This window comes from Nothobranchius furzeri, chromosome 2 (genome assembly GCF_043380555.1).
Source record: "Nothobranchius furzeri strain GRZ-AD chromosome 2, NfurGRZ-RIMD1, whole genome shotgun sequence".
Classification (NCBI taxonomy): Eukaryota; Metazoa; Chordata; class Actinopteri; order Cyprinodontiformes; family Nothobranchiidae; genus Nothobranchius; species Nothobranchius furzeri.
Window position 1 is genome coordinate 52,562,801 of NC_091742.1, and position 144,179 is coordinate 52,706,979.

The window sequence follows — 144,179 nt, forward strand, 5'->3', positions numbered from 1 at the left end:
ATGGGCGAAAGCCCGGCCACCAGGCGCTCGCTCACGGGCCCCAACCCCGGGCCTGGCTCCAGGGTGGGACCCCGGTAACCCTCCGTGCCGGGTACTCCGACTCTTTGACTTTACCTCCATGAAAGATCCTGTGAACCGTTCTTTGTCTCACCCTTCACCTAAGACCAATTTGTCATGGGAAACCCTACCAGGGGCACAAAGTGCCCCAGACAACGTAGCTCCTAGGATCATTAGGGCACTCAAACTCCTCCACCACGATAAGGTGACGGTTCAAGGAGGAGCAGTGGAAGACGAGGAGACGGTGGAAGGAATACTTTGAGGAGCTCCTCAATCCCACCTATGCACATTCTGAGGAGGAACCAGAGCCGGAGGACCTGGGGATGGACTGTCCAATCTCGGGGGCAGAGGTTGCTGAGGTAGTCAAACAACTACACAGCAGCGGAGCCCCGGGGGCGGATGAGGTTCGTCCTGGGTATCTCAAGGCTATGGATGTTGTAGGGCTGTCATGGTTGACACGTCTCTGCAACATTGTGTGGTCATCGGGGGCAGTTTCTGTGGAGTGGCAGACCGGGGTGGTGGTCCTCATCTTTAAGAAGGGTGACCTGAGGGTGTGTTCCAACTATAGGGGGATCACACTCCTCAGCCTCCCTGGAAAGGTCTACTCCAAGGTACTGGAGAGGAGGGTCCGATAATTGAATCTCAGATTGAGGAGGAGCAATGTGGTTTTCGTCCTGGCCGTGGAACTGTGGACCAGCTCTATACCCTTGCAAGGGTGATGGAGGGGGCATGGGAGTTTGCCCGACCAATTCACATGTGTTTTGTGAATTTGGAGAAGGCTTATGACCGTGTCCCCAGGGGCTCCCTGTGGGGGATGCTCCAGAAGTATGGGGTGGGTGGCTTTCTGTTAAGGGCCATTCAGTCCCTTTACCAGAGGAGCGTGAGTTTGGTCTGCATAGCCGGTAGTAAGTCGGACCTGTTCCCGGTGAGGGTTGGACTCCGCCAGGGCTGCCCTTTGTCGCCGGTTCTGTTCATTACCTTTATGGACAGAACTTCTAGGCGCAGCCGTGGTGTGGAGTGTGTCGAGTTTGGTGGCAGGAGAATCTCGTCTCTGCTTTTTGCGGATGATGTGGTCCTCCTAGCTTCATCCAGCTCTGACCTTCAGCTCTTGCTGGGTAGGTTCGCAGCCGAGTGTGAAGCGGCTGGGATGAGGATCAGCACCTCCGAATCAAAGACCATGGTTCTCGACCGGAAAAGGGTGGCTTGCCAACTCCGGGCCGTTGTAGAGGTCCTACCTCAAGTGGAGGAGTTTAAAGCTTGGTTTATGCTTGACGCATTCACTTTCCACACGGTGATGCGGCTCTCGGCTGGAACGCGCTTCACAACTCGCAGTGTTTATGGTTCGTGCGGCTCGTCTCTGCGGTGAGCCAATATTCTCCCAAACTGAACGGGGCAGCATGGAGCTCTAAGGCATGCATCCAACACTACACCATAGTAGAAGTAGAAATGACTGTTTACAACATGTCATTTCAGCATTTTTAACAGCGTTCTCCTCTTTTCCGACAGTGCGAGCTATTTCTCTCCAAGAATTATTAACAACATGTTGATCACGGTGATCTCTGAAAGCTGAATCATACAAATGTCTGTATTTACGAACCTCTGCCATACTAGTTCTTGCCGGTCCGCCCATGTTTTTCCGCGTCCGTCCGTCCGCGTGGTTAGAAATTTTCCGAGGTGCGTGTTGCGGAAATTCTGGGCCGTGCAGAGGCGCGGCGGAGGGGCGTGGTTGTTAAAATTACGCAAAATGACACAACTTTTCCGCACGGAGCCGTGCGGACCTCGCGGACGCGTCAAGCATAAACCAACCTTAAGTATCTCGGGGTCTTGTTCACGAGTGAGGGTAGGAGGGATCAGGAGATCGACAGGCGGATTGGTTCAGCATCTGCAGTGATGCGGACGCTGAGCTGATCTGTCGTGGTGAAGAGGGAGCTGAGCCAGAAAGCCAGGCTCTCGATTTACCGGTCGATCTACATCCCAATCCTCACCTATGGTCATGAGCTTTGGGTAATGACCGAAAGAACGAGATCGCGGATACAAGCGGCCGAAATGAGTTTCCTCTGTAGGGTGGCCGGGCTCAGCCTTAGAGATAGGGTGAGGAGCTCGGACATTCTCGGAGTAGAACCGCTGCTCCTCCGGATCAAAAGGAGTCAATTGAGGTGGTTTGGGCATCTGGTCAGGATGCCTCCTGGACACCTCCCCGGGGAGGTGTTTCGGGCATGTCCTGCCGGCAGGAGGCCCCCGGGTCGACCCAGGACACATTGGAGAGGTTACATCTCCAATCTGGTCTGGGAACGCCTTGGGGTCCTGCCGGAGGAGCTGGTGGAGAAGGCCAGGGAGAGGACGGTCTGGAGCTCCCTAGTTGGGATGCTGCCCCTGCGACCCGGACCCGGATAAGCGGAGGAAGACGACGATGACGAGCTGGCCCAATTGGCTGAGGAGAGACAAGTATGGTTTCCCTGCTTAGATTCTGCCCCTGCGACCGACTCCGGATAACTGGCCAAAAATGGATAGATGGACAAAATCTATACATTTCGGAAATATCTAAAACACTTTTTATTCAAAAATTTTTTTAATTCTTCTTTTAAATATCCTTAAAAGCTATAAAACTTCTAACTAGATTCGAACATAAGCAAAGCTAGCATGATTATTTACTCTTTCAAACTTAGCTTGTTGCTAGCTAGCCATATTAGCAAGTGATGCCAAGTTTTTTTTTAATTGAATCATTTTTTTTGGGTTGTAAAATTATTGAAATAGGATATTCAGGAAATGATGACTTTAGTTAATATTTACTGAACTATTTGGAATGTTCGCTTGATAAGCGGGACCTTTACCTCACTTGTAATTTGCATTTGTGCGTTTATGTCCTGCTTTTTATTCATTACTGAAAGTGACCGTGTTAGAGAAAGGTTCTAGTGGAGAGAGGGGAAAAAAAGCCCGGTCCCCTCCTCCGCTCTGCCTCCAGATGGAAAGTTTTAAAGTCTCCTCTCCGTGGATAAGAAGCTAAGATAAACGCAGAGGTAACTCCAGCCTCCGACTTTTAGACAAGCCTAAATGACGCAAAGGGTTTACTCAACACAGCCCAAAACTGCGAGGGACAGGACAATACGTGCAGGGATTCCCACGTCTCCTATGACCGACATAACGTGACAAAGCCGGAGTTTTGACCCAGCTTCAGGAAATTAGCCCGCTTGGATCCATCAGATGCAAGTTATCAAGATCATGACTGAGCACATGCTGCTTTTTCTGTTATCCACCCTCAGTGGAGGCACGGTGAGTCTTCCTTCCTTTTCTGTGCTTCTGAAGAGGAGAACTGTGATATAAATGTGTTTTTATTTCCAGCACATCTATGATGAAGCTGTTGTCTCCACAGTCAGGAAAGGTGGGTTTTTACTTCATTTGTGGCTTTAAATACATTTAAAAACCGTGCAGCTTAAGAAGAGTTTGTGCAGCATCTCATGGGAAATAAAAATGTGGATTTCTGATTTTAATCATCATTTATTCACTCTTTTCTCAGTTTTTACCAAATCTGGCAAAGAGTGTAAGTTCCCATTTCGACAGGGTGGAAGGCTTCATCATGACTGCATCACCACCACCACCTCAACACCGTGGTGAGTCTGAATCTTAGAAAGAACTGAATAAATCACAGAATTAATCATGTAATCAGATCCATGTTTAAAAGCCAAGATAATTACTGACATTTATTCAGAAAGTGTGATAATATCTGGAGTTTACACCACTTTTACCATTCGTCTCAGTCTATCCCAGAGCTGCATAATCAGCTGTCACAGTAAAACCACGATTTATGCATTTGTCTTTATTACCGTGGATCGTAACCCAGCAACGGTATCTTCGTTTTACTATTTTGGAAAGAACAACAATGTCGCTGAAGGGCCTTTCCAGTCATCATCACTTGGAGCCGAGACAGGAAGGGTGGAGGTGTGAACAAGTCGGAGCAGTATGTATGCAATTATATATGGACCAACTCCTCTGGTCCACCTACAACTAAAGGTTCTGCAACAGGAGCCCACGTGCTGCCTAATCCTCAGATCCCTGTTTCAATACTTTCTGGATTGTAAACTCACCTGAGTGCCGCAGAGGTATGCTGCTGCTGCAGGTAAAACCTGTGGATGATTGACAGAGTTCCAGCTTGTAAGCTAGCAAAAATTGCAAATTCATGATGAGGTAAATGGTAAATGGCCTGTATTTGATATAGTGCCATCTAGAGTCCTGGAACCCCCCAAGGTGCTTTACAACGCAATTAGTCATTCACCCATGCACATACACATTCATACCCTGGTGGGCATGAGCTACGATGTAGCCACAGCTGCCCTGAGGTGCACTGACAGAGGCGAGGCTGCCGTGTAATGATGCCACCGGTCCCTCCAATCACCACCAGCAGGCAAGGTGGGTTAAGTGTCTTGTCCAAGGACACAGCGACAGACTGAGCAGGGCTCGAACCTGCAACCTTCCTGTGCCACCGTCGCACAGGTGATCAACAGTATTTCACACTATTTATATATAATAACAAAAGCCAAATGGTTCATTCATTCCTTCATTTTTATGCATTTTACTATATTTGTTCATGTTTTAGGACGCTGGTTTGAATGTTGTTGAATTTTTTGTGAACATGTTAATACTATGCAGGGTACAAATTACACAGAGGCTTCCAGGGGGGCACAATGAGACGGGGGGTGAGGGGTTTCTACTTTGCCTTGGCCCCCAAAATGCCTTGAAATGGCCCTGAGTGTGGAACTTGGTTTTGAAGGTGATCTGAATTGTATCAAAAAGATAAATGTTACATGTTTATAAATTATTTCTTTATAAAGGTAAAAAAAAAGTGTAGTGGGATACATATTCCTTCATTTTCCTTTTCAAGCACTTTGTTTTTGTTTAGATTTTTTTCACTATTTTCCTGTTCTATTTCTCGCTCATCTTATTGTATCTCCTCTCAGTCCTCCAGAAAAACTGCTGCCTTCTGCTTCCTACTGTTTCACCTCATGAGTTACTTTTGATGGTCTTGAATCAGAGAAAGGGTAGAATGCCTTCTCCAGGTCAGGGATGAGGTTCTGTCTCAAGTGGAGGAGTTTAAGTTGTATCTCGGGGTCTTGTTCATGAGTGAGGGAAAGATGGAGCGTGAGATCGATAGGCGGATTGGTGCTGCGTCTGCAGTGATGCGGGTGTTGTACCGGTCTGTTGTGGTGAAGAGAGAGCTGAGCTGGAAGGTGAGGCTCTCGATTTACCGGTCGATCTACGTTTCTACCCTCACCTACGGTTGTCACGGTATGAAAATTTAACCTCACGGTTATTGTGACCAAAATTATCACGGTTTTCGGTATTATCGCGGTATTTTTTAAACGGTGTTGCATATGTTCAGAAAGCATTGATAGTCCTGTTCTACACAAACTGAAATAGTTCTGAAAAGGTTTAACAGTGTTTATTAAACCTAAAATAACACAAAGCCTTAGCAAAAGTGCAACTTTTCACAAGTAAAGGAACAAATAGCTTCTTTTTCTGGAACATGTTACAGTAGTCAGTGCAGGTTTAAATTATACAAATCCAAACATTCGAAACATAAACAATATGTAAACAAATCAAAGAAACACCACTTGTTTTCTCATATACTTGTTTTCTTCATTATCAAAATGAAAATCTAAAACTCCAGTCCACACTTGACTTGAGCACTGTACAAGTCAACCTTAAAAAATATGTATTTAAAATAAATAAAAACTTTAAACAAATTACTAAAATAACTACTACACTATGTAATCAAATCCAAATGTTCAAGTATAAATGGCATTGAATAAGTAAACAAATCAATGACAAGGAACTAATTGTATATTTCTCTTCATCATCAACAAATAAGATGCTTCATCCAGCAACAGGGTGTCCGTGACACGGTTTAAATGCTGGCAGAGGACGCTGCGGCTGCAGTATATAGTGACTCGTTGCATTCTCCCTCAACCAAAAGTCCTCACGTCATGCATTTAAGCTAAAATGCTAATGTTAACTTACCTTGCACTGGCTGTAGAGACGTGGGTGATGGTCACGCAGATGTGCCATTAGATTCGAAGTGTTGCTGCCTTTTGCAGACACTTGTTTCCTGCACGTTCTGCAAACGGGATAGCAGTCTTCTATTAACTGTCCCTCAGCATTTTTCAGAAATCCAAAATATGCCCATACTTCCGATTTAGTCTTCTTTGAGGGCTGATGGATGTCCTGGGCGCTGCCGTCTCCTCCTTCGGCCATTATTCCATCTTCAAAGTTTTGGTTGCAAAGTAAAAAGTGTGTGTGCGCGGGAACTTCGGCAGAAGCGACGGTGGCTGGTAAGGGTCACCGCGCCTAAACCGCGGCCACGGTAAACCCACCGAGATAATTTAGTTTTTTAAAAACTGGGCGGTTATTTTTATTGTCAACTTTTTTACCGGGGTTTACCGCTATACCGGTTACCGTGACAACCCTACCCTCACCTATGATCATGAGCTTTGGGTAGAGACCGAAAGAACGAGATTGCGGATACAAGCGGCTGAAAAGAGTTTTCTCCGCAGGGTGTCTGGAGATAGGGTGAGAAGCTTGGTCATCTGGGAGGGGCTCAGAGTAGATCCGCTGCTCCTCCACGTTGAGAGGAGCCAGTTGAGGTGGTTCAGGCATCTAGTTAGGATGCCTCCTGAACGCCTGGTGATGTTTTCAGGGCACGTCCAACTAGAAAGAGAACTAAGAACTACCCAAATGAGAACACTCCAAATCCAGTCCAGGCGGAGTGGAGCTGATGCTAGAGTGTAAGTGCCATGAGTTCCTCGGCTGGCCCGGGAACGCCTAGGGAGCTGGCCCAAGTGGCTGGGGATAGGGAGATCTGGGTGTCTCTGCTTAGGCTACTGCCCCCGCGATCTTCCCCCGGATAAGTGGAAGAGGATGGATGGATGGAGTTACTTCTGAACTAAGCAGATCAAAGGGATCTACCGATCACAAAAATAGCGGGGTGTGAGGTGTGTGGTCGCGCCAGTGAGGCAAGCACAAGCGATGAGATTTGCTTCAGAGGAGCATGCCAGGCACAAGTAAAAGACAGAAACTCCAAAGAATATGAGCAGACATGAACAACCGTGTTAATTATATTGGTTTTGGTGGTGCCACTTTGAGAATGTTGCCATGCGCAGGACACAGCTGCCTGGTGCGCACAAACAATCGGCGCTCTCGCTCCTCTCTGCTCAGAAGATGTCCCAGTACTCTGAGAGTCCATATAAATAATGTAATATTGGTAGAAACAAGGTCTTCTATCTAGCTCCCCCCTGGGTGGTTAAGTTGAGGGCTTCTACGACCTGTCACCCTTTCAGGGGAGCTGGTGCTCCCCCTAGCTCCCCCATAATTGGAACCCTGACTATGGCTGCATAGTATGTGCATAGGTGGCACAGTTGCCTGGCAGCAAGATATTTGCAGGTACAAATCCCAGCTATGGCCTTTTTGCACATCGTAGCCCCCCAGTGCAACTGACTAAGCATTCATTCACCGCTGCAAATGTATTGATTAAATGAGTGAACCACACCTTTAATAAAATACATGATGTTTGTTTGGATTATAAACACATTGAGTGTGTGATCTTCCCATTTTTCCTCTCGTAGGTGCTCCCTCACACACAACTTTGATCGGGACAGGAAGTGGGATTTCTGTGTTCAGTACGAAAGTGAGTTTGTCAAACTGAAAAGCACAAATCCTCTCTTGTGAGGTGACAGTGATACCTTTGTTTCCTTCTTTGACTGTTTATTCCCTCTTTGGTGTTTTTTAGGTGTTGTAAACTCGTCTCATACTGGGCTCGATCCATGTCGGGTGAATCCGTGTCAGAATGGAGGCGTCTGCATGTCCGTCTCACAGATCAGCTCGTTCGAGTGCTCATGTCCAGATGCGTTCTCCGGAAGTTTATGTGAGCAAAGTAGGTTTTTGTTGGCAGTATTTCCTTCATCAAGAGTTGTTTTCCTTGATATCAATGCAGTTTCAGCAGAAGTAAATGAGACGGAGTTTTTGGTGTCTATGGGTGTTTCTCAATGTCAAGGAACCTTGCTTTGATGCCTTGGTTCTGCCCCGGTTGCCCAGGAGATACTTCATCAGGAACCTTTGAGGCGTGTTCCCATCACCACATTCTACCGAGGCATCTGTTCTTCATTTGTTAGCCGTTTAGCTAGCTGAGCAAGGATACACGGGAGGTGTTTTTTAGCCTGGCCTTGGTCAAAATGTTCCCAAAATATAATATAAATAAATGTAAACAAAGATTGATTGATTGATTGATTGATTGATTGATTGATTGATTGATTGATTGAATGAGAATACAGCGCAGTGTTTTCAAAAGAATGACAGATCAGAAGCCAGCAGCTACTTCGGGGCATATTTTCAGTCTAAATGAAAGTCAGCTTATCTTAGCTATTGGGCTGATATCTGAAATGTTGTTTAGATCCAAAGCAGTTATCTGTGGTTGGTTAGTGGCTTAGTAGTTTCAGCTTCGGTGGCTAGCAGCTAGTAACTTGCTTACATGTTTAATTTAACTAGGGATGCACTTATATGAGATTTTTGTCCGATACCGATACCCGATATTAATATCACTGTTATGGCCGATGACCAATATTTGCCGATACCGATATACTGACACTGATGCATCTAAAAGATTTTGTATAGACTGAAAACTATCAAAGCTGAATTTACATTGTTATGTACACACACTTCACACATTTACGCTTCTGAGATAGTTACAATCACGGTCACATGACTAAACAAATGCACAGAACCCCCTCACCGTCTGAAACAGATTAACAAATGGAAAAAATATTGCAAAAATATCGGTTTTATTCGATAAGTTTTATTTATCGTACCGATACGATAAGTTAAAAAGGACTAACATCGGCCGATACCGATATTGATGCAGATATATTGTGCATTCCTAAATTTAACCAAGATATACCCTGTCTGAGGGCCCGTTATTATGCCCAGGCGTTTTCACCATTGGGGTCTGCAACTTTGCCTTGATTTTAATTGTTTTCTCTTTTATCTGTTTTTATGCTTTTTTTATTCAGTTTTTATCTTGTAATTGTATTTATTATTGTGTTAGCTTTTTATTGTTGCATTCATCACCTTGGGCTTCTGCTAGGGTTGTGGAAGGTGCTCTATAAACCAATAAATGAAAAAATATATACACCGAGTATATACACAATAAAAAAAGCAAAAGGCTTGTTGTACATAATTTATACGTATAAAATGTAACTTTATCTAACGTGTCATGTGACACGATGTGCCACCACTGGAGCCGTGGCCACGTGAGATGAAGTCTGTTCCATTTAACTGTTGTCTTTGACCAAGGAAGGATAGTGTCCTCATAAGAAAGGGGCCTGGCCTAGCAAGACATCCTTGCTAGGCCAGGCGCCTTGACATTGAGAAACACCCCATGTGACGCTTGTATTTCTCTGTCATGTTGTTTTTACTCTCTAGTCCCACATTTGCAAATAATTCAACAAACCATAGAATAGAACACATATGTATCATATACAAAAATGAAATTAGAATAGGTAAATAATAATATTTATACATTTACATGTAGATCTGCTGTAATCTAAATGTTTGTATTCACTTCTGGGAAAGTGAAATACTTTGGCTCCACTCAAACTAGCCATTAGCTTATCATTCCTGAAGGACAACATCTAACTTTTACATAGAAACACATGAAAATGTCTAAAGTATCTCTTTTAAGACCTTAAATATGTCTGAAGAATTATTACATTGAGTGATCTAGTTGGATATTTGTATGTGTTCAGATTTTAGTTTGCATTTGAAATCACTAAAGCAGCTTTGAATGAAAAGAAAAAGAGTCCATGCATCGAGTGGTAAAGCATTTCTCACAGCTCGGTCATCAAAGGCTCTGCCGCTACGCTCCACTGAGCTCTTTTATCTCCTCTCACATTCCAACCTGCTGCCTTTCAGAGACGTGCTATGAAACCCTACACCTGCACCATTATGACATCGGAGAGTCTTGGGGACGGATTCACCTCCGTAATGTGGAGCAGTGCACATGTGTGGCGGGGGAAATCGAGTGTCAAAGAGTCCACTACACAAGTAAGAGCCGCTTTGTGGCCGTGCATCAACTGTGTCTTTCCTTTGTTGGAGTGAAAACTCGGCGACCTAGCGGGGATCGTCTACGGCGACACGTTGCAGACGCTGCTACGTAGGGAGCTTTCATAGCAAAGAACACCTTGCAAGAATGCTTCTCTTCTTCTTGACATCATGCCTCAGAAATGAAAGTGTCGGGTTCCCCCCTCGTCTAAAGGGGCTTTTCTTGTTCTTCTACAGTAACGCAGCTTTTAGTAAAATGTATGAAAGGCCGGCCCGGCCTCGTGTTTGATCCCAGCTGTGTAGTCAGCAGAGAAACTTCGGGGTTTATATGACCTAATGTCTCACAGTGAGTCAGTATGGAGGTAAATAGGACACACCCCATGGGCCTTTACTCTGCCTTTTGTCTCAGTGGGGGGTGCATAGTCAGCTACAGGCACAGGCTTAGCTTACACCGTAAATTACTAGTCATGTAAATCATGTTAAATCTAATAATTTAGCATTAATTCTACATGAACAGTACAGGTTAACCATGTGTTGCCTTTTGTACCCATTTACCTGTAGCGTATGGTAATATTAATGTAATGCTGGTGGTATGTGTGAGTCTTCTTCCTGAAGGTCTTTGTGGGAACGGTTACGTTTATTACTCTACACATCGGATGGAAAGGCCGGTCCAGTCTATCGTCTGGATGTTTTGTGTGTCAGAGGGAGCGATCTTGGACTTAATTCAGTGCTCCAAGCAAGCCCCCACAATGCGGCTCAAAAATTGAGGCCAACCCAGAAGTACCAAAAATTGCAGCTCCACCTGCATCCACTGGGGGCTGGTGTCAGAAGCGAGCAAATCCTCATTCACTCCCATGTTAAAAATACCAATTTCACAGCAGAAATAAACATGTTTACAGCCTGGTACCAAAACATGTTTTTGGTTTAAATTATCTAGTTTACACTCATGACAACTCTGAGGGGGGTGAATTTTTTTTCTCGCTCTTCTGTTTAAGTGTATTAAAAGCCTAAAATTTTGTATAATTAATGAGCATCAGACCCACGTGACCACAGAGCTAGCCTCAGTAGAGCCTCGGTCTGGCTTGGAAACTGTTCCGGGGTTTTGAGTCTCTGTGTTTGTGTATTCTGTTTTGGATATTTTTTTTGTGCAATTGTTGGACAAAATGACTTGCTGTGGCATTAATTGCACTAATAGAGCGTCCAAGGAGTCTCCACTTCATTTTTTTCGGTAAGTAAAATTATATTTATGTATTTTAGGTCACTGCCGAGCTGAGTTTAGATTTTAACATGTACTGTTTAACCATGAAATTTAAATGTAATAGGGTAAAACCCAGTGCATTTAACATAATGCTGCACTTTAGAAAATGGGTTGAAATATAACATGTTAGTGGAGCTGGGTTCCGACTATCGGCTTGTGGAGCTCTCGGGAGACCGATGTTTTCCACCCGTTTCTCCCCTCCACCGCAGCTCGGCGCATCTCTGTCTGCTGCGCGGGCTGCCGGCTTTCAGCAGCTTTCGGGAGACCTCTGTGTTCAGCCCGGCGTATCTCTGACTCAGAAGCTCTGGTGTTGTGCACAGTTAACTCCGGTTGTAGCTAGGTTGCTACCTCCGTTAGCTTAGCTCCCACCTCCGCGTTAGCTTTGGGTTAGCTTCAGGTTAGCTTGACCGGGTGTCGTCAGTTGATCCCAGCCTTACAGCCCCACCCTCAGCTCCTCCTCTCTTCCCTTTTGTGGAATTGTCTGGGCTTGACGGAACCTGTGACACGGTCAAAATGGCGGGGGTGGCCACCTCCCATTTTGGCACAAAAACGTGTTATTGGAGTCTATGGAAACCCATTGTCCAATATTTATATGTCGATGGCTCCAACCAAAAATTATGAACAAATGTTACTTTTGCTGAAAGCTGCAGCTAAATTAAAAAGGCATACAGACAAACATCTGCAACAGTTTTGACAGAAATTATTTTTGAACATCTTCAAAACTCCAGCCACAAGAGCACTTTTGTTTTAGAAATGTGTGCAGTTTGTCTCCAAAGGTAAGACTGGATTTGATAAGCACACACACCCCTCTAAAGGTGAAGGTACTGAAAGGGAAACTGTGCAAAAAGGAGGCCGAGATCAGAAGGTCTGAAAAACTCATGATCAAAGTCACTTTAAAGCTGCAATATGTAATATGTATGTTAAATTGTTTATTAAATCTATATTAGGCTGGACGATATAGAAAGCAAACATATTGATAAAAAACAGTTGTATTGATCGATATCAATATTTACTGATAAATATAAAAAATGTCTATTGATAGATATCATTATTGAATTACGGTCCACTTCAGCCCTAATCTGTATCCAGTTTTCATCTCCTGACCATGTGAAGGAATCTAGTACATTTTGCTGTGATTGAATGTCGAAGCAGAAATGCCATTTATTTTGAATGGTTGGGGTTGATGCCACCTTGTAAGAGTGTGTGCTCTGACGTAGGCGTGTTCTTGAGGAGGCCATGTTCTCCTTTAGCTAGCGGCTAGATAAGCTAAGCTAGCAACTGGAAATGTGCGTTTGAAGGTTAATCCTTGAGCAACTCATCTCTGGTTCTAAGCTCCAGGGCGTTGGGATTTTTAGGACCTGGGCAGGGAGCGTTGAGACCTCTGAGGGCAGTCCCATTGTGGCTGACTGACGCTGGGATAACGTTCAGTGATTGCCCACCAGATTCCCCAGAGCTCCCTATTATAAACCAGCCAACTATCACCAGCAAATAATTACATAATAATATGCATATAATTAAGTAAATAATGAAATAGGTTCGAATGTCACAGGAGTGAGCATCTTGCTGACTGCAGTTCCTCTAATGGCCACAAGGTGTGCTCTCTGCAGCACCCTCTGCAAACTGCAGCTTTAAAGGACTGGAGGAAACTTTGGTTGCTTCAAAACAAAATGTAACATCGTGAACATTTCAAATCTATTTCCAGCAACACGTTCACCACTTTCTGTTTAGCTTTTTTAAATAACATGTATTTGTGCTGCATTTGGAATGATTTGCTGAAATAAGCAAGCTCAGACGACCGTTTGTCATGCCACCTCGGTTTTTTCTTATTTACAGACGGCAAATGTCAAATGTTTAGTGATGTGTTTGTCTCTGTTGGGTCCAGAGTGCAGCATGAATCCCTGTCAGAACCATGGAACGTGTCGGATGATCTCATCCACGGGAAAGCAGGTGTGTCACTGCAGATTCGGCTTTGATGGACCTAGATGCAGCATCAGTAAGTAACGTTAATGTGTTTCTGTTTCAAGTTTTCTAAATGACATGATAAACTAAAATAACTTGAAAACAATGCCTGTTTTATTGCTGCATCTGGGAGAAAGAAGCTACGTGTGTCCAGATTAGAGGGTGTTTCTTTTTAATGATTGTGAGTGTTTTACCCACAATGCATTGCTTTTTTTTGATTGATTTGTGTGCCTCTGTGTCTTATGTGTGCAGAGCCAGACACAGAGTGTTACAAAGGTAGGGGCACAGGTTACAGAGGAGCGGTGAGCACCACCATGTCTGGTGCCCGGTGTCTGCCCTGGGACTCCCATCTGCTCTACGACGAGCTCCACGTGGGCACGGTGGCCTCATGGGTCACCAAAGGGCTTGGGGAGCATGCATTCTGCAGGTGTGTGTGTGTGTGTGTGTGTGAGTGTTAAAGAGATTTCTTTAGTTTTATGAAGAATGTGAACATTATTATGTGGATTATAAAGATATGCATTCAAAATCACCATCTATATTTGATCACATTTAATTTTGAATTGTAATGAGTATTTAAAATAAAATCTACATATTTAAATGAAAATCCTAATTTTCACAAACAACTCTTGATAATACCGTAAATCCTCCAATACAGGCCGGTATTCAATTAAAGGCCGGGTTTCCAATTGTGGCCGGTGTCAAAGTCGGTTGAGGTAAATAATGGCCGGTCTCTTATTGTGGCCGGGTGGAATGTAGTAACAAGCAAGTTTGAGCGTCCCAGCGGCAGGGTTATAGTCCCCAAATCAACCAGCAGGAGGCAGTAGAGGTTCAAGCAGACCTTTATTAGGCTTTTTCTTCAACGCTTTGTAACGCTACAGACACGATCCTCTATCACGCTCCTACCACACAGAGTCACGGTGTCAGTTAACCATGCTAATTCAACCCACTCCACAGAACACACATCAACTTCCCTGTGGCTTACATAACACTCACACAACACGCAAATCAGCACATAGGAACTAGCAGAACGATAGGAAACACATATAACACAATACCCAGAATGCACCTGGCTTACAACCCCAGCCAGGTCATTACACTATCAAGTTCAAAGAGAACGTGCTGATTATGCTGCAGAACACTCTGGAGAGCAGCAGTAGGGGGTGTATGAACTAGTCAACTTCACTATAGTGACTTTTTATGCCTGTCGTCGACTAGTCGCTGTCACGTGATAATGACCGGCAAGATGCAGCCCTCGGAAAAGACAGCAGTCTGCTGTCAGCAGGTGACAAGCTCCTGCGCTCGGGGGTGGGGGGGTGGGGGGTGGGGGCAACGCGCTGTGCCAGACCGTAGGTACTGACACGCGATCGTTCATGTTGGTTCATTTCCTTTAATGTTTTCTGTCTTTTATTTGCGCCTGATGCGTTTCGCTGCATGCTGTGGAGCGGGGCGCTGCGCGCATCACTTTGTCCTCCGACGCACTGATCACTGATACGGCCGACAAACAGCGAGCACTCCGCTGTTTTTGCGGTCGGTAGATCTTTTAGAACTGCAGTTCAAAGGTAACTCATGAGGTGAATATATATGAACCCAGGTAGCAGTTTTTCTTTAGGATTGAGAGGAGATGCAGGAAGATAATAAACAGACAGGACAGAAAAATAGTCAAATAAAAACAAGTTAGTTTTTGTACCTGCTGTTGCAACAAACAGCCACCATTGAAGGTCATCAGAAGTGAGGAACAGAAAATGAAATAATTATTTTAATGTTTAGAGCAGCAGGAACTCCGAGAGGCTGCAGGCGCATCAGTGAGTTTGCGGCCGCTGCGCAGGGGGAGGGGGGGAGAGGGCTAAAGCAGGGGGAGGGGGGAGAGGGCTGAAGCAGAAACTACCGTTGTTAAAAGAAATGTGTTTAACTTTGAAAATGTGGGCGCAATTTTAATTGTCAAAAACTCCAAGGAACATTAGTTCATTTTGCTCAAATGGAAATAGAGGCCTGCCTCTAATACTGGCCCTCCTTCCAATAAAGGCCTGGAGCTTGATGAGCTTGAGTCAAATAGAGGCCCGGGCCTGTATTAGAGGATTTACGGTATATACATAGTTTGTTTGTTTATTAACACTATTTTTCTTTAGTTTATTATCTAAAGCTTGCAACCATTGGTGAGAAGGAGATGAAAAAATTGACTAATAAATCTAAATATTCAGAAACAAAAACAAATATACTGTAAATATTCAGAAACTAATCTAAATATATAAATTAAAATGTAAAAATTCAGAAATAATTCTAAATATATAAATACATATCTAAATATTCAGAATTTTTTAAATATATAAATAAAAATCTAAATATTCTGAAACAAATCTAAATGTATATATATTTAATTAGTCTAAATAAATCTAAAAATATAAATGCCCATAATCAAATCTAAAAATAATTGTTATAAAGTATTCCTGGGACTTCAGGCAGGAAACTTAGCCCCACATCCTGAGTTGATTCTGATTCCAAAACACAACATGGCTGCTCCTGTCCCATGGCTTCACCTGTGTAGAGCTGCCACCTCTAGTTATTATTCATGACGAATTATTAATTTGGTTTAAACATTCTTATAACAATGCTGCCTTTGCCACTGTGACATTTTGGAGACCAGAGCCATGTGCTCATGTGTGCAGAAACCCAGATGGGGACCAGAGGCCATGGTGCTACACACTTACTGACAGCGCCATCTCGTGGGAGTATTGTGACATCCCGCTCTGCGTGCAGCGTTTGGGTGAGTGTCCTCCTTGGCTCAGGGAAGACGTTTTTTATTCAACTGAACCCGATCTGAGAAGCCAACAGAGATCAAGAAATTCTAAATATCCCCTCAAATGCTCCAAAGGATGTTAACAACGAGATGTGACACGACAGCAAAGAGGATGAAGAAAATCTGTTAAAAATACAATTAAAAATTGACGTAAAACAACTTTTTTGGCACGTACGTAAAGCAACACCAAACCTTAACTAAATCTGAATTTAATTTTATGAAAACGAAAACCGGTAAGGACTAAAACAGACAGGAAAACAACTTCAATTTGACCAAAAACAATTAGAAAGAAAAAAAAAACACCACAAAAACACAACCATCTCTAAGCTACATGCTAAACAAGACAGACTTGACGCTAAAAAGACTAAAGCGACATGGACAAAGATGTTCTGGTTAGATCAAAGCCCAGCTGCACACTCCATGACCTATCAGAGCTTTAATGGGCTGTGACAAATATGCAGAATTTTCTGTGGCACTGCTGCACTGTTGCTCAAAACATTCTTCAACCCCCACCACATGCTACGTGCCAACAGTTGTGATTTATTTGCCCATATGTCACATATCCCATGGATCCCTGCTAGTTATCAAACTGTCATATAGACCTATTCGGTAAGAAAAGCTGCATGCTTCCTTGCTACTCAGCTAGTAACAGCTCAGTTGGACTCTGGCCTAAAAACAGGTGTATTTGAGCAGAAATGACTGCTCTGGTGGTTTATACGATCTAGACTGACATCTTCAATTAGCATTCGAAAAGTATTCATAAGGACCCTTCAGCATCTTTACTCTAGTTTAGCTTTAATGCTATTGGGACGTAGCCTGGCTAGCATCATATATATTATGTGTATAGTCTGGCCACAACCCATGGACAGAGCTCAGTCATTGGGCAGAAAATACAGTTGTCTTTAAAAGAGTCTCTGCACACAATTGGATGGCGCTAGGACCAATCAGAGCAACAAAAACATGACGTATTCAAAGCCACGGAAATCTGTCAATGGGGCGGTCCATCGTACACCGCCAACGAAGCCGTTTCAAACAAGCGCCATTCTAGAATTACCGCCATCTTTGGTGTTTAGCTCCATTGCAGCTCATCATAAAAAAATGCTCTACCGTAATGGTGCTAAGCCTGCAAAACATTTCTATACGAACATAGAGTGCTGTGATTGGCCTGGCCTAAACTTATCTGAGCCAATGGTGGCCCTGCTGAGACGCCTACGGAGTGTGACTAGAGCGACTTGCAGAGCAAAATCTGTAGTTACTGCTGCACCTTGTTTGGATTTCTAGTCTAATTGACTCCAGTTTTAATCAAATATTTTACCGTTTGTGATAGAAAACCCAAATCTAGCCCGTCTTTGCTCAGTCGCACCACTCTGGAGAGGTAGATTCAGCAAAGTCAAGTGGTTTCGTTAGGAAGCTTTTTTTTTTTGAACATGTGAGTCACACATTGTGTCACATCAGGTGTGGTTAATGCGCTGAGTGGGATCTGGAACAGTTGGTCTGCTGTCACGAAGCCAGGCAGATTTTACAAGCTGTTCCCATCGGTTGTGGCCTCTTCAGCATATGATCTGCATCAAGAGCAGGCTCCGTCACCCTGAACGTATTGAGAGAACCATTTAAGTCAAAAAATCACAAGGAGGATTAAAGAAGTCAATTATGACTCTACAAGAGAGAAATTAAAGAGGAAGTAAACCCTAAAATAACTTATTTTTTGTTAATTAACTGTATAATTTGGTCTTTACAAATGCAATCTTTCTGTTTTTGTGCATTTTTGACATGTTTGTGAAAACTTGATTAAATCTAGAATATAAGGGTGTGTCCGAATCCACGGGCAGGATGCTTATGAGTACGGGTCCTCGCCGGTGCTAGACCGCTAAGACCGGAACCCAGCGGCTCTGAATTCGGACAGTCTAGCCTTCACCTCTACGGTGGCCCATCGGTCCCATCACAGCCGTGGCGGCAGCTACACGCAAAGGAAAAATGCTAAAGCTAGCAAAAACCAAGATGGAGCTGCAGCAGCTTCACGTCCATCAGCAGCGTTTGTTCATAACCGTTTTCAGGTAAAGTAACTTTGTTTATTCTAGAAGCTTTCAGGACTTACATGTTAACTTTAGATGGTTTCATGTATGTTTTAAGCTACAGAATGAACTTGTTAAAGGTACACAACACATTTCTACAGAATATTATCATGTAGGTAATTAATATAAACCAAATGCATTATAAATGTTGGATGCAGTAGGATGTTTTTTAATGTAAACTGGACGTTAGAGCTTCTTTTTTTTGCATCAAATGAAGGTAAAATGCTTTAAAAAGACAGGCTTTTTAATAAAATAGCATTGAAGTGTTTTCAATGTGCATTTGTTTATTCAACTTAAGCCTAATAATGATTAGATCTGTCTTAAAAATGTAATTATCTGTAGTTTTTATTTAACTATTCCCTGCTGCCTTTCTTTAAACTGAATAGAACCAGTGTTCTGCAGGTCATAGTTTTTTTTTTTTTTTTTTTTTTTACATTTTTCAGTTAAATAAAACTATTTTTTAATCTATTACAGGTCAGCATGCACTGTGCTGCACATCTGCATTGGTGCTGGTGAAGTTGTGGATCTGGAGGATGAGCCTGAGGAAGATGTGTGTGGAGGAGGTCAGTGGTGCTCTGTCCTGCAGGAGGTACCAGCAGACCACCACTACTGTTAACAGGCAAGTCATTCATAGAGATGTAACAGCCGTCGCCTGAGCCAGCCCAGCAGTCCCTGTAGATGGATGATGGAGTGGACAGTGAGAGGAAGCGTCCCAAAGCTCTCTCTGCAGACCGTCCTGTATGATGTTCCTCTGACCAGAAACGTCCAGCCACAGGTCTGCTCCGGCCCTCCATCCACGTCTGGATCCTCCTGCAGATCCAGCTGCACTGTTAAAGACTTCCTGCTCACTCAGTTTAAATAAATGACCCAGGAAGAGTCACTCAGGTTAATCCTGCTTTAACCGTACATAACTGGTCCATACTGGTTTTGATCTGTAAATAAGTTTAACGTATTATAAATAATCTTGTCTCCTTACCATCTTTTCTTGTTCTGTTCATGTAACATGTTCAAAAACATCTGTAATAATAAAACTGGTGATTAAATCAATGACCAGAAAGAGTTACCAGTTAGTATTTGTTTTAATAAATGTGTTCAAATTTTCAAACAGCTAAATAACATTAACATGACAGTAGAAGGCCTCTTTCATTCAGCTTGATTTCTACCTAAAATGTAATTTAAAAAACAAATACAAACAAAAAATGTGTATAACCTGATCCACTTTAAGCTTTTTAGTTTTCTATGGCTAGTTTCTAAACAAACTTGCATTAAAAACTTCGTTGCTCTCCCCATTTTCCCTTCCTGTTGAAAATCCACAGCCGGCGCGCAAAGCATGCTGGGATAGCCTTGTTCTGTGAGGATACAACAGACCCATCCTCGAAATGTGGGCGGAGCGAGGACGCATTTGAGGACGCGAGAATGAGTATTCTTGGAATTCGGACAGTACTCGTCGCTGCGCTGTGACGTCATTGACCTCAAAATGCATCCCCACAAGCATCCTGCCCCTGGATTTGGACACACCCAAGGTCTAAAAATGTATTAGTGCTGCCCCCTGTGGCAGAACAGCAGCTACTGCATTTTAAACTTGTGATTGACTGGGGCTGGTATAATTTCACGTCATCGGCAGTGTTGGAAACGTTACTTTTAAAAAGTAATTAGTTATAGTTACTAATTTTTTTGTCAAAAAAGTAACTCAGTTACTTACCGAATTACGAGATTATAAAATTAACTAATTACCAAGCAAAATAACTACTTAGTTACTTTTTTCATTAAAGAATGCAAGAAAAATGGGTTAATTGAACTTACTTAATTTACTTTAAATTACTACAATAGTGAAATATAAATGACTAATGACTGAAACATAATAAAATGTATGTCCAAATGTTTTTTATAAACCTGAATAATTTAAATAAATAAGCACTTAACAGGAGGAACTACTAACAGGAACATTACACTAATCTAGACTATTAACAGGTCACTGTGTGATATTTAACAAGACCCCAATCAGCTAAAATTTAAAATTGCAAATAGAAACACCTGTAAACGTTCCCGAGCCTTTAAATGGTCTCTCAGTCTAGTTAAATTACAGAAATGAATGTAATTTTGCACAGTATTTTAATTTTTCCAGCTTCACATAATTGTGTGTTTTAGTAACATTTCTGTTGCTGGTAATCTAGTAATGGTTAAATAAATAAATAAAATCCTTTAAAATGACACTAGAAGAGGCACAAGCCTGATGGAGGACTTACATTTACTAACTTGGGTCAGACCCAACCACAGAAGAGCTGAAGCTGGGTGGTAAACACACACAGGTAGTTCTAATAACACTTGAGCTCCATGACGTGTGAGACTGATGCATCAGTGTTACAGCGGGGCTAAAGACATGATCAGAAACAGGTTACAGCTGGATGATCTAGGAAGGCAGAAGATCAGGACGTCTGAGCGGTGAACAGGTGAGCGGACCTTCGGGACGTCCCGCTGTCACGCTAAGAAGGGCACTGCTGCAGATCCACACCTGCAGCCGTAGACTATTCATCACGTCTTCCTCGTTCTTCATGGCCGTGATGCGCTTGGATGAAAACATCTGCCTCTTTAGCTCCTGATCAGCTGATGACAGCTTCAACACACCGCGCTGCTTAACGCACGCATTTTCTTATCAGTAACAGAAACGACGTTTTGATACAAGAAGACGTAATTAATTAGTTTGCTCGTTACTGAAAGGCATTTTTTTTTGTAACGCGGTTATTTTAAACGGCGTTATTCCCATCACTGCTCTGTTGTGTCTACAGCAGGCAGCGACTGAGACAGTGAGGGTCTCCTCCCACCCGGCCAATCATCATCGTGTTTGTAAGTGTGTTACCGACACCTCTCTCTCCCTGGCTGCAGCTGAAGTGTGGCGGTCAGAAAGCCTCACACTGTTGCTCAACGTTCGACAAGCACATAGTAACGCACAACCTTCCATCCCCAGTAACGTAACGGCGTTGCAACAGTGGGAAAAGTAATTAATTAGATTATTCCGTTACCTAAAAAAGAACGGCATAAGTAACGCTGTTATTTTAAACGGCGTTATTCCCATCACTGGTCATCGGTACAGTCTCCTCCCACTCCCTGTCACTTTGCGAGCCAGGAGCAGGTTAGGACCCAAGATGCAGAAACCCAGAACGACACAAGACAGGTGCGAAGTCAAAGTAAAATCCTTAATTTAGGAAGAGAGTCCAAAATCCAAAAATCCAAAAGGGGCAGGAAGCCAAACCTAATATCCAAGAACCTGAGATGCAAAAACAAAACTCACTTTAGAGCAAAACACCTAGAGACCTAGTGGGGGGAACAGAACAACGCTGACATCAACAACAATGAATCGACATCACATTGAGACGCAGACAGGGTTATATACACAAGGGCTGGGTGATTAGGGAATTGTGCACAGGTGAGACTAAAAACAGAGAGGAGGAGCGCAACGGAGCAGGGGAGGAAACCAGACCTAACAATGGGGAAGGGAGCAAAATGAACTAAAGGGAGAATATGACTAGATAATCAACACTAACAGAAGACTAACGTAAGGGAAACCTAGAGAGAACCTGGAGTGGGCTGGGGAACACAAGCAGGCACATAAGGGGAATCTAGAGGGGGATGGAGAACACAAGGAGACATATGAGGGCGACGCAGAACATGACACTCCCCCTCTCTTCCAGGATGGAAATTCCCCACACTTGGCCATGCCACTCTGTGCCTCCTGGCAACGCCCACTTTTACGGCATTTTTCAAATCTTGACTAGGGGTGAAGTTACATTTTCTGATGGTGTCCAGTCCCTCTTCAAGTAAATTTGAATTTGTTTCAGCTGCTGCTCGAAGGGTCCTCCCCTACAACGTCCCGCCCATCGCTAAAGAACAAAATCCTTCTAAAGCAGTCAAGAATCCCTTGTGTGGGACGAAGCACAAGAAGAGGTTAACGGTACCTAGAGGCCGGATATTCGGCGGGACTTCTGCCCTGCCGGGGACTCATCCGTGGATGGCGGCCATTTACATCGGACAGTCTGATTTCTGTGCCGGTAGTCTGATCTCTCCCTGTTGGATCGTTGCTGCGGCACACTGCTTCTTCCGCAAGTGCGCATATCAGATCTAACAACTATAACTGGTTTTATCACTAGTACTATGTTCAGACCTCTTCTTTCCCCTCACAGTCCGCTGAAGTCCCAGATCCGGGTGGTTCTCGGCCAGCACCACTTTAATGTCACCGGCTCCAACACCCAGACGTTCGCAGTGGACAACTACATCTTTCCAAAACAGTTCTCCGTGTTTAATCCAACGTTACACGACATCGGTAAAGACTTAACCACTCACACATACCAGTGTCTCATAAACCCCCAGACCCATCAAATGTACACACTTAAACACACAAACAGCTGGGTGTGGTAGTGTGACGACACACCAGAGTCTCTGTGTCTACCACTTGCCTCATAACTCGTTATTGAACAATCTTTTTGTGACAGTTTTGATCAAATTGAAGAAGCAGGACGGGAGGTGCGCGAGGAAAACCCCATTCATCAGACCCATCTGCCTTCCAGATAAAAACATCACTTTTCCTGTGGGGTACTGCTGTTCCATCAGTGGCTGGGGGCGCATGCACGAGCGTGAGTGATGCTGCTTTATTCCAGTTTCATCTATCGGTTGGAATGAACATGTCCTTTGAAGGACCTGTGTATTTTTGAAAATCCTTTTCCACTTTGATTTGAGTAAAGAGAGTCACATGTGGTTTAATTTCACAGAGGCAAAGACTTACTCTACCCTGCAAGAGGCCGGCGTGAGGCTGATTTCAGACGACACCTGTAGGAACCCGGGAGTGTACGGGAACCACGTCACTGAAGACATGATTTGTGCTGGGATGGGTGGATGTGTGGACGCATGTCAGGTTTGTTTGTTTATTTACATCCCCATTAGATACTGTTAAAACAGTACAATATTTACATCAAGCATGCAGAAAAATAAATTACAAACACACCAAGCAAAACCAAAACATAAACACAACAAAAGATATCAAATTAAATATTAAATCAAATGAAGTACAACCAAAAATGTGACACCTATGTACTATTCATCCCATAATTGTATTGCTATTCCCATAGCATTTGTCACCCAAATATTTATTCACTTTCCTGCTGATAGAACAAAAATATACATTCTAATCCTTTTCCCAAAGTCCTGTAAATATTTCTGTTTAACTAAAAATTGAGGTAGACCCTTCCAGGCCACCATAGCTCTATATAATACCGTTTTATGAATGCAGAGCATTCTATTTTCTGGAAACACAAATCCGTGTAGAATATTCAAGTACATTCCTACAAAATACTAACCTATTGTAAAGGTGTATGGTGTTTTTGAAATTATAATTATTCTTGTCAATTTTATCAATGAGTATGTTATTCTATGCTTTACACCTAACCATTCCAATTGTTGATACATATTATTATTATTCGTTCTAAATGAGCAGTTAAGTACAAGTCTAGCAGCTTTATTTCTGTGCAGCTTGCAGCCTCTGTAGGCTAGCCTCTGTTGTAGATAGGGTGAACTGATGTCCCACTTTGTGCTGGACAGTCCCGCATTTTCATTACTTTTCACGTGTCCTGCAAATTGAGACTCATGTCCCGCATTATTGACAGTCTCCCGTTTCGAGTTTCAATCTGATAAAAGAAACTGTGGAGAAATCTTCCTGTTGCTGTCAATCAAACGGAGGCGGGAATTTAACGCATATCCGGAGCGTGTGTGGAGCGCGCCCGAACCACCAAAACGTTGGTTACGTATTGTAATCCCAGATTCTATGAGTCTAGTCTTAGCCCTTAAGGTAGCTGCTATTGGAAGGGTGATCTCAGCATCAGCCAATCATGAAGAGCTTAAATGTACGCCCACCAATGGTGGGCACCCCTGTGGGTATATAAGTGGAGCGACTCCACTGTTCGCCTCTGATGGCTCTTGGTCCTAACAGAACCAGTGGGGCCATTGGCTTAAGGGCTGCGACTAGACTCATAGAATCTGGGGTTACAATACGTAACCAACGTTCTATTTCGTCTAGTCTTAGCCCTTAAGCTAGCTGCTAATGGAATAATGCGCAGCTGGATGGGTTTACGCCATACTGGTTAGCTCAACCAAATGGACACACCCAACATGTCTCCTCTTAACAAGGATCGCTCAGCCTCAGCCCAGGGCTTAAAAGGCTGAGGCAGCCAGAGAGAAGAGTGGGGTTCCCACTAAAATATCATCCACAAGAGGATGAAATTCATTCAAGTAGGGCTGATGTGGTGCCATAATGCTTTCACTCAGCCTGCTGAGGTCCAAGCATGGAACGAGTGATGGATCCTGAAGACACATCTCGTAAATAATGAGTAAAGGAACATGGGGAAGCCCATGAAGCCGCCTGACAAATGTCTTCCATCGACACACCACTGTGGAGCACGATAGAAGAGGAAATCCCTCTGGCTGAGTGAGCCCTGAATGTCTCAGGAGAATCTCACCCTGATGAAGCGTAAGCGAGTGAAATGGCGTCACATAGCCAGTGTGAAAGACGCTGGGTTGACAGCACTTGCCCAAGGGAAGAGTCTCTGTAGTGCACAAACAGGCTTTGTGAGTGGCGAATCCCTGAAGTGCGTGACACATATCATGCAAGCGCGTGCACCGGGCAGTGAAGGTGGGAAGCCACCTCCTCGTCAGAATTATGGGGATGAGGAAAAAGTCCAGCCAATCAAAAGACGCCAGTCAGAGTGGCGGGGTCCCCCTCTTGACAGGATGTCTGCTGCCACACTCAGGACCCCCGGAATGTAGGTGGCTTTGATAGACAGCAGGTGGACATGTGCCCAACACAGTACATCTGTCGCTATGCGCAATAGTGGGAGGGATCGAACTCCCCCTTGGCGATTTATGTAGGCTGTCGCCACCTGGTTGTCTATGGGAAATTCGACATGACGGCCCTCAAGACGGGCAGCGAAGTGTCTGATCACATTCCTCACTGTCATAAGCTCCAACACATTTATGTGCTCGTGCATGTGGGAGGGCCAGCGATCTGCCACCGTATGGGACAAGCACGTGCCCCCCCATCCCAACAGTGACGCATCCATAAAAACAGATACATGTGACGTAAGGCGTCCGATGGGGACCCCGTGTGAGAGGATGCAGGGATTCCCCCAGTGAGCGAGGTCCCCGCCCACTGAAGGGGGAACCCTCAACATACGTCTCTTCTGATGTATTGGGTGTACCCGGAGGCAGATGAACCAACGCTGTAGGCGTCTCGTGTGCAGTAAACCTAACGGCACCACAGCATGGGCTGCAGCCATCATGCCCAGAAGTTTCATAACTAACAGGGCTCTCATGATCTTGCGGGGTTGCATGCAGGAGATCACCGTGGTGAGATCTGCCGCTCTCGCCGGAGATAGACGTGCTCTCATTAGGGAGGCGTTCAGCTCCACCCCGAGAAACACAATCGACTGGGATGGAAGGATGGAGCTCTTTTCCCAGTTTATGGAAAACCCCAGGTTTGCTCTGATGCCTCGTCCTTGGACCGGGTGCATAGGAGCAGATCGTCCAGGTAAAATAAAACCGTCATTCCCGCCATGCGCAATGGCTGCAGAGCTGTCTCCAGACATTTGGAGAAGGTGCGCGGGGCTAGCGAGTAGCCGAAAGGGAGACGATTGAACTGGTATTCACCTCCCTTCAATGAAAAGCGCAGGAACTTCCGGTGTTTGGGAATTACTGGGATGTGGAAGTATGCATCTTTCAGGTCTATCGATGTGAACCAGTCCCCGGAGCGCACATATTCTAGGACTTGCCTCATTGTTAACATGCGGAAATGCATCACTGCTATGGAGCAGTTGAACAGGGAAAGGTCGAGAATTGGTCTCATTCCTCCTGATTTCTTCGGTACTACGAAGTAGCGGGAGTAGAAGCCCGAGAGCTCTTTCCCGCGAGAAACTTGGGAAATGGCGTCCTTGGACAGAAGTTCCCGTAGCTCCAGGGCCTGAGATTGTTCCTGTGACATGAACGTCGTCTCCACGATCCCGTTGAAGGGAGGAGGAGCAGACTGAAAATGGAGTGTGTGACCGTAATGAATGGTGTCCGATATCCATTTGCTCATGAGACAAAGGCGGCGCCATTCTTGCGCGCGTTCCGACAGTGGATGCGTGTTCAAGGTCACATGAACGACGTCTGAGGACTGGGTTCATGCCCTTACCGCTGTCGCTCGCACCAGAGAACTGGAAGCGACCCATGGAGGGCTGCGCTCGAAAGGCGAGTGGGAAACAGCTGGAAGAGGCTGATCCGCACCGCGGAGCGTGGTGTCCAAAGATAAAGGACGAGTGGTAGTCGGACCCGTGCACTGGGACGACACAGTGCCAGCGGATGGAGTCACGCACTGTGTCGCTGCACGTAGACGCGATAGCGCCATGACATCCCGTCCCACCCTACGTTGTGGGGGGAGTGGGATGTGTCGGGCCTGGCAGGAAGCTAGGGCCGGTGCGCAAATGGAGCGCACCCGTACAGCTGGCTGTGGGCGTGTAATATGATTGACTGCATGAACATGCAGGTATGTCGCAGTGCTTGGTGTGGGGAACATGTGTGAGGATTTGGCAGAAGGTTCTGCAGAGGACTGTAGGATTGTGCTCTCCATGTGACGTTTTTTGGGTTTTATTTCAAAACCAAAATCATTCACAGAGTTAACATTACAGTCAGAAACACACACATTCCCCCCAACGAGTCATTTTCGTGGTTGCTTTCGGCGAGGTTCTTGCGACTGTGACGGCCAAGACGGTGTCTGCTGGCCCTTTCGAAACCGTTGGTTGCCAACTCTCTGGTTGCACCACCCGGCTCCGTGGGGCGGGTGGTGCAGCTGGGCATCTGAAGTTTCCGCGCTGTTTGTCCCATCCTCTGGAGGAACGGCCAGAATGAAAGGCGGACCAGGGGTGGACCAGGTCTCGCACCGTGGCTGACAGTTCAGTTGTCTTCTGAGCCCTCTCAATGGCGCTCCTAAAATGGGGACCAAACAGAACGTCAGAGGGGATGGGGCCTTCCAGCATCTCTCTGTGCAGGTTTTCGGGAATGGAGGGCAGGGCCTTGAGCCACAAGGCCCGCTGGATAAGGGTCTGTCAGGCAGCAATGCGTGCAGAACCGGTGAGTACAGCAGCGCACAGATTGAGTATGGCACCAGCAGTTTTAGTAATGATGGTTTTCGACTCATCAGGAGCTTCAAGCTCTTCCACCATTTTGGAGACGCCAAAGGCAAGAAGGGAGATGTTATTTCCTGCAGCGCCAGTCTGGAAGGTGCACTGGTGTGCGCAATCGGTGAGCCGCGCCAGCAGATAGTCATGCTTAGAAGCGGGAACTGCTCACTGACCAGCGAGGGGGTTCTTGGCGCCAAACAGCGAGGCCAAGTCCAGCTCCAGTGGAGGAACGGATGGCCAGCCCTGGTCGGAGAAGCCCTCGACTTTGGTAATGGGCGCATATGTGGAAATTGGCGCTTTGAGCTTAGCAGGTTCGGAGAAGGCAGCGGACCAGCAGCTCATGGCAGCGGGAAAGCGCGGCCAGATGGGGTCTGGACAGCGCATTTGTGTTGCCTCGAAAATTCCCGCCAAATCATCTGCTTCAGGCGGAGCCGGTTCTGGTACGGCTAACCCCTTGCAGACTGCAGCCGTGGAGATGATGGCAGGTAGCTCCTGGAGCAGTGCTCTAACTGCTGACAGGGAGCAACGAGAAGGCACTGGAGCAGAGGAACCTGCTGAGGGAGGCTCTTCAACCTCCGTGTTGTCCAGGAGGGAAGAAGGGCTATAACAGCCAGCCTCGTCATACTCCTTATGGTCGATGTCATCGTCCAGTCAAAAGGAGCCGGCTGGCTCCTGGCTGACATTGATGAACTGTAAGGCCTTGTCCAGCGAGTATGTGTTAGCCACCGGAAATTCCTCGTCATTGGCGGGGGTGAAGTACTCAACCCGGCGGATCTTTTCAGCCATGGACAGAGCGGCACAAAACGTGCACGAGGCCTGGGGTGTCAAGGCCAGGCCAGCGTGATGAGCCCTGAGACAGACCTCACATTTGGCGTGCAGGTCGCCGCTGGAGATGCAGCCCGTCTGGCAGGCTCGGCAGGTCCTGACGTCGCTGGACATGGTTGGTGAGTAGATTAGTGCTCTTGGATAACTGCTTATTAATGAAGGCTCTTAAGCTTGGCTTGAAGAGATAACGGAGGCGAACAGTGGAGTCGCTCCACTTATATACCCACAGGGGTGCCCACCATTGGTGGGCGTACATTTAAGCTCTTCATGATTGGCTGATGCTGAGATCACCCTTCCAATAGCAGCTAGCTTAAGGGCTAAGACTAGACGAAATAGAACAAGCATGAGCGAGCACGGAGGAGAAAATGCTGTAAACTTGTGAATTAAACGTGTTCAGAGACACTCGACAGAGTCTTTGTTGTTTCTGAGTCATTTTTTCGTGTCTCGGCGCGGAGTCTGATATGAAGAGGTCAAAATGCAAGCTTTGATCAGTTATTCTCAGACATTTGAGGCAAAAAGTAACTCTAAGAAACTATTATTAGATTAGATCTGAATTTTTTTAGATTAGAATATGATGCTTATTCTCTCACCTAAAATCTAGAAGAGATTTGTTGTCATGTTAAAACAAGTTTTGTTTCTGAATTATGAAAAAAATAGCAAAAACATATGGATATTTTTCAATGAGATGCTGATTTTAGTGGAAAATTAATTAAAACAAACATAAATAGATCTAAAAAATGTTGCTGGTACTTTTACTGTCATTCTGTTGTGGAAAACATTCAATGAAAACTCTGAAAAGCTGCTTAAACCAGCATTTTTTTTATTATAGTGGGCCTACCTTATTAAAATGATCAGAGCCACTACAGTCATGTTGTGGTAACTTGAGAGGGACTGTGAAATAGTAAAGCTTTTGCTGTATCCTTCTTCATGTTGAATTCAAATAAAACAGGGGTGTCAAACTCATTTTAGCTCAGGGGCCACATTGAGGGAAATCTAGTCCTAAGTGGGCCGGACCGTCAAATAAAAAAAAAACTTCAGATTGTTTTCTTTGTTTTAATACAATCACTATGAAACAAGGCTGGAGCCTGAGGACAGTGTAGTACAAGTACAACACCTGAAGTGTACTTGAAAATAAAAAAAAAATAAAAAATCAATACATAATAAAAAATTCCTCAGTGATTCAAAGAGCTTACAGATCACATGGCAAGATCAGTTCCATGCAGCACTTAAAGTATATTTGACTCATTTTACTTTACATCTTTTAGCTTTCACCAGCACATCAATATCAGGAGTCACATCCTGAGTGGCAGCCAACTTCAGGATGTGATTCAAGTTCTTGTGTGAGCCTTGAGCGCAGCTTTGTTTTATTTATACTCGTTACAGAGAAAACTTGCTCACAAAGATAAGTTTATTTTCACTCTACATTGTAAAGTATGAAAATAAAGTTTTCACAACCATCTCGCGGGCCGGATTTAACCCGCTTGCGGGCCGCATCCGGCCCGCGGGCCGCATATTTGACACCACTGAAATAAAATATATACAAGTGTAAAGGGTTAAATTTACATTTATTTAACGAACCATAAGACATGAGATTCCATAGTAAATATGAAATCAGTCTTATGGATCTTTGGGTACTTTTAACCAGAAGATTGGAACTTTTTATTGCAGGGATTATGTAACACTTCGTATTAACTGAGAGACAACGGAAGGGAGAGTCACCTTTAAAACGTTTAAGAAGATTTATTTCTTAACAATTTTAAACAAGACTAACTCTAAATTCTAAGTGAATGGATGGATCTTGGTGTGAATGAGACGTGAGATAAAGAACTCTCGTATCCGGAGAAGCAAGTCTGAACGATGTTGTGATGTTTTGCTCTTAAGCTATGATCAGAGTTTCATAAACACATGAGATGCCATTTTGTCGCGCTACACATACCCTTAGAATGAGACCTCCGTACAGATCCAGACTGTCAGGTCCTCGAACCCCCCCTTTGGTACCGGAGCCGATGAAACAGTGTCAGCAGTACGACAGACTAGTCTTTGGATTGTCTCCTGGTAAAAAGCGACAGTTAGTTGACAGCGTCAGATGGACCCGGAGGGTCAGTGAGTTCAGCTTTTATTCTGAAAGGAACCATTGCTTGGTTGGTAAAATGCAACAGCAGCTTGTTGGTTCTTTGCTTAAAAAGGAAGTCCCAGTGGCCGGTCCGATACTTCTCTTAGAATGCGGTGAACTGGACTAAGATGGCGTGGGGACTGGTTTTTATTAATCTTGATGTTTTGATTTACGGTCGAATCAAAGTTGGACAGATTTATAAACACCACAGAGACTATGCCACGCTTCAGAAAGGAAGGTTCCGATTGGATGAGAAAGATAAAATGTGTCATATGTTTACATTACATGGATCAGGATGTCTAGTGCAGCTAGATTAAAGTCATATTACTTATTAAAACTTACTAATCATAACATTGTCATTTCACAGATTGGTCAACATCTTTTTAATGACTAACGCTTTGTTTGATTAGCTTTATTAAAAATAGAGTTCTTTGATTTATTAAAAAGAAAGAGTTCTTTGTCTTCATTCTTCTCTTGGGCTGGAAAGGAAGCAGTTTAGAAGCAAATGCATGAGACCTTGAGGCAATATCTCATGCAGATTAGTTCTTGCTGAGGAGAGGGGGGGAAATGACTTTTAGGTGGAAAACAGTCATTTCATTCCATTACACAAGAAATATATGATGATAATAATAATAAATATTTCATGTATATGTAACAGTGATGTTAGGGCTAAAAGGCAGAATGTAAGTTTTTTCTCATTACATTGGAACTTCATCTTGTCCCACATTTGGCAAGTTGGGATCTGGTCACCCTAGTCGCAGCAGACCAAACTACACAGCAGTAATCTAAATGACACAAAACGAGAGATTCAGCTAATAACTTTCTTATTTGATACGGCATATATTTCTTAAAATATTTAACCATAGCCATATTCTTTCCCATTTGACTTAAAACCAGTCTCACTGGACTATCCCACCATAGCAACTCATCCAGAATTACTCCAAGCAGCTTTGCTTCTTTGACCTGCTCAATTAGATCATCTCCAACTGACAATTTCAAACCGGAAGCTTCTCTTACAAAGTAATTCGACCGTATTATCATGCACTTTGTCTTCCCAGCATTCATCACCATCTTATTTTTTGTAATCCTGTCTTCTAATAACCTTAATACTAGAATTACATTCAGTTCTTCAACATCTTTTCCGGATGTATACATTGTTGCATCATCTGCATATTGCACCTGTAAAACTTTTAACATTCCCATTTTTCCTCACTGGATTGTGTAATAGTTGCTGCCTGACCACAATAAAATGTGTAAAAATGGCTCCTAGTTGTTTTGCTTCCATTTCCCATAGAATACAGGAAATTATATCTTGCATTCAACCCCCTGCAGCCTCCTTAGTGGTTCCGCACCTATCTCTGTTCTGGAGACGCTGATATAAAGTGAAAGTATCACGGAGCTACTGGAGATAACATCAGATGGCAGTGGGGGTTTCCCTGAGAGGAGCACTGGAGCTTCTGATTCACAAGCATCTTCACCCACCAAACAAACCACTCAGCCTGAAAGCGTTTTGACACAGTCGCGTATACATGTGACTCAGCTGTTTGTAGGAATAATCCATGCTGGTGTGTTTACTTGTGTGAATCATGTGCTTTCTCAGGGTGACTCCGGGGGCCCACTGGCGTGTGCGAAGGGTGACATCAGCTTCTTGTACGGGATCATCAGCTGGGGAGAGGGCTGCGGCCAACCGGGAAAACCTGGGGTGTACACTAGAGTGGTGAATTATATGGACTGGATCAACTCGGTGATCAAACCCAAAACTTTATGACTGAACTTGACCTCAGCTTTAATTTTAGTTTGATTTAGAATTTATAGAAAGATTTAAAATGATGCTGCCTTGGATATTTATAATATGTATTTTGACTGTGAACTAAGTGTATGACTGAGAAATGACTTGAGCAAACTTTGTTTCTGTAAGACCAATAAAACATTCCCATTCCCTTTTATTTCCAGGTTTATTTAGTTACATATGCAGATATTTTTCACAATATTTTTGTTCACAAAAAAATTATTTTATACAAATGTACACATTTAAATTTTCTTTTCAACTTTAGTTTTTAGACAAAAATGTTCTATGGTGTCCCTAAGAGGACACTAGACAAACAACAAAAAAACATTTCATTTGTTTATTCCTTAATTGTAAAACTAGTTTAAAAAACAAACAAACCGTAAACCAGAATTTTTTCCCCTCAGGGGTTCAATACTGTAAGAATAGATTGTTCTACCCCTATTTTACAATTTCATGTAATATCAGAAACCTCAGCTGCTGGCAGAGATTGGAATTGTGGCATCAACAAGTTGTCTCCATGCCATGTTCTTTTTTTCAGCTCAGCAACTAACCCAGGTGATTTCAATCAGCACAGTGAATGAACCTGGTTCAGTGAGCAGAACTATATATATATATATATATATATATATATATATATATATATATATATATATATATATATATATATATATACATATATATATACATATATACATACTTATATATACATACATATATATACATATATATACATACATACATATATACATACATATATATTATGTATATATATACATAATATATATATATATACATATATGTATATATATTATACATATATATGTATATAAACATGTATGTATGTATATATATTATGTATATATACATAATATATACATGTATATATATACATATATATGTATATATATATTATGTATATATGTGTACATAATATATATACATGTATATATATTATGTATACATATATATACATAATATACTGTATATACATATATATACATATATATGTATATATATGTATATATATATATGTATATATGTATATATATATATATATATACATAATATATATATGTATATATATACATGTATATATATTATGTATATATATACATACATAATATATATGTATATATATTGCTTCCAGCCGTAAATACGGAGGTATGGAGCAGGACTTGAGGTGCAAATCATTTTTTCTGCCTCTAGATGGTTCCCCCTGAGAAAGAAAACTCAGGATTTCTGATATTAACAATAAATAAAATGTATTCACTTTCGATTAGATTCAGATTCAGGAACAACAATGTGGTTTTCCTCATGGCCGTGGAACACTGGACCAGCTCTATGCCTTTAAGGGAATCCTGGAGGGTGTGTGGGAGTTTGCCCAACCAATCTACATGTGTTTGTGGATTTAGAGAAGGCATTCGACGCCGTCCCTCGGGGGGCCCTGTGAGGGTACTTCAGGAGTATGGGTTACCAGGCCCTCTGATGTGGGCTTTTAGGTTGCTATATGACCGGTGTCAGAGCTTGGTCCGCATTGCCGGCAGTTAGTCGGCTCGTTCCCAGTGAGAGTTGGACTCCACCAAGGCTGCCCTTTGTCACCGATTCTGTTCATAACTATTATGGACAGGATTTCTAGGTGCAGCCAAGCTGTTGAGGGGATCCGTTTTGGTGGCCTGAGGATCAGGTCTCTGCTTTTTGCAGATGATGTGGTCCTGTTGGCTTCATCAGAACATGATCTCTGGTTTTTGTTGGAGCGGTTCGCATCTGAGTGTGAAGCAGCTGGGATGAGAATCAGCTCCTCTAAATCTGAGACCATGGTCTTGAGTCAGAAAAGGGTAGAAAGCCTTCTCCAGGTCAGGGACGAGGTCCTGCCCCAGGTGGAGGAGTTTTAAGTATCTCGGGGTCTTGTTCACGAGTGAGGGAAAACTGCAGCATGAGATCGATAGGTGGATTGGTGCTGCATCTGCAGTGATTCAGGTTTGTACCGATCTGTCATGGTGAAGAGAGAGCTGAGCTGGAAGGCAAAGCTCTCGATTTACCGGTCGATCTACGTTCCTCATCTATGGTCACGAGCTTTGGATAGTGACCGAAAGAACGAGATCACGGATAAAAGTGGCAGAAATTAGTTTTCTCCTCAGGGTGGCTGGGGTCTCCCTTAGAGATAGGGTGAGAAGCTTGGTCATCCGGGAGGGGCTTGGAGTAGACCTGCTACTTCTACACATCGAGGAGAGGAGCACGTACTGTGCCAAAGCTGGAGCACATCAATAATCTGCGCTCCTGCGCAGAAGGAGGAGACGCAAATCTGTTCAAATGCTGGAAACAAAACTTGAGAAACGGACTCCGGTGTGTTTTGTGTGTGACCCAAAAAGTAGCTGCATACTAAACATGTAAAAAATAAAGTTGACTACTTTGTGGGTTATTTTTAGAACATAACTCACGCGATTAAGGACCACTGTAACGAGCACAGATCTGATCAACAAGCCACCAACCTATAGCAATAATGCAATTGGGCTTACTTACTTTTATGATGACACTCCAAAAGTGTTCCTGCACTCCGTATTTGCGTGGTGTTTTTCTTTTTGGGACTATAATTTGTCCTAAAGTTGAAGTAGTAGAAGCCAACTTCTTCTTCTTCTCTGAAATTTTTGAGCCGAGAATCTCGCACACCAGTGGTGTTCTGTTGCCAAATATGCAAGTGGAGGACGCAAACTAGTGTGGCGGTTCAGCGAGACCAATGACAGGATGGTCCAATGATTGCTTTTAGTCCAAAATGTGTTAATGGCGGAGGCTTTTAGACAAATGCGAGAGAACAACTTTAAATTAATTTTTTTATATCCACAATATATTTATAGCTATACTAATGTTAGAACGTTATTAAGAGACATTAAAAATGTTTTAAGCTAATTTGTTTTCTGCATTAGCTGTAGCAGCTTTATTTTGAAATGCTTTGACGGTTCCTCCCAGTAGCAGCAGCAGGTGCCAGGTAGCTGCCAGTGTCGTGACATTTCCCCCACGTGACTCCCTTTGGCTGGGGGGTAAAAGGGGGGCGGTTTACTGAGCAGCTATTTTGAAAGTGACCCTTCATTCAGGCAGCGCCTCTGCAGCTGTCAGGAACCATGACTGAAGATGACGGATTCTGTTGTTGTGGAGGGATACGCGAGACTCCGAGACGGGAAAAAGGTGCCTACTTTATCTTTGTTTACCGGCAGGAAACGACACAAGTTCTCGCGCGCACCATGTTTTTACTCATAAAAGTTTTGTTTTGTTGTGTCCCAGTGGAAAACCAGGTGGCTCGTATTTAGGAAGCCGTCGCCTGTCGCAGGTAGGATCACGTCAGCTCACTTAATCTTTAGCCTACAATTACTTTATTTATTTGCTGATGTCATGCTAAAAACCTTCTCCCATGATGGGTCTATTAGGACTGAAACTTGCTGCTAAACGTCATAATTTGATGCATGTAATTTTCTCAAAGATACACTTAGTTTACATAAAAATGAATTTGTAATAAAATGACAATTTTGTTCTTATATTTGTGAAAATGTGCTTGTTTGCATTAGTGCTCAGCTTAATTTATAAAGAAATTTCTCTAAAATTCACTTTCTGATAATAAAATATTTCTTAACCTGATTATGCTCAACAATAAATAAACTCTACATCACATCACAGCCCAAAAAATAAAAGATTAAAGTTTTGTAAAATTAGATTATTGAATAACCTTTATTTGATTTAAAGGTATAGGTTGCATTAATAAACATGCTACAGTGTAAATGTACCCAATTATAGCCAAAAGGCTAATTTCCAATGGTAGTCCCCCTGCCTGAAGGCACAAGAGCAACATTTAGATTTAAAAACATTTAAAAAGCATTAAAAGTAAAGCAACATTACACAGAGGACCCCCCCCCCCTCACACACACACACACACACACACACACAAACAATACATCACATGTTAATCATCTAGTCAGTGTGTTGTACATTAATGTCTCATTCAAATTTCTCATTTCAGCATATTAAAAAAAACTTCATTTGACTCAATATATTATTTAATATTTTTAATTTACATACTGTTGCTAACGCAGACCCCAAAACTTCTCAGTCAATTAGATCACTTTGTTTAAAACCACAGAGAAATCAAACATGGGATACACAGCAAATGTACATAAATAAGGCATAAATACCAGAATGATGGATAATCAAAGGCTGGCTCTGACTAAGCATCAGAGCTTTATAAATATATGTATTGTTATTTGTCTAAATAAGTTTTAAATTTGCTTACATTAAAAGTTATATTTTCAGAACATCAACATGTTTCTCGCTTTATTTGACAGAAAACAAGAATATCTTCCAGCATGAAGCTGCTTGTTTCTTTTTCCTGTCGTCTTTGGATTCTGAACAGCTTAACATGCTCTGCAGGTTGAGCGCCGCTTCTCTTCAGATCTTTCATCTCCGTGTTGTTACAGCTGTCTGCACTCATGCCTCCTTCATATCCGTGCACACACACACACACACACACACACACACACACACACACACACACACACACACACACACACACACACACACACACACACACACACACACACACACGCAGTGATCTGTCAGTTGACACTGATTGTCTGAAACTTGTCAACAGACGAAGGGACACTGCAGCAGCTTCTGTGGGTCAGCATGCAGTCGTAGCAGAAACGTTGTATGCTTTATTACAGCTTTGAGAATTTTCTGCATGAAGACAAAATGTAAAATCCTCTGATCTACATCATAATTTAAATTGGGTGCAATTTTAAATGGACAGTTGGGGACCTGTTGCAATAACTAAATAACTAAAATTCAGCCTGTGAAAAATAAATTGGATCTTTATGGTATTTTTCTTTGAACATCTTAGGTGTGTTCTTGCTGTGTTGTTTCTCTAATTCCATGCTGGAGTTATTTTTTAAAACACAGAGCAGTTCTGTTTACCTGTTTTCCCGCTACGTTTCGTTTGCGGCTGCAAACTTCCTCAGGCTGATGCTGATGGTGGCGTCACTTCCTTCTCCGTTTATCTGCGGGCAGCAGAGGATGTTGTCGCCCTCTGCTGCCCGCTGTCCCCTCTCCGATGATGCAGTCCCATGCGTGGTCCAACGTGTAGACCCCATCGTCCCTGTTCATGGTCCCACATCCACGTCTCCTTATCTCGATTGCTTCTTTTATCCATCTTTTGTATTTTTGTTGTTCGGTGTTTATGATCTGTGTGTGGTCCCAGTCAATTACATGGTTTTCTCTTGTGCAGTGATCTGTTACGGCTGACTTCTTTATTGTGCTTTCTGCTTCTTCTTTTGCTGCTCTTGTGTGCTTACGATTTGTTTCTTTCTCACACTCCTTTCTGTGTTCTATTGTTCGTGTGTTGAGTTGGCGTCCGGTTTCTCCTATGTATGTTTTATTGCAGAGTTTGCATGGGATTTCGTAAACGACTCCACATTTAAGTCCAGCTGGTATCTTGTCTTTTGGGTGCACTAGTCTGTTTCTAACTGTTGTGTATGGTTTTGTAGGTGTGTTTATGTTGTGTTTTTTCATTGTTGCTCTTATTTTTCTGTTATGCCTTTAATGTATGGTAGGGTTATCACTGGTTTTGGTTCTTGTCTTTCTGGGTTTCTGGTTCTTTGCTTTGGTTGTTCTTTTCTTTCTGTTGTTGTTTGTTGTTTTCCTTTGTTTATCGCCCATGTCGGGTATCTGCGGGTCTTTAAAGCGTGTTGTATGTGTTTGTCCTCTTGTTTACGGTCTCTTTCTTCTGTTACCATGTTTGCTCGGTGATATAATGTTCTGATTACTGACATTTTGTGTATGGTGGGGTGTTCTGATGTCCATAATAAATATTAGTCTGTGTGTGTTGGTTTCCTATATGTGTTTATGTTTAGAGTCCCGTCGGTCTGTTAAAATTTTAACCGAATAAACAAAAGGACATAAAAATATACAAAATGAGAAAAACTTGCTTATATTTATACATATGCATGTATTAATTTCTCCTATATTTAAGCTGAAATGAGTCAATGTTCATGATTTCTTTATATATTAAAGATGAAATGTTGCAATTAAAATGAATGTATACAATATTTTTAGAGGGAAAAATATGGATAAATCAAAATTAAATTTAGATGAAAAAAAAAGATTCTGGGTTAAAGTTGAAATGGATGTTTTATTGAGCCGTACTCATAAAAGCAACAATACAGAAGCCCATTTATGCCATTAAAAAATAAAAACACATGTCTCATAATTATGAGAAAAGGTGAAGATAATGTTTAACAATCCAGAAGTTTAGCAGGGGGGGGGGGGGGGGGGGGAGATCAACCAACGTTTTACCCTCTGCTTTTACATGCAGAACACGTCAGTCAAAAACTGTATCTGTACCTTTTGCATTAGACGAGGCAAAAACATCAAACACGGTGTCACAACATCAGGGCTCATCCTCATTCAGGAGGCTTACGGCAGCAGGAATGAAACTGTTATCTTGGTGTTCTACACTGAGGTCTTTGGTGCTAGTGATGGATTGTGTCCTTCTCCAGACTGTCTCGTTTTGGTGGTGTTTAAAGACAAATCGGACAAAGTTCAGGGTAACAAGGAGAAGGCGAGCGTCACGTTGGAGGAGATCTGCGGCCTGGAGCCTGGACCGTGGTACGAGGGTGTAGCCTTTACTCTGGTCCTCCTCTGCCTGAATCAGGCTGCTCTGCTGGGCTTCGACAGCAGGGAGGCATTGCAGGCCTGGGACGTCCGTCTCCGGTACAGCCTGGGAGAAGGTGGGGACATCCAGCTTTTTTCTTCACTTCTTATCTATGTTTAGATGTAGATAACATGCTAACAGCTCTGACATGCTAATTCTTTTTCTGTTTTGAATTTGATGCTTTAAGTAGTTTGCTGCATCAGCGAGACCCAGTCACACACGGACCATTAATAGGTTTGAACTGGTGGACAGTTGGCACCAGAATGGTAAAGATGATGGTACTGAGGGTGGGACGAGTGGACGTGATTGTGTGGGACACGCCGAAGACTAATTACCTCACAGTTGTTCCCTTTCTGCTCAGAGTTGTGTTGCAAGAACTAGCTGAGCCTGTGTGTGTGTGTGTGTGTGTGTGTGTGCGTGCGTGCTGAAATGTCACCTGCTCTGGGCCACCCCGCTCTGTGTTTTTGCTGTGCCTCTGTGACGCCTCATGAATCTCCGTTAACTGGGGCGACGACGCGCCGCAGCTGGCCAGAGGCTTCCCCATCACCACCTCCATTAATCTCACCTGTTTGTTCAGAGCAGTCCAACTGTAGGAGGAGAAGCTGCACCTGTTTGGGGTGAAGATGAGCTGGTTCACTGGGAGAAACCTGCTCATTCGTCTTCTGGTCTGGATTTTCCCACCCTTGTTTACAAGTTGTTGATGATGTGGTCTATTGTGTTGTTTTTGTCCCATTTGTCCTTTTTATGATGAAGGCCAACAAATCAATACTGAAACAAGTTCTTTTTTTTTGACTTTTTTTTAATCCTGTTTGTTGTCTGAAGCATATGGCCAGCAGTAAATCCTAATAGAACATCTTTCATCCCAGACCCAAAGGAGGTGGGGAACTTAATAGCTCATAAGGATGTGAACACAAACTAGACCTCATGGCTGACTGGTTGCTCAAACTGTCTCTTGTCACCTAAGCAGCCCTACTTTTCACGTGTCAACCGTCAGGGTGATGTTATTACCTCACTTCCAGGGGCACTCAGGTTTGACATCATCATCAGGATGAGTTCACCCTCACTTCTGCTAACAGAAATCACGCCCAAACATCATGTTTAAAATTTATTTATAGGTTTTTAATTTATTTACTATTTTTATGTATATATTTAAATTTATTAGACTTTTTATTTTATTAGACCCGAGCAGCAAAAGCGCTGCAAAGGCCTATTGTATCAGCTCTGTTTATTATTATATTATATCCATTTTACATTTTTATTCCCTTTTTGCTGCCGCTTTACAATGAAGACCCCCTTAATAACTGCTGTTAAGTAGTTTATAGATGTGCTATTAACTGATCTGTAAACACTTTATAAATGATTAGTGTTTATTATGCAATCATTAAGAGTAGGAAAGAGAGAAAACGGACTGGTTTCTTGCTAAATAGTGATATAAACCTGTTCCCTTGTGAACTTCATCTAGACTCAGTCTAAGTGAGCTACTAACTTGTAAACACCATGAGAATTTGGAGCCACAACTTTTTATTTTATAATGTAGTACTGAGCTCCTAAAGGGGCGTTGATAAACAAATGCAAAATGAACCTTTTTTTAACCAGAACAGTACAAAAGTTGGACTTCTGTTCAAAGCTTAAAACAATGGAGTACATAATTAAACGAACGATTTACAGATTCAGGCCAATTAAATTCTGTGGAGCTGCAAAGTTTTTTTTTCTCCAAATATGTAAGTCTAAGATGTTCAAAGTTAAATAAATAGATAGGACATTATGAAATGCTGAAATAAGAGAATGTTTAGTAAAAAGCTTACCTCAACATTTTGTAATATTTTTCATTCTTCTTTTAAATTGATCTTAATAATAAAAAACATTATTTCAGAGTGAATTTATATTTGTCACATGAATTAACTAGCTAGTATTTATTTACACAGATATATATTTCATTATGTATTATTTATTAGTTTAATTTTAGATACTTTGGAGTTCCATAACAAGGTAGTAATTTAGACTGAAATGTTTATATTGAAACCCAAGATGAATGAAATATACACGTGAACAGATTTGGCTCACTATTTGACACAAAACTGGTGAGTTTTCTCTACACATAAATGCATAGCAAACCCTTGTTAATGATTTATAAAGTGTTACGGATTATATAATAACACATCTATTAACTATATAATAACACATCTATTAACTATTTGTTAGCCATAAATTAGGAGACCCTTATAATAAAATAGCACCTATTTTCACACATCAGCCATTTAAAGCCGCAGTAGTGAATCTACAGAACAAGCAAGATTGTGAACACAAACATGGTCATGGAGCACTCACCCCTCCCCTCGGGTATGGGTCCGCTTCCACCAGAACCAGAAACCCATGTTGCCAGAGGAAACGAGAACTCGCTAAACACCAGTCAACATTTCTAGGTCCAAGCGTCTTTTGTTGTCTGTGACTTCAAATGGTGTTTATCTTTTTGGGACTGGTAGTTTGTCCTAAAATTTATTGAGCGGAGAACGCCTCACACCAGTGGTGTTCCGTAGCTAAATATGTGAGTGCGAAAAAAACAACGCCGTAGTTCGGTGAGTATTACGTTCTCGACTCTAGTTAAGGGGAAAATTCAGGGAATGAAACGGGTTGTAAAATAATAATTTATCTTTCCTTGTGTTCAATTGTAATTACAAGAATTTACAAACAAAACAAAAACCCAGCTGGGACCAGGAAGTTTTACACACAAAACAAACACAATATTTGGCATTTCTTTACCCACAAATTATCTTTAACTGGTACCAACAAAACAACTAAGATCCTAAAGCTAATAACAAAAATACCAAGTTTAAAACAGATCCTCTCCACAGTTTGGACCAGAAAAGTGCAGAGATTTACTCTCAGTTAAAATAGCACTTTCTCAAGATGTTAGCAGACTAAACCATTTAACAGAGAAAAGGGAGCGTGGAGTGGAGTCAACCCATGGGTAGGAGTTGCTCCTCGTGTAATGGTTCCAACGATGTTTTATCCTCCTCATGTGGCAACCGCAATCAGTCCCAATCCGCCTCAGCTGCAGCTTCTGCTCTGGAGCTGTCCGTTGATGTTATTTGGGGCAAAGTTCACACAAGGCTGCTGGTCCTTGGCAGAGTCAAAGAGTTCTTGTCCCCAAAGGCTCAGAGGATCCATGTTGTGTGACATGAAAAGTAAAACACAACCATAAACTTCACACAACCTACCGGGGAACGTAACAGTGAGACCAACAAGCAGATGTTCCAATAGATGCTTTCAGTCCGGAACGTGTTATTGGTGGAGGTATAGGGTTTGTGATCGTGACATCATCACGGACACGGCCGCCCTGTTGGCGGCCTACGAGTCCTAGCTTTTTACTTGTTACTATTGTCAACCGCGAGCTCGGCCACGTTCTTAAGCCCATAAACATGTCTGTGCACATCCCAGAAAGCAACGCATAATCATGCATTATCCCGAGCCCTATGTAGACAAATGTGAGATAACAACTATAATATTAACTATAATATTATGTTTATTTTTCATCTGCACAGTATATGAATAGGTATACACTGCTAGAATGTTGTTAAGAGGCATGAATAAATAGCTTTAAGCTAATTTGTTTTCCAAAATTTGCTATAACAGCTTTAACTGATTATGCTGAGCTCCAGGCTGTTCATGAACCTGTAGATGATGTTTTTATTTAAAAGTTCATTTAGAATAATTGTAATAAACAAGCATGATCTTGGTTTTGATCTCCACTTTGCAGGCTTTTATCATTAGCTCAGTACTGTAGATCCTGGACTTTCCACTGAAGACAAAAAAGATCGTCGGGACTGTTGAACCTCCGATTCAGGAGGAGCAATGTGGTTTTCGTCCTGGCCGTGGAACACTGGACCAGCTCTATACCCTTAGGGGGATCCTGGAGGGTGCGTGGGACTTAGCCCAACCAGTCTACATGTGTTTTGTGGATTTAGAGAAGGCGTTTGACCGTGTCCCTCGGGGGGGCCTGTGGGGGGTACTCTGGGAGTATGGGGTACCAGGCCCTCTGATACGGGCTGTTAAGTCCCTGTATGACCGGTGTCAGAGCTTGGTCCGCATTACCGGCAGTAAGTCGGGCTTGTTTCCGGTGAGAGTTGGACTCCACCAAGGCTGCCCTTTGTCACCGATTCTGTTCATAACCTTTATGGACAGGATTTCTAGGAGCAGCTAAGGTGTGAAGGGCATCCGTTTTGGTGGCCTGAGGATCAGGTCTCTGCTTTTTGCAGATGATGTGGTCCTGTTGGCTTCATCAGAGCGTGATCTCCAGCTTTCGCTGGAGCGGTTCGCAGCCGAGTGCGAAGCAGCTGGGATGAGAATCAGCTCCTCTAAATCTGAGACCATGGTCTTGATTCGGAAAAGAATAGAATGCCTTCTCCGGGTCAGGGATGAGGTCCTGCCCCAAGTGGAGGAGTTTAAGTATCTCGGGGTTGAGTGAGGGAAAACTTGAGCGTGAGATCGATAAGCGGATTGGTGCTGCATCTGCAGTGAGAACCGAGTCAGAAGGCGAAGCTTTCGATTTAGCGGTCGATCTACGTTCCTACCCTCACCTATGGTCATGAGCTTTGGGTAGAGACCGAAAAAATGAGATTGTGAATGGACAAAAAGGAAGTTCAGCATCTTATGTTTCTGTTACGTAACTAAAACTTCCGCTTTGGCTCAGTTCACAGATTCAGTGTTGGAGTTTTACCAGGGACCAAGTTAGAGAGAGGAGATGCAACTCTTCATCTGTGTAACAACCTTCTGGCCCTCTCCCGGGACTTCCCTCCCGTCATCATCGGCCACTGGAACCTGCCGGACCTACGCCGATACGGACCGGTGCCAAATGGATTTGTGTTCGAAGGTGGAACAAGATGTGGTTACTGTACGTTTGTCGATTGTAATGTTTCACCACGCACATTCTTCATTTAGATTATTTTGGTCCCACTCAGTTGGCCTTCAAAGCAACACTGGTTGAAAGTGTAATTACAACTGTAACCTGCTGTAGTCAGCGCTGACAATGAGCTAACGCTAACATGAGCCAACTGATATTAAAATAAGCCATGAAGTAAAAAGATCCACACATATTATGTACAAGTCCAGCAGCAACAAAGCCAGGTCACCATCAGTCCATGCATTTGTAGCCTCCTTAAGGCCCGGAACACACCAGACATGGAAGCGCGATGATGCGCCACGAAGCGCAGTGGAACAACGAGTGCTTCTAATCGGTGCCCTTGTTAACCTGTGCTCTTGGTCACATCAGCTGCGAAGCGCCACAAAGGCTCTCGCTGTGCAGTGATCGTTTCGGCATGAGCGCTAATTTTTTTGTGAGCCGTGAGTGAACCACGTCAATTCTGGCAGGAAGTCAAACCATAACAGAAGAGGCAGGCCGGTACATTTAACAAAATAAAGAAAATTTTCAAAATAAAACACTGCAATTAATAAATGTGATCATTTTTGTGCATCTAAACAGACTAGACAAATGAAAACGAACACACACACACACACACACGTTGGAAAACGGTAGGCGTTAGCAGAAGTGCTCGTTGAAAATTCTCGCCTAATGTGAACAGAGGAGGAGCGGACAGCGCACACATTTCGTGACTGATCCACTTCGTGGCGCTTAGCAGCTGGTGTGTTCCGCGCTTTAGCTCTCTTAAACTAGCGTAGGCGGTGCCGATGTTCACTTTGGTTTAAGCTCTTTGTTTTGCCTTTAAAGACATCACTCTCCTACTTTTACACCCAGGTTCCACCACGATGCCAACAGAAAAACAGAATTTTTCTTCTTCTTGTGCTTTATATTGGGCAAGCTAACTGCAAGCCTTTATATGAACTAACGCCACTGTAACGAGCCAACAGGTGTAGAGGCAGTAGAGAGCTCAGCTCCCACTAATGTTCCTAACTGAACCACAAACCCGTTAGATGCGGTTTCTGGTCAGCAGAGGGTTGTCCCATCTGACGTTGCTTGTTTTTACCTCAAGAAACACTGAAACCAGTTTGAAAGCAATAGCTTAAAAAATTAAAGTAAGACCTATTTTACAGAATCATTAATGTTTTTCAGACATAACGTCCTGATTTTAATACCCAGAGGAGATGGATCACACTGGCTCCATTCCTTTAGGGCTTTTCTTCTTTACTAACAGTATGGTTCTGTTGGAGGTGGAGTCAGGATTCTGATCAAGCTGTTAAAGTTTCAAGTAATCATTCGTCAAATCTGACTAAAAATCATGATTCATGGAACAGAACAAAGTATATTTACTGCACTTTTTGTTGAAGTGATTCTGTTATCGACGCCTCGAGGATAAGGATATTACATCTAGGTATTATTTTATCACTATTTATTATTTTTTTGTCACTTCTCCTCTCAAACACCTGGCCTCCCTCAGGAGAGGTGCAGAGATTCAGAAGACAAAGTTGGGTTTTATAGTTGCCAGCACTTTTAGCATGTACAGATGTCTTTATAAGCCAGAATTTAGAGTTGGCTGTGATGGGAACCTTTATTGGATTATAAATAACACCAGTACACTCTAGCTGTTTTTAATGTTCTAGTGAGTGAATGTTAGTTTTCTCTCTCACAATCAAGTCTTTAAATCAGAGTTTAGGTCAAAATGATGTGTTCAGTTTGCCAGATTGAGCCTCTCAGCACTAAATCATGTGGCCTAGATCAGTAAAAAGCATTAAAGCCATCATTTGAAGTTGCACCGATTACAGCTTTTTGGACCGGTTTCCAGTTCCTGATTTCTGTGAAGCTCTGATGTGTCAATATCTCTGTTTTCAAGTTTTAATTTATTTCAGAAAAATACAAATGACAGCATAGATCAAACTTGTTCCAAGCCCCCAGAGCTGCGCTTTACCATTAGAAAAAAAAAAAGCCCAGTATATATTTTTAATGAACTTGTTCTGTGTTCAACAAAACGCTCAAAATATTAAAATATGAACGTATCTATTTTCAACTGTCTACAAATATGAGTCAGCAGCCAGAAAAGAAACCAGTCTGACTTTAGAGTTTTTTTTATTGATTAATGAATGAAAACAGCAATAGTCAAGAACACAACTCCAAATGAGTTGTCTGTTTCAGGATCAGCTGATGCTAGCTGTGTTGCGTTCACTGATTATGGGTGGAAAATATTGGTTTTGCTGAGGAATTGGTGCATTTTTTTTGTTTAAGTGGCACTCATAATATTAATAATCAGCTGTTTGAATAATGAAAAATCAAAAAGATTTTAATAAATGAGCTAATTAGCTGCTAATCAGCCCAGGAACTCATTTGCATCCAAACTGATCAGCACTTGACTTTTTGGTGCAGTTTGAAAATGTAACAACAGGTTTTATTTTTCACATTTAAAAGTGAAAACTGCTCAGAATATTCTAGTAGTGACGGAACCGCACACGGCACCCTGGAGCAACGCTCGCCAAAATCGCTAACAGGAAAATGTGTTTGGCTGCTAGGAGAGCTGCGGCCCCTGTGAAGGCTGGAGCTAACTTACACTTCCCACCGACTGATCCAAAGAGGCTCTGTTACTTTGCTTGGCGACTGTGTTTTTGTCACTTGCCGGCGCGGAAACCAGACGGAGCCACTTGTTGTTTTCTGTTCAACACAAACTCGTGTGGCCCAAACAAGCCCCGGCCACCTGTGCTCTTGTTTCCCTGTGTGGGCTTTTATTTATTTATTTGTTCTCTAACATTTTTATTTCACCTGATGTTTTTTGTCTGCTTTTCAAAAGTATGAGAATGCTTTTTCTAGTGGAGACTCATCTTAATTACCACCAAGAAGCTTGTAAAGGTTTGGTTTGAGCTTCTGCAGACATCTGAGCAGACTCTGTTCTTGACCTTTGACCCCACTCCCAGCCAGGGCAGCGTTAGGATTGAGACTCATGTGGGTGGTCTGAAGGCGACCCCTTTGTTGTTGACACCTTGTAGTGGACGAGCAGCTGTATTGTTACAGGAAGCTCCAGACACGTCTGGAGCGAATGACCTCTGACCTTTTCTTTATTAAGTTTTCTTTGAGACTCCAGATTGAAAGGCAAGGGATTGTTTCACGACTGAATTTAGCAGCAGCGTGAAAACAGCAGCTGGTGATGCCTCGGGACATTTTTAGAACAGCAGCCACACGTTTTAACCAGACTTTACTGATTCAATTGGAATTTCATTTGGAAGCTCCCAATCCACATTCACTGATTATCATGTATCACATACGTGAAAGAACGGTAAATAAAAACAAAACACAACAACAAGGCTTATATGTAGTCCACGTTCAGCAGCCTGATAGCAAAGGGGTTGAGACCCTGCTGTGTAGGGGTGCACATTGGCAACGCGATATTTATCACAGTACACGGAGACGAAACGTTATACAATACGATGTACTTTCACTGGCCACTTTATTGGGTACACCTTGCTAGTACCGGGTTGAACCCCCTTTTACCTTCAGAATCGCCTTAATCCTTTGTGGCATAGCTTCAACAAGGCACTGGAAACATTCCTCAGAGGTTTTGGTCCATATTGACATGATAGCATCACACAGTTGCTGTAGATTTGTCGGCTCCACGTTCATGATGCAAATCACCTGTTCCACCGCATCCCAAAGGTCATCTATTGGATATAGATGTGGTGAGTGTGGAGGGCATTAGATTACAGTGAACTCATCGTCATGTTCAAGAAACCAGTCCGACATGATTCCAGCTTTAGGACATGGTGCATTTTCCTGCTGGAGGTAGCCATCAGAAGATGGTACACTGTGGTCATAAAAGGATGGACATGGTCTGCAATGCTCGGGTAGGCTGTGACGTTGCAACGATGATCAATTAGTACTAAGGGGCCAAAAGCATGCCAAGAAAATGTCCCCCACCCCATTACACCACCACCAGCAGCCTGAACCGTTGATACAAGGCAGGATGGATCCATGCTTTCACGTTGTTGACGCCAAATTGTGACCCTACCATAGACGTAATTTTGGGGGAGGGGGGACAGGGGGGACACGTCCCCCCCACTTTTTCCAAAGTCAAGTTTTGACCCCTGCACTCTTTACCGTCCAAAAACAATATTATGTTATATTAAATAGATACTGGTTGAGTACTAGAACTAAGTGGGAAACAACCGTTTGTGTTGAAGCCCATTTCCCATTAGAACGCACTGTAAATAACGTGTAATGTGCAGGAGTCACGTTTAACAGAATAAAATAGAGTTTCAGTTTATGCAACAAAAGCACAGATTATAGCAGCAGAACACAAATATATATATTTTAGAGTAAAGAATCAGGGCACATGTGAAGTTTTAATTTAGTTGTTTTACACTTTTACATCAGTAGGCGCCCAACCTGACCCACTTTTAGTGTTTAGCATGAATTGGGCGGTGGCCTGGGATGGTTTCAAAATTCCCGGCCTGAATCAATGTCCCAATTTTTATAACCCCAGTTGCTCAGTAGATTGTGTTTAATTGACTAAATTATGATAAGATTGAATTATTATGGGATAAATTAGGTTACTTTTATTATAAACTGGACTAAATATAAAGTACAGCATCAGTATCAGTGAAATTTTAGATCTTTTTCAGAAAAGTGGTTCCTTGAACCTGTTTTAACACGAATGACTTGTACGAAGTCTCAAGGAGCTGTTGCCATGGTTTCTCCCGAGTTTTTCTCTTTTTGCTTGAACCTTTTGGGCATCACAGTGGTGACGCTGTTTCCCCAAACCGACGAGAGCAAAAGCCGAAGGTCTTTTAGTGGAATAAATCTGATTTACTGGCTTTGATTACACACTTTCTCTTAGCTTCACATTTACAGTAACTAAACATCTAAGTAGTGAATCCAAACTAAATCCAGACAGCTGCATTTCTAAATAACACCAGACTAATGTGGTTATTCAACACAGTCTGGCTGTCTGTCCAAAAAAGTGACCTTTCAAGCTCCAATGGTAGTTTGTTACATAACATTTTATCTACTTGGTATACGTATTGTTATTATTATTATTATTATTGTTGTTGTGATAGTCATGTTTACTGCCTCTTAAACAGTCTGGGATAACGAGGTTTGCTTTCTGCAGGGGCTGGTGTTTTTCTGTTGGCTTCTGCAGAGAGCGAGCAAATCAGCTTTCTGTTCGACTGCATCGTCAGAGGCGTCTCTCCTAGCAGAGGCCCGTTTGGACTGCAGCCTGTTTTGCCAGGTCAGTACCAGAAGTCTGTCATGCTGCTTTGCGGGTAAAAGCTTACATTCTAAACTACAATTTCCAGTGTTGAAGCCTTTAAAGGCATACTTTGCAACTTTTTAATATTTTAAAATCCTTCTCTTGAGGATGGGTACCTTGACATTTGAATCGATTCGTTACTAATTCCCGGTACCTAGGAATCGATACCGGTACTTAACGGTACCAATTTTGGATACTTTTGAGTTTTTAATATTTTAATTGTCTTTTATAATTAAATATATATTTTTCTCTATATATAACAATATTTGATAAATATCACGATAAATAACATTCAACTGTTTGTATTTTAACATCGTCCTTGTAGTTTTATAAGCTGATAATTAAACTGAAGCAAACATCTTTACTGTGAACTAAATTTACTGTGTGCCTTCATTCCTTTTGCCATCCTTTTTCATTTGATTTTTCCTACTGGGAAGTTAGAATTTCCGAGGAGAAAGCGAACGCACCATTAGCTGATAACAATGGTGGCAATGGAAGCTAACATATCAAGCTAACGTTATCTTAAACAGTTTATTTAGCTGCTGGAGCATTTTCCTTATTTCTCTCTTTCTGTTCAGTCATCTTAAAGTAACACTGAGCAGTCTCCTGAGCCTCCACCCTACTGGTTTAAAGTGGAATTACCACTGTCATAAACAACCCTGCAGCAGTCTGCTGTAGCTAACGCTAGCAACGAGCTAACAGGAACATGAGCCAACTAATACTTAAATAAACCACAAAGTAAAAAGCTCCACACTGTTGGACAATATATATATATATAAAGTCCAGTAGCAACAAAGCTAGGTCATTATCAGTCTGTGACTTTGTAGCCTCCATTAGCTCTCTCATACTAGTGTAGGCTGCGCCTATTTTCACTCAGATTTAGCTCTTTGATTCGCCTCCAAAGACATTAGTCACTGACTTATTTCCAGGCTCTGCCATGATGCCAATAAATAGGCAAACGTCTTCTTTTTTCTCTTGTGCTTTATATTGACGATTGGCGAACTGAAAATGCTAACCGCTAGCATTAGTGCTAACAGTCTTAAAGCAGGTAAAGAACCCCTGGTACACCTACCTGCTCCACAAAACTGTCAACTGTGGTATCTGGTCAGCAAAGGGCTGCAGAGTGGTGTCATACTGGTCAAGTTTCTAACCCAGCAACCCCTTAGCTCTAGCTTAAAGTTTAGAAACCATTGTTACTTTACTGCTGACAACACGCTCCATGTGTTTTACTCATTATCATATCAAATCATATTGTGACTTGATCCTGAGATGTTGATACATTTTCTAACATTTAATATCTTTAGTTTCCTTTGAGGGTCTGAATGTTGGTGCTGTTGACTCACAGTAAGAAGGTTGTAGGTTTGAATCCCTGCTGCGGCTTTTCTGCATGGAGTTAGCATGTTCTACTCATGCATGCATGAGTTCTCTCTCATAGACCAAAACATGCATGTTAGGTTAAATTTGAGACTAAATTGTCCCTAGGTGTGAGTGTGTGTGTGTGTGTGTGTGTGTGTGTGTGTGTGTGTGTGTGTGTGTGTGTGTGTGTGTGTGTGTGTGTGTGTCTGTGTGTCTGTGTGTGTGTGTGTGTGTCTGTGTGTGTGTGTGTGTGTGTGTGTGTGTTTGTGTGTGTGTTTGTGTTTGTGTGTCCCTATGATGGACTGGAGAGCTGTCCAGGGTGTCTCACGCTTCTCGCCTGATGACTGCTGGACTTTGACCCCAGCTCCATGCGAGTCTACGGGGAAAAAGTGGTTTAGATTAGGATTTTTGCACACCCGGAACCTTTTACACCAACTATTAAAAATTGGGAGTCAGTCTGATTCGTTATGCATTGATTACAGATTCTAGTTGAAGGACTGCCATCCTGCCTTTGAACTGATTCAGGGTCAAACTCATATGAAAACATTTGGATTGTGAAAAGACAGCTATTGTCCTTAAACACAGGTAGTTCTCATTCAGCTCCGCCAAGCGGACATCCTGACATGATTCCTGAAAGATCCGGTGGCTGATAGCTTTTCATATAAAAAAAAAATGCTCTGGGAAGGGTTTCTGATAAGCAGTGACCTTCATGACGTGCTTGTGTATGACACAGTGCAGCTTTTAACAGGGACAAGCATAGGTATATCTAACAAGACTTGACAGTAGATTTTTGGAGTACCTGATTACCAAGTGTGTGCTGGTTAAAACTGGTGCATATATGTGGTGGTATATATCACAACACGATATATATGCAACACAAAAACACACATAATATTTACATTTTTAAGACAGAATTTATTTGGGAAACTAAGGCCACACGCTTCCAAGACACATCCAGTGTCATCACGAGATCTTGTTCTGTCATGATGAAGGCGGCAAAAACCGCTGCCACCTCGCAGTCGGAGTCTGAATTGCACCACACAAAAGAAAAACAGTAAACGTGCATCCATTCTCATTAAAAACTGTCTATACACCGTTTTAAAATATCAATTCAGTATCACAAAATGAAATATCGTAATATGATTTTAAATCCCTATCGATTACTATCTGCTTTTTCCTGCTTGGTAATCACTAAATATGCACAAACATGTCTGAAAGCCAATATATTGTCTGACTTGCCAGCATACCTGTAGTTTTGACGAAGGTTGTCTACTCTTAATTAAAATATCTGATTTTCAGCTCTACCTCCCTAAACTTTAGTTTTTCAAGAACTTCCTAGAAGTTTTTGTTCTTTTACAGGAGAGAGTTGAGTTGGCAGCTGTAGGGCTTGTGTATATTATGGGGTTCACACATCTTGCCAGGTTGAGCTCTTACTCCTGTTATTGCAGTGGTAGAGGGAATAAATAGCAGAGAGGATGTCAAAAAGGAGCCCCGGGTCAAAGTCACAGTTCACATGAGCAGAGAAGCCGAAGCCTCCTAATCGCTCTGAGAATGTGTGTAACCTCAGCCCCAGGATTCCTCGTCTGATCGGTCATCTGCTCAACTCTCCCCTCTGTGTTTTGTTATTTTCTCTTCACTTTCACTGTCTCTTTCTCCATGTAGTACCCACAGTAATGTTAGATGATGTGATGTTTTATTAACATTGGACAAAAACAAATTCAATTAAAAAAACATTTTATAAAAATGATGGGGGAGCAGTACCTCAACAGTTTGAGCGAGTTGTCCAGTAATCGGAAGGTTGCAGGTTCGATCCCGGCTCCGGACAGAGAATTCTGCTGTTGTGTCCTTGGGCAAGACACTTAACCCACCTTGCCTGCTGGTGGTGGTCGGAGGGACCGGTGGCGCCTGTGCTCGGCAGCCTCGCCTTTGTCAGTGCGCCCCAGGGCAGCTGTGGCTACATCGTAGCTCATCCCCACCAGTGTGTGAATGTGTGTGTGTGAATGGATGAATGATACACTGTAGTGTAAAGCGCCTTGGAGTCCTTACTCTGAGAGGCGCTTTACAAGTGCAGGTCATTTATCATTTATCATTATCATATTTCAGGCCTTAAAGGGACTTTACGGAGTTTTGAATTTTTATGCTCGCAATTGCCCCCTCAGGCCAAAAGCGTAACGGCAGCTTCAATAGTAAGCTCGCATGCTGTACGTGCACACTCCTTAACGAAAATAACAGCTGAGACAGTCAGCTCCGTGTGCGTGTGTGGCCCGGAGGACAGGAGAACGCACAGCTAATTAATTAAATAATTTGGTTCTGTACCTTTCTCTTCAGCACAGCCAACAAAGGTTTAGGATGGGTCAGTCCGCCAGCTTCAAAGAGCTTCCCTTCCCTTGCTTGAAAAATTGTTACAAAATGAAAGTTGAACCCACATCTTTTTTTATCTGTGAATTCAATGCCGTTTGGCGAGTCTCAAATAAAATGTTGGGCATCTTACTGTAAAAAACTATACCATTAATGTAATAAATAAACTCTAAATAAATTTTATTCACATCAAGATTCAAACCCGGATCATCCGAATGGGAGTCCGTCGTCTTTCTAGGTGAGCTAAAGCGCCAGTAACATATTTTGTATCCATAGCTTTTATATCCGTGATGACAGCTGAAACAACGTTCAAAGAACGGTTCAGAGCAAAAATGGCTATTTTGTTGCTAATTTGCAGGAAATATCTAGAAGGAAGTAGCTAATGGTCCTCAGAAATGTAGCTAGGTTCATCACTAGGCGTTAGGAACAGCGACAAAGTCGCTGAGTTGGCACTACCTCTCTCTCTGCTGCTAAAGCTATGGATAGCAAATGCTACGGGCGATGCCTGTGCGTGAACGCGCATGAAGCAGCCTGCTCGACTCGAGCATCTCTCTTTTTCTGTGATTTTACAGAAAAAACAGGCAATCACAGTAAAAATGCCAGGGCTCATTCTACAGGACCAGGGCATTGCAGGAGAATGTAAGAAGAAGACATTCATTATTTCTATACATGTTTTGGCTGTCAAACTTCCATCATGCCCCTTTAAGGACAGTGGTGGATTTAGCTATTTGGGGGCCCAAGGTGAACACAGACATGGGGCCCCTTACACAAAATATTCAACAATCTTATCTTTAACTGGATTTGCGAAACTCTCCCCTCTTCTGACATGAGTTATTTTCACTTTTTATTAGTCCTCCTCTTTTTTTCCTGTATTTCCCTCTCTTTGAGTGCCTTCAATATTTGCTCTGCTTTCTTCTTCCTGTCAGTGCTGCATCTTTCTCTTATTGGAGCCACTAGGATAACTCCATTTCATGCTTCATGTTTTGACTTCTGCTTTGAGTTTGTTACGAACGCTCCCGCCTCTCTTCTTCTTTTTCTGCTTTCTCTTCTTCTTATTTGTGGTCTTATGGCACTTGGCAGACAACAATTTGGTGCATTACTGCCACCAACTGGATTGGAGTGGAATGACTACCAATCACTTCCTGTTTGTGCATCAGCGTCTTAAAGGAATAGTCCATTGTGGCATTAAAAGAGGGGTACCAGCAGTCAGGGATGGGGGGGGGGGGGGGGGGCAACATACGGGGGCCCCAGGCGCCCGCCAACCTATGCCTAATGGTAAAACCACCACTGCTTTAAGCCTGATTTATGCTTCTCTGTCTGCGTCAGTGCAGAGACACGCAACGTCCTTGCGTGCCTGCCGGAGAGCTCCGCAAGGACGGACGGAGTCGAGCTCTCTTTTTTAAACATCCGTCGAACGAGACAGATTACGCAAGCTTGTGATTGGTCAGGACGCCGCTGTTTACAGCTCCGCCAGTGCGCCCTCAAAAACATAAAGAGAACCGAGGATAACTAGTGGCAGACACGGAGAAGCTTGAAGAATACCTCGCGAAAAAACTCTAAAATCATGAACGTTTAATTCCCCGTGACTGTAGGAGTGAAAAGATGCGCAGCAAGCGTTTTATTTGTGGACAGAAATGACAGGAAACATGGGTTTAGGTTTAGAGGTGGCGAGCGCATGAAGTGGAATGAGAGACAAATATGTCCATGTTAAAAAGTCTCTTATATAAAAAAACACAATATAAACACACTATCTTGGACCGATACATGACAGGATACCACAGAACAGCGCTACGCCCTCTGTTGTCCTGCAGGGCAATTGCTTTGCAACACACTCCAGGAGACAGAGAAGTATGAGAGCAAAACGCTCCCGTCAATCCGTGCGTGTCTGTCCCTTGCAGAGCTGACGGAGAAGCATAAACCAGGCTTAAGGAGTTAAAATGAACCTGGCCAGCCAGTCCCATGCTTCCTTATGGGGAAGTTCTCTGTGTAGAATTAAATAGAGGACGAGTCTGGCTGGCCAGGCTCGTTAAAAGAAGAAGACGATCTTTATATAGCGCCCCTCAAGATAAAAACCACAAGGCGCTTCACAAAAACAAAAATAAATGAAAGTATAGAAAGATTTCCACAATGATTAAAATATGTTTAAAATGGAGGTTCTGGTGCTTTAAAGATCAGCAGCTTCTGTTTGAACTCATTCGCTGCCAGCCGATTCCTGATCAGAAAAGCCCTTCGCTGTCACCATTTTTCAGCATTTTTACAGTTTTTTTAAGAGTCACAGAACGTTTCGCTCCATGAATATGTCAACGCCAAAACTACCAAAACAAAGAGTAGACTCACCTCTTACATCAGGAAGAATCAGCGTGTTTGGAGCGTTATTTGTTTTTTCATAATCCGTTCGGCAGAAGCTTTTCCGGTTTGCGCCTCACTTTTTTTTACAACCCAGCCCATAAGGATCTCCTAACACATGGATTTTCTGCTTCCCGATCACTTGACGTGTGACGTATACAGATGAAGATCGGCTTTAGAGCTGAGGTGTTTGTTCACATGGTGCGGGGGCTCATCCGACGCCCACACAGTAAAAAATGAGTGAATGAGAAACTTGTCAGCCCAGGATTTGTATTTAATGTTTTTATGTGTCTTGTGAGGGTTATGCAGTTTTAAATCACCTCATTGCTCTTATTGGTTTGAGGAAAATGTAGTTAGGACTATTTAAGTCTGTTGGAGGGACACAGTTGTGATTGGCTGGGCTGCTTGTTAATGATTCCCTTCTCTGAGCTCTAAATTCGGGCAGACATTGTTGAACACCAAATCAATCAATCAATCAATCAATCAATCAATCAATCAATCCTTTATTAATCCCAGAGGGAAATTAGAGTTTCAGTACACACAATTCAGAGATCAGATATACATGGGCAAGACACATGACAAGAATTGGTGACATACATACATACATTTATTTATTTTTTTGTTGAGAGAGAGAGAGAGAGAGAGAGAGAGAGAGAGAGAGAGAGAGAGAGAGAGAGAGAGAGAGAGAGAGAGAGAGAGAGAGAGAGAGAGAGAGAGAGAGAGAGAGAGAGAGAGAGAGAGAGAGAGAGAGAGAGAGAGAGAGAGAGAGAGAGAGAGAGAGAGAGAGAGAGAGAGAGAGAGAGAGAGAGAGAGAGAGAGAGAGAGAGAGAGAGAGAGAGAGAGAGAGAGAGAGAGAGAGAGAGAGAGAGAGAGAGAGAGAGAGAGAGAGAGAGAGAGAGAGAGAGAGAGAGAGAGAGAGAGAGAGAGAGAGAGAGAGACTAAGGGTTACAGGATGAATGCTGTGTGTGCTTGTCCCTCCTGCTGTAGTACAGTTAATATGGATAAAGTTACTGCTAGCCTGCTTTCTACGAGCTACAAAGCATAGCACTTTCTTTTCTTCATGAAGAGTGATTTGTCACGATTCATTTAATTACAGCGTTCGTGGTGGTTGGAGCACATAAAAAGGTTTTCATGGTCTTGTGGCCCAGGCTCTGCCGTTTCTTTAGCGCAGCGGTTTCCAACCTGTGGTCTGTGTTCCCCCAAAGGGTCCCTACAATTGTGTCTGTGCTGAGGTTGCAAGGTTACAAAGATTATTTTTGTAAAAAATACTTTTGTAAAATACCAATAACACACCCAACAGGCTCTGTATAAAGCTTTTAATGATCACGTTTATTGTACACAACCAATCATTAAAACTCATTCAGTGGTTCATGAGATATTTATAACAAACATAAATCTTATGTTTCAACTCAGGTCCTTTGTGATCTCCTGGTTTATTTTCACAATACTTGAAATGGAGCTAAAAGTCACAACAGGCAGAAGAAGTACAATCAAGGAGAACCGTTAATAAACACCACGAGGAAACCAGATTGTTTGACTCGGTGTGTCTTGAGGGGATTTCTTTGGAGTGAAAGTTGCTGTTTCCACCTAAGGAAACTTGTGAGATGGTTACCATATACTAAACCCACCAAACTGTACAAGTTTTAGTGTTAACCTTGGTGATTCCTGGTACATCAGATCCTGAGCTATCCTAGAGTTATCAGAGGGAATACCGATGGAGCCACAAAGCCGGTGCTATTTATAAAACCCTGTACCAGAGCACAAATACCACACGGCATGACCCTGTTCAAAGGCCCAGTGCAGGAAGATCAAGTGAACATGTGGGATGTTTAATCACACCTTTCATCTGAGAATATTGAGTGTCTCTCTCAGTGAGGCTCTAGACCCATGACTTAGATTTCATTATCCCACAGAGCTTTTTTGTGCTGTAGTTTGTTTGCATCACTTCTGCGTGGTTTAGCTTACGATATTTTCTTTCTGCAGAGCTTAGCTGCAGTCAGACAGATTCAGAGGAGAAGCTGATCCATGAAACCCAGGAGCTGGAGAAGAGACTGAGCATGCTTTCTCGTGGAAGCAGCACAGGTAGATGACAACATCTACCCTATTTCATAACTGATGCCATGAAAATCAGCTATGTCGATGATCTCGTTTGGTTCATTCATGTAATCAATGATTATGTTCACGGCAGTTTCGTCCACATACTACCCATCTGCTGGGGGAGATGACCGCAGCATCTCTGGCTCTTCTGACACTTCAGACACCAGCCAGTCAGACTGCAGCATCGGCAGCCGGTTGACCATTTGGACCGAATGTGCTTCAAACCCTCCCCTAAACGTCAGCCACGTGGGCGCCAAAGCCACGCTACAGATTGTGGATAAGCTCTCCACCAACCAGGGAGGAGGGAGCCGACTTTCAGCCAATCCACCCCGGCAGCTTCTGGAAATCGGCCGTCAGAGTTCATCAGATAGCGGCATCGCTACTGGCAGCCATTCCTCGTGCACCGGCAGCTTCTCCTCATACACAGGCAGCCTGGACATGGCCCCTGCAGAGGACTTTGGGTCTGCTTTCATCCCGCCCTCCCACTTGGCTCAAGACCTGAGCCCATGCACATGCCCCCCTACTGTTCCTGGAAATGATTACCATGTGCCAATGTCGCTTCTGTATCTCTATGACACCCCCAGGAGTGTGATACAGGATGCAGGCGGGGGTATCGCTGACAATGAGCCCTCCGCCTCTACTCAAAACACTCCTGTCTCTTCAGACCTCACAGCAGGGCCAACCAAACAGGGTATAAGTGAAGAAACAACCTCTGAGAAGACCTCAGATCAAACTGACTCTGTAGACTCACAAGGCCTCCCAGAGGACAGGAAAGCAAAAGTGGCGCCCTCTAGTGACTCCTGTCAGACCTGCAGTTCTCTCACTTCTGCCTCCAAGACCGTAGTGACCATGTGCTCAGCATGTGGAGGGTTTAAGGTAAAGGAAACACTTCTGTGTTATTGATGTCTCAATTTTAAATGATGGATTGACCAAATAGCTCTCTCTTATTATTAGAAAGTAGATCCTCTGAGCTCCTCTAGAAGTCTTCTATCTAACCTTGCTGTGAGGCAGCAGCAGCAGCTTGTGTGTGCCGGCTTTATCAGCCGAGTATCATCTGCTCTGTGTGGATTACTGACAGAATGACCTTTGTGGTTTTTGTGCAAGCTGACGGTGATGCCTCTCTGCATTTGGTGGCCGAAAAACTAACAATCCCACGGCCCATCTGTCTAAGTTAGCATGGCAGCCAGTTTAGTTTTAACACTGTCATGAATTAGAGCAAGTTCACACTCTGAGAGCGACTCGCAGCTCTCTCTCACTCATGCTTCTTTACTTTGGCTTAAACATAAACCTGACCGGTGTTTTTTTTTTTTGGCAGTCGGTTTCTATCAAATAAAAAATTAATGTAAATCCTACGTGTGGACACATTAACGGTAAAACCGCCCATTCCCGCCTGGTTTAAAGAGACAATGTGTAGTTTTTACCGTTAATCTCTGGAAAAATCCATCAAAATGTTGCTGAAAATGAATTAAATGATGCCCAGTTGTAGAGAAATATTTGCAGCTTCATAAAATTATTCGGCATTCGTACAAGTCAGGTCTAAAATACAAGTCTCTGGGTGATGCCATATTAGACGCCATGTTTCCTTCTATGGGGAACCTATGGGGACAAAATGCATTTACTGATTTGTAACAAACGGTTACAAAATTTTCACCATTCATAAACATTGTTTTACACATTTACTTTTTCACTCGTTGCCAGTGAAGAAAAGGAGTCTGATGTTCTTGTCATTTTGCTGGAGGTTGTGCTACCAGGGATTTTTGACCCTAATGGGCATCCGTTTTTAAGGGCTACCTCAAACACAAAAATAGCGCTTGCCTGTAATAATTTAGGCTTGTACTGCTCCCTATTGCCAGGTAAAATACACACCATCACTTAAAGTATATTAGAACATCTAAAATAACATTTTTAGAAACGGGCTGTTGGTTTAGTCGTAAACTAACTTAAACAAACTTCTGTGTGGGGGTAAAAATGTTCAGCTCAGCCTTGTTTTTTTGCTTCAGGGACACTCTGTGTTTATTCTAAACTCCTATATAATCTCTACCTAGGTCAGCGAAAACCATCCAACCAATTAGGATTTAAATAGTTCATCACTCTTCCTGTTGGCTTTTTAATGAACAGAATTTGAGTTTATCTGTTTAGCTTCCAGCTATGTTGGATGGACTGCACCAACAGATGTGAAGTACATATAAAAGTTCACTAATTTAGCCACATGCTGTTAAAGGGTTCCAGATTCATGTTTTTGGGCCACTGGAGAAAGCATTTTGAGCCTCTTTGTTGAGGCTCAAAATGGACCAGGAGCCCTGATAAATGGCAAAACACAAACCTATTATAAAGCCCTACGATAGGAAGAGTAGTTTGCCCCGCCCACTAAGTCAGAACATGAATATTAAATGAGCTGTGTGCTAACCCACTCTCACGCGTGGAATAATGCAAAAGTTGACAGCCCTGCAAGATTTATACACCTTTTTGGGCATCTTCTGTTAAAAATTAATTGGTTATAGTTACAAATTACTTTTTTCCAAAAAGTAATTGAGTTAGTAATTCAGGTACCACATTTTAAATGTAACTAGTTACCTACCAAACGTTAATTTTACGTTCTATAATATCTATAATGTCAAAAAAAATTGACCTGAATGATTCGTACTGTCTAGAATGAACACCTCAGATATCTGAAAAGTTCATTCAGTAAGAATGTTCTAATGGATATCTGGAATGGTCATTTCTACTAGGAACAATACAAGTAGATATTTGGAATACATTTCCAGTCTGTTGAATGTATGTAAAAAGGCCACTTTAGGTTTTTCGGAATTCTGAGATATCTCAAACCTACTACTACTAGTTTAGTTGTTGTTATGGAAATCCTAACAATAATTTCTATAGTAACAACATTGCTGTTGATGTCTACGTTTGCAATTTTTGCTAATACAAAAACAATTACTTCCAGTCTAGGATAAAATAAATTATTCTATATAGAAATAGGAATTACAGAACGTTCCAATTGTTGATTAAATGTTAAAACAGCTTGCCATAGTCTTGGTATTGTCTTGCTTGTACTGCATTCACTCATCTCCTCACCTTCCTGAAGCACTTTTTATTTTTCTTTTCTTTCCTCATCTTATACAACTTTGCCCCCACCAACATTTATAGACTCCATATTATTATTGTAATAATTGCCCCAGTTCTTTTGCACGCCCCACCCCCCTCCCTGCTTTCATAGTGATCGGAGATGAGTGTGTGCGGTGCTGTGCACACTCATATCGCCGATCTGCAAACAAACACCCTGATGTGTTGGGTGCTGTGTTCATTTTTGCCATTTGTAATACCGGCTCGGGTGGGATGGTGGGTGCGGGCACAGCCGGTGTAACTCACTCGGGCTCCGGTCTGCCCAAGAACCATTTCATGCGTGACCGACATCACTGTCGCGGCTGTCAGACAGCCTGACAGCCGCTGCGCTTCATTCAACCACATCATAGTAACAGTAACGGTAACGGCGTTGCAAGGACGAGAAAAGTGATTCATTAGATTACTTTGTAATCGACGGTGGAAGAGGACAGGTTTGGTTGTTCATCGTGAATATTTTAAAGAACTTCTCGAGTCATACAACGAAGCTGTAGAAAATGCCAGGTCTTCTTTCTTCAGCAACCTCATATGTCAAAATAAGAATAATCCTAAGGTTTTGTTTGATACCATCTCCAGCATCGTGTCTTCTCCTCCGCAGCAGGCTCAGCTATCTTCAGCTGATGACTGTAACAGATTTCTCCACTTTTTTGCAAACAAGGTGTTGAATCTGAGATCCAGCATTCCACCAGCCCCCAACCCCCCCCCAGGAGGGGAGGCCCCTCAGTGCTCTGAGTCTTTCACCTCCTTCTCCCCAATTACACTAAATGACTTAACCTCAATAATCAGTCAGATGAAACTCTCATCATGCTCATCAGATATCTTAACTCCCTCTGTTTTAGTCGGGTCCCTTGCCTCTATCAGTCCATCTCTGTTGACTATAATCAACAGCTCACTGAGCCAAGGCTGTGTTCCATCTTACTTTAAAAATGCAGTAGTGACTCCTCTCTTAAAGAAACCCAACCTTGACGCCAGCTCCACCAGTAACTTTAGGCCCATTTCTAAGCTACCTTTCATCAGCAAAGTACTTGAGAAGGTTGGGGAAACCCAACTCAGATCCTGGTTTTCTAAGTCAAAGATCTCTGACCCCTTCCAATCTGGCTTTCTGAAGCAGCACTCAACTGAGACTGCTCTAGTAAGGGTGCATAATGACCTCCTGATAGCTGCTGATGCAGGGAAATGCTCTGTCATGGTCCTGCTTGACCTCAGTGCAGCTTTTGACACTGTAGACCACAACGTTCTACTAAACAGGTTAAATGCCCTGGCTGGGATTTCAGGTTCTGCTCTAGACTGGCTCTCTTCTTATCTCACCGACAGAACATTCACAGTGAAGTCCGAAACCTTCTCTTCAGATACTGCCTCTCTAATATGCGGGGTCCCACAAGGTTCAGTTCTAGGGCCTCTACTATTTGCATTCTATATTCTTCCCCTAGCTGGCATCATTCAGTCTTTCCCAGACATCTCCTACCACATCTACGCTGATGATATTCAGCTCTATATGTCCTTTATGCCACACCAGTTGGACAGGCTGGCCACACTTGTACTCTGCCTGACCCAGATCAGTAACTGGCTGTCCAGCAACTTTCTTGTCTTAAATGCTAACAAGACAGAGACCCTGATCGCTGCATCCCCGGAACTTCAGCCAAAAATCGAGCAAGAAATTGCCTCTTTTTGCCCATCAGCCAAGGCCAACATTAGAAACCTAGGAGTTATTTTTAATCCAGCTTTAAGTTTAGACTCACACATCAAAACCATCTCCCGCTCTTGTTTCTTTCAACTGAGAAACATTTCAAAAGTCCGTAAACTGGTTTCTACTGCAGATCTGGAAAAAAAATCCATGCCTTTGTGTCATCACGCTTAGACTACTGTAATGCTCTTTTTACTGGTCTCAGCAAAACCTCCCTCTCACGCCTTCAAGCCATCCAAAATGCAGCAGCCAGACTCCTAACCAAATCCAGCAGACGAGCTCACATCACTCCAGTTTTACAGTCCCTCCACTGGCTCCCGGTAGAATATAGAATACAGTTTAAAGTTTTAGTCCTGACCTATAGAGCTCTTAACAACCAGGCTCCAAGCTACCTATCTGAGCTTTTATCCCCACAGACCACCTCTCGGAACCTTAGATCCACATCTGAAAACCTCCTGGCTGTTCCTCGAACCAGACTGAAAACCAAAGGGGACAGGGCCTTGCAGACTATTGCACCCAGACTTTGGAACAGTCTACCTTCAAATCTCCGTCTCTCTAACACTGTAGAGGTCTTTAAAAATCATCTAAAGACTCACCTTTTCATCCAGGCGTTCCCTCCCTACATGTTTCAAAAAGATGGCTTTGTTCGGGTTCTCACCTTCACTTTGTTTATACTCATGATTTTATTTTCTATTTTATCACTGCTATTGTTTTTCTGAGGTTTTTATTGGTTAGAGGTACAGGTGCTGGCCAGTAAATTAGAATATCATCAAAAGGTTGAAAATATTTCAGTAATTCCATTCAAAACGTGAAACTTGTACATTATATTCATGCAATGCACACAGACCAATGTATTTCCAATGTTCATTACATTTAAATTTGATATTCATAAGTGACAACTAATGAAAACTCCAAATTTGGTATCTCAAAAAATTAGAATATTCTGAAAAGGCTGAATATAGAAGACACCTGCTGCCACTCTAATCAGCTGATTTACTCAAAACACCTGCAAAGGCCTTTAAAAGGTCCCTCAGTCTTGTTTTGAAGGCACCACAATCATGGGGAAGACGTCTGACTTAACAGCTGTCCAAAAGACAATCATTGACACCTTGCACAAGGAGGGCAAGACACAAAAGGTGATTGCTAAAGAAGCTGGCTGTTCGCAGAGCTCTGTGTCCAAGCACATTAACAGACAGGCGAAGGGACGGAAAAAATGTGGTAGAAAAAAGTGTACAAGCTCTAGGGATAACCGCACCCTGCAGAGAATTGTGACGACAAACCCATTCAAAAATGTGGGGGAGATCCACAAAGAGTGGACTGCAGCTGGAGTCAGCGCTTCAAGAACCACCACGAGGAGACTCATGAAAGACATGGGATTCAGGTGTCGCATTCCGTGTGTCAAGCCACTCTTGAACAAGAAACAGCGCAAGAAGCGTCTCGCCTGGGCCAAGGACAAAAAGGACTGGACTGATGCTGAGTGGTCCAAAGTTATGTTTTCTGATGAAAGCAAGTTCTGCATTTCCTTTGGAAATCAAGGACCCAGAGTCTGGAGGAAGAGCGGAGAAGCACAGAATCCACGTTGCATGAGGTCCAGTGTAAAGTTTCCACCGTCAGTGATGGTGTGGGGTGCCATGTCATCTGCCGGTGTTGGCCCACTCTGTTTCCTGAGGTCCAGGGTCAATGCAGCCGTCTACCAGGAAGTTTTAGAGCACTTCATGCTTCCTGCTGCTGACCAACTTTATGGGGATGCAGATTTCACCTTTCAACAGGACTTGGCACCTGCACACAGTGCCAAAACCACCAGCACCTGGTTCAAGGACCATGGTATCCCTGTCCTTGATTGGCCAGCAAACTCGCCTGACCTTAACCCCATAGAAAATCTATGGGGTATTGTGAAGCGGAGGATGCAATACGCTAGACCCAACAATGCAGAGGAGCTGAAGACGACTATCAGAGCAACCTGGGCTCTCATAACACCTGAGCAGTGCCACAGACTGATCGAGTCCATGCCACGCCGCATTACTGCAGTTATTGAGGCAAAAGGAGCCCCGACTAAGTATTGAGTGCTATACATGCACATTCTTTTCATGTTCATTCTTTTCAGTTGGCCAACATTAGAGAAACAAACATTTTTTCATTGGCCTTTAGAATATTCTAATTTTCTGAGATACCAGATTTGATGTTTTCATTGGTTGTCACCTATAAATATCAAAATTAAACGTAATAAACATCGGAAATACATTGGTCTGTGTGCATTGCATGAATATAATGTACAAGTTTCACGTTTTGAATGGAATTACTGAAATATTTTCAACCTTTTGATGATATTCTAATTTACTGGCCAGCACCTGTATTTGCCCTGATCTTTATCATGTTGTACAGCGCTTTGTGATTTATATCTGTGAAAGGCACTCTATAAATAAACTTTTACTTACTTACTTACTTACCTAAAATAACACCGTTAATAATGCCGTTCTACTTAAACACAGTTACTCCCAACACTGTTTATACATTGCTAATGCTGATGTGGGTTGAGACATGCAAATGTAAGGAGGTGTGTCTACGCTTATGACGTGCTTAACCAGCTATTTATCCATGTCAGTCATTACTCAGCGGCCATTACAACATTCTTCATTTAAGTAGGAAAGCACAGACTTCTTTCTACGCTACATTAGACTCCCCAAGCTGCCTTTATTCAACAACAACAGATAAATGCTGGTTTGAGTTCTAGAACCTTTTTCATGTTTGTTGACTTATCTGGAGTTTTCTCCGCTTATCTTACGTTAAACTCAACCATTGCCCCCCACAACTTAATTTCTTAGCTCTTTCTTTAAAATCCTCAGCTGTGAATCTTAGCGTAACAATAAAACTGGAAACTGTGTGGGAAATACCGTAGTGACCCAAATATAAGACGACTATTTTTTTTTCATTGAAAATAATTTTAAAATGTGGGGTGGTCTTATATTTTGGGTCTAAGCATTTACACATACTGATATTTGTCTGGGGTTATCACACGCCCGTAACAGCAGAGGGCGCCAGGCTGTGTGTTCTCAACAGAAAAAAAAATGGAGACAGGAGGTTTGTAGCAGACTGGACCGAAAGTGGGGCAAGTTAACATAGTGAAAAGCACGAGTTATGCAAATTTTAAGATGACAGTGGTCAGTTCAGCAGAGGTGTCAAACATTTGCATGCATGGGTGCACTGGATGGCAGTGAGGACGGTATTCTGGGGGGAGCCAGCAGGTGTAGCGATCCGATGGTACACCCCCGCAGCAGCATGAGTGAGTACAGCAAGGCAGAGGGCGTCGGATTAAAAGCCTCGTTTGACCTTTGATTTCACATGTCAACAAAGTTCTGATAGTTTGCAATAAAATATTATTTTTGCTTAATATTTGTTCTCAAATTTTCTAAATAAATTGTTTATTTAAGAAGCAATTTTTTTTATGTTTGCCTTGTCCTGAAGATTAGTCTTCAAGGGGGTTGTCTTATATTCGGGGTCATCCTATATTGGGGTCAATACAGTAAGTACTTTTTCTACCTCAGACAAATTTCCAAACTCCAATCTGTAATTGGTAGTCATCACACAGTGAGGAAACACATCTATTGGGTGGTTTAACCCCCAATCCAGTTGGGTCCCATTGTTAAAGTCTTTGGTGTGACCCGACCAGGACTTGAACCCTGATCGACCAGTCCAGACACTCTTCCACTAGACCACTGAGAAAGTGCACCATATATAAACCATCATCCATGCTTTTGGAACATCCAGCCTTGACTATTGTAATGCCTGCCGCTATTGTGTCAGTCAGTACATGATGTGCTTTTCACCTTTTAGCGTTTTAGTCAACTAAAAAACTGACTAAGACTAAAATGATTTTCCTTCATAAAGACTAAAACTAAAAACAACACTACACAGGAGCTTATTCTAATGACCTTATTTATTATCTGTTAGTTCTATTCATTCATTTCACTTTGTAGGTGGACGTGTGAATATTGCAGTACAATAAAAGTGCTGTGTAAAGAAGGAATAGTATTGTTGCTTTTAAGCTTAATATATTACCTTACTTATGACCAATAAGATGTGATATTCTATATAGATATGGGAAATCAACCTGATTGGTCTTTGGATGTTTAATCAGAAGAATTAGGATTCTTTGCTTTTTCAGTGATCATAACACACTTCGTATTAATTCAGACATAAAAAGTAAGAAATTTATTTTCTAAACAAATTAAAAACAAGACGAGTTATAAATAAGACGGACGTGATGGATGAATCTTAAGTGGATGGAATGTGAGGGGTGATGATGTGTGAATGTGATGTTATCAGAACCCTGGCACCTGAAGAAGCGGACTTCTGAGTGCGATTGAATTTGGTCTGCATTAAACTAGAAAGTTGATTTCTAATAAAATGGCATCAGACGCAATTGATGCTGTGCCTACGTACCCATTCTGGAGACCCCCGTTTGGATCCGAGATGTCAAGGGGCCGGTGACCCCAATGCACGTGGTCCGTAGGAAAACCTCGAAGCGACCAAACCAGTTCTGAGATGCCTCCGGGTCACAACGATAGATGAGATCGTTTGCGTCTAGAACAGCTGTTTCTGAATAGCTGAAGGAGCAAGTTTCTGTGTCGCTGCAGGCGGCTTTTAGCTTGTCGAAAGCTTTGATGGTTCAAAGAGTTTTGCTCCGGCTGGCCGGTCCAGAGCTCTGCTCAAACCTCACTGACTCACTCGGCAAGTGATTCTGTTTTAATATTCCCATATTATGATTACATGGCCAACCAGAATTTGACATGCTAAGAGGTGTTAACAAACAAACCTCAGAACCGCACCTTCATCAGATACAAGAATGTTCTAGTTCTGTGGATAAAAATCTTTATGTGCAGCGACGTTAACTGTAATTTATCTCTAACGAACATTGTGTCTGAGTGTAGATAATGATTCACTTGTTAAACCAAAGATTACTGATCATAACATCAAAATGTGGGCTGCGCAGTGGTGCAGCGGTTAGAGCTGTTGCCTTGCAGCGAGAAGGTCCTGGGTTCGATTCCCGGCCTGGGATCTTTCTGCATGGAGTTTGCGTGTTCTCCCTGTGCATGCGTGGGTTCTCTCCGGGTACTCCGGCTTCCTCCCACAGTCCAAAAACATGACTGTTAGGTTGATTGGTCTGTCTAAATTGTTCTTAGGTGTGCGTGTGTGTGTGTGTATATATATATATATATTTATATGTGTGTGTGTGTGCATGGTTGTTAATCCTGTGTGTCTCTGTGTTGCCCTGCGATGGACTGGCTCTCTGTCCAGGGTGCACCCCGCCTGATTGCCCGTTGACCGCTGGAGATAGGCACCAGCCCATCCCCCCCCCCCCCCCCCCCCAATAATATTATTGTTCATATAACATTTGTCCATTCAACCGTATTATTATTTAATGATTATTTAACGTATGAGTTGTAAAAGTTCTTCTTTCATGAGAGTGTGCAATCCGGCAGTCTTATCAAAAGAAGCTGTGTTGGGGAACATAGGCTGACATCTTGTTCCCCCTGAAATGTCAACAAGGGCTGCAGAATCTTCTGGGCTTTAGATGACAGAATAGAAACTCCACTCAGATAGTGGAAGTACGTCTGTAGGTGACCGGGCATTGTGCAGGTCAACATGCAGGTGAAAACTGACCCTTTCTGGAAGTTACAGCTGCAAAATCTGCTTGAATTACTTTTATAGTTCTGGTGAAACAATTCCTTATATGGTCTTTTCCTCACAGAGAACGCCTTTCATCTATGTGAGCTCTTCGGTGACACCAACCACACCAGGTATGAGTAATCTGCAGCATCTCTTGCATTTGCATGCTATGTCTCGTTCATGCATGTGCAGAAAATGTAAGTGTGTTGGGGGTGAATGCATTGATCTAGCCTACATACACTATAACCCCCCCCCCCCCCATTGCAGTGAAGAAACCTCAGGAGAAGTCTTGGACCTCTCCTGGGAACAGCACCAAGCCACTGAGGCTGAAGATGGGTGAGAAGCCGCTGCCAAGAAGAGAAGAGAGGAAACTAGCCAGTCTGTTATCTGATCTGCTCAGAAGCACAGGCGGGCAGCCAGAGCCGAAGGCCCGTAGACCCAACCTGTATGAGTTGATGAGCCCCGCTTTGGGAAACGAGCTCCATTTGGCACCAGCTGGACCATTACGTGACTCTCCACCGGACAAAGGTGCTGTCATTTATGAAAAGTGTTTCAAGTGTCGGGGAGAGTGCTGCCATCCTCCTGCTAAACAGTACCAGAGCAGACATGTTCTCTGCTCTCAAACCTCCCCGGCGGGACCACGCCTGAAGAGAAGCCAAGATGATGATGAAGAAGAGTCGCTCTATCAGCTTCTCAGAGATGCCGAAGGGCAGAGTCAGTATAGAGAGATAAATGAGTCAACGGAGGAGGAAGGTAAGGGAGACGACTACAAACCGTCAAGTCACATTTAGTTTTCCTCCTGGTTTCTGGACCTTCTCTTCCTCTTCATCAGTATAAACTCCACTTTCTATCTCTTGTTTTTAAATCGAAGACTTGCTTTTACCAACTGCACGTTAAGAGTGATGAATGCTCATGTTATTACTCACAAACTCACCTAAAGTCACTTTTAAAGAACTTAAATTATGTAATAGACTCTCTTTTGGGCTGAACCATCTTTTTAAATGCTCCCAACCAAACCAAATTATTGTTTCGTGAATCTTTACTTGTATATTTGTAGATGTTTTGTAATCATACGATTCAGATGTTCATGTGATGGCTGAAGTTGTTTGATCAACGCTGAATACCTTCTACAGTTTTCACCACTTTTGGTTTAAAGTTGTCAGACTTTATTAATTAAATATAAAGAATCATTTTCAAATCTTTCTAACAAATTAAATATAACAGACAGTTTGGTGCAGAGCAGTAATCGTTCAGGGCATACTAATCCTAACAAAGTCAAAGAAGCAGAAATGGCACCTCTCAAGATTAAAATCACGAGGTGCTTCACAAAAACAACAAATAATTTAAGTATAAAAATATTTCTAAAATTATAAAAGATGTGTTCAAAAGGAGAAAAGAAAAAAAATGTAAGGAAAGGGAGAGAGAAAATGAAAAGGAAACAGGGAAATCAGTGGAAAGGCAGAAGAGCAGAATAAAGAGAGAGTGGTGAAGAAGGTCATACAAAAGTCAGCTTGAACAGGTGAGTTTTCGGCTGCTTTTTAAAGGAGACCACTGAGTCCACTGATCTCAGGCTCAGGGGGAGAGAGGTCCAGAGTCTGGGGGCCACGGCAGCAGATGATCTGTCACCTTTGACCTTTAGCCTGGTGCTGCACAACCAGTAGGCTTTGATCACTGGATCTCAGGGACCTGCTGGAGGTGTAGGGACTAAAGCCGGGCTTACACTGTGCGACTTTTTCACTTTTTTGAGCCGATTTTCCAGTCGTGCGAGAAGCCACGACATCGGGGCGAGTTTTGCGCCGAGCGGTCGTGTAGTGTACAGGGGGTTACGAGAGGCGATTAACACCACGTGACCAGCCGCCGATCAACAGTCGTGAGGTCGCAGGGACTTCTGGTGTGTTTAATATTTCGCTCGTCCCTCGTGAGGGTATCGCACTGTTGAAGCGGCGCTGCGAGCAGTTACGATCCAAAAAGTATCAGAACCGCTCACGGCGCATGCGCGCGCAATCCTGCATCAACGCCGGCCGGTTGCTCGCTATTTCCCTAATAACACACGTTGTTCGTTTTTATTTCTACACGTTTTTTTACTCACAAAGGTTGTCAAGAAAGTGTGTTTGTCGTGTTCATGTCAAATTAAACTGATCACAAAACACAGATTCACTTTCTTTATTTCGTTTTCCTCATCCAACCCCCATAAATCCCTGTGTGTCCTCCTGCAGCACTCCCGAAGGACAACAGGCAAGACAAAAAAGTCTGACGTGTTGAGTAAAAACTGCTATTTTAGCACATTTTTAGGGCCGACGTGTTGCTACCAGACGTACAGTGTGAGCAGTCAGGTCGCATGCGAGAACTGGGTCGTACAGTGTGAGCACACGACTCGTGAGATCTGCTCTGCGAGGAAGTCGTACAGTTTGAGCTGAAGCTGAACGCTGCGAGTGAAAAAGTCGCACAGTGTACGCCCGGCTTAAGAAGATCACCAATGTAAGATGGTGCTTGTCCATGTAAGGCCCTATAGACCAGAACCAGGATCTTGAAATGAACCCTGAAGTTGACTGGCAGCCAGTGAAGCTGGAGGAGAAGCGGGGTGATGTGGGTGTGTTTGGAGGACTTGGCCGAGCACAGGCATTCTGAACCACCTGTAGACGGTTCAGGGAGGTTCTGCTCAGACACGTGAAAAGAGAGTTACAGTAGTCTAAGCTTGAGGAGATGAAGGTGTGGATAACTGTCTCAAGTTCAGAGCGGGACAGAATGGGTTCCTGACGGAAGGTTTGGTGTGGGAACCAAGCTGACCAAGAGAGTCTCTGACTTTGGGAACCAGCTTGTCTGGGGCACAGATGAGGATCTCAGTCTTATCTTCATTCAGCTGTAGAAAGCTCCCACCATCCAGGTTTTAATAGTCTAATGCCCCCTTCCACACTAGGGCCGGCTCCATTCCACTCCGTGCAGTCAGCCCCAGCATGGTGTGAATTAGAGCCGGCCAATCAGTTGGCAGGGGTTGTGTTGGAACAGTTCAGCCTGAAACACACTACTTTGGGAAGAGGGCTGAAAAAATGACAGATTGTGCGTGAAAAACATCCCAGCTATGCAGATGTGATTGCTGCATGGAGGTGGTGAAGGATCAAAACTTGGAGACCACAGAGGAGAACAACTCCAGAGCAGATCCTGGTAGGCCTACCCTGTCTCTCAGCCTATCCAGTAGCTGGCTGCAGTCAGGTCCAGCAGGACCAGAACAGAACAGTCCCCTGCAAGAGCACACTGGGACCGATGGACTGAAAAGCACTTTTAAACAAAGATGGTTTTCACTTTCTCCATCAGAGAGGATGGAGGCTGTAGGTGAGGCAGGGGAGCATTTCTCACTGAGGACTTTTTTCATTGACAAATGAACAAAACTTGAGAAAAATAAACCAAATCTCTGAAAATGTTGGCAGTCGGACTACAAAAACCAGCTGGCATTAACATTTCAAATCCATCACTGGTCTGTCACTGGGAGGACCACTAATGGGAATGGCATCGGATCACCTCTAGGGATATTTTAATTACACTGGAAGCCTCATCAATGAAGACTGAATAAAAATATGAATATTCAAATGTGAAATCTGCTTCTCTTCTCCACACATCTGATCTGATATGTGAGGGTGAGGCAGACAACAGCAGGATTAAAAGTCTTACTCATTAATATTCATGATATCCAGCTTCTAGCCTCTGATTAGCTAACAGCAATTCAACTCTTCCGCTGCCTTCGTTTGTTCTTCTTTCTTGAGTAAAAAATGCAACATTTAAGTTTTATTTCCACAAACAGCACAAGTGTTCTGTCGCGCTGTGGGGATGCTAACGGTTAGCTCTACTAGCTCTGCTCTCTCCAGGCTGCTTAATCAACACAGTCTTGAACAGTCGCAGGCCAGGGTGGGCGGGGCCGTGAATACTAATTTTCTGTGTGATGTAGAAGAGACTGGCTTTCCCTGAGCCAGTCATTTTCTCTTTCTGTGGTTAATGTGGGTGATAGGGATTGAAGAAAAATGTTCATGATTAGCCTGCTACAACTAAAACATGCTGGATACAGGCCCTCGAGGACCAGAATCACTCACCCCTGTGCCACAGCTAGTCATGGGTGGTGCATGACTTCAAAGTCTGAAATAAACATCTTTGTATTCTTCTCTCAAAAATACAAAGTTTTTTTCTTTCTTCCCACTGATCATCCATCCTTTCTTTAACTGGACATGTCTCAAATTCCAGTCTTTGAGGGCCGCTCTCCAACATGTTTTAGTTGTTTCCCTCCTTCAACACGTTCAGCCATTGAATCAGATATGTTGGAGCATGGAAACAACTAAAACATGCTTTTAAGCGGGCCTCAAGGACCACGGTTGGAGACCCCTAGCTATAAAGTCATTTAGGAAATGTTTATTTTACGTTTGTCAAATTTCTGAATAACACTATTGTTGTACAGTCCTTGTAATGGCACCAATTAGACACCATATACAAGGCAGAGTCCATTTTCAACACCATTAGATGAAGTTATTCATGTAAGGATGAAGGTAATGATCTGAGCTAGTCATGAATGAGTTTGTATCTGTTTGAGTTTTTCAGGACAAAAGTTACTCTTTCACAACAGGAACCTAACACCACGGCATGCTGAGCCTCTAACTGCATGTGTGGAGTTTATTCAGCTTTTTAGTCAAAAGTTAAGGTGAATAAAATTGTTTTGTTACTTTTTAACACTCAGATATCCGAGATTGAATGTATCTCCTCCCTTAAGTGTACCGTGCATTTTGATTCAGAAATATCTGGTCATTAACATTAATACTACGGCTTGCTTTATTCTTTCTTTGCAATCAGACAAAAAACTTAAAACTAAAGAGGAAAACCACCAAGCCAGTCCTGCTTATGAGATCATGGAGAGTCGAATCCCAGAGAGAAACTCAGAGGTAAGAAACACTCAGCTCTGCTCCTCACACACTCAAACTGTCGAAACCCCTTTTACTCCAAGTTCAGAACAATGTAGAGAAATGTGTTATGCGAGTACCAGCTGATCATTATTACAACTGAGAATAAACCAGAGCTTATGGACGTTGACTAGTCGGAGGTTTTAGTCGTCTATTTTGAATTTAGCACAAAGTAACAGTTCAGTCAGCATGTGGAGTAAATGAAGATGTTTAGAAGTTGTTTCAGTCTTTGGTGAGCTGAAACTCACATGTAACAGCCCTGGGGGTTTCCTTCTGCATTGCTTTTTGTTTTTTACTAAAATGCATTTTTGTGCTGGTTCACTTTTCTCAGAGACAAATAACTTCCATTTTCTGGTTGAAGTTGAAACAAGTGCTGATTAAGCCCAAACACTGTTGGATGCAGACCTTGTTACAGCTCAGAGATCTGTCAAACGTAGGTTTTGGTTAGAATACAGTTCACTGACTGATGGATTAAACTGTAGTAAGTTTTAATTGCAGCAAAAGGACAGTCTCATCATTTATGTACGGAGCTGTTGCCGTCTGAGAGCCTAAAGACTATAACAGCATTAATGAATGTCTCTTTATTTTCTGAACCCTAACCACAAATTATTTAGTAATATTTGAGTTAAGTTTTTTAAACGTAGTAACGTTCCTAATTCAAGGCAGACATTTTCACTATGTTCACGTTAGAGGTTGAAGTGTGTGTGAAACTGTTAAGTAGTGATTAGGCTTGATAAGGCCTTGTGCATAAATCTCACCTGTTCTACAGGATTGCAAACAAATGCCTGGATTCCACTTTCAGATGTGGAATTATCCACATTTCTTGTTTAACAAATACATACACACAGCTCTGAAATCTCAAACGTAAGCTCCCACCGTACTGTGCTGCAAAATACCACTGTTCGTTTAAAGATTAGCATAACAATCACGTTAGCATCTTTGGGGCCCTTGCTGAAAACCTAAATGTGAAGGAAGTATATTGACACTATCAACATATCCAGCTCTCAGAGAGTACAGACGCTTTTTCTTCAGCTCCCTCATCTGCTTCCCCAAGGCTCTCTGTCCTGTCTGCCTACAGAGCACTTCTCTGCATTTCTCCTGAAATCACTACTTCTTTTTTGGAAAATGGACTTAATTAACTGGTCATTCAACGCGATTGATAAGATTTTTTCTACGATGAGAACGGAGAAGGGGGCTCCCACCTGTCCCGAGGGGACATTCGCATCGGGATATGCACTCGATTTTTGGGAGGTCTGGCGAATCGTGTGCCTCTCTCAGTGGTCCATCGAGGATGTGGAAGATTTGTGGATATTCGGCCTGATGATCACTGGATTTCTTCTGATTGGAGTGGGAGGATATCTGGTTTTCTGGAAATTTGGGAAGACGGGAGCAATTGGAGTGCGACCCGCACCCACGGAATGTGCCGCCCATGCGGTGACCTCACAGACTGGGACGTTACTCGAGGTGAACCGTAAGCTGGACAATGTCCTCGCGGCGTTGCCTGTGTTAGTGCGCAAGATGGATGTCATCTCGGAGATGGTCGCCGGACAGTGTGGGGATGTTTAGAACGTATAATTGGCTTCACTGGTGGACATGAATGACCACTTAATAGACTCCAAGGCAGAGAGGAAAATTATCTCTGCCTGTCCTAAACAAAGTCTTGTTTATCCTTATCTGACACCAGGGCAGCCTCCAAGGCTGCCATCAACACACCCCCACGAAAGGAGGAATGCTAACAGATGCTGTGTCCTGACCTTCCCCCCTGCCTTCAGATTGTGACTTCTGCTTCGAGGTCAGCAACCTACAGGAAACTCAATGTGCTCTCTGTCCCTCATTTCTCCCTCCCACCTGTTTGACTGCAGCTGGCTGAGCGCCGTAATGGCAGCTCCCGTTGGAGGATTCAGGATCCTGCCCAACCCCGCCTCCCCATCGGACTCTGATGTTTTGTATCTGTGATGTTCGTGCTTCTATGTTGAGGAGTTTTTTTGTATAATAGAGTTACTCCCCGCTGGGTCTAACTCTGCTATGCCTTTTTTTTTTTACCTTACCCCAATTATCCTCATGTAACACCCTTTTCATCTAATGAAATGAGTGCCGTTCTGGCTGCTCTCGTGACTGCCTGTACCTGTTTTTGTCTACATGTGTGTGTGTTTAACCTTGGTCAGGTTGTGTTTCTGGAGTCAAGTTCCTATGCTCTGGGTGGCTGGAGCGCTGGCAATAAAGCTTATTCTGATTCTGATTCTGATTCTGAAGTACACATGAGAATAAAACCTAAAGGTGAAGCTACAACAAAACGCCCCCTAGTGGTTGGCTGCAGTGTAATATTTAAGACCCCCGATTAGGGATGCACCAAAATAGAAATTTGGACCAATGTTCATATCTGTTATTAAGGGACCTGCTTGCAGCAGCAGCAGGTCCCACAATTGTTTTTCACCAGAGGATTTGATTTATTTAATATAATTCTTCCGTGGACATTAACGAAAGACGGCTGTGTGCACCCCCACACATTACACATCAAAACAAGCGGCTCGGCCGCGGGAGGCGTGCTGTTACTTTTACAAGCAATCAGACTTGCCATGGTGAAATTATTAGCAAAGAACATCCTAAAGTATCCCTTTTTGGGTGTGTGCATGTTGCCGCGTACGTGTGCAGCCACTTACGCTTCTTCACCAAAGAAAATTACCTCTTGATTAGGCGCGTGCATCCCCTCAAACGTTACATCAAAATGACCGACTCGGCCATGGGAAGACTGGTATGTCATGATTTTGGGTTACTCACCCCAACATCACCCAAATGTCATCATTTTGGGTTTATTAACCCAGCATCACCCAATATAAATACCGCCAGCAGACAGGTCCCTTTTAGAATTTCTTCAGGAATTTTCTAGTTATTACTGCTATTGTGGCCAATAATAAATAAATAAATTAAAAAAATGTATATATATGTGTATATATATATATATATATATATATATATATATATATATATATATATATATTGTATATATATATGTATATATATATATATTATATATATATATATATATATATGTACAGTGGGGCAAAAAAGTATTTAGTCAGCCACCGATTGTGCAAGTTCTCCCACTTAAAATGATGACAGAGTTCAGTAATTTACATCATAGGTACACTTCAACTGTGAGAGACAGAATGTGAAAAAAAAATCCATGAATTCACATGGCAGGATTTTTAAAGAATTTATTTGTAAATCAGGGTGGAAATTAAGTATTTGGTCAATAACAAAAATTCAACTCATTACTTTGTAACATAACCTTTGTTGGCAATAACAGAGGTCAAACGATTACTATAGGTCTTTACCAGGTTTGCACACACAGTAGCTGGTATTTTGGCCCATTCCTCCATGCAGATCTTCTCGAGAGCAGTGATGTTTTGGGGCTGTCGCCGAGCAACACGGACTTTCAACTCCCTCCACAGATTTTCTATGGGGTTGAGGTCTGGAGACTGGCTAGGCCACTCCAGGACTTTCAAATGCTTCTTACGGAGCCACTCCTTTGTTGCCCGGGCGGTGTGTTTGGGATAATTGTCGTGTTGGAAGACCCAGCCACGTTTCATCTTCAAAGCTCTCACTGATGGAAGGAGGTTTTGGCTCAGAATCTCACGATACATGGCCCCATTCATTCTGTCCTTAACACGGATCAGTCGTCCTGTCCCCTTAGCAGAAAAACAGCCCCAAAGCATGATGTTCCCACCCCCATGCTTCACAGTAGGTATGGTGTTCTTGGGATGCAACTCAGTATTCTTCTTCCTCCAAACACGACGAGTTGAGTTTATACCAAAAAGTTCTACTTTGGTTTCATCTGACCACATGACATTCACCCAATCCTCTGCTGTATCATCCTTGTGCTCTCTGGCAAACTTCAGACGGGCCTGGACATGCACTGGCTTCAGCAGCGGAACACGTCTGGCACTGCAGGATTTGATTCCCTGCCGTTGTAGTGTGTTACTGATGGTGACCTTTGTTACTGTGGTCCCAGCTCTCTGCAGGTCATTCACCAGGTCCCCCCGTGTGGTTCTGGGATTCTTGCTCACCGTTCTCATGATCATTTTGACCCCACTGGATGAGATCTTGCGTGGAGCCCCAGATCGAGGGAGATTATCAGTGGTCTTGTATGTCTTCCATTTTCTGATAATTGCTCCCACAGTTGATTTTTTCACACCAAGCTGCTTGCCTATTGTAGATTCACTCTTCCCAGTCTGGTGGAGGTCTACAATTCTTTTCCTGGTGTCCTTCGAAAGCTCTTTGGTCTTGGCCATAGTTGAGTTTGGAGTCTGACTGTTTGAGGCTGTGGACAGGTGTCTTTTATACAGATAATGTGTTCAAACAGGTGCCATTAATACAGGTAACAAGTGGAGGACAGAAAAACTTCTTAAAGAAGACGTTACAGGTCTGTGAGAGCCAGAGATTTTCCTTGTTTGAAGTGACCAATTACTTATTTTCCACCCTGATTTACAACTAAATTCTTTAAAAATCCTGCCATGTGAATTCATGGATTTTTTTTCACATTCTGTCTCTCACAGTTGAAGTGTACCTATGATGAAAATTACTGACCTCTGTCGTCATTTTACGTGGGAGAACTTGCACAATCGGTGGCTGACTAAATACTTTTTTGCCCCACTGTATATATATGTATTTATATATTATATATATATATATATATATATATATATATATATATATATATATATTGGATGTTTTTCATCCCTCACATGCTTCACGTCGCTATTGAAAACGCACATCCATGACTTGGAATTTGGCCAGTGATTGTTTCGCTTTCTCTGTTTTATTGTTGTTTGCTTTAGGCTTTTGTATTTACTGTATTTTTAATCTGCTTTTATTATACAGCACTGTGGTCAGCTCTCATGCTGTGTGTTTTTTAACATCCTTTAGAAATAAACTTAAGCCTGGGGCACGCCGGTCATTTTAAAAAGAAGCCGTTAGAGTTAGTGAGTGGCTACACGAGGAGCGCAGCCCAGAAGCGCCGAGACAAGGCACTGAAAATAGGCGCCGGTTCTATTTTAAGCACCGCAGCTGTTTGCAACATTGTGGAGTTCTTCACAACATACATTACAACACGGAACGGCCTTACGGCACAAACCCAACTGCAGTATTGATAACTTTACAGTACAATTGATCTTAAAAAATATTCTAATAAATGGCGTACTCACCCATTTTTAATTAATTAGAGTTTCTCAAACCACGACGGCAAGTCTGCTCACGTAAAAACAAAAGAGGCACTTTCTGCTTCCTGTTCTCAATCCCGCGTGATGTTGTGACTGTCGCGTGACTTTCCAAGAAGCGCTTGGCGGCATGGCCTCCTATGGGACCACTTGACTTCTCAAAAAAATCACAGCGCTTCCAAGTTTAAATGATTAAATGATTCAAAGGCACCATCACTGTGTGCAGGTGATGTAGGCGGGGCACGGTCTGCAAATTCTGGCTCCAAAAACACAACATGACAGCTCAGGTAAATAGCTGATGGCATCACTTTTCAGCAGCTGAGTTTTTTCTGATCTGACACTGTTTACAGTCAAGTCCAACAACACTGGAATATCTGCAGTTCTGGTGTTTGTAAAATGGCAAAAGCTCCCTGGAAAGTCACACGGCTCTGTCCTACTTCATGAATGTAGAGTAGATCTGTGAGGCATAAAATGCTTTTTTTTTTAATTAAAATATTCGCTGCTTTTACAAACATTGGTTTTATTTTCTGGCTTTGAGGAATATAATACATAACTAATATCTAGGAACTTAACATTTGGTCTTCTGGGCTAATAAACCTTTTACTCTAATAATTATTAAGTGTTTAAGTATTTGTGAACTCATTGCTGTGAAATCCAAATGGCTGAACTCAATAAGAAGTTTTCACACCACATTTGTTGCTAGAAGTCTGAAAAACAACAATCTGAACAACACAGTCATCTTTAATCAGAGTTCTCAGCAAAACCTCGAGAATCAGCTTTGTCTGTAAATGCTCCTGACGTTCTCACGGAGCTGTCGAGTAGAACATTAGTGTCGCTCTTATGTAATAAACTTGTGTGCTCGGCACGGCCACTCTGCGTTCATCAGAACTCACTTTTTTCTGTGTTTCAGGCAGAAGAGCGAAGCAGATGTGAGCCGATGGGCATCTGTGGCCAGCAGAGCTTTCCTCAAGAGGCTGAAGGTGAGTGATTCTGACATCATAAACCCAGATGGGTTTGGATTTAATTAGATTTAATTTGGTTGAATCCAACCATCCAGCCAAAATGTGCACTGTTTTGTAGCTTCTTAAAATAACAAGGACCTGCTTAATGAAAGTGAATTAGATGTATGAGTCAGCACTTGAATCTAAAGGACTTGAAACCATCACCTGTTGCTCAGAGTGCACGAGTTAAAACAAGTCCATGAAATAATTCAGTCTGTGAAATCAGACTGGCAGAGGATTCCCAGAGGAGGTAGAAACATCCAGTCCACACTCAGACCACCCTCAGGGATTTTTATTGATGTGTGTGAAAATTAGCAATATAATAACACAATTATGACACGTTAAATACACTAAATGACAAATTAGAGACAATGAGCCAGCTAAAGCACGACCAGTTTAAAAATAAACTGGATTTAAATAGATTCAGAGTCAAGAGGAGTGATCAAAGACGGCAGAACATTAAGATGGTTGGAAAGGGTAACCAGAAGTAGTCTGCAACAGAAAACCCTTCAAGCTTTAAAAAGACCTTCAGTCGAGTCATTGACCTTTACACACTTCACATCCAAGTCTTGGTAGAAACCTTTTATGGTTGTTTGGTAATAAAAGAGCATTTAAAAATGTTTGATGAAAAAAAAAATCAACAATTTTGTTATTTCATTTCATGACTTATATATTATAAATGCTCTCTAAAATGGGCTTCTCGTCCACGTTTCACGGCTGATACCACCGGTAGAACACCCTTTTACTGAAATAAACTCCTTTGTTGTTTTCCAAATGCATGACTTTGTCAATAACTTATTCAGAGAAACAGAAAGGAAAACCTTCTGTAACAAAACCATTAAATGAGTCACGGTGACTCGTATTCTTGTTAACTCAGTTTCTCGGATTAAAAAGTGGCTAAAATTCAGGAACAAGGCGGTTTTGTTTGTTACAAAAACACAAAAGCATTTGCATAGATTCTTCAGAGTATGAATTCAAATGCTAAAGCTACTATGAGCCTTTAATTCAGGTTCCTGATCTTTTTAAATGTATTTTATCTCCACAACAGAAAGGACATCCTCGTAAATGTTGTCTAAATAATTGCTGTGAATCTAAACCTGCAAAATCTTACAGTTTGATGAGAAACGAGGACAATCGTTAGAAAATCATCTCGGTTCTGTTTCCTGCCTCGTCCATCTCAACACTACCACTCAGTCTGTGTCTTCCAGGATGTTTGTGTGTGTATTTTTAGTCCACGTTGAACCAGATGGGTGCTCAGAGTGATTCAGAAACAGTCCATCCATCGGTTCATGACTCACTTACATTTCATCTGGCCCCAAAACTTCAGAGGAATCTGCCTTGAAGCGTTTCTTCGCCCAATTTTAAAACCTAAACATGTGAAAGCTTCATATGAGGTCATTTTAGTGCACAGGAGAAAGAATTCAAATCCAATACTACTTTGTGTATTTATGGTATGAAAACGTCAATTCTCTGCAACATTCTGTGGTCATCGGGGGTAGTTCCTGTGGAGTGGCAGACTGGGGTGGTGGTCCCCATCTTTAAGAAGGGTGACCTGAGGGTGTGTTCCAACTACAGGGGGATCACACTCCTCAGCCTCCCTGGAAAGGTCTACTCCAAGGTACTGGAGAGGAGGGTCCGGTCGATAGTTGAATCTCAGATTGAGGAGGAGCAATGTGGTTTTCGTCCTGGCTGTGGAACTGTGGACCAGCTCTATACCCTTGCAAGGGTGATGGAGGGGGCATGGGAGTTTGCCCAACCAATCCACATGTATTTTGTGGATTTGGAGAAGGCTTATGACCGTGTCCCCAGGGGCTCCCTGTGGGGGACGCTCCAGGAGTATGGGGTGAGTGGCTTTCTGTTAAGGGCCATTCAGTCCCTTTACCAGAGGAGCGTGAGTTTGGTCCGTATAGCCGGTAGTAAGTCGGACCTGTTCCCGGTGAGGGTTGGACTCCGCCAGGGCTGCCCTTTGTCACCGGTTCTGTTCATTACCTTTATGGACTGAATTTCTAGGCGCAGCCGTGGTGTGGAGTGTGTCGAGTTTGGTGGCTGGAGAATCTCGTCTCTGTTTTTTGCTGATGATGTGGTCCTCCTAGCTTCATCCAGCTCTGACCTTCAGCTCTTGCTGGGTAGGTTTGCGGCCGAGTGTGAAGCGGCTGGGATGAGGCTCAGCACCTCCAAATCTGAGACCATGGTTCTCGACCGGAAAAGGGTGGCTTGCCAACTCCGGGTCGGGAGAGAGGTCCTACCTCAAGTGGAGGAGTTTAAGTATCTCGGGGTCTTGTTCACAAGTGAGGGTAGGAGGGATCGGGAGATCGACAGGCGGATTGGCTCGGCGTCTGCAGTGATGCAGACACTGAGCTGATCTGTCGTGGTGAAGAGGGAGCTGAGCCAGAAAGCCAGGCTCTCGATTTACCGGTCGATCTACGTCCCAATCCTCACCTATGGTCATGAGCTTTGAGTAATGACCGAAAGAATGAGATCGCGGATACAAGCGGCCGAAATGAGTTTCCTCCGTAGGGTGGCCGGGCTCAGCCTTAGAGATAGGGTGAGGAGCTCGGACATTCGGGAGGGACTCGGAATAGAACCACTGCTCCTCCGGATCGAAAGGAGCCAGTTGAGGTGGTTTGGGCATCTGGTCAGGATGCCTCCTGTATGCCTCCCTGGGGAGGTGTTTCGGGCATGTCCGGCCGGCAGGAGGCCCCCGGGTCGACCCAGGACACGTTGGAGAGGTTACATCTCCAATCTGGTCCGGGAACGCCTTGGGGTACTGCCGGAGGAGCTGGTGGAGGTGGCTGGGGAGTGGACGGTCTGGAGCTCCCTAGTTGGGATGCTGCCCCCGCGACCCAGACCCGGATCAGCAGAGGAAGATGACGACGACGAAAATGTCAATTCAAACAGTTGAAAGTCTTCATGTGCCACATTTACTTCAGCTAGCATATACAGTCATATGTTTTCTTTATTTGTTTCACTTTTTTAAAATTTGGCATCATTTCTGAGTAGATTGAGATGAAAATAGCTTTCTTACCATTTAGCAGAGAGAATTTCTTTCTGATTTTCCAAACAGAGATGGCTCTAACTGCTATGTACTGAATTATCTGAGGTGTTCTATTTAAAAAAAAAAAGGGCAAACCCCTTTAAATGTAGTTGTTTTCTCAAGTGGCAGACAAGCTTTGAGGTTTATGTACTGATTATTCTAGAAAGTCCCCAGCCTATCAGGGTCTGGATGGGCGTGGCCAGCTCCAGCTTGTTTTCTTAAAGGGATAGAACCCATAAACGGCTCCTTCTGGAGGGTACTGAAAATGTCAAGAATAAAACTTGTTCGATTGCTTTATGTGTTAAATGGACATCTGATATAAAACTTTAAAAAACATTCTTGTGTGTTTGCAATGGTTTGTTTGGTAAAGTAATTACTTTTTCTGCGAGTTTCCTACATAAACGGTTGTGGGGCCTGGATTTAGCTCAAATATTGATAAAAGTTTTTGTGCCCATTAATCGATGTTTCCTACATGGAGTTTGCAGCAAGGCCCTGCTGCAGCACGACTGTTTATTCCGTCATCTGCATTTTTATGTAATGCCACAATCTTCCCTCTTGTGTGAAGAAAGCAGATGTGTGACCAGACAGAGGGGAGAAGCTCCTGAGCTGATGCGAGGTGAGAGGACAGTTGTCAGGGGACGTTTGGCCACATAAGCATCCCACACCCACATGCTCCTAGTCTATTGCGTACCATCTCTATGAAGGCCCTGCAGCTGTTGCAATCTGTCACCACAACCATCAGCCATGTTCGGGTACCTTCACGCATACGGCTCTGCCTCCGTTTCCCCATCGTCCTGCCTCAGCAGGCGGCTAATGGGCGGAGATGTGCATGAGGCGCTCAGACCCGGTGGCACAGGTTTGCATGGGAACTCGGTGAACTTAAAAAGGGATCATCTGATTAAAAATAGAACTTTCACACAGCACACATTGGGAGAAAAAGGTCCAGCTGGAAATTTAGGAATGTGTTAGATTTAGCTGTATTTTAAGCTTTAAGTGCACGACTGAGACTGGAAAATAATGAAGTAATAATGACTGTTTTCACACCTGCTGCCGTGTTTAGTGAGTTTAAACAAAACTCTTGTTTGTTTCCCCCGTGATGCCATTTGTTTGTGTTGGTGTGCACGCAGTAATCCCACTAGGCTACGGCCAAAAACAAACAAAACTAACCCCTGGGTGGTTCGTTCATAGTGTGAGTATGACCCAACCTCAGTCTGATAAAGCTACCAGGTGTATGGGCTTGAGTGAAACGCTGTCTTGTAGCCAAGCATACGGAGGTACGCTGTCTTACTGAAAATTGGGCAGATGACTTTGACAAAAAATTAAGCAGTTAACGGAGGAGAGGTTGGACTCTCTGGCTCAGACCTGACCTATCAAAGGATTTATAATTAAGATAAAGCCCATTAAAGGTGGAGTTCGAATCCTTCGAACAATCCAGTCAAGCAAGCTTCATTTAACATATTTTTACATATAACAATTCAAAGGTCCAACTCCCTTTCTTCAACACCCGATTCCTTGAATCTGATGGTTGCAGAAAATGGTATAACACCAGATGTAACAGATAGTCAACAGCCACAACAACATAACATCATCTTACCGTTTCAACACATTTTTTGCATCTTCTCTGTCATATTTTCTAAGGTAATGCAGCTACGTGTCAGCCATCAGGCCTCCAGGTTTCTGACTCACTTGTTACTGTCTGGTGCCGGTCATGAGTTCTTTGGACATCTCAGCCGAAAGTGTGAGAGTCCCTAACTGGGACCTAAACTGGAGGTCCAGCTAGAAGGACTGGGCTGATTACACCTAAACCCCCTCTGTTACTACCGCTCAGGCAATGTAATTGTATAACAATTTAGTATGCTAGCTAATAAGGCTAGCCTGGTTGTGGCTTTACTTCCTGTTCAGCTGCTCCAAGCCGAGAATGCCATCATGCACATAGAGGGACATGAAGGGGGAGAGACTGTCAGAAGGCAGTTTGATGGATAGATCACGATCCAATGATCAAGAATGTGACTTTCACCAAGGTTTTTCAAGGATTTTCTTTATTTTATTCAACCAGATGAGTCGATTGAGAACTCATTCTCATTTACAACGACGATCTGACCAAGAGGCAGCAGCAACAGACACATTTAGCTTTACACCAAAGAAACACAGGTAAGATAAAAACAAACAAGATCAATTAAAGATTAAAACAGACATAAATGAACAAACAATCAAAACGGACTTAAAACAATCGTTAAGTAATCAGAAGCAGGTACATTAATCAGAAACTGTTGACCACAATGAATTATTGAATGTAGATAATGGGATGTAGGAAGTGAGCTTCAGTGATTATTGCAGTTCATTCCAGTCGTTGGAAGCAGCAAACTGGAATGAGAAGCGACCAAAGGAGGTGCGAGCTTTGGGAATAACCATAAAGATGAAGTTACTGGAACGTAAATTGCGCTGGTTGTTGATGAGTAATGAGCAAAGATGTGACGGGGTTCTACCGATGATTGTTTTGTGTAAAAATTGATACCTATGGTTACATTCCTGAGGGAATGGAGTGATGGCCCGTTAACGAGTACAGATCACAATGATGAGTAGTGAAAGGGGCACCAGTGATGAAACGGATTGCTGAGTGATAAATGACATCGAGTTTAGGAAGAGCTGTTGTAAATTTCAGAGGCGTTTAGACATTTGTTGCTATCGGTATGTGAAGAGCATTTCAGTGGGGAGAAGTGATCCAGAAAAACACTTCCTTCTCCTTCCTTTAAAGTACATGAAGTGATTTTTAGGGCTTAATTCTGCCGTTCCACCATTTTTCAGAACTTTAAACTAGAGGACAAGTGAAGACATCTTAAGAAGGTGGAAAGGGAGTTGGTTGGTGTGAGTTCAGGTCACTGAGCTCCTGCAGGTTTAGCCCCTTGAGGCTCTCCACACTACATTGTGAAGGAGTCCTGTAGCCATTGTGCCTTGGGCAAATCCCTGCTACTATAATGACCACCACTGTAAAACAGCACACTTCTGCAAGGTCTGGTTGCTGTCTGATCAATTAGGTTAGAGGTTCGCCAAAGGCTGTAGCCACTGAGATTCAGCTGGCGTCTAATGGCCTCTCACTGATTGTAAGTAAGTCCCCAGGGTTGGTTCCTCGGTGGATAATGGCCACTGCTCACTATCAGTTAGAGACAGAGAGAACTAGATACTTAGAGAATTTTTATTCTCGACAAGGTCTTTTTCTGTAAATGCAAGTATATATCTGACACACCAGTTAGATCTTAATGCATATTAAAGGAAACTTCTCTTGTTTTTCTAGGCAATCTGACAGAATTTGCCTGGTTTATTTTCATAAAATTTATATTTTCCTATAATTCTGCAAAATTGTATCACTTACACACAGATAAGCTCTGATTGGTCAGTTAGTTGGTTCCAAAAATTCCTGCAGACACATTTTACAAGGAGTATTTGATACCAGCTTTTTTGTTTTTACTGATTTCTATACCAATTTAGTCTAACTTGTATTCTCCTAGTCTCTGGTATCATGTGAATCAAAATTGAAAATCAAACATTTTTGCTGCAAACTAAAGTTACTGTGAATCTCCATTCCTTTTGCCGTTCTTTTTCAAACTTGATTTTTCCTACTCGGAAGTCGTATTTTTTGAGTTCCGAGGAGAAAGCAAACGCACCATTAGCTACACGCTAACCGGAAGAATGCCGACACAAAAAGGCGCATGTCGCCACCTACTGTACCGGAGTGGAGCGACCTTTATTTGAGAGGCCAGTTTTCTAATGTGCATGTAAACCAAGATAAAGACGTCCAGCTCATTACAATACGATCGACCTGGACCAGCTTAGATGTCAGTCAGTGCACATGTAACTGCACTGACTTATGTCGTTGTTGATATTGTCATGATCACCCAGTCACCCATCGTATTCATCAAAGTGGACCCAAACTTTAGAGCACTTTCTTTCTACCATGCTGCTCTCCCTGTTTACAGCTTGCCTGCAGCGACTGATGACATTAAGCTCTTGCACATGCACTGCCTTCTATCTTGGCAAATTGGCTGCCTCGCAAGTACTCGTTAAAGAGAAAGTCACCCCCTACAAGAAACATACTTCCCTCCCACTTCATGTTTGAAAAATGCAACAAATGCTGTTGCCTGGCAGACCGAGAGGGCGGAGCCGCTAACAAATACACACACACAGGCTTACAACGGCATTGTGACATCATAATGTATCAGTTAACATCATAGCATACCTCTTAGCCAATAGTGGTGGCAGATTTAAATTCAAATACAGTGCAGAGTTTTTACCTGATGACCGCACAACACTGACAGTTTTAGGCAGAAAATTTAAATTTGAACTAAAATGCACTGAAGTGCCAAATTATTGACTACACATGTCTACAGCACAATTACATGTCTACAGCACAATTAGACACTAGTTTATATAGTTTATCAGCAAAACATAGTTAATTTGGGGGTAACTTGCTCTTTAATGAAAGACAGGTACCAAGACAAGGCATCGTTTCATATCATGTGACTTGGTCAGGGGTGGACTGGGATCAAAATTCAGCCCTGGAGTTTTCTCTTCAGACCAGCCCACTACATTAGGCGCGAACACTTCGTAGAAGTCGGCAAAATTTTCAGCGTCTCCTCTCTGTATACTACAAAGGATAGTCATATTCTGTGATAGTTAACAAATAAAGAATGTAAATTAACTCAAGGACCAAAATTGACAGCTATATCAATCAATCAAGCAATCAGTTTGTATTCATTATACTGTCAAATAACAACAGAGGTTGTGTCATGACTAAGGGTGGGGCAGCAAGACTAATGGGAAGAGCCCTGGTGTTACCTTTCAAGTTTTTAGTCTGTGACTGTAAAAATCTTGTAGTGTACACCCAGTGTTAGTTAAAAACAGACCCGGACAATAAAAACTGTTGACCTGAAGAAAGCTTTTGATGTTATTGATCACTCGAGGTTACTTCAGAAATTACATCAGTATGGAATAAGAGCACACCAATGGGTTAGAAGTTATTTAGAGGATAGAAAACAATTTGTCCAACTAAAAAACACTAAATCAGAACTGCGGGAGATTCATTATGGTGTGCCACAAGGGTTGGTCCTTGGACCTAAACTGTTCATACTATTTATTAATGATCTTGTAGATGTATCTAACAGTGTTGGGAACGTTACTTTAAAAAAAGTAATTAGTTATAGTTACTTATTACTTTGTCAAAAAAGTAACTCAGTTACTAAATGAGTTACAAGATCATATGAGTAACTAATTACCAACAAAAATAACTACTTAGTTACTTTTTTCATTAAAGAATGCAAGAATTACTACAATAGTGAAATATAAATGAGTAATGACTGGAACATAATAAAATGTATGTCCAAATGTTTTTTATTAACCTGAATAATTTAAATAAATAAGCACTTAACAGGAGGAACTACTAACAGGAGCATTACACTTATCTAGACTATTAAAAGGTCACTGTGTGATATTTAACAAGACCCCAATCAGCTAACATTTAAAATTGCAAATAGAAACACCTGTAAAGATTCCCGAGCCTTTAAATGGTCTCTAAGTCTAGTTAAATTACAGAAATAAATGTAATTTTGCACAGTATTCTAATTTTTCCAGCTTCACATAATTGTGTGTTGTTAGTAGCATTTCTGTTGCTGGTAATCTAGTAACGGTTAAATAAATAAATAAAATCCTTTAAAATGACACTAGAAGAGGCACAAGCCTGATGGAGGACTTACATGTACTAACTTGGGTCAGACCCAACCACAGAAGAGCTGAAGCTGGGTGGTGAACACACACAGGTAGTTCTAATAACACCTGAGCTCCATGTTGTTTGAGACTGATGCATCAGTGTTACAGCGGGAGTAAAGACATGATCAGAAACAGGTTACAGCTGGATGATCTAGGAAGGTAGAAGATCAGGACGTCTGAGCGGTGACAGGTGAGCGGACCTTCGGGACGTCCCGCTGTCACGCTAAGAAGGGCGTGGCTGCAGACCCGCAGATTCGCTGCTGCAGATTCCCACCTGCAGCAGCGAATCTGCGGGGGGTCTGCAGCCGTAGACTACTCATCATGTCTTCCTCGTTCTTCACGGGCCATGATGCTCTTGGATGAAAACATCTGCCTCTTTAGCTCCTGATCAGCTGATGACAGCTTCAACACACCACGCAGCTTAACGCAGGCATTTCCTTATCAGTAACAGAAACTATCGTTTTGTTAAAAGAAGAAGGTAATTAATTAGTTTGCTCGTTACAGAAAGACATATTTTTTTATTAACGTGGTTATTTTAAACGGCGTTATTCCCATCACTTGCTGTGTCTACACTACAGCAGGCAGCGACTGAGACACTGAGGGTCTCCGCCCACCCGGCCAATCATCATCGTGTTTGTAAGTGCGTTACCGACACCTCTCTCTCCCTGGCTGCAGCTGAAGTGTGGCGGTCTGAAAGCCTCACACTGCTGCTCAACGTTCGACAAGCACATAGTAACGCACAACCTTCCATCCCCAGTAACGGTAACGGCGTTGCAACGGCAGGAAAAGTAATTAATTAGATTATTCCGTTACCTATAAAAGAACGCCGTTAGAAATGCCGTTATACTTAAACGGCGCTACTCCCAACACTGGTATCTAAGCTACTCGGTACTGTTTTATTTGCTGATGACACAACATTGTTCTACTCAGGGTCAGATATTAATGTAGTAACTAGAGTGATAAATGACAAACTGATAAAAGTTAACAACTGGTTTGACATAAACAGACTTTCACTGAATCTTTATAAAACAAATGTTATGTTGTTTAATGACAGAGACAACAAAGATGTAACAATAAAAATGAATGGAATGGACATTCGAAGGGTGAAAGGAATGAAATTTTTAGGAGTCATGTTTGATGAAGCTATCACCTGGAAGTCACACATAGGTTATATCAGAGGTAAAATTGCCAAAGCCATTGCAGTACTACATAAAGTTAGGTTTTTACTGAATGGTTCTGGATTGCTGACATTGTATAACTCACTAATTGTTCCATACTTGACTTACTGTGTAGAAATATGGGGATCCACATGTAAAACTCATACACAACCACTGTTTATTCTACAAAAAAGAGCATTGAGAATCATTAATAACAGTCACTAGAGATCCATCCAATCCGTTATTCATCAAATATAAACTACTGAAATTTTATGATCTAGTGAATATGAAAATATTGCTAACAATGTATAAAGCTAAAACAAATACGTTACCCACCAGCATTCAGAAAATGTTTGAAAAAAGAGTCAGTAATTATTTCTTAAAAGGAACTGAAGTATTTAAAAAAACGAAGTTTAGAACCAGAATGAAGGAGATGACTATCTCTGTAAACAGCGTGAGAATATGGAACAACCTTAGCAAAGACATAAAAGAATCAAAGTCACTAAATATATTCAAAAAGTTATTTCAGAACTACAATAACCTATATATTTTTTAACACTTTGAATGAAACAAATAATGAGGAAAAAAACTAAATATCCTGATAAATGATCTTAATAAATAGCAGCATTAGACCTGAAACTTCTTTGATTTAGCGGTGACTCAGAAACCATCAATAGAGAACTGAAAGAAACATGGGATGCATGATTAAGTCTCTAATCTTCCCAAATTAAGTAGGATTTTATAGAACATTATAAGCTTACCATTCAACAGCCAACCTCTGGTACAGTGGAGGCAGAGAGAAAGCAGGTCCTCAAACATGGATGGGGGGGAACACATGTCAAGAGGCCAAACTGTGAGGGACATGGGAAACATTAGTCTCCAATAATCCACAATTAAGTATGATTTCATAAAACATTTTAACTTACCATTTGAAAAGAGACTCAACAGCCAAACTTTGGTACAGTGGAGGCAGAGAACAAGCAGGTCTTCGAACAAGTCCACAATGAACAGAGAGAACAGATCAGCCTGAAATAGAGAATAAGTGATGATTTAGTGTACACGATCACACAAAATTAAGGATTAATACCCATGCACAATAAATCTGTAAAGGATCATTAAAACAACAAATAAGGAATTACAACATCTATAATGTGTGATGATAACTTTATTAAATATTTCCTACCTTATCAGTGGATCAGTTTTGTAAGCAGTTCACTCTTCTCTGCTAGTCTATCCATCACAGATTGCAGTTAGAGGCTACAGTAGGTCCAGGCAGTACAACTCAATGGGAGAAAAACTGTTTTTGGAAGAAATTTCCAAAAAGAAACTGTCCAAATGTTTTCCCTGAACATTACTTTACAGTGATTGGATTCACAAACCTGCCATATTATTCATTCCTATGTTGCTGAAAGTCCTTTCTACTGGTCAACATCACACATGTTTTGAATACACTTGTACATGATCTTTAAGGGAAAATTAATTAGAGTTACCCTCAGTCACCCCTGCTTTCCACCAGAGCCGGAGGGAAAATAATGAGAATGGAGATGAAATGGATGGAAATATCTGCAGTTTTCTAAATGGGTGGGGAGTTAAATAAAAACATTTTTTTTACTTTTTCTGCTTCATGTTAGCCTGTGATTATCAGATGTGTTGGGAACAGGACACCTGCATTAAAAACATCACGGTCGTGCTTCCCCCCTCCAGTGTTGGGAACGTTACTTTAAAAAAGTAATTAGTTATAGTTACTGATTACGTTGTCAAAAAAGTAACTCAGTTACTAACTGAGTTACAAGATCATAAAAGTAACTAATTACCAACAAAAATAACTACTTAGTTACTTTTTTCATTAAAGAATGCAAGAATTACTACAATAGTGAAATATAAATGACTATTGACTGGAACATAATAAAATGTATGTCCAAAATGTTTTTTATAAACCTGAATAATTTCAATAAATAAGCACTTAACAGGAGGAACTACTAATAGGAACATTACACTAATCTAGACTATTAAAAGGTCACTGTGTGATATTTAACAAGACCCCAATCAGCTAGAATTTATAATTGCAAATGGAAACACCTGTAAAGGTTCCCAAGCCTTTAAATGGTCTCTCAGTCTAGATAAATTACAGAAATGAATGTAATTTTGTATAGTATTTTAATTTTTCCAGCTTCACATAATTGTTATTAGTAGCATTTATGTTGCTGGTAATCTAGTAATGGTTAAATAAATAAATAAAAGCCTTTAAATTGACACTAGAAGAGGCACAGATCTGATGGAGGACTTACATTTACTAACTTGGGTCAGACCCAACCACAGAAGAGCTGAAGCTGGGTGGTAAACACACACAGGTAGTTCTGATAACACCTGAGCTCCATGATGTTTGAGACTGATGCATCAGTGTTACAGCGGGGCTAAAGACATAATCAGAAACAGGTTACAGCTGGATTATCTAGGAAGGTAGAAGATCAGGACGTCTGAGCGATGAACAGGTGAGCGGACCTTTGGGACGTCCCGCTGTCATGCTAAGAAGGGCACGGCTGCAGATTCCCACCTGCAGCAGCGAATCTGCGGGTCTGTAGCCGTAGATGGTCATCACGTCCTCCTCGTTCTTCACAGGCCGTGATGCGCTTGGATGAAAACCTCTACCTCTTTAGCTCCTGATCAGCTGATGACAGCTTCAACACACCGCGCTGCTTATCGCACGCATTTCCTTATCAGTAACAGAAACAAAGTTTTGATAAAAGAAGACGTGGGCCGCTGCTGTAAAAAGTGAGGCGCGAACCGGAAAAGCTTCTGCCGATCACAATTCAACAACGGATTATGAAAGAACGGATAACGCTCGAAACACGCAGATTCTTCCTGATGTGAGAGGTGAGTCTCCACTTTGTTTTGGTTGTTTTGGCGTCAACATCATCCTAGCGCGCCGACACCTCTCTCTCTCTGGCTGCTGCTGAAGTGTGGCGATCAGAAAGCCTGCTGCTCAAAGTTCGACAAGCACATAGTAACGCACAACCTTCCGTCCCCAGTAACGGTAACGGCGTTGCAACGGCGGGAAAAGTAATTAATTAGATTATTCCGTTACCTTTAAAAGAACGCTGTTAGAAACGCCGTTATACTTAAACAGTGTTACTCCCAACACTGCCCCCCTCAAGTTTCTCCTCCAGCCTCGGGTGGCAGCAGAAGGAGAATCTGTGACAGAAGGGAGAAAGTGACGGGCAGCGGGACAGTTCGACACACTTCTCCTCCATGATGCATCAAATAATAAATCAGTTGGATCGTCCTGCATTGCCTAGAATAATGAGTTCTGATGATAATCCACGGAGTTTGAACATCAAATCGCTCCACCATGTCCATGGAGGAGATGTTAAAAACCAGGTAAAGGAGCAGAGCTGAGATAAGCAGGGGGCTGTTACCACACATCTGCTTCATACAGCAGTGAAAACATGTGTCTGATCGCCATGCGTTAAGTAAAATAATAAGTTTTGATAATAATCTGTGCAGAGCATTAAAATTATATTTTCTGATTTACCATGGGCGCTGTCGCGCTGCATTTGCGGCCGATGCGCCTCTCATAAGCGGCCGATAGGAAGGGACAAGCAGCAGAGTACGTGAGAATGTGCTGTCCAGTAACACGCTGGCGCTGCTGGTCCAGTCCGATGGAAAGGGGGTCACTCACTGTTCAACTATGGGCTCTTTAGAATGTTGTGATGTCACATGAAACCAACCTTCTGCATATAAAATTAAACTTAATTAACCCAAATACCAACACTCACGGCCTTTTTAGCTCATACTACATGATGACTGCTTTAGATATAGAACGTGTTCTACTTCTTATTGAACACACACATTAAGTTTTAAAATGTAACCTAGCCAGCCCCGTGCTAATGCTACTTACTGTAGTGTCGCCCCTTCTCCTGGCGCAGCAGCAGCACCTGCTGGGGTGGTGACTAAGGCCGGCCCTGGACCTAATAGGTCTGCCAACTGTGAACACTTAGCAGCTCCCACCTCTAGAGACTTCAGTCTTTTTTTGCCGCAACTTTTCTGCGCCACCCAAACGTTTCTTCGGCTTCTCCATTTTTACATCAACAGTCTGGGGCACGGCACTGTCCACCACTCCCGCCGACCAGCGATGAGGCCCCGCCCACCCTGGTTTGTGCTGCCTGTGATTGACAGCCCTGTCGCAGCGCCCTGAACCAGTCAGCCCATGACAATGAGAAACAGACCAATAATACATCTTGATGTGGGCAACACACTGCTAGCCTCAGTAACCTATTGGCCTGCCCAATTTGTAAGAAATCTGAGGGCGAGAGAGAAAGACGAACAAAACGAATGGATGAATGAATGAAATAATTAATAAATGTCAGACCGGCCCGGCGGCCCCGCCCACATTGTCAGCCCACCGGGATGGCTCCCGGTGCTCCAGAGAGTCAGTCCACCCCTGGACTTGGTCCTCTGTCAGTACCACAGAATTTGGTCATGCCTTAAAAAGTATCGAATTCGGTACCCATCCCTCATCACATTGCTAGATTCTTACCAATAAACACCCAAATATAAGAATTATATATATATATATATATATATATATATATATATATATATTCAAATTAAGTCAAATTAATTTGTCAAAATAAAGTAGGGACCTCTGAATATTATACATTTCATAAAGACTAAAAGATTTTTTTAATGTCTTAAATGAGAAAAAATACTGCAAAGTAAAGTACTTGTGATTTTTAAACTTAATTTTTTTTATTGAACTTTGAAACATATTTGGGCCCCTGACAGCTGTGGGCCCTTGGAGTCGTCCTAATCTTTCACCGCTTTACGGCGCCCCTGCTCACCACACACATTTAAGCTTTCGAGATCATACGACCAAACAATTACACATTATCACCCTTCTCTCCTTCTGAAACGGATACATATATGGCTACTATATGTAATATCGGCCCAGTTTCACTCATTAGACCAATATCGATATGTTTAAAAAATGACTAACATCGATACCGATATTGATGCCGATATATCGCGCATCCCTAGTTTGATGCATGGGATGTGAAAATTGTGTAATTAAGAGTAAAAACTGATGCCAACATGGGTGATAATATTAGACATTCCTAACTTTTAATCCTTGATCCAACATCAAACACCATCTTAGACAGGTCAGGGTACTTTAGGTAACACAGCAGCCATAATGGGCGTATTTGACAGGAAAAGCTTTCAGGGAACATTTAGTGACTGACTGATCTCAGAACTGTTTTTATTCAGTGTTCTGAGCATAAATCAGAACATACAATTCTTAGTTTGATTAAAGAAATGACCATGAACATTTCTGAATACAGAGTAGGTAGAAAAATGACATAATATGGGTTGGTGATGTAACATCAATAGCTTTTTTTCCACAGGCTTGCTAATGATTTAGCCTGTTTCAAAGGGTCGATGCATTGGGTCAAGCTGCGCTTACTACAGGAAGCCTTGCTGTCATCAGTCATCTGTATTTAAATGAATCTAAATAACAGTAGGCAGTAGTTAAGTGCTGGAGTCTCTGGAGCTTTTGATTAGGTTTATGATGACAAAATGACTGGGGCTGCACCGTTCCATTAACATGACATATTTCATTAGAACACAAGTCCTTGGCAGTGCGTGGTGTAACGAACCTAAACTCTGATATCCTGTTGTTTTTATTCAGAGGAAGCTTAGTGATAATGCAGCTCCGCAGGCAAAGCTATTCAGCATCAGGTTCTGGTTTTTAAGGTTCTTCGAGTAATTTTATTGATGGAAAAGTTGTAACAGTTTCTCATCTGGGTTGGTTTAGTTAATATTATGGGGTGCCAGTCAGGTCTCCCTCCTGACTTATAGGATGATGGTGAGTGTTTAAGAAATTAGCTTTGAACCCAGTTTTTCTCTGTCACACAAGGACATATACTTAAAATGATTTTGTGTACACCCTCAATTTCTATAAAAAGTGTAGGCAACCAGCAGAATAAAGAATACAGCACAGTCCATGAAGAGAAACCAGCAGTCTTGTCCTTGATTTTGGTGTAGCTCCATTTTAATTTTCCTTTTTATCTTCTTTTGTCTTTGCCATGGAATAAGGAGCTATGGCACAAATCAAATATAATTACATTAAATACACAATACATTCAAACATAAAAAGAAACCTGTAAAAGAAATGATCTGTACCGAACTCACTCACTTGACAGGGGTGTGAATGATTCTTCTAGCAGGACACAATTCAGAAACTCTAAAGAAAACAGATTTGTTTTGCTCTTAGCCTTAAGTCTCAAGGACTTAGCACAGGCACCCCAAGTATTTTGGTTGGTGTTTGGTCGGCTCAGAGGACTTACATTCTCCTCTGTAATGATAGGTGAATCCACACCGTCACAGGAAGACGCTCCACATGCTAACCCTTTCTCCAGCACTTTACATCCAGCACAATACATCCAAGGGAATCAAAGGAAACGATTGGAGAAAAAAACCAGGAGAGACACAGTGTGGCTTTCCTTTTGAAAAATGAACCTGGGCATGGCGCACAGGTGCTGAGCATTTGCCATCAAGGCAGAGAGGAGGCAAGAAATATGGTGCAACCCCTGAGGTTGTCACAAAGTGTTCACATGCTAGTATTAAAGGGATAGTTCTGATGTTTTCAAGTGAGGTTTTATGAAAAGGTTTGAAAATTTAAAGATGTGGAACACGGAAAAAACATTTAGAATTATTATTTCTGAATATAATTATGATTTCCAAAACTACTAATAACAAATATTATCAAAAACCGGACTGAATTAAATGGCATCTAATTGAATAAACCACAGGGGTTCATGATGTGCTTGCACTAGCTGCTAGCTTAGCTAATATCTCTATTTCGGTAAGCTGAGGTTGTTCCCTGAGTCATGTCAGAAATGAAAAAGAAACCTGATCCTGGTTTATGTTTATGTCCCCAGGGTTGATGTTCATTTTCCCTCCCGAGGCTCCACTTCCCGAGAAACCCCGGAGTGAAAGTGCGACATACGTAAATATCCCCATCAGTCCCACATCAAAGAAACAGCTGAACTACATGGAGCTGGAGCTGCAGGAGCCGACGCACGGCGGCAGAGGGGCCGCCACACATCCCTCAAATCAGAGTAAGGATATGATGGGAATCGCTTCCCATTTGTAGGATGCCTCATCTCCAGACAGTTCCATTTTCTACATCTATTCAGTAGCTTTTGAATCAAGTAATGGCTCACATATCTCTAGTGATGTAACACTTTACATAATCAGATGCAGAAGTTTAACTTGAATTCAGACGCTGACCTCACCAATGCTCCCCCATTGTTTCTGTCCACCTCTCTGTTCAGAACTGGCAGACTGACTTGAAAGCTCACAATAACTCAGCATGTCATCATACAGCAGCAATGAAAAGTCATCATGATTGCATGAATCATAACTTATCTGCCTCGTCAGTGTTGGGGTCCTGCCCTCATGAGAAAATTACTACGCAGTATTTTCTCCAAAGGACTATGCTATCTACGCCCTGAAGCGTAGACAATAAAGCGTATTGGTATCAGCGCCAGCAGGGACTCCATGTCCCATGATCCTCTGCAGCTGGCAGCAACTTGATGATGTCATCACACGCTGCCAAGTCTGACCGGCCCCTACAGAGACCGCCCGCTGGACGAGTCAATAAAGCCGAGGCGCAGAGCGGAACTCTTCCTCTTCCCATCCAGTTCATCTGGTGTAAGGAGACCCCCCACCCCCGCTCCTACCGCGCCGGACAGCGTGTGTATGAGGCCTAGCTGCTGAGATCAACGGACCAACGGCATCTGATCTGCTCAGCCCCGGACACAGAGGGACGCCTTGTATTCGTTCATTCAAGATTTCTTTTTTTCCTTTTTTACATTTCTCTTTCTCTCCCGCTTCTCTAATAGTCCAAACAAGCGGTCGACCACGTGACTGCTTTAAATTAACATACGGTCTCTCTCTTCCGTACTAAAAGCGTCAACGGACCATCTCGAAGTAAGCTCCGTTCTTTTATTGTTTAATATCTAAGTTTGTTTATACTGTGGCCAGGCTGACAGACTGTTTAGATATGTGATTTGCCTTTATGACTGATGTGTTGTTGTTTTTTTTCTTGGTCTTTGTGAAGCGATTTGAAGTGTTTTGATTAAGTTTACGGTGAACGTTTGCTCACATTGTGCTTGTTTGGGAAGACAAGCTAAATTCCACACACACACACAGTTCGATCCTTGGTTCAGCCAAACAAAGGATCCGCCATTTTGTTTCCAAAACTCCCTCCAGTTTGGTAATCAGCCTATCTCTGCCTGTTTACATCATCATCTCACCCCACCAGTCTGATTAGATTGTTACTTCACATTATCATTCCATGGTTTCATTGCTTGTTGTTTGTTTGATAAAATCAGTTGGTTGATATTGATTGGCTAGCGCTTTTAAGGAGCTAAGGTGATTATATTAGTTAATAAATGTTATTGCCAATTAAGCTTTGTCTCAAGTGAATTAGTCTGTGTTGGCTAGAATATGACCGCTGCTCGTTAAAAGAATTTTACGAACTTTAGACAGATTGATAGAGGTATGGATTCATTTTTCCCCTGTAAGAAGGGGTGGTGCCCCGAGGCATATCCACGGATCTCCTAATTACGTAATTAATTGGTAAATATTTCCATATTTACGAATTTTATTGATGAATCCAAAGAGTAAGTAAAGCTTACAAATTATTTGTTGGCTAATAACCACAACATATTATGGTGCCCCGCGTGTGAGGCACGATAAACAACGGAGATAATTTGATACAACACAAACAAATCCTTTGGTTTCTGGTAGAGCTTGGATCAAAATAATAAGTGGTCAGCCTTGAACCAGCTGGTGGCAACAGATTGGTGCTGATTTCACTGAGCCAGTGTTTTTGGCTTCCTCTCCTGACTGGCCTCGGTCAGGACAGAAAGTGGCCATCTTGTCTTTGGGTAAAACCTAGAAGCTGCATCAAAACTCTCACCAATAACTCAGTGCTTGTTTAAAGTGATAGAGACAACTAAACGGTTGATGCTAACAATTTAAACAACAAACACATTGTTTATATTATTTTATTTGTCTTTTCCCACAGTTAATGTGCATGTGCAGTTATTATGTCTAACCTTTTAGATTAGATCAACTGTTATTTTAGCAACTTTAACTCACATTGGCTAATTCAAACTAACCAAAACCTTAAATAGCACTTTAACACTGCAAGTGTTGTAAGACGTTGCTAGGGCAACGCACCGGTACAGCTGTTTGCTAAAAATACTGAAGGGAATAGTATTTTATGCGTTGGTCACGGCATTGGCTGTGCATTTTAAACACTAAAACCTGTGTGCACCAAAGAGGTTAATTTAGTGTTGCTGCTACCAGATAGCAGTTGCTGCCACAAAGTGTAGCTTTGAGCTACTGCAGAGCTCTGTTAGGCTATTTTGGTTCAGTTGTTGAAAATGGAGGATCAGAGTAGTGACCTGATCAGCTCCCAGCAACCAGGTTGCGCTGCGGCTCACGACAAAAATGAACCTAGCCTATTCTCTGGACGAATGCTGTCCAAACTGGTCGGAATCACCTGGCAATCCGACTACTCCGTCAGGAGCTTCACTGAAGAACAGCGTAGCAATGAGCTCGACGCTGCGATGTATCAAATAGAGAACCCAGATGATAAGTTGCCAGTCCAGGTTCCCTTGGCTAAGTTAGTCCTCCTCCTCCATCAGAGAGAAATTCAACGTGATCGGAAGATCATGGAACTCCAGAGTATGCTAGCTGAAAAACAGTGAAATGGAAGGCTGGTGGAGGACGACGACGCCTGCACCGATTCTGGGGAGAGCATGGAGGAGAACCCCCCCCCCCCCCCCCCCCCCCCCACTGGTGAGAACAGACAGTGGGGAGGGAGGGTACACCACGACTTTGATGATGTTGACCCAGAGTCTTTCCCCACGCCGGTACGAAAGCAAACCGGCGGAGCCGACTTGGGTCCGTTCAGAACGATCGGCGAAGAGCAATTGGCTTCCTCCACCAGAGGCAGCGAGGGACTATCGTCCCACAGTAAAGGTAGGCCACCTCTTTCCAAGGTACCTGAAGTCAGGAGGATGCTGAGCGTGCCTCCTGATAGCCTGCCTCCTGATACATTCCGGTACAATAATTGACAGTTTGTAGTTTTGGACTCTCTGAACGGACGCATGCAGCGGGGGAGAGATGAAGCTTATCTGTCCCAACCTTCGGCCCCATTCCCTACACACTCTATAGGGCACTCAGGACCACCTAGGGGCCAAGGGCAGTCCGCCCTCGGACTCCAGGTTGGACCACCACCCTCATCTTCACGGCCTCCTTAATCAGTGAGAAGTCGACCAGCCGAGCGGCCCCTCTATTTAGACCGCTCCCCCAGTCCACAACGGGTGCAAGGTGCCGATTGGGGTTATGCACAGTATACCCCATCACCCAGCCTGCACCTCAACCATCCACCCATTCTAGCCATTCCGGTATTCGGCATGCCGGCAGCCAGCTGCCTGACAAAGCATCCTACGCCAGTCCGTACCCAGATAGAGCGTATTACTTAGAAGCCCCAGTTGAAAGACGCAGGCCGCACCACGTAGACTGGCCCCGGGAGGAGGATCTCCCAGGGCACCCACATGACATGCCAGCAGCCCGTCTCAGCATGCCGGACCCCGATCTGGGCCCCAGGAATCAGCATTGGGAGACCAGAACACACCAACGATATCCAGTGCACCCTGAGACAGACCGTGGGTCAGATTCAGAGGATGACGAGCCGTACCGTGAGTCAGGACTCCGTGTACGTCAAATTGAATCACTAGCTAAGGACAATGCTTTGATCCTAACACCAGCGAGTCCAAAATCGACGACTATCTCAGGGAGATGTAACGTTGTCTGCTTGATCTTCCAGCACCCTCTTCAAGGGAAAAGCTCAAGCTAATTTGGAAAACCACATCTAGGACGGTGCATGGTTTCATGGAAACTCTGCCACCTGACACTCGAGATCGGTACTCGTCTCTCTGCCGAGCATTGAGGGATGAATACTCTATGTATGCCGACTCTGCATCAGCTACATTGGGGGCCTTCTCCATCAAACACGGAAGGAATGAACCCCCAGAGAGTATTATCGCCGACCCAAAAATGCTTATTTCCAAGGTCGAAACGCCCCTGGTCCCGAGGAAGACCCTGCCTTCACATCGTTGGTGGTCTCACCATCAACTGCACCTACATCTCAGATGCTCACCTTGCTCTTTGGTCGGAAAAGTCAGCAGTCAGTCAGCAGTCAGCCAGCAGACGTTTGAACTCCTGCGCCAGAAGGACCCCCTGCTGGTCAGTGTAACACGTAGCCACCGGCTCTTGTCAGCTACTTGGCCACAGAGGCTCCTCAAAGCGCCAGAGGTCTGCTCTCTGACTATCCAGCTTGGAGCAAGACAGCTCACACATACATTCAGCATCATACCATAGCTTGACCCACCTGCACACATTGGAGCAGACCTGCTGGTTCGACTAGGTGCCCAGCTGGACACTTGCAATCAAGTCCTTTGGGCCCGTGCCACTCCATCACCTGAGCCTCGCCCAGTAGGCCATGAACACCTGCTGTCCGGGCAGACCATTCCACAGGCCTGCTGAGCAGTGGTTGAGGCAAGCACGGTTCTACCCCCACAGATCAAGGGAATGCCTGTTCGTCTGGCTCTGATGAAGCAGCAGAAGCTGCCAGGCACACAGGCCTTCTTCCAGCCATCACCGCACTTCTTGGAGCTCAACTTAGCCATCTGTGGCATGCCACTCTTGGAGCTGAACAATCGCTCTGTTTACTTGTTGGTCGAAAATCCGACCCGGAGTCCCGTCCACCTGCCGGCAGGACAGCCCTTGGGCATGCTGATAGGTAGCTCCTTCCATGATTTCGAACTCTCAGTCCCCGTGACTGGACAACTTCCCTTGTTCGTGAACAACAGACAGATTGTGGCAGACACTTTTAGTACTTTCCCCTCACAAATGGTTACCATTAAGCGGTATGAAGCCCTTCCTGAGGAACCCATTTGTAGCGCCACCTTAGATACGGACAGCAGTCAGTGCCTAACGGTTTTTGCAATAAATACTCAGCCATCTGGGTCACCGGTTGAAAGCCCGGACCACCAGAGACCCTCCTCCTCTGAACCTTATGCCGGCTTTGAGGCCGAAATCAGCCAGCAGCTTGACAAATCGGATGCGTTGGAACCAGAGGAGCAAAGAGCAGAGCTTAGAAGCCTGTTCTAAGAGTTTCAGTCTGTCTTATCCAGGGACTCCCTGGACTGTGGACTCACAGACCTGCACACGGTTTGCATTCCAACGAACCCGAATGCCCCTCCTACCTTTGTACGCCAGTACAAGATTACCCTCGCTTCTTATGAGTCGATCCAGGAGATCCTCGATCAGCTAAAGGAGAAAAACATAATCAGAGAGTGTAATTCCACTTACAACTCTCATATTTGGCCGGTTCTGAAACCGACTGGGAAATGGCGTCTCACCATAGACTATTGTGCACTGAACAAACAGGTACCTCTCTCAAGGTGGCCTATGATCCATTTAGATCAAGAGCTAGCCAGAGTCAGAGATGCTCGTTTCTTCTCTACGGTTGACGTAGCCAACGGTTTCTGGACCATGAAGGTTGAGCCGGCGGACCAGTATAAGCTGGCTTTCTCCTTTGGAAATTGCCAATATACTTGGAACCGCTGCCCCTTTGGCTACTCTAACTCACCTGCTGAGTTCAACATTTTCCTCCACAAAGCCATGTCAGATGCTGCTTCCAGAGGGAACCTCATATATGCCGACGACATCTTGATGAGGAGTTGAACCTTCGAGGAGCACCTGACCAAGCTCCGCCATGTGCTGCAGCAACTCGCTGCCGCCTGAGCTAAATTGGCACTTCTCAAAGGACAGTGGTGTAGAACCAAAGTGGAGTATATTGGACTGCTGGTGGGCCCTAATGGAGTCGAGCCCCAAGCGGGACGCATTAGGGTCATTCAGGACATTAAGGCCCCAGTTAATCTGACTGAACTCAGGAGCTTCCTCGGAGTCTGCAACTACTCCAGGCAGTTCATTGAGGAGTACGCTGAAAAAGCGAGGCCCCTCACTGAGCTGCTTCGGAACGACACACCGTTCGTTTGGGACAGACCCCAAGAACTCTCCTTCCAGTTCCTAAAACAGAAGTTGGCGTCCGCACCCTGTCTGGCTTATCCAGACAAGGATAAAGAGTTCCACATAGAGGCTACTTTCTCCTCTCACTGCCTGAGCACTGCCTTGAAGCAGAGGCACGATCAGGACATGAGAGTCATGGCATACGCCAGAAAGCCTCTGAGCAAGGTGGAACTCCAGTTCTCAGACTGTGAGAGAGCTCTTCTCTCTACAGTCTGGGCAGTCGAACACTTTCGTAGTTACATAGGACAGAAAGTGATCATTGAAACGTATCTTCAGCCCGTCACCTTCCTAAATAGCCAGCGACTGCGTGAAGGAAGAGTGTCAAACAGCTGCATTGCGACGTGGATGATGGTGCTCCAAGGATACAACATTGAGGTCAAGTATGGTCAGAACACCAAGCTAGTGTTAGGACAAGGGCTAGCAGGCTGCCAGCACTGTGACTCTGGCTCTGTCATGGGCCCCCTGGACACACCTGCTGTTGTCTACCCGACCGCATCCAATCATCGCTACTTTGATGAGAATGTTTGCCAAGGGCTTCCGAAAGTCTACACTGATGGATGTGCCTACCTTCACGAAGGCCAGCTCCGTGCTGGGGTTGGAGTCGTTTGGGTGGACTGTGACACCACTAAATTAAATCACTACTGGTTGGGCCAAAAGTCTAGTCAGTTCGCCGAAATTGCTGCAGTGTTGATAACCCTCCAGCAGGCGGCAGCCTTGGACATTAGACACAGCTTCATTTCTCACTTCCTCATTTGGAAGGAGAACCACATGAAAAATGGCAGTAACAAAGACGTGAAACACTCGGAGTTATTCCTAGCGTGTGATCTGCTCACCACCGAGAAAGGCATAATGGTCTACTGGAAAAAGGTCAAAGGTCACTACAGGACCCTACGTCCGGATAAAGATTGTAATGACAAAGCTGACTGCCTTGCTAAGCTCGGTGCTGACCAGGGAACCTGCTGGGAATTCAAAAACGAGTGGCTTCCACCCAAGGCCGTCCACGAGGTCTGCGCGATGACTCGTCGTCATGCTAAACAGGCAGACGAATCTCAGAACGTTGGGGACCCTTGTTTCTAGGCAGAAACCCACAGGACGCGGACCTAGTCACCATGCAGAAACAAGATCCTGACCTGAAGCTCATCCGTGAGCTTCTCCACAAGGGCCCGATGCCTGAACAATCGTCACCACCTACTGGCGAAAGCCAAGATTTGGTAAACCTGCGCCGTCAGCTCATGCACCTGAAACTACAAAACTGATTATTAGTTTACATGCGCGACAACCGCAGCACACCGCGCTGTATCGTTCCAATCGACCACAGGGGAATAATGCTTGCCTACGCCCACGACACTCCTATTGGAGGTCACCACGGAGCAAAAGTTACCCTCGCATCACTGACAGAAGTAGCATATTAGCCGTCGATGTCCAAGGACGTACACAGCTATGTCCAAGGCTGCCTCATCGGTGCCCAGTTTCAACCCTCCCAGCCGCTCGCTAGAGCACCACTGCAACGCAGGGGAATAACCTTCCCTTGGTCCCACCTGCAGATCGACTAGATTGGACCGGTTCCCAAATTGGCAAGAGGAAACAAATACATGCTAACTATAACTTGCAGTTTTACAAAGTGGGTGGAGTGCCTTCCAGCGCCAAACAACACAGCCGTCACAACCGCTGTACTGCTGATTAACCACGTTTTCAGTCGATGGGGACTTCCACTCTGCATCGACTCTGACCGGGGACCCATTTCACATCCAGTGTAATGATGTCCCTGTTTGAACTTCTGGGGGTGGAAGTTAAATTCCACCTCCCCTATCACCCACAGTCATCCGGACAGGTCGAACGGATGAACCGCACAGTCGTCTCCATGCTCAAAAAGTACGTCTGCACCACCGGGAAGGACTGGGACGTTAAGCTCCCTCTGGTCCTGATGGCCATAAGGTCCACTCCCCAGCGGTCCACGGGGGTTACGCCCTTTGAGATGATGACCGGCAGACTGATGACCCTACCACTGCACCTCCTGTATCACCCAGAAGATGTCAGTGTTGCCACTGCCTATACCGCTCATCAGTATGTGGCAGACCTAAAAACACACCTCAGAGCTATGTTTGCACACGCTCAGGAAAAACTGGAGACCAACGTAGAGGGCGCTAAAGCCTACTACAACCAAAAGACAACCGGCCGTGAATACGAAGTGGGTGACAAAGTATTCTACTTCCGGTTCGCCCAACCGGCAGGGAAAGCTAAGAAGTTTCTGCCCTGCTGGTCGGGACCATTTGAAATTGTGGCAAAACTCTCTCCAGTTGCATACAGGTTACGCATCACCAAAGGAAGACAGGAGCCTGTCCACAAATGGGTGCATGCGAACCAAATCAAACCCTAAAGCCGGGTTTACACTGTGCGACTTTTTCACTTTTTTGAGCCGATTTTCCAGTCGTGCGAGAATCCACGACATCGGGGAGAGTTTTGCGCCGAGCGGTCGTGTAGTGTACAGGGGGTTACGAGAGGCGATTAACACCACGTGACCAGCTGCCGATCAGCAGTCGTGAGGTCGCACGGACTTCTGGCGTGTTTAAAATTTCGCTCGTCCCTCGTGAGGGTATCGCACTGTTGAAGCGGCACTGCGAGCAGCTGCGACCCAAAAAGTATCAGAACCGCTCACGGCGCATGCGCAATCCTGCATCAACGCCGCTCGCTATTTCCCTAATAACACACGATGTTCGTTTTTGTTTCTACACGTTTTTTTACTCACAAAGATTGTCAAGAAAGCGTGTTTGTCGTGTTCATGTCAAATTAAACTGATCACAAAAAACAGATTTACTTTCTTTATTTCGTTTTCATCATCCAACCCCCATAAATCCCTGTGTGTCCTCCTGCAGCACTCCCGAAGGACAACAGGCAAGACAAGACAAAAAAGTCTGACGTGTTGAGTAAAAACTGCTATTTTTAGCATATTTTTAGGGCCGACGTGTTGCTACCAGACGTACAGTGTGAGCAGTCAGGTCGCATCCGAGAACTAGGTCGTGCAGTGTGAGCACAGGACTCGTGAGATCTGCTCTGAGAGGAAGTCGTACAGTTTGAGCTGAAGCTGAGTGCTACGAGTGAAAAAGTCGCACTGTGTACGCCCGGCTTAAGTCAAACCCTCCCCACGGGTACAGAGACCAGACTCTCCGCAGGAGGTAGACGTAGCCACCATATAGTTCTACGCATGGAAATGGAAAGGGGGAGGAAGTGCATGTCTAACCCACTAACATGTACTAACTGACAAAGAATAAGCCCCCCCCCCACCCCCCACCCCCCACCCCCCCCCCCACACACACACACACACACACACCGTCCCTTTCACTAATTAAGAAACTCCTCCTCCTAAACCACAAACCGGATGTACTCACTAAAACCTTACAGGGTACTCTTGTAACTGTCAACCTACACTCTGCTCTGATTATTGAATCTCTACGTGCAATCAAGACTTTGTCTGAAACCATACAGCAGGATATTGTGTACACACGAGTGGTGAGAGATTTGATGCAGGACCTGCTCAGGGAAGTAAGTTCCACTATGGACAGCCTGGTGGAAGATCACATTCCCACATACTTGGTACCACTGGAACTGCTCAAAGATATTTTGACAGCTGCTACTCCCTCTACTGCACACCCTTCACAAATCCACCTAGCGCACAGCCTAGGCAGTGCTATGCTAAACGTTGGTTTTTGGAAAGACGGTAAGCATTTCCACCTTAGAACTCCTAGCTTCCTAGCTTACCAAGATAATGATAGCAAACTCTATCCAACTCCTAACTGAGATCTATGCACAAAGACCAAGGATATCCACTGGGTGTGTCCTGGTAACCCATTTTTCCGGGACGTTGCCAATTATCAGTGTGGCCTCAGGAGCGACGCGCCCCTGCAGAATTGCCAAGCAACGGTTACATTAAAAGATGTGGAAATGGATACTAGAGTGGAACGTGCGGCTGACAGATGGCTTATTAGCACCCCAGCGGACTCGGCCCTTGTAACTTATGACCAACATAACGTTGCCACTGGACTACAACTGCCGAACCAAACCATTTTCCTCTCAGTTCCCCCAGGTGCAATTGTACACTTGGGCAACCTGGCACTCCACCATCTCAACCTCAAACAGTATGACTCAGAGATAGAGATCATGGACGCATTCCAGGGTTATAACTTTACCATTGATTTAGAAATTAACCAACAACTGCAGACTGAAGAAACCAAACTTGTTAAGTTCACACAAACCCCAGATGAACTTACTCTAACGCCCATGAATAGATACCCAAAACGCTCCATAGACACAGATTATACCACTTTAATCTGCACATTGGTTGCCCTGGGGCTGGGCCGTGATAGCTTATTCAGCCTACAGGCGTGTTAATAAACTCCAGGATAAGATGCACTTGCTCACCTATGGCGTGCCTCGCGACCACGTTCGGAGAAAGAACAAGCATGAGTGTACCACATCGGTCTAAAGGCGGTGAGCAACATTTTCTTTATTTTGTAACCCTGTAAGTAGTTTAACTTTTATTCTACCTCTAATTTTATCTAAGTTTTGCATTATGTTATTCTTTATAAGCTACACTCTGAATGTATGACCCATGAATGTATTTTATGATAACTCAGGGTTGCTATGAATTTTCTTGGATGTTATAATATGTTTTTGGGTTCTCTATATTTTTGTTTCTTACTTGATAACATTTAGCTAGTGGTTATGAGCCGGCCCAGCTCAGTCGGTCAGTGGATCTGTCGGCCGCCCAGCACAATTTAGAACCTCTTAGTTCATGTTCCTTGTTTTAGCCCAAAGACTGTCCTAATCCCCACCCTTTGGACCAAAAAGGGGGGAATCTTGGGACCACATAGGCTAATGCGCGCTTGCGAACTATGGACTCTCGTACATGGACTGCTTGTCCGGAACCGCGTGCCCCATGAACTGAACTGTATGGCTGGCTGAGATATGCCTTTCTATCCCCTCACGGGTGCCCCTGTTAAGCCCATGGACTGTGGACCGCCTGATCCTCGTCCCTTTTGTCCCCTCATGGAGTCAACTGCCCGTCGGCCTCCCTCCTTCCACACTGCTACCCGCATGGACGACGACACCCCTGGTAGAATGTCCGCAATCTGACTTAGTTGCATACCACCTGCGTGGGTGGTTCCTCCTCGTTATGCGCGTGGGAACTATCCCGTTTCCTATCCCTTCTTGTTCTTTTGCCTGACCAGGATCCAAGACCAAGACTAAGACCAAAGGCGACCAAGGCGACCAACGTTCCTGAGGGACGAACCCATCTGTGCATCCGACGATTGAGCTCTGGCGCGATCCCCGAAACCAAAGGGGGGAATGTTGGGGTCCTGCCCTCATGAGAAAATTACTACGCAGTATTTTCTCCAAAGGACTATGCCATCTACGCCCTGAAGCATAGACAATAAAGCATATTGGTATCAGCGCCAGCAGGGACTCCATGTCCCATGATCCTCTGCAGCCAGCAGCAGCTTGATGATGTCATCACGCGCTGCCAAGTCTGACCGGCCCCTACAGAGACCGCCCGCTGGACGAGTCGATAAAGCCGAGGCGCAGAGCGGAACTCTTCCTCTTCCCGTCCAGTTCATCTGGTGTAAGGAGACCCCCCCCCCCCCCCCCCCCCCCCCGCTCCGCTCCTACCGCGCCGGACAGCGTGTGCATGAGGCCTAGCTGCTGAGATCAACGCCGTCTGATCTGCTCAGCCCCGGACACAGAGGGACGCCTTGTGTTCGTTCATTCAAGATTTCTTTGTTTCCTTTTTTATATTTCTCTTTCTCTCCCGCTTCTCTAATAGTCCAAACAAGCGGTTGACCACGTGACTGCTTTAAATTAACATACGGTCTCTCTCTTCCGTACTAAAAGCGTCAACGGACCATCTCGAAGTAAGCTCCGTTCTTTTATTGTTTAATATCTAAGTTTGTTTATGCTGTGGCCAGGCTGACAGACTGTTTAGATATGTGAATTACCCTTATGACTGATCTGTTGTTTTTTTTTTCTTGATCTTTGTGAAGCGGTTTGAAGTGTTTTGATTAAGTTTACTGTGAACGTTTGCTCACATTGTGCGTGTTTGGGAAGACAAGCTAAATTACACACACACACACACAGTTCTATCCTTGGTTCAGCCAAACAAAGGATCCGCCATTTTGTTTCCAAAACTCCTTCCAGTTTGGTAATCAGCCTATCTCTGCCTGTTTACATCATCATCTCACCCCACCAGTCTGATTAGATTGTTACTTCACATTATCATTCCATGGTTTCATTGCTTGTTGTTTGTTTGATAAAATCAGTTGGTTGATATTGATTGGCTAGCACTTTGAAGGAGCTAAGGTGATTATATTAGTTAATAAATGTCATTGCCAATTAAGTTTTGTCTCAAGTGAATTTTTTTGTGTTGGGTAGAATGTGACCGCTGCTCGTTAAAAGAATTTTACGAACTTTAGACAGATTGACAGAGGTTTGGATTCATTTTTGCCCTGTAAGAAGGGGTGGTGCCCCGAGGCATATCCACGGATATTATTGTAGCTCAACCGAGCTTCTTCAAAATAAAGAATGAGACGAGACTTTGTCTTGCTGAACTCGAACTTTAGTGAATTAGAACACCTTACAGGAAAATCACATGTCTGCTCTTAGCGCCAGTTTTTTTTTCACTTCCTGGTTTTTCGTTAAGCCTTCTGGGAACACGCTAAGTCTCATGGGTAATGAAGTTTTAAAGATTAAACAATACTGAGCCTCTTAACTAATTTCAAATCAGAAATACTGTCTCATTACACTAAATAATCAAATTAAATAATATGTCCTTGGTGAACATTCAAATTCAACATTTCCATGAACTAACATAATAGTCATTTCCATTTGTTACTAGCATTAATAACCCCCCCCCCCCCCCCCCCCCCCATGCTCTTATAATAATTCACAACATTCTCCCCGCCGATGAACTGTAGTTCATCTAAAGTTCCAAAAGATACAACAGTTGAACAGGTCTTCTCAAGACAGCCCCAGTGCTGGTGCGGACCAAGCATGATCGCACAGACCCGTCACGGCCAGGGAACAGTTCCTCAACTCTTCCAAGTTTCCAGCACTGTCGGGGTACGTTGTCCTCACCTATGAGCACCACATCCCCCACCTTTGGTATGGAGGGTTTTGGTGTCTCACAGCGATGGGCTGACTTTAAGTCCAACAGGTATTCTCGTCGCCAGCTGTTCCAGAATGTTGTCATCAGTCTCTGTCTGTATCTCCATCTCCGTGTCATTTCCTCCTTGTTGGCTGTAGGACGAAGAGCATCAGCTGGAAATGAATTGGGCGGTAGACAGGTGAGTCTCTTACCCACCAGGAAGTGAGCAGGTGTCAAGGGCTGTGGCTCATTGACGTCACTGTGCACGTAAGTGAGAGGTCGAGAGTTTATAACAGCTTCAACCTCAGTCAGAACAGTGCACATCTCTTCAAATTTAAGCTTGGCTCTTCCTAGGACTTTCCTCAGGATGGTTTTGACTGAGCGCACCAGACGCTCCCAGAATCCACCCCACCAGGCTGCTCTTTCTGCTATGAATCTCCAAGAGATGCCCTTTTCTGAAAAGAACTCTTGTAGCTGAGGGTCCTTGATGCCTTTCCACAGCTCCTTCAGATCTTGATCAGCTCTTTTGAATGTTTTGGCATTATCAGAGTAGATCACCTTGCACAATCCCCTTCTTGAGATAAATCGCTTTAGAGCTAGCAGAAAGTTTTCCGTGGACTGATCAGTCACAAGCTCCAGATGAACTGCTCTTGTTACCGCACAGGTAAACAAAGCTATATAAGCCTTTGTCATGGAAGACTGTTGTTTCACATAGAGTGGTCCAGCAAAGTCCACCCCAGTGATCTCAAATGGTGGTGACTCAGTTATCCTTTCTCTTGGGAGTGGAGCAGTGGCCTGTCTTCCCGCCTTTGCTTTGAATTTTTTACAAAGCGTGCATCCTGATACCACTCGGCGTACTACTTGTCTTGATCTCAGAACCCAATATCTCTCCCTGACTTGTATCAACGTGTCTCTCACTCCGGCATGCATCATCTTGTCATGTTGATATCGAACCAGCATCTCTGTGTATTTGTGGTCATTGGGTAAAATCCATGGATGCTTCTCTTGGTAGGTAAGATCAGAATGTTGCAGCCTGCCTCCTACACTGAGCAGGTCATTTTTATCCAGAAATGGCTTCAGATCTCGTATTTTGGAGTCAGTGTTAATGTCTTTCCCAGCCTTGAGAAGGTGTATTTCCTGACTGAAGCTCTGTTTCTGAGTTATCTTGATCCAGTAGTTTTCTGCGCCTTGCAGCTCTTCTGCTGTCAGCTCTCCACGCAGTTTGGGGTTACTACGTGTGTTGGTTATGAATCTCCTTATCCAGGCTGTCACCCGGAACACCGTTTTCAGATTACTGTAGTCCTCTAGGCGGAACACCGGTGCAAACTGCTGTATATCCTGACTAATGAGCTGCACAGCGATTTGATGTTTAGGTTTGAGCTCAGAGTTCACTTCCTGATCCAAGACTTGCTCCATACTCCTTTCTGGTTGATTCTGGAACATCAGAAACTGAGGTCCATCCCACCATAAGGTGCTCTGCCTTAGCTCCTTTATGCTAAGTCCTCTGGTGGGAAGATCGGCTGGGTTCATCTTTCCTTGGCAGTGAAACCAGGACCTTGGATCAGTCAGAGATTGAATTTCCATGACCCTGTTTGCCACAAAGGGTTTCCATTTTTGAGCAGAGCTGCGTATCCAGTGCAGTGCTATCATTGAGTCTGTCCACATCCTGAGCTGGAACTGGTCCAGGTGAAGTGATTTCATTAGAGTGTTTCCTAGTCTAGCTCCGATCACTGCGCCCATCAGCTCTAGGCGTGGTAATGTCATTTTTTTCAGTGGAGCCACTCTGGACTTTGATGCAACCAGGCTCGTTGTCACTTCTCCCTCATCAGTTTTTCCTTGCAAATATGCAACTGCGCTGTAAGCCCTCTCGCTCGAGTCACAAAACACATGCAGTCTTAAAGTGTGACTGTTCTTGGGCAGAACGTTTGTGTTATACCACCTTGAGATGGACAGCTGATGTAGCTGAGGAAGCTCCGAGCACCACTGCTGCCATTTCTGCGCAAGATCTGGTGGCAGTTCCTCATCCCAACTCAGCCCTCTCTCCCACATTTCCTGGAACAGACACTTTACTCTGACGGTAAAGGGGGTCAAAAATCCTAGCGGATCATATAATCGAGCGGCTGACTGTAGGACGCTCCTTTTTGTGTTCTCCCTTTGCTTTAGGATCAGGAGCAAGCCTTTGGGGTCAAACACAAAGTCATCTGTGGCTGGTCTCCATATTAAACCTAAAACCTTCAATACTGATCCGTGAACTTCATGCTCAACAGCACAGTGCATTTGACTCTCTTGCCATTTTTCCTTTAGCTCTGGAGAGTTTGTCATCCATTTACAAAGCTCCATTCCAGCAGCTGTCATAATATTCTTCACCGTCAGTGCCAATGCATGTGCCTCTGAGACATCTTGTACACTTGCAATGAAATCATCCACGTAGAGCGAGGCTCTAATGATTTCCACCACCTCCGGGTAATCTGGCTCAAACTGTTTAAGATGTTTCCTTATAGTAGCTGCCAGCAAGAACGGACTTGGGGAGGCGCCAAATATGACTCGTGTCATTCTTAACACACGTGGTTTTTCATCCCTTTCTTCAGTCGGGGGGCTGTTGAACCACAGAAATCTCACTGCATCCCTGTCTGTTTCTTTGAGTGATACTTGTAGGAAGACCTTCTTGATATCTGCCATAAATGCAACCTTGTGCAGTCTGAATCTTATCAGCACACTTAGTAAGTCTGGGTTTAGATTGGGTCCCGTCAGAAGACAGTCGTTAAGTGAGGGACTTTCTTGTTCATGAGATGAAGCATCGAACACAACACGCAATTTTGTTGTTGCTTTATCCTCTCTCAATACGGCATGATGAGGTAAATAATACATGTGGCTGTCTGGTGATGCTACATCGTCTTGTGTGACCTCTTCAGCCATTCCTTCCTTTAAGTAGTCCTGTATCACATCATTATATCTGCTGTAGAGAGTTACATCTCCTTTGAATTTTCTTTTCAATCCCTCCAATCTTTTCTTTGCTAGGCGATAATTGTTCTGAAGAGGAGGATGTTCTTGTCGCCATGGCAACTCCACTTCATAACGCCCATCTTTGTAGATGGTTGTTTGATCAAAACGCTGTAGAGCTTCTTCATCCTCCAGGCATTCAGTCTTTCCATCAGTGATGCCAAGTGACTCAAGTTCCCAAAACGCATGCAACTGTTTGTCAAGTGGAGCAGTTTCGGTGAGCTGTATGTGCATGCAGCTTGTTTCCGTCATTCTGGAGAGTGACACAGGACCTTGTACCGTCCATCCAAAGGTACTCTCTAATGCGACCAGACTCTCTGTTAGTCTTTCTACTCGGCCGGTGACTATTTGCCAGTAATAGTCTGAGCCAATCAGCACAGAAAGTTCAGGTTTGTCATCTCCAGGTGAATCTGCAAGCGGCAGACATCTTCTCTTCATTTCCTTCTGTATCTGATCACCAGGAACTTGCATTACAGCTGTACATATTTGTGGAGTTACTACTGCTTCTATTTCAATGCTTTGTTCTTTATTCCAAATGTTCTCCAGACAGAGTTTCACTATATTGCGTTTCGCAGTCACTGGAACTGTGGAGCCGAAGGTGTGGAGATTAAACGTGCCTTGACCAACTACAGGCAATTTTAGGACCTTCACCACATTCTCATGCACAAAGCTTCCCTGGCTTCCTCCATCCAGCAAACAGCGCACTAATTTTCGACCTGCAGGACCAGACACCCATGCTTTGGCAGTTTGTAGCAACACGGTGTTCTCACTGTTAGGTTTCCTTTCATCCACTTGGGGAATGACTGATGAAATGACAGTGTCTGTATTTTCAGGTGTTGCTGGTATTGAGGCATTATTTCCTTCACAAACAGCAATATGATGCCTTCCGCTGCAGGATGCACATGATATTCCCTTTACTCGGCAGAATCTGGCTATATGTTTTGGACCCAAACATAAAAAACACCTGCCCATCTTCTTCAGCTTCTCCTTGCGTGCAGCAATATCTGTATCTGGACATTTTTCAGATTTGTGGTCGCCACTATCACAAAATAGACAGTTGTGTGTCTTCAGGCTAGCTGTATGCAGTGCAGCTGCAGATGTAACATTTGTTTTTTTTAGTTTCATGTCATTCCCAAAACTTGGTTTGTGGCTAGTTCGCTGAGACGGCTGGCTCTCTCTTTGATTATATGATTTTGTCATTTGTAAGGCTCTTTCTCTGCTTTGAACCTCTTTTTGGAGGAACTTAAGCACATCAGGCACCTTCCATTCATCCTCTCCTCCCTTTTGGCGGCTGTATTCTAGAGCCATATCCTCTGGTATCATCTGGAGAAGTATGGGGCATAACATGCTTCCATAACTGTCTGATACCACCCCCATTGATTCTAGGCTCCTTATCTGAATTTCACATTCATCATAAAGATGTCGTAATGCCGTCACATCAGAGGATCTTCTTACCGGGGTGAGGTTCAAAAGCTTAGACATGTGGGCATTTACTATGAGGTCTTTCCTTCCAAATCTGGTTTGGAGTATGTCAATGGCTGCGTCATAATTAGCATCTGTTAAAGTGAGGCCTGCTACTGCCTTCGCTGCCGAGCTGGTGAGATACGTTTTCAGATATGTGAATTTCTCTCTTTTACAAAGGGTGAGGTTACTATGAATAGCCGTCTCATATTGGCTCCAAAACTCTTGCCATAGGCTTACATCACCATTAAACTTCTCTATCACTAGCTTAGGCAGTTTAACTGAAGGGTTGCTCTGCTGGGACACAGCGGAATTTGCACTGACGTCACTCACACGAAACGGCGGCCGATTGTCATTACTCACGGGTTCCCGTGCCCTCAGAATGCGGTGTACTCGGGTTTTCGTTCCGATAATGCGATCCTTATACTCCTCCGAGAGTTCAACTTCTGCCTCCATATCCTCCAGTGAAGTGGATTCCTCCAACTCACGATCCAGCTCTTGTAGGCTGTCCTCTTTTGCTGTTAAAACTGCCAGCATGTCCCGCATACGGCTTAAATCCGGATCATCCTTTAACATTTCCGCATCGATCTGGTTTAATAGTCTCGTTGTGGAACTCCGAATTGTCCGTCGTTTACGTTTCACCTTTTCAATGCGTCCTCCTGTATCCAGTCTCCCTTCGAGGTCTCCATCTTCACCTTCAGTCATCTTTATCCCGGGTTTCGGCACCAAAAATATTGTAGCTCAACCGAGCTTCTTCAAAATAAAGAATGAGACGAGACTTTGTCTTGCTGAACTCGAACTTTAGTGAATTAGAACACCTTACAGGAAAATCACATGTCTGCTCTTAGCGCCAGTTTTTTTTTTCACTTCCTGGTTTTTCGTTAAGCCTTCTGGGAACACGCTAAGTCTCATGGGTAATGAAGTTTTAAAGATTAAACAATACTGAGCCTCTTAACTAATTTCAAATCAGAAATACTGTCTCATTACACTAAATAATCAAATTAAATAATATGTCCTTGGTGAACATTCAAATTCAACATTTCCATGAACTAACATAATAGTCATTTCCATTTGTTACTAGCATTAATAAACCCCCCCCCCCCCATGCTCTTATAATAATTCACAACAGATATCCTAATTACGTAATAAATCGGTAAATATTTCCATATTTACGAATTTCATTGATGAATCCAAAGAGTAAGTAAAGCTTACAAATTATTTGTTGGCTAATAACCACAACATCAGAGTTACAGAAGTCGCTGATTGAGACGAGGTGGCTCTTAGTTTTTGTTTGATATGAGTCTAGATTATATCATTAATCTGTCACCTGGGAGGAGGAGGATGGAGGAGTACTGTCTTACCACTGAAAGGAGGGTCAGATCACAGCTGTGGATTCACCCTCTCTGATGGGTGCTGTGAGGAGGTGGGGTCGACCGTTTTCACTCTGAGTGGTGAAAACGACTCCAGAATGAAAGATATTCCGATTAAATGCTGACTTTTGTTTGATTTTACCACTTAAAAGGCACACAGTCTTATGGTAAAGGTAATGATGATAATACAAACTGAAGCTGAAAAGAGGCTTTGTCACACTCGTGACATTTAACTCTGATGCTTTCATTTAACCATATATATATATATATATATATATATATATATATATATATATATATATATATATATATATATATATATATATAGCAGTTAAATGTGTTTTTGTGCGAAAGTTACAATCACCATATTACCCATTGCTAGCTTTCTGAAAAGCCTCTGTTCAGAAAATTAGTTTACATCAGACAGGATTGACAAACTAACAGCTAGTCCAAAAGCAGCCTAAAGCAGGACATTTGGTCCAGCTCCAGTCTCTAAAACCAATTAGTTATTCATGACTTTATAAATGTGGCAACCTGGGCTCAGCTAACAGGCTACCCATTAACTCTTAGGTCCTGAAGGAAGTAAGTTAGTCCTCCAAACAAGAGGCCATTCAGGAAGCTTATTTCTGGTAAAAATTGTAATTACAGCTGAAAAATGGAAATTAAAAAATTGCCTTTTAATTTTCACTGACTGTCCAGAATAATTCTCAGTGATCAGGCTCGATGCAGTCTGCTGGGTTCCCTAACAAACTGGCATAATGAACTGAACTCAGATGATAAGTTGGTTCAGTTGGAATGTTTACGTTTGTGCTTTTAGGCGACTCTAGTTGTGATTATATAAATAAACAGAATTTATTTGGTTAATTAATAGACTTTAAAAGTAACCGCAGGTTCTCCAGATGATTGAATTCTGTTATTTTCTGACAGGAAAGAGCTCCACCAAGTACGCTCAGATTGACATCACCGCCACAGAGACGGCCCACAAAGTTGGTGCTCAGCACGCTCTGGGTCGGCAGGAGGGGCTCCACACTCTGGAGCTGAGGAGAAAAGGAACACCTCACTGACGCCACCCAAACACCAGCCTGAAGCATCAGATGGTGACTTTAGGAGCTGTAGGCATGACAGATTCAGATGAAACACCGATCCTGTGGAGGTTAAAACTGCTTTTTAATGTTCTTTTCTTTCTCCGTCTCAGGTTGAATCAACGAGCGGCTTGAGGGTTGAGCTTTTGGAGCAGTGATACGTCTTTCTGAACTTGAGTGCTTCATTAAATGTAATCATGTCAACCAGAAGAGCTCAGAGCAGCTCAGAGCTGAGTCACAGCCTATAAAAACCCTCTGAGCGGCGACATTTCAGCTCCGTCCGTCCCTCAAAGCACGCAATACTCCGATTTCTGTCATCATGTCACTAACCAGCAGTAAGACAGGGAGCAGGGATCAGTTGGAAATAAGTATTAATTCCATGTATACAAACCTCTTTGAATGTATTCAAATTTAGAGAAACAGCATCCAGTCAGACTGGAAATATAACGCAGAGAGACGGGTTTAATGTCTGATCGCCTGTTGAATCCTTTATCAACACTAATCATTAAAACACTTGAGGCTATTGCTTTTAAACTGGTTTCAGTGGTTCCTGAGCTAGAAATGTGAGCATCTTCAAATGGGACAGCACTCTACTGCCCTCTGCTGACCAGGAACTGCACTAAACCACTTGGGTGGTTCGGGTAGGAGAGGTCTCTACCTGTTTACTAGCTTATTTATGCCAGTAGCTAATATAAAGGCTAGCAGTTAGCTTTTTCCATCCACCGACGTTCAATAGAAAGCTAAAGAAGAAGAAAGAATGAGCTTTGTTGTTGGCGTCATGGCAGAGCCTGGAAGTAAGGCGGAGCAAAGAAAGCTTGAACTAGACAAAGAGGTAAAGCCATGTAAGCACGGGTGCGGCCTACACTTGTTGGTTTCAGCTTCAAACCAGCTAGAAAAAATAGGAAAGTTCATTTTCCGCCTTTGTTTCTGAGGACAATAAGCATACATTCATTAACGATAAATACGACATTGTTATTTGCAAAGCCTGCGGCAGGATTGTTTACCGGCCAGTTGTAATTCTGCTCTCAAGCAGTAGGGGGAGGGACTAATTGTTACAAACAAGTTCTGCATCCTAGCCTGGCTAGCCACTCTGTTTAATTCTGCACAGAGACTGAGTCTGGTAACTCTCGGCAAAGAGCACCATGAGAGGCGGTACTAGCCAGCTCAAAAATAACCAATCAGAAAAAAGTCGGAAATGACGGCTATATCGCGCAACGCTGTAGTTTATTTTTTTACCGGTAGTAAGATGTAATGATGATGAGGTCCTGCCCTAAGTGGAGGAGTTTAAGTATCTCGGGGTCTTGTTCACGAGTGAGGGAAAACTGGAGTGTGAGATCGATAGGCGGGTTGGTGCTGCATCTGCTGTGATGCGGGCGTTGTACCGGTCTGTTGTGGTGAAGAGAGAGCTGAGTCAGAAGGCGACGCTCTCGATTTGCCGGTCGATCTACGTTCCTACCCTTGCCTATGGTCACGAGCTTTGGGTAGTGACCGAAAGAACGAGATCGCGGATTCAAGCGGCCAAAATGAGTTTTCTTCGCTGAGCGGCTGGGCTCTCTCTTAGAGATGGGGTGAGAAGCTCAGTCATCCGGGAGGGGCTCGGAGTAGACCCGCTGCTCCTCCACATCGAGAGGAGCCAGTTGAGGTGGCTCGGGCATTTGGTCAGGATGCCTCCTGGACGCCTCCCTGGTGAGGTTTTCCGGGCACGTCCAACCGGGAGGAGACCTAAAGGAAGACCCAGGACACGGTGGAGGGACTATGTCTCTCACCTGGTCAGGGAACACATTGGGATTCTGCGGGAGGAGCTGGCCCAAGTGGCTGGGGAGAGGGAAGTCTGGTCCTCTCGCCTTAGGCTACTGCCCCCGCGACCCGACTCCAGATAAGCGGATGAAAATGGATGGATGGAATGGATGGACGGTAATAAGATGACGTCCGGCGTACACGTAAATAATAGTTGTCGTCTTTGTAGTAAAAATGTAAGAACCCACAGAGTTATAAGCAATTCTCTTTTAATATTTGAACGAAAACTACAAGACAGGACAGTTTCCGACAGATGTGCGTGTTTGGGATTAAATTTAAGCCAAGAATGAAAAAGGTCGGTGCGTATTTGTAGAACATGTGCAAACGTCAGTCTCTGTGCAGAATTAAACCGAGAGAGTCTGGCTGGCCAGGCTAGCTGCATCCTGGATTTGGGTTTATTCTTCACCTCTAGTGCAAAGCTGAGAGGAATCGTCTCTGAAACTGAAGATTTCCTTTCAGAATTTATTTATATACCCAGAAACATTATTTATTATTATATTATTATTCATTTCATTATTTGTGTGCACATAACCAAAGTGATACAAAAGTTGTTTTTTTTCCTCATAATCTTCTGATTTGATTTTTTAATTTATTAGCAGTTGTGTTTTTACTTGGAGAGCGTTTTTAATAAAACAGGTGTACAGATGTAGCATGATATCTGGCATTTAAAGAGCATCATTTCTATAAGGATGCACTATTTCTTTGTATCATTATTACATATTATACACAGCAACTCCTGGGATAAATGTTTGAACATATAAAAAGTTCAACTCAAAGGTAGAGAAAACATCCTGAAGAGAGGAACCCGTTACAGACGAGTCAACGTTAAAACCGATTTTATGAAGCAGTTTCTGTGTTGTGATGCTCTAATTGTGTTTAGCTTTAATCTGTTTAAAATTGAACTTGTTTTGAAGCATTTGTGTAAAGGTTACAGGTAATTATCAGCTTTGTGAACAGCCTATGTTTGGAGAAATTGTTTTAATCACCACCAGGAGCTACATGTCGCTTGTTTTTTACTGAATCCAGGTGTCAGTTCTGGCAAGAATTTCTTCAATTTGTCAGAATAATTGTTGGAAGTGAAATGGTATTCATAGAATAACTAGCCGTTAGCATGTTAGTCATTTCTTCTCAGAGGCTGTTCTAGAAAATGGCAAGATAACTTTTCTACAACTCTTCAGACAGTCAGAGTATTGCTTTAATAACGTGTTTTTTCATTAAGAGATTTGCAGTCAGAAAATTGTAATGGAGTCGTTTCCTAATAAAGTTGTACATTTTAAATAAAATAGAACGACGTGAAACCAAATAAAATGTGCTTTTATTTGTTTTGGTCTTTTATTGCATTTTTCCTGAAGAAAAAAGACTAAAATCATCTGGAGACAAAGTCGTGATCTGATTAAACAGTAAAATGGTAAAAGGCCTGTATTTGTATAGCGCCTTGGGGTTCTACAACCCCCCAAGGCGCTTTACAACACAATCAGTCATTCACACACTCACATGCTGGTGGGGATGAGCTACAGTGTAGACAGCTGCCATGGTGCACACTCACAGAGCACCGGTGCCACTGGTCCCCCCAACCACCACCAGCAGGCAAGGGGGGTTAGGTGTTTTGCCCAAGGACACAACAGCAGCATTCTCTGGTCGTAGCCAGGATCGAACCTGCAACCTTCCAATTACTGGACAAAAATTCTTAAACTGTCAAGTAATTAAAATATTCTAGAAACAAACATCAGTTGTTTGAGCAGCAAACCAGAAGGGTGGTGGTTCAATTCAAGCCCGACCATGTACGATCCTCGACCATAATATTTGGTGTGTGTGTGTGTGTGTGTGTGATACACACACTGAAATTAAAAGCAACTGAGGTCAGAACAAAGAAAGCTTAAATTCTAAATTCAACATGGCTGCTTCATATGGGCTCATTGCTGCATTGAAAAAACTATATTCTCCATTCAGTGAAAATATATCAATGCGTCTCACATTATACGCTACACTCTCGACAGTTAAAAATAACAGCACAACATAAAACGAGTATCTGAGCTGAAAGTAGACCAAATCTAATTATAAGACACTGAATAGTCTCTTATAATTGAGCAAGAATTCCCTACATTTTTAGAGTTTGAACAGTTTCTCCACCATTCCAGAGCATTGATGCTCACTGACCCATTAGCTTTTACTGACTGCTGACGCTCCCTGGCGGTATAGGCGTTTCCTGTTTTCAGTGTTGCACTACGTGTAGCTGTTTGGTGTTTGTGGCTTAAAACTGATTTAATTTCTCTGTACTAGCATATCTCTGAGTTATTGTAGCACATAAGCAGGCTAAAACACACAATTTTTGTTGTTACACCTAGCTTTTAGGGAACCATTTGAGTTTGTACGCAGTTTATTTGGTGTTGAACAGTTTGCTCGTCCAGTTAGCTTAGCCTCAGCACAGCTATGGCTACTTCTGTCTCTGCTTCTCCATCTCCTATCTCTTGCTCTCTGTGTCAGATGTTTAGTTACTCCTCTGCCTCCTTTAGTGATAATGGTACCTGTAATAAATGTAGCATTTTTGTAGCTTTGGAGGCGAGGGTGTCGGAATTGGAGGCCCGACTCCACGCTGTTGAAAAGCCCGAAAACAGCGGTAGCTACTTAGCTAGCGCGGGGCTAACTAGCTCAGAGCCGCCCCGTAGCGGTCCTCCAGCAGAACCCGAGCAGCCGGGACCTCAGGCCAGCTGGGTGATGGTACGCAGGAAGCATAGAACCCAGCCCGTGGGCCACCACCAACCCGTCCACGTTTCTAATAGATTTTCCCTGCTCAGCGACGCATCCACTGACAAGCCGACTCTGTTCATTGGCAGCTCCATCGTCAGAAACGTGGCATTAGAGGCTCCAGCAACCATAGTTAAATGTTTACCTGGGGCCAGAGCGGGCGACATTAAATCTTACCTGAACCTGCTGGCTAAGGATAAGCGTAAATACAGTGAGATTGTTATTCACGCTGGCGGTAACGACACCCGGTTACGCCAATCGGAGGTCACTAAAATTAATGTTGCTTCAGTGTGCAAGTTTGCCAAAACAATGTCGGACTCCGTAATTTTCTCTGGCCCCCTGCCCGATCGGACCAGTGACGACATGTTTAGCCGCACGCTGTCCTTCAACCGCTGGTTGTCTAGGTGGTGTCCTGAAAACAACGTGGGCTACATTGATAATTGGAAAACTTTTTGGGGAAAACCTGGTCTGATGCGAAGAGACGGCATCCATCCCTTTGGATGGAGCAGCTCTTCTTTCTAGGAACATGGCCAGTTTTATTAGTCCTCCATGACAAACCAGGGTCCAGACCAGGAAGCAGAGTCGTAGTTTAACACACCCCTCTGCAGCTTCTGTACTGTTACCCACCCACTACCCCATAGAGACAGTGTCCTGCCCACGGCCAAAATCACACAGATTAAATATCAGGCTTAATAAAGCAAATAATGGAAATCTCATAAATATTAGAACAAATTCAACTGAGCAGAAAATTAGAAAAATTAAATGTGGGTTGTTGAACATTAGATCTATTTTTTCTAAGACTGTTAGTTAATGACTTGATTTGTGATAATCAGATTTCTTTGCTCTCTCTCACAGAATCCTGGCTGCAGCAAGAGGACTATGTTAGCTTAAATGAGTCGACTCCTTTAAATTATTTAAATCATCATATTGCACGAAGTACAGGGCGAGGAGGAGGAGTAGCAACCATTTTTCATTCGGACTTATTAATCAATCCCTTACCAATTAATAGCTACAGTTCGTTCGAACATCTTATTCTTAGTTTTCCTAATCCAGATTGCAAAACTATAAAACCACTCTTGTTTGTAGTTTTATATCGTCCACCAGGCCCTTACTTTGAGTTTTTGGATCAGATCTCTGATTTTTATCTGATTTGGTGCTAAATACTGATAAGGTCATTATAGTGGGGGATTTTAACATACATGTGGACATTGAAAATGATAGCCTCAATGTAGCCTTTAGTAATAGCTTAGACTCAATTGGTTTTACTCAAAGAATACATAGCTAGTCAATCACCTGACCTGAATGGCATTACATTAATCTCCGAGAACCACGTAAGGAACCTTGGTGTTATCTTTGACCAGGACATGTTATTCAAATCCCAAGTTAAACAGGTTTGTAGGATTTTCTTTTTCCACCTTCGGAATATTGCTAAGATTAGAAGCATCCTTTCCAGGAGTGATGCTGAAAAACTAGTTCATGCATTTATTACATCAAGACTGGATTACTGTTAATCATTACTCTTAGGAAGTCCACAGAATGTAGTTAAAAGTCTTCAGCTTGTCCAAAATGCTGCAGCTAGAGTTCTGATGAGAATTAAAAAGAGAGATCATATCTCTCCTGTCTTAGCTTCCCTACATTGGCTACCTGTTAAATTCAGAATAGATTTTAAGATCCTCTTTCTCACATATAAAGCTCTTGATAATCAAGCTCCATCATACATCAGTGATCTGATTGTTCCATGCGTTCCTAACCGAGCACTTCGCTCACAGACTGCAGGTTTACTGGTGGTTCCCAAAATATCTAAAATTAGGATGGGAGGCAGATCTTTTAGTTATCAGGCTCCTCTCCTATGGAACCAACTCCCAGTCTTAGTCCGTGAGGCAGACGCCTTGTCTACTTTTAAGACTAGGCTTAAAACATTTTTATTTGATAGGGCCTATGGTTAAAATCAGATGTTAGTCCAGATCTGGACAAGTGGGGGAGTAGAGGGAGGTGGAGTGTACAGTCGGTAAAGACGGCTCTCCCTTGCCCTGCCTCCAACATGCCTCCATCTAAAAGGCTAGGTTATCCAGAGTTATCTCTGTAGTTATGCTGCTATAGACTTAAGCCTGGTTTATGCTTCTCCGTCAGCTCCGCAAGGGACAGACACGCACGGATTGACGGAAGCGTTTTGCTCTTTTACTTCGTCTCCTGGAGAGTGTTGCAAAGCAATTGCCTGGCCGGACCACAGAGGGCGTAGCGCTGTTCTGTGGTATCATGTCATGTATCGGTCCAAGATAGTATGTTTATATTGTGTTTTTTGTGTATATAAGAGACTTTTAACACGGACGTATTTGTCTCTCATTCTCCCACCGCTTCATGCGCGCCCTACCTCTAAACCCACGTTTCCTGTCATTTCCGTCCACAAATAAAACGCTTGCTGCGCATCTTTTCACTCCTCCAGTCACGGGAGGATGAAACGTTCATATTTTTAGAGTTTTTTCGCGAGGCATTCTTCAAGCGTTTCCGTGTCTGCCGCTAGTTATCCTCGGCTCTCTCTGCAATGACGGCGCTGTAAACAACAGCGGCGTCCTGACCAATCACAAGCTTGCGTAATCCGTTTCGTTCGACGGATGTTTAAAAAAGTGGGCTCGACTCCGTACGTACTTGCGTGCATGCCAGATCCCTACGCAACGACGGATAATGGCGTTGCGTGTGCTCCGCACTGACTCAGACAGAGAAGCATTAATCAGGCTTTAGACTGCTGGAGGATACACTGACCACTTTTCACACTCTACTACTTTCTTCTACAATCTGCTCTTTAACTGTATTATTTTCTGCAATTTCAGCTATTAACTTTATTTTTTCTCTAAGTGTTTTTCTCCCCAGAAGAAGCTACAACAATGTTCTGCTGAGCTGTGGTGGCCTCATGGAGGGGGCCATCGTCTAGCACACTGCTGCTAACCACTTACTTTCTCCCTCTCCTGATAATAACTTTTTGCTTTCCTTGACGTTGGATGTGCTAATAATAGTTTACCCGTTTAACAATAGATTCACTAGGATAAATACAATAAAGTTTATCTCTCGCCAAATAGAATAATTACTAAGCAATCACGGTGTAACCATGGACACATTGCTTGGTGTGTGTGTGTGTGTGTGTGTGTGTGTGTGTGTGTGTGTGGGTGTGTGTGTGTGTGTGTGTGTGTGTCTGCTCTGTCTTCTCGATCCCCAGTGAGTCGTGGAGGATGGCTGCTTATACTGAGCCAGGATTCTCTGGAGGTTTCTTCCTGTTAAAAGGGAGTTTTCCTCTCCACTGTCGCTATATGCTTGCTTAGTGTGAGGATTGTTGTAAAGTCACTGACACTAGTCAGTGACTTGATGCAACCTGCTGGGGTCCTCATATAGGAAACATGTTTTCTGATTGGCTTAATGAACTGACCTGAATTGGAATGTTTATTATGTGACGTGCCTTGAGACGACTCTTATCGTGATTTTGTGCTATATAAATAAAATTGAATTGAATAGAATTGAACTGAATAGTACAAACATCTTTTCAGCTATTAGTTAAACAAATAAATGGCTTGAGTTTGCTCAAGTTTGACTTCTGAAATAATTTCTTTTAACCCTCCCACTGTTACGCTACAACTAATGGTCTAAGTTGAGGGACTGCCACGTGGACCCCAGTGGATAAACCATCAACCCTGCTCAATGATCAACTTTCCTGGTGGGGTCACCCATGAAGACAGTGGGAGGGTTAAATATTTCCACAATGTGTGCAGCCAACCAAGCTGTAGTAGTTTCAAATAAAAGCTTCCACAAAGAAGAGTTATCATAAAGTATTTATCCTGTTTTACATGCTTTCTAACATCAGAGTGGATGTTTCCTAGAAACTCTGTTGTCCATGAATAAAGATTACAAAATTGACTGACGGTGCCTGTGGTCAAACCATCGACATATATACTGGACAGTTCGTTTCCGTAGGCTCCAATTATACATTTTTGTGCCAAAATTGGAGGTGGCCACTCCTTGGACGCTCTATTAGTGCAATTAATACCACAGCAAGTCATTTTGTCCAACAATTGCACAAACAATATCCAAAAAGAACGCACAAACGCTACAACTACTGGTCTAAGTTGAGAGACTGAAAATCGCAGAACAGTTTTAGGCCGAGGCTCTACTGAGGCCTTTCCCCGGAGATAGATCTGTGGTCACGTGGGTCTAATGCTCATTAATTATACAGAATTTTACTTTTAATACACTTAAACAGAAGAGTGAGAAAAAAATTCACCCCCTCAGAGTTGTCATGAGTGTAAACTAGATCATTTAAACAAAAAAACGTTTTGGTACCAGGCTGTAAACATGTTTATTTCTGCTGTGAAATTGGTATTTTTAACATGGGAGTCAATGAGGATTTCCTCGCTTCTGATACCAGCCTCCAGCGGATGAGGGTGGAACTGCAATTTTTGGTATCTCCGGGTTTGACTCAATTTTAGAGCCGCATTGTGGGGGCTTGGGACCGAGCCAACGCGAGGGGGAGGTTTCAGCTACCAAGGTGGACGTTAAAAGTAGAGGGTATTTGTAACCTCCCCCTCACCAGATGGTATGTTCTAACATTCCCCTTGGGCGACAAATACAAAAATTCACAGTCAGAATGCATGGGAAACAGACGCTTGATCACAGTGAGAGTAACGTTTTAGGTAGCAAGTGTAGGAGCCAAAAAGCAGTGTTCTGTGTACGTGCATTTTGACAAGATGTTTATCAGCCCAGCATCCTGTGTACGTGCACTTTTAACATCTTGATTGTCCAGCTGCTGCGTACGTGCTCAACAACATGTTGTTCAGTCCAGCTTATGTAACTTCCAGTAAGTATTGGCTTACTTTGACCATATTGGGTAATAAAACAGCATCCCATCATTTCCCGAAATCATGAGGGTGGGGGCCAGAAGAGTATAACCGATGCTGCGTGGTGTAGGAGAGAGGGCTTTGCAGCAGGTTTCCAGCCGAGGCATTTAGTTCGAGGCTGAAGGCTGTCCCCATGAAGTGTTGGTGATGTATTGCTGAATTGTACAAATAAAGCCCCACGCTGAGTTTGGATAAACTGTCTCTCTCTTGTTTTTGATAAGGAAAAAGAACCACATTTGGTGACCACGAAGCGGGGAGTGGAGGTGTGCTCTTCGGATCGTTTCTCAGTCCACTGAAACTTGACTCCGGGGCCCTTATAGGTAAGAACAACTGAGCTGAGACCCAGACATGACTTAAAACCACCTATTCGATACACTAATGATGGTCAGTACCCAATTTTAATTAAGGGCACAAGAGCTAATTATATTCCCTGGCAGAGCCTCGACCTCACTGGTTTGGTTTCGCGGCTGCCCGAGATACAAGATGGCGCTGGAAAGTGGATTCGGGCCTTCGAACAGGAGACAACTGGGCTAATGCTTGCCCTTGGAGATCTCAAAGCTATTTTGGCTCGAGTTGTTGGGACATCAGCTATGGGAACATTGCTCGCATCCAATGGAGTCCAATGGATGCTGGACCCAATGGCTGACGGCACGGAGTTTAACACACACAGAAATGCACTCTGGAACATACTAAGAGCAGCATATCCCAACAGGATTGACCCCAAAGCCTTGAAAGGTGAGCCACTTTCAGAGACTGAGAGTCCTGCGTCATTTGTTGACAGGCAGCTCAGACGGTGGAAGCTGGAGACGGAGGAGGGTCCTGAGGGGACGCCAATAATGACTTCTCTGTTCCGAACATCCCTGATTTCCACTCTCCCGACTCCTGTGCGAGACAAACTGGAGGATGTGGTGGGACTGGACTCAATGCCACATGCACAGTTCAGAGACCATGTAGTCCACGCAGTGGACCGCTATCGGAAAGACAATAACAAAATGATTGAGCAAGAAAAGTGTGCTCAAAGAAAACTCACGCAGCTGCACATAAATGATCTCCAGAGCAAGGCAAAAACTCAGGCAGCAGTGGTGAAAAGTGACAGCCAAGTCCAAGCATTGCAGACAGCTGTGGCCCCGCCTCAAACTCCATCTCAACCGGTTATCAATGTCTACCCAAACCAGTATGGTAGACAGCAGCCCGGACCACAGAGACGATTTCCAAATCGTTTCCCCAATCGCTACCCAACTCGACAAGGCTGGGTGCAGCAGAATCGACCCCCACTTCCAGGTTCATGTTGGGGGTGTGGCCAGATGGGTCACCTGTATCGAGACTGTCCGAATCCAATTCCAAACCCTGAATGGTCTGGGCGTGGTCGTGGAACACGACCAAACCGGGGAAGAGGAGGTCCAGTTAATCCATGGGCAGCACAACAAGGATTCTAGGGATGCCCGGAGGGCCCTGGGGGGGAGGAGCAACTACCAATTTTAACAGCTAACGCCGATAAAGAACCAGTGATCAATGTTAAAATAGAAGGCAAATCAGTCCCAATGTTAGTTGATACTGGGGCAACCTACTCGTGCATAAAATCAAATTATGCAACTCATCTCCCCATGTCTGAGAAAAGCGTAAAGACAACAGGGTTCTCGGGAGCAAAACAAATAAACCCCTTAACAGCTCCAGTAAAACTAGCAGTTGATGACAGTGAAATCGTAATCCCAATTCTGATTTCAGACCAAACTCCAGTTAATCTACTAGGAAGAGATGCATTGTGTAAACTAAAAACAAAAATCTGGTGCACACCAGAAGGAATTTATGTAGATAGCTCTGGAATAAACTTTCAAATGACTGCTCAGACAAAACACGCTAAGGTCTACTGGCTTGGTGACATTAACAAGCCAGTCTACGAGATGTTTCAACAATGGGAGAAATTTATTGAAGCTCAAATTCCAGAAGCTACTGTACCATTCAGTGACTATCACTGCACAATGACTTATGATCCATCATGCAGTAGAATCTTTGAAGAAAAATGGGACAAAGAAACAAAAGACTTGCACGTTAGGCTAGTGTCACAATACATCGTGATAGGACAGCAAGGTGCAGCTGTGAATGTGGAAGAAAACCCATTTATTGAAAAATGGCACACTGTGCCAGAATCAGCACCACACATTACCTTAATGGTAAACAAAGGCTTTGAGTCAAAAGATCTTGGACCAATGATGTTAACAGCAACTAAAACAGAGTGGCAGAAAACAGATAACCCGCTAATCTACACTACAAAAAATGCAGAAATGATTAAAATTCTCTGCGGTACCACCATGATGTCAAAACCACAGGTTGTAACAGTCGCAAACAAAAAACACATGCAGGGTGTAGCAGAATCAGAAACAGTTCAAAACGAGTTGAAAGCTGACATGCTAAAACAGATTCCAGACCAGCTATGGTCCAAACATGACACGGATGTTGGACTGGTAACATCGGCAACTCCAGTTCAAGTGGAATTGAAGCCAAATGCAAGACTGCCTTATCGACCCCAATACCCACTAAAGCCAGAAGCAGAAGAGGGTATAAATGCAACTATTGAAGGTCTAATTCAAGCAGGAGTACTAAAAGAAACCTATAGCACATGTAACACTCCAATTTTGCCAGTGCTAAAAGCAGACAAGCTCAAGTACAGACTGGTACATGATTTAAGAGCTGTAAATGAAGTGATCACTGACTTTGACGCAGACGTGCCAAATCCAAGCACATTACTGAGTAACATCGATGGGGAAGCTAAATACTTCACGGTAATTGATCTGTGTTCAGCATTTTTTAGCATCCCATTGGCCAAAGAATCACAATATCTTTTTGCATTCACGTTTCGTGGTAGACAGCTCACGTACAGAAGGCTACCACAAGGGCTAAAACACAGTCCACACATCTTTAATCAAATTTTGAAACAGAGCCTCGAAGGCATCGAGGTGAACAGCACTGTGATTCAGTATGTTGATGACCTACTGATTTGCGCACGAACAATCGATGATTGCCATCGTGACTCCATTAAAGTCCTACAGAAGTTAGCTCGGGGAGGACACAAAGCCTCCCTGACAAAGCTTCAGTACTGCCAACCACAGGTAGAGTACCTAGGGAGAGTAATCTCCCATGGGACTGTCGCCATCTCACCAGAACACGTGGAAGGTGTGAGCAAAGCTCCACAACCACAAACTGTTGGACAAATGATGACATTTCTGGGAATGACTGGTTTCAACTCCGAGTGGATTGAAAACTATGCTGAAAAAACCGCACCACTTAGGGCACTGATTAAAGATGCTGGAAGTGAGTCTTTAAAATCGACTCTAAAATGGACAAATGAAGCTAAGATAGCTTTTGAAACTATCAAACAAGACATGCAAACTGCGCCAAGTTTAGCAACACCTGACTACACAAAACCATTTTTGCTGTACGTCGCAAACAGACATGACATGTATGCCTCTGCAGTGTTAATGCAGGACACATGCAGTGGACGTCGGAAACAACCTATTGCGTACTACAGTGCAAAACTTGACAATGTGGCACAGGGATGGCCCCCTTGTTATCAAGGATTGGCTGCTTTGCATTATGCTTATGAGAAAGCCTCAGTGATAACAATGGGATATCCTGTCACCATCTACACACATCACAAAATATCTGAACTAATCAACCGAGGGAAGTTTGTGTTAAACCAAGCAAGATGCCTGCAGTATATGCAACTACTGACATATCCGGACGTTGTCATAAAGAGGTGTACCACGACAAACCCTGCTAACAGTGTTCCCTTTGAGTTCGAAGGAGAACCACATTGCTGCATAGCTGAGGTATCTAGATACACTAAGCTAAGGCCTGATTTGGAATCTACTCCTTTCGATCAATCTGATGTCACCTATTTTGTTGATGGTTCATGTTTTAGAGACTACTTAGGAAACCATGCAGCGTTTGCTGTTGTGGAAAAAGTAGATGACAGATTTGAAACAGTAAAAGCTGAAAAGTGTAACCAACCCTGTTCTGCACAGCTAGCGGAACTCAAAGCCCTGACCGAAGCTTGCAAGTTGGCAAGTGGCCAGGTAGCAACTATCTACACTGACTCTGCATACGCACATGGTGTTTGCCACCTGTTTGGAAGTGTGTGGAGGCAAAGAGGTTTTAAGAAGACGGACGGCACACCCATCCTTCATGGAAAGCAGATCAACGAGCTGATCTCAGCAATGATGCTTCCATCGAAACTGGCCATTGTAAAATGCCCTGCACACCGCAAGGGTAACTGCGATGTCATCAGAGGCAACAATGCAGCAGATGAGGCGGCAAAATCTGCCTCCAGGTGTGAAGAAGCCATTTTGACACCTGTAATATCATTAGAACCTGTAATAACACCAGAAGACATCATTTTGATTCAGGAAAAGGCAGAGAAAAGCGAGCAGCAGTGTTGGAGAAAAAGAGGTGCAACAATGGACTCAAGCGGCTTGTGGAGGTCTCATGAGGGCTTGATCGTTGCACCTGTCTCCCTGCTGACAATGCTAATCTCAGAGAGCCACGGTCCTGATCATTGTGGTCGTACAGAGGTTCTGAAAAGACTTAACAAACAAGGTTACTGGTCACCCTACCTAAAAGCCATGGTTGAGGAAGTAATAGATCAGTGTGACATTTGTGCTGAGAACAATGTAAAAAAGGGCATCACAGTCCCAGCGGGACACATTCCAGTGCCCGAAGGTCCTTTCAAACATTTGGTCATTGACTATGTTGACATGATTAAGTCTGTGCATGGGAAACGGTACATGTTGGTGATCATTGACAGATTCAGTCGGTGGATCGAAGCCGTTCCCTCCAAAGATCTAGGTTCAGAAACAGTGGTAAAGTTTCTAGTCAGAGAAGTGATTCCTCGCTTTGGTATCCCGTCGGAAATAAGCTCGGACAATGGTCCTGCTTTTGTTGAAAAAGTCCTTAAAGGTGTGTTGCAACAACTAAGGATAAAGCAACGATTAGGATCAGTTTATCACCCCCAGAGCCAAGGAATGGTCGAGCGAGCGAATCTGACGTTGAAGTCTAAAATCTGCAAAATCTGTGCTTGTACTAACCTTAACTGGGTTGATGCATTGCCGCTTGCCTTAATGAGCTATCGCATGCAAACTAACAGAAGCACGCATCTTTCACCTCATGAGGTCCTAACAGGCAGGCCAATGCCAGCTCCTCAGCTCAGAGGACCCCACAAGGGGCCTTCACTGGAGCAGCTAGAGCTTGAATTCAAAAGCTATATCAAGCAACTAACCAGCATCCATAAAGCCATCTATTTGCAGGAAAAGAGAAAGGAGCTCGTCTCTAGCGCAGGCGCAGACGGGCCAGTAGTTCCTGGAGACCAGGTGTACATCAAAGTTTTCAGGAGGAAGTGGCACGAACCGCGGCGAGAGGGTCCCTACAAAGTGGTTCGAGCAACGCCAACGGCAGTCCAGGTCGAAGGAGGATCGACGTGGCATCATCTGACACACTGCACGAAAGTCAAAGACAAAACTCAGGGCAGTATTGTGTCTGACGTAACAGACCGGCATGATGGCCGAGGAAAAGAAGGGCGTGCTAAGCCTGATAACAGTTCTGTTTTGGATGACACTAGGGGGTCTGATGGTGGGGTTGGAGGAGGTGAAGATGGAGACGATGGCCGAGGAGCAGATCGTCGACCCATCACAAGAGCATACGCTAGACGACTTGGTCAACGACGAGGCAGCACACCGTGATCAAGTTAAGTACAATCCAGCAGGCCGGATGCAACATAGGTCAGCATCCTTGCCTGCATTCGACGTAGCAGTTGTTAAAACTGGTGTTACAACCACGATTCCAAATAATGTTTTGACCACAATTAAGATAAATAAAATCCCTGACAGTGTGACCACAGTTCCAAATAATGTTTTAACTACTAGCGCTACTACTACTACTACTGTAATCCCTGATGTTTTGACTACCACAGCTCCTGTTGAAGAGGGGAGGTCCGACTGGAGCTCTTCCTCTCACTTACAGCTAGTGACTCCACTGATTTTAAGACCTGAAACAACGCCAGTTAGCAAGTTAAGAAGTGTAACTACTAAGCCACCTGTTAGTACTACAACTCCCACAGGAGATGTAGCTGTGAAATCTGATTTTCCCACAGAAGCCTCTGGTAGTAACCATGTTTGTAATCTTACTCAGCAAGACCAAAATGAACAAGAAGTGACCAATCGCAAAGCTGTGCCTAAGCCACTATTTGGGCCGATTAGACCTAGGCCCGGGAGTAACACAGGACCTATCTCCCCTAGAGCGGGCAGACCATTGCCGATAGAGGATAGGCTTTGGGATGCCGCCGTGCAAAATAGTTGGTATAAATGGGCTTTGTATACGACGAGAGAAATGACTCCTAATGACTGCATAGTGTGCGCTCAAGCACCCGGAATGTTACCTGAGGTTGTTCCAGAAAAATATACTTCTAGTGAATGTGCCATTACACAACGACGCACTTGTAAGACTAGAAAGGAAATAGAGATAAATAAAAAGATTCCACCTATTCTTAAGTTGCCATTGTGCGGATTCCACTGCAGATTGCTCCATGGTACACGAGATAAGCACAAATATGTTAAAAAATATGCAGAATATAACATCTTAGAGGAATGTGCTGAATTTGCGATCCAAACAGACCAAAATGGTCCTCCAACGGACTACAAAATTGATTATAGTGCTGATTATGAATGTTTTGCAAGTGGAGGTTTCGCTGACAATGGAGGAGTGGACGTAGGTAATACATCTGTCAACTGTAACGTCACTTGGGTATTATCCTGGTTCCCGCATGCAAATATGACGCCACTTCTCATTGATACCCCTGTTTGGTATGAAAACCCTGTAACTCTTAGTCAGGACTGTGATAACATATCGATGACGATCCCCACTCTGGATCTCATAGGTGAGCAAGACATTCCAGTGGCCGACAGCTACTGGATGTGTGGTGGTGATGTTTTAATGAATGTTTTGCCAAGTTTTTGGGTTGGGTTGTGTACGCTAGTACGTATGAAAGTTCCAGTGACTATCTTACATGAAGGTGTGAGTGAATTACTTCAGTTGGAGACTACCAATAGACATAGGACAAAGAGGTATGATGTGTTTGATCATAAAGTGCATTTAAACGCCATAGGACTGCCAACAGGAATTCCCATAGAATTTCAAGCAAGAGATGAGGTAGTAGCTGGTTTAGAGTCAATTCTTCCTTGGATAACAATAAATAAGAATGTGAAATGGATCAACTATGTTTATTTTAATCAGCAAAGAATCTTAAATTACACAGTAAATAACCTTGGCCTCTTGGGTGAACAACTTCATGCCACAGTCAAGATGACTTTGCAGCATGACCAGGCTTTGGACTGGTTGCTGGCCGAGAAAGGTGGGCTCTGTAAGTTTCTGAACTCCAGTGGGCAAGAATGTTGCACCTACATTCCAAGTAATACGGCCCCTGATGGTGCATTTACTGAAGGAATGAGGAAATTGAAAGATTTAAAGATAGAGCTGAGGGAGAATGCAGGCAGGGAAAGCTGGTCCTTAGACTCCTTAGCCCTCAAATTGGGTCAGTGGGGAGCTATTTTGGTAAAAGCAGGAATTAGTGCAATAGTAGTACTAATTCTGATTTCTCTATTGGCATGTTGCATCCTACCTGTTGTGAGGAGACTGTGGGAGCGAACTCTGGCTGCCCAAATGAACCTTGCTGCGTCGTCTCAATACGTGCAAATGGAAATGGCCGCAATGGACTCAGCACGACACCCAATGTGCCTGAAGAACGGGACGGCTGATGAGATGGCAGTGGAGTAAGCTTTGCGTCTCATCAGAGATGTTGTTGTTGTGGTTACATGCACTCGACTAAGGAATCGGCCTCGAAGTCCTCTTCCAGCGACAAGACCCCTGCAGCAGTCATCAATGAAACTGAACTTGACTCTTGTGTTTTCTTCACTCCGTTTCTTTTTTCCAGCTCTGCAACTGAGACTCTGACTCCGTTCTCTATTTCGGTTGAGCAGTTGTGTAGTTACATTTAGTATATTCGTATATTCATTACATTTACTGTTGTGTTTAACTTTTTATAGGTTTAGTCACATCAACATCTCCCAGTTGTTCATTCGTATCCACGTAAATCATTTATTTCATATGAGTTTGTATTTTTGACTGCATATTCACATACAGTTACTGGTTGCAATATTGCTAAGGGTAATTAATGCACGATCGTACTCATGATTTTTTTTATTCTCTGTTGGAAGGTATCATCACTTCATTTTCTCTTATGTGTGTTCTTTTGTTAATTCAATGTTACCTAATGTCTGCCATATACTTAGGCTAGACTTGTATGCTCACTCTGTGCGTTACGTGATCGTCCTGTTGGGGCAGGAGGTCAAGGGGGAATTTTCCTGTTAAGAACAGCGGACAGGTTTTTCGCCCTCTTACAGTGTGCGCATGCATTTTTGATGTATTGCTGGGGTGGTTAGAGACGTCACATTCCATGTTGTGTCTTGCAGCTGATACTTACTTTGCAGTTACTTCGTCGTTACATTTATATCTATATAGTTTGGCTGAATACTGCAGTATATTAGTCATTTTGTCATTTAACACCCATTTACTGGTCTATGTTAACATTCATTTATGTGTTATGTTATTTGTTATGTAGCCAGCTTGTTTATGGGGGTGGACACCCCCATGGGGGGGATCTGTAGGAGCCAAAAAGCAGTGTTCTGTGTACGTGCATTTTGACAAGATGTTTATCAGCCCAGCATCCTGTGTACGTGCACTTTTAACATCTTGATTGTCCAGATGCTGCGTACGTGCTCAACAACATGTTGTTCAGTCCAGCTTATGTAACTTCCAGTAAGTATTGGCTTACTTTGACCATATTGGGTAATAAAACAGCATCCCATCATTTCCCGAAATCATGAGGGTGGGGGCCAGAAGAGTATAACCGATGCTGCGTGGTGTAGGAGAGAGGGCTTTGCAGCAGGTTTCCAGCCGAGGCATTTAGTTCGAGGCTGAAGGCTGTCCCCATGAAGTGTTGGTGATGTATTGCTGAATTGTACAAATAAAGCCCCACGCTGAGTTTGGATAAACTGTCTCTCTCTTGTTTTTGATAAGGAAAAAGAACCACACAAGAGGCTTAAGGTTAGGATGAGGGTGAGGGGAAGGTTATAAATAGCAAACGTTAAGGTTTAGGTGCGGTTAAATGAGCTGGTTAGATGCCGCATCAGCGGACATCCCATCGCGTCAGTTTTACGCTGCATTGGGATCTGCGGTCAGAAAAGGGAAAACCCCCTTTTCACACATAAGTGACGAAAAAAGGCACTTTTGACATCAAGGGTCTGACGCGGAGGGTCGCTGACCAAGCGTTTGTTTTTGATGCGCTGGGAGTGAGAATGTGTTGTTCGAACAGGGTTGGAAGAAATTAAACCAATGTAGCTACTAGCTAACTTAGCTAACCCAAGAAGCTAAGAAGGGCTTCGGGGACCTTGGGGTAGTCCGCTTGCACAACCGACTGGAGATTTGATGTGGACTGGGACTATTAAATTACAAGCAGAGCTAGACCGCTGCAACTGGGAGCCCTGGCCTTCCAGATCAGCTCATTGTCCATGGGTGGAGATCAGCGGGACATTGGTTACATGCCGACCCCTGCATGCTAACGCGGAAAAACAACTCCAACAGCGTTGCTCCACCGCATTTTTCTTCATATAAATGCCCAGAAAAACTGGTAGCTTTGGGTTAGCGTGTAGCTAATGTCTCGTTGATCTCCAACTGCGGAGAATGAGCTGATATGAAAGGCCAGGGCTCCCGGTCATGTCATTTGGAATCGTAGCATGTCCAAGGAAGGTCCCGTCCAGCACTAAGTTCACATTTTCTTTATAAAACTCCCCAAAACAGCTTTCTGTTGGAGGCGATGACAGGAGAACAGTCCACACTTAACATGGGAAAATGGTTTGCTGCCAAATGAAATAGCCAATAATAGTAGAGCCCTTCTGTGCCGAGAAGGACGGGATCACTCTTGGACATCCTACGATTCCAAATGACTCCAACATGACTTCAGCCTCGCATGGGAGCCTGTCCACGTGTCGCCTGCCCCGGGAAATGGGAACAGCCAGCCGCCTGCTCTAGCAACTCTTCTCGGGCAGGAGACAGAAGACGAGCATCCACTCAAGTTTCTTATCCAGCCAGCAGCACCACTGACATGTTTGACCAAGCAGTTACACAGCATCCCCCCCCCCCTCCCCCCCCAACTCCAGCTAAAGAATGAACACCATAATGGCTGCTTGATGACAATACATATAAGATGGGCAAACCCTCTGCACCGTCATTTGTAGGTTTCTGAAGAGTGTAATTGAAGCCCAGTTGGCAGCTCCCACCACCGACAATGTGGTCATGTGACACGTCTCGTAACTCCGAGAAAAGACAGACCAAGTAAAAGTCTGCGTAACTTCACACATCACCTCATTTTATTACAATTTTTGAAGCCTTCATAATTTCATGGTTGAGAAAGTATTGAAGTAAGAATTTGATTGAAGGTAAAACTTTATTTGATGGGACTTTAAGACAACTTTTCAAAAGTAGCAGTGCATTTTACAGGAAACGTTTAATTGGCATCTCCATAAAAGCATATGACAGAGCACTGTTCAACAAGCAGTGGCCGCTCCTTCACAGTCCGCAGCCTTTCACCTCTGTTCTTTGTCCTGGTTCAGTTATGTAAACGCCCTCCGCCGCCTCTAAGAAAATTACATCTCCTGAATAAATAATTGCTGCTTGCAAATCAAACTGCCTGCTTTGCTTTGTCAGTCTCATCCTCGCCTGTCAGGGAACAAATTCAAACAACTCAGTTGGCCTTAATTATTCATGCGAGGTCATTTTCCCTCTCAGCTTTTCGCACTTCATGGCTGGCGTTGCTTCTGCCTCCACAGGAATCAACGGAAGTAAAGCCTAAATATCATAAATTATGCAGAAACCATAAAGAAGAAAGAGACACTCAGCGTTAATGTGAAAAAAATGTTTTATCACAGAAGTCAACGTTTTTGTCTGCTGAAATTGTCTGATAATGGCTCTTAAACCATTATGATAGTTAATTCATTGATATCTGGTGTTAGGTAAAATTAAAAACCTTTTAACATGTTAATTAAAGACAACATTCACTCGATTTATTTTATTTATTAATTTTTTTTTCAATTTATTTGCAGTGGTCTCCAGTATGAATGAATGCCTTAAATCTCTGGAAAAAGCTCTGGCGCTCCTGTTTCGGGAACTAAAATTGATCCACGTTACAGCCGAGCTTCAGACGGCAAGTTTTGGAGTCTCCTGATATTTGGACATCTCACCTCTGATTGGCTAACAGCAGCGCAATTCTACCACTGACTTGCAATGTTGATGTTTTTATCTCCTCAAATAGCAAGAGCTTGGAGGAGTTCTGCTGTGTGGTGGAGTTACTAATGCTAACAGCTAGCTTCAACTAGTCGAGACATTCTCTGCTGTTTCCTGGAAGCTAATGAACAACAGCCTTTCCTGTCGCGAGTCAAGATGGGTGAGTCCATGAATGTGAAGGGACAGTGTGGCATAGTGCCTTTGTTCTAGTAATGCAGTTGAGGGACACAAATGGACCCTTGGCCAATCTTCGGACATGTGACTTACTTTTACCGTTTTTTTTTGGACTACTAAGCAAAGCTAAGAAAAATTGATCTCTGAGTTTAGATGTTGATAACATGAAACTAGAGGAGAGGTGGAAACATTATCATGATCAACATAAAAGGAAACAAACAGCTCTATTACGGTTGTTGTGGTTGTGCAAATAAGTCTGTTTCTCATAATCTGTTTTTTATATTTACACAAATTCGCCCAAAACACCAAATAAGAAGATATTCTGTTTCGTCACGAACAAAGACACTCACAGGTGTGTTACGAATGGGTCATGTTGAACATTGGGTCATTAAAACTTTTCTTTTATCTTTCGTTGCACAAACATCTTCTTCAAAAGGCAGAATCATCATCCAATGCGGACGATCTTTAGGACGTTTGTAGGAGATCCCTCTGAAATCTCTTTGCTAACTTTGGGGTTGATCCTAATTTTGTCTGAAACGGCTCAAGTGTCTGATCTGGCTCCACATGATTACTCAACTCTTAGCGTTCACAGCCTCGTGCTTTCTAAGTAAATGTTTTGCATCCACAAATAGCAGCTGATTAGTTTATCTGTCGGAATTGATTTGTAGCAAATTGTCCAAGCCCGCGGGGTTTTAGCAGCATTTCCCAACGCCAACCCAATAAACCCAAGCCACTGACCTTTTTGTTCTGGTCGTCGGCCTTGTTCAGCCCAACGTGATTACACACCCTAATGTCTCACAAACACACACAAAGAGGCTCTTGCAGTCACTGCCCACGAGGCATCCGAGGAGGAAACGCTTGAATCTGGTTTTTTAGTCCTCTCTCTGCAGCCTTCCCCATTAGTACGTCCTGATGCTCTCAGGATTTCTGTATCAAACCTCCTCACCAGCTAATAATGGAAGACAATCACCCCCTACGTGGTTACGTTATGATTTTATAACGAAGTCCAATTAGCTGGCGTGTTTAAGGGCAGCACCGGGGGCGATGACACAACATCATGAATTACATGAAGACGTAATGACTCCGCACAACATATTTGATCTGTCATTTCTCAATCTCACATCCTCGGTTGAGCCGCTTCCGGCTTCAGTTTAGTTTGTGGTCACGACTCGCCCAACGCGTACGGCTCCAGGACTCAAGATCATAGCGCCGAGACTCAACTTGACAAAGAGACACTTCTGATCTTCTAAACTTGGATTCTGTGAAAAGGTCAGGAGCAATTCCTGCTATACATGTCGTAGGCTGATCTTTTCAATAACCTCACACTTAATATTAATCCTTTCATAACTAAAAGGATTATATACCTTCATATGTTTCCCGTGGAAAGTGGCTTTGAGCAAATAATCGAGTGGAAAGGCACGGGCGTCATGAATGAAAATGGTCTGCAGCACCATCAGGGGTCTGGTGATGTGAGCTGAGGGCCTTTGGACCATATGTTCCATTATGTGTGACACTTAGGGCCCAAATGAGAGAACCAAACATCACTCACTACTGCTGGCACGCCACCACAGGGGCATTATGTTGGAATGAGCTGTGTTTTTTTGCCCTCCATTACTACCTGCTATCATTAAAGCGTAATCAAAGATAGTTGTTTCATTAATGCTGTTCCAGAGTCCAGGGGTTGATGAGAATAATAAATATGGGGAGAAAAAAATCATCTGCTTTTGACAGGGGAGTTCCTCAACTTAATGTGCTCTGGAGGGGGTCCCGGCACATCTGTGTGGAGCAGAAATGTGGGATTTGATTAGCTCTTGGAGGCAGAGCCAGATGAGACACTCGTCACACGCCCAGAAAGCCTTGACATTTTGGAAAATGAGTCACAAGGTTGCAGTAGTGTGGGCTGTGGAAAACTGGAGAGCCTTTGCTCAGCAAAACTTTTGCAGGATTGTCTCTCGTTGGTAAGCGAATGGGCGTCTTATGTAGATGTCGTGAGGCTTAGATAAAGTCACTCTTTATCATGAGTGTTTTATTAGTTCTTATATTTGCTTATCTCTTAAAGGAGACATAACATGAAAAACCCACTTTTTTATCCATTAACACAGTGTGTTTCACATTTTAAGTGTCTAAGTGAGCAAAAAGGCTTATATTATTCACTGGAGTTGCTATTTAGATATTTAATAATTAAGTTTTGGGCATATTTGTCCACCCGTTCAGTTTTTACATAATCTATTACATCAGTAATTAATTTAGTGAGGATAACTACCAAATATGGTAATGGCCCTCGGCTAAACACAGAGCCAATCCGCCATTTTTTCTTCTCGCTAAGATTTTTTGTAGTCCTATTGGAAAAATGCAGAATGTCTGGTTATTTTAGCCACACACAGCTCAAAACTGTTCCTCGTTTTAAGGAAGGGTGGTGTGGCAGTATTTAAACCCAGGAGCTGATGACACTACTGCTAAAAAAACACAGAAGAAAAAGTAGTGTGTTTGTGTTTGTGCTTGTGTGTGTGTGTGTGTGTGCGCGCGCGCGCGCGCGGTTCGTTCTTTCGTGTCTTCAGGCTAGTAAGTACTGAGGGCTTCATCTATCTAAAAGGAGTAATTTCCATCTGAATGTGGCAGCACCGGGACACAGCAGCAGAGCGGTAAGCTTCATATCACTCTAAAATGTCGACAAACTTTACTTTAGATTTACGGGCATTAGCAGCACTAAAGCGTTAGCATCCATCCGGCTTGCTATCGCTAGCACAGTATGCTAGTAAAGTTAGCACCCAGATTAATGCGGATTTGGCTGATTTTCGTGGAATAAAACGTGATTTCTGATCAACGCCTTCTTTTACACCAGATGATAACCTCCCACTGATTGTAACAGCAGAGAGCCTGTGTGTTATTCTACGTGAGTGTGATGTAATCTTAGCATCCAGTAAATAAAGTCCCATATCAGCTAAAATGCAGCGTGACAAAGTCATTAAAGTGCGTCAACACAGTGGATTTAATAGAGTAGTAAGTCTGTCTGCACTGCTCTCTAATGAGCTTCCTTTCATAAGGAATCATTTGTATAATTTTAGTGTCACTATTTTATTACATTTGTAAGAATATGAAGTCACTGCAGCAAAGTGAACTTGTGAACAAACACAAACGTGACTATAAACATGAAAGCTAAAGAAACGACTTTCCTAAAGCTGCTTGTAAACAAAATATGTCATTAATGTTATTGTCTATCATTGCAGAAAATGGCGATGACATCATGGAACTGGTCTTTGGAAAAGTTTTCCCTGAACCAACTCCGTTTCTAGATGAGGTAGAGAAGATCTGCATCTCACCAACTCTCTGGTCTCAGTATTCAGACAACGGAGGTCTCCCACTGTTATCCAGGACCAGTTTGAAGCCCACATACTGCCCCTCCCTCATCATCAGGAAACATCAATCCGTATCCTGAGGACAACAGAAGACGGCAGGAGGACAGGAACTCTGAGACCTAGACACCACCAGCACCGAGACACACAAATTACCTGTGTGCACAACGCCTGTTTAACTACTAAAGCCTGTTTAACTACTAAAGCCTGTTTAACTACTAAAGCCTGTTTATTATATTGTTCTACTTATTTGCTGTGAGGTTAATACTTAGAAAAGTTGTATATTAATGTAAACAATTTAAAAAAATCACTGATTGTATGTTTTCTTTTAGATGTAATGGTCCAAACTCAGCCTTGTAGACATTTATTGCATCCTGTAGGTAAATACACAGAACAGGCTCAGATCCAGGATGACCCAGCATGCACTTCTTCCATTCTGGCTGTTAGGGATTGTATCAATAACTCAATGCCTACTGATGTTTTCACTTAACGGTATTTATTTAGAATGCAGGTAAGATTTAACTATATTTGTTAGCAAAGCAGACTGATCTTGGGAATTTCACTGCAGCACTGATGTCCACCTCTCTGTACACATTAGAGAGAATTACCACTTTACAGCTAAACACATTTAATAAAGATATAGGCTACGCATTGCAGACAATAAAAACAAAGTTGTAAGCATTAGAATTATAATGATCACATTAAAGAACATTTGGAGGAATGTTCTTTATTTTTGACTCGAATCTCAAATCTTTAAATTAAAATGTAACTGCTTTTTATCCATTTTCAGCCATTAAGACACCCAATATTAAATAAGACTACTTATAAAATTATTTATAATTATATGTATGTATATATATAGATAGAGATCTTAAAAAAAAAGTATTCTTTTAATGGTGTTTTAATGAGCTGTATCATTTTTTAAAACATTTTTTATAGAAATAAATAAGCAAGCAGCATTCCTTGTGTGTGTGTGTGTGTGTGTGCGCGCGCGCGCGCACGTGCCTGCTAGCTTGTCCCTCCGTCGGCCGTGACGGGTGTGTGTGAGTGACTACAGAAAAATGCATGAGAGAGTTAGCAGCCTTGAAACAGCTTGATGAACTACCCTTCCCACATGTTTTAAAAATGCTAATATGCTATGCTAAATCTGCTATGCTAAATAATGATTTCTCTATAGAACTACAAAGTCCGACTGGGGGAGGAGAGTACAGGTCTGCACTATGGAGGGGGGCGGAGTTTACAGCTCCTCCTCCAGTTTAAAGAGACAGTACCCAAAAACGGCTCGTTCTCAAGACTCTCCTCAGAACAGGGGTAGATGAGGGTCTGTAGAGCAACAATAATGAGGAAATCAGACCAAAGAACTGCAGTTCCACTGTATTTAGACCCCAACTGAAGGATTTAGATGTAAAAAGGAATAACTTAAAAGCATGTTATGTCTCCTTTAATTGATTTTTTTTCTATCTTACCTTCTGCACCAAAATACTGCAGCAATTTCCTAATGTTGTGGCTTGGCACACCTATGGCAATAAAAACTTCTGATTCTGATTCTGTAGCTTTGTGCTCTCTAAGCTATGAGCAGCGATGATCGTTGAGCAAGTGTTTCCACGTGGCTTGAGCCGAGCAGAGTAGGTAGGTATGTGGGGATTAAAGAGTTAGTAGAAAAGATTCCCAAAGACAAAATGTTTTGTTGCAAGGACAAAAATGCTCGTTAATGCTTTCTTGGTGGTCTAGCCCGCTTCACAGTTGTGCCTGATTGGAGCAAAATTCTTCAGAATCATTAAGGTAAGAGCAAAGTTGCATTAGGAGTTAACTAAGAGTGCCGAGAGTCACCATATGAACTGTAATCAGATGCTGGAGTGTGGCTTGTGACAGGCTTATGAAGCAGGTGAGCAATCAACAGGCAAGGCACGCCCTTGTTCGGGGCAGTGGCGGTGCCAGGGGGGCGCTAGGGGGGCGCTATAGCTACCCCTGGATTAGTCATTGTACCCCCATAGCACCCCCAAGTAAATATTAGATTTTTTTTTTTTTACAATTTTAATTTAACGTGTGGATGTGATCATATTTAACATACAAAACAAAAATAGTCAGTAAATTATCATATAGATAGTAAAAACTTAAACCAAAACAGGAAATTGATGTTAATCTTTGACCTCATTTTCCACCTGCAAACACGTGAAAGGTAGAGCTAGTGGTAAAATGGATCGGTTTTTGTTGCCCACATTTCCACGGGTTCAGTCAGAAATGAATGAATCTTTGGAAGTGATCTCAGACCCACAAAAACCTAATGATCTGGATGAAGAGAGTCAACCCTCAACCGCCGCAGCAGTCCAGGGTTTAGCCGCGGGAAATGCTAGCACTAATTCAATTCAATTCAAGTTTATTTATATAGCACCAAATCACGACAAGAGTCGTCTCAAGGCACTTCACATAATAAAAGCAAATAATGTTAGCTAACCTTGTAACACTATAGATGGTTTTCTGTGTGATATGTGTTTATGATTTCATGGAAAAGTCAGCGATTGTTCACACGTTTATGATGTATATTAATGATTGTTTCAGGTGTTGTTGAGGTTTTGTGCACGCATGTGTATCTGCTAGTGTTGAAGGTGTTTTAGAGAACAATAGGTAAGCATGACCACTTCCTTCATAGCACACTCAATAAAAAGACTAGCTCCTTCATAGCAGCTGCAGAAAAACATTTCTGGAGCCGCCACTGGTTCGGGGCCATCGGGGGCCCCCAGAGGCCCAACATAACTTGAAGTCAGAGCTGCATCAGTAGTGACACAGTAAAAAGCTGACAGCACTCTCCAACCGCACCCTCGACAGACTACACATCAACCACACACAACAGATCTCTGTGCTTGGTGCCCCATATAACAACCTTGCAACACCTCTGGCAACCAGAACAGGTGCGGCTGTCTGGGGCCCAGGAGAAGGGCCATTTGGAGTCAGCGCTCAGGTTGGAGCAAACAAACCCATAACACCCCCTAAAAACAGGAGGTAGAGAAAAGTGTAGAGGGAAACCCGAGAATAGCGTTGGACCCATCCACCCATAGCTGGGTGAAGGACATCACCTATCACGGGATGAGCTATACTTCTCCTCAGCAACACTCTCCAGCTCCGCGTGGATCCCAAGACATCCTCATACATAATCCCTGCAGCGAAATCTGGATCTGCTCTAGTGTCTATTCCCAATCAGATGTGCTTTAAAGGAACTAACCAGAACAACCTATTCAGATCTCTGAACCATCTCAGCTGATGGCTTTTAATGAATAGGAGCAATAGCCCCATGCTCCTCCATGTTGATGGATCTAGGACTTAGCTTGAGCACCCTATGGAGAAAGTACGTTAGCCATTTGAATCCAGGGTCTTGTTCTTCCGGTCATGATCTAAATGCCATGAATCTAGGTGAGGGATGGAACGTATGGACCAGCGAAGCCTCAATCTGCTGGTCCATTTCTTACTCCATCCCAAAATCAGAGATGAACAAAGACACAAACGTAATCTTCACCACCTGAGGCTAAGACTCACTCCCAGCCTGAATCGAGCTTTGCATCATTTTCTAGTTGAGGACCTTCATCATTACAAAACATAACACACTCATAAAACCATTGTTAGATCACCACACAGCAGTCCAAATCATCTCCAGTCTAATTCACACAGTAATCCACCTGAATGTTGCTGAAGGCCTCTGGAATCTGCAGGCTCTTTTGCCTTTCTCCCTCACTTGTTGACAAAAGGATGAGTGGGTGTTGTCACAGCATGTAACCTCTAACAGATTTGCACAACGGACCTACGCAGCAACACGACACCTCTTCCAATCTGTAATGAATGCTCTCGTGAATGATTTGATGCAGCCTTTCACTAAG

At 43.4% G+C, this 144,179-nt stretch overlaps 3 protein-coding genes across 6 annotated transcripts; all 3 read left to right on the top strand.

The window, feature by feature from the left end:
* Nucleotides 1–2,848: 2,848 nt before the first annotated feature.
* Nucleotides 2,849–32,299, top strand: LOC107377374 (hepatocyte growth factor activator). The gene is made up of 14 exons (XM_015946908.3): nt 2,849–3,327; nt 3,397–3,436; nt 3,572–3,665; nt 7,671–7,732; nt 7,835–7,978; nt 10,012–10,143; nt 13,281–13,391; nt 13,610–13,784; nt 16,021–16,118; nt 22,060–22,324; nt 22,402–22,541; nt 22,711–22,851; nt 22,987–23,129; nt 31,959–32,299. Exons 1-14 carry the CDS (start codon nt 3,259–3,261, stop codon nt 32,124–32,126), a joined length of 1,782 nt encoding a protein of 593 aa, XP_015802394.3. The 5' UTR covers nt 2,849–3,258; the 3' UTR covers nt 32,127–32,299.
* Nucleotides 32,300–35,185: 2,886 nt separating this feature from the next.
* LOC107377376 (protein Dok-7) lies at nt 35,186–116,322 on the top strand. 4 transcript variants are annotated; one of them, XM_054747801.2, is made up of 14 exons: nt 35,186–35,327; nt 35,424–35,469; nt 38,684–38,914; nt 43,529–43,729; nt 48,882–49,001; nt 57,066–57,164; nt 57,271–58,055; nt 67,733–67,781; nt 67,918–68,403; nt 72,481–72,569; nt 78,714–78,783; nt 95,694–95,873; nt 115,822–116,006; nt 116,090–116,322. In XM_054747801.2, the coding sequence occupies exons 1-13, from the start codon at nt 35,274–35,276 to the stop codon at nt 115,956–115,958; spliced, it is 2,547 nt and encodes an 848-aa protein (XP_054603776.2). In that variant the 5' UTR covers nt 35,186–35,273; the 3' UTR covers nt 115,959–116,006; nt 116,090–116,322. The 4 variants fall into 4 exon arrangements, with proteins under 4 accessions (XP_054603776.2, XP_070402518.1, XP_070402526.1 ...); XM_070546417.1 differs by having other exon boundaries at nt 115,822–115,991; nt 116,090–116,320; XM_070546425.1 differs by lacking the exon at nt 67,918–68,403.
* Nucleotides 116,323–119,984: 3,662 nt separating this feature from the next.
* Nucleotides 119,985–121,257, top strand: LOC139063729 (uncharacterized). The gene has a single exon (XM_070546431.1). The coding sequence runs from the start codon at nt 120,204–120,206 to the stop codon at nt 121,038–121,040; it is 837 nt and encodes a 278-aa protein (XP_070402532.1). The 5' UTR covers nt 119,985–120,203; the 3' UTR covers nt 121,041–121,257.
* Nucleotides 121,258–144,179: the final 22,922 nt, after the last annotated feature.

What these genes read in the sequence shown, in the direction of transcription:
- LOC139063729 (XM_070546431.1), top strand. Translation starts at nt 120,204, where the DNA reads ATGGCTACTTCTGTCTCTGCTTCTCCATCTCCTATCTCTTGCTCTCTG.
- LOC107377374 (XM_015946908.3), top strand. Translation starts at nt 3,259, where the DNA reads ATGCAAGTTATCAAGATCATGACTGAGCACATGCTGCTTTTTCTGTTA. An exon ending in GGGGAGCATGCATTCTGCAG is followed by an intron (nt 13,785 to 16,020) that starts GTGTGTGTGTGT and finishes TCATGTGTGCAG; the next exon opens with AAACCCAGATGGGGACCAGA. An exon ending in GCACACTGCTTCTTCCGCAA is followed by an intron (nt 22,325 to 22,401) that starts GTGCGCATATCA and finishes TTCCCCTCACAG; the next exon opens with TCCGCTGAAGTCCCAGATCC.
- LOC107377376 (XM_054747801.2), top strand. Translation starts at nt 35,274, where the DNA reads ATGACGGATTCTGTTGTTGTGGAGGGATACGCGAGACTCCGAGACGGG. An exon ending in GAAGCCGTCGCCTGTCGCAG is followed by an intron (nt 35,470 to 38,683) that starts GTAGGATCACGT and finishes GTCCTTCTCCAG; the next exon opens with ACTGTCTCGTTTTGGTGGTG. An exon ending in TGGAACAAGATGTGGTTACT is followed by an intron (nt 43,730 to 48,881) that starts GTACGTTTGTCG and finishes TGCTTTCTGCAG; the next exon opens with GGGCTGGTGTTTTTCTGTTG.